The sequence below is a fragment of the Acromyrmex echinatior genome, chromosome 3 (assembly GCF_024713525.1).
Source record: "Acromyrmex echinatior isolate Ae372 chromosome 3, ASM2471352v2, whole genome shotgun sequence".
Taxonomy (NCBI): Eukaryota; Metazoa; Arthropoda; class Insecta; order Hymenoptera; family Formicidae; genus Acromyrmex; species Acromyrmex echinatior.
In genome coordinates, this window is record NC_141854.1 from 23,292,004 (window position 1) to 23,423,644 (window position 131,641).

Here is a 131,641-nt window from a genome sequence, read left to right on the forward strand (position 1 = left end):
TTTTGGGTCTTTGTAAAAAAATGAATTCGAAAAAAAAAATAAATTTAAAAAAAATGAATTTTTATTAAACATGCAATAAAAAAGATATAAAATTTTAATAAATGATGCACCTCATTATTTATCAAAGTTAAGTTACTTATTATTTGATAAATTTAATTACTCAGTTTTGACTCACTCTTCACAAAAATTAATCTCTAGAAATGGTAAAAACAAGCAGGCAGTAGATATATGTATACCTCCTGAAAAAATTTATTCTTTATTTAAAGAAAATTTATTAAAAATTCAAATAAATTAAAAATAATGTATTGCTACAGAAACAAATCATAAATGTTTTGAGATCAATTTATTAAAAAATTTTAATTTTGATCTTTTTATATTGTGATATTTTTTAACGCACATTCTTTAATCAGCTAAAATGTATTTCAATAAATCTTTTTCTGTTTTTCATAGTAAGTATCTAATTATTATATTTTACTTTCAAAGCTTCACAGAAGAAATAGAAATTTATTAATTACTTCTTTATTGGAAACAAAAAATAGTAGTTATACATATATGTATGTTTATGACAAAGAGAAATTTAAATACGTTTATAATTTTAATATCGAAAATTACAATTTAATTTCAAGAAATATATGTTCCTTAATTTTCTTTTATTAATCTAATTGCTTTTTATGAAAACAAAAGAAAAAAAATTAATTTGTTATCAATACACACAAAAAGTTTCCATATAAAATGTTTCAAAATTTATTCTCGTTAACTTCTTTTAATAGTTTTTTAACGAGAATCTGATGTCAAATTTTATTTTTAAAAAATATGAATATCGTTATTTGTCGTAACTTTTATAAATATTAAAATATATAACAATTTAAAATGTATAATAATTACATATACACAATTATGAATCCTATTGTTATATTATTCTATTTTTTCGAAACAAATCTATTTAATACACCATAATCTTTATTTTGATTCTCTGTCTTTTTCGTTACTGTTTCCTTCTGTTCTTCACGAAGCGTTTCAATCATTTCCTAAAAATAATAATTTATATCATTTAACATTTAATCATTTAACATTTAATTCCAATTTATAAGTATCAAAAATAATTAGTTTAGAATATACACAATGCTTACCCGACGATTTAGGTCTTTCAATATTTTTTTAGTTTTGATTATTTTCGCAGTGCCACCTTTTCCCTTAGCTTTTGTTCGTCGGGGTTCAAAGTTTATTGGTTTTGGCTTAACATACTAAAAAAAATATTGTTAAAAATGTCGAATGTTATAATCATACAAAATAATCTGAATTTAAAATATTTTCGTCTATTTACCAAAAGCTTTTTCTTTGCTTCCACTTTTTCTTTGTACGTAGGTACATCAACTTCAAGTATTTCGGTCGAATCTAGCGTAATTAATTCAGGTTGTATCTTTTCTAGAAGTGCTTTCACTTCCGTCTCTCGTCTTTGAATTTTAGTCTGGAATGGATTAACTTCATGCGCATCATAGTTTGCTTCCGCACTTCCTGGCACCAGAAGTGAAGAAAATTCATTAGCTGTTGAAATTCCCAAGAAATCTTCATAAGGACAAAACCTTACACAGTTCACATTGCGAGCAGTTCTATGTCGCAAATATGGCTTGAAGTCACCAGAAGTTTCTCTAATATAAAAATAAATATATATAGATGATAAAAATTCCTCGATTGTGTACTACTTATTTTATATCAATAAATTACCTATAAACTTCAACCACATTGCCCATTCCAAGTGCGAGCAAACCGCGCTGACTGTAAGACATACGATGAGCGGGTGAACGAAGGTACAAGTGACTCACTGGTCCTGCTAACTGTCTAATATCCCATATCTTCACAGATTTATCTAGAGAACTAGTTGCCATGTAAGTCCCATATGGATGAACAGTGCATGTCATAATTGACTGATGGTGACAAAGCATTTTTGCTAATGGTTTATGAGAATTTGGAGACCACATAGACACTACTCCTTTCGAATTACCCACGCATAGTATCGCATTACTTGGATTTTGCGTCATCACCTATATAAATTAATGATTGTCAGTAAGCAATCTCTAAGATACAACATGAACAGTCTCAAAAATAAATGCAATCTTTTATAAAACTCACAGATATTCTGCCCAAATTGGAGTTATAACGAGCAATTAGCTTGCCTATAGAAATATCCAACCAAGCCATGTGACCATCCTTTGATCCACTGGCAAGTAAAAAATGATATGGTAAAAATTCTAATCTCGTTACACCATTCATTCTTTTCAAGCAATGTAATTCTATTCCCTGATTATCATATACATAAACCCAGTCTTTTTGTGCTACTGCAAACATAGTTTCCAGATGTAGCCATGTAACATCATGCACAGATTCCATTACATTTATTTCACAGGCCAGTTTCTTCGTCACCCAGTCGAAAGCTGCCACGTGACCTTGTTTCCCACCCAAGAGCAAGTGTCTACCATTTCTGGTATATCTAAAGCAGTATGGGCCAAATTGTAAATCCAGTTTGAAACGTTTAGCCGCGCTTGTTATGTCTACATTCTCTGCTATTTGTTTCTGTCGATATTCAGTAGTAACTTCTCCAGGTTCTGCTTCCAAGTAGCCATACTCTTCTGTCAATAATAGTTCTGTCCGAGCAGAAGCTTCTATCTGTTCTTCTATAGCTAGCTCTTTCTGCTTTAATTTTTTTCTCAGTATTTTATTTTTTATTATATCCTTCGTTCTATTTAACTCAAGTCCAGGACCTCTAGAATGTTTCATTAATATTTCTTTTTTAATTGGTATCTTTTTCGAATGTCTTTTACCAATTGGTGTCATTCCGTAATACTTTTTATCCACTAGAAACAATATAAAAATAATTTTATATAATAAAAATGACAACTAAAATAATAACTATGATAAAAATAAGTAATTAAGTTTACTTTAATTGTAATACATGCAAGATTTTTAATTACATTTTCTAGATTTAAAAGTTATTTAAAATAGAAATAATTATGCATCTTTACAATATTAAATTATATGTAAATGACTTTTTGTAAATTTATTGCATTTACATAATTTTTTTATATGTATATTCTATCTAGTAAATGAGAATGGATTAAAATGAATTGAAATTTTATCTATTCAAATATGTATTATATTTTAAATAACAAAAACTTTTTTTATTCAATTGGACTAAATTAGATTCAGTTGGATTTAATTGGATTGAAAAATTATTACGTATTTCCTATTCAGAATTTTGAAGAAGAAGTATACACAAAGTAAAAAGTTGATATTATTTTTAGGTAGAAATTCAATGTGCTTTATTCAATTCACGTAAATGAATAAAAATACATTCAGATTGAAAAGATCTCATTTTAACGTTTGTAAATGCATTACTTCTAAAAATCGAAATCCATTTCAAGCCATTTCGATCCATTCTCTTTTCCTTCTTTCCTTTTCTTTAATTGGCACTTGCACAGCAATCTCGTAGTTGTAATCTGATCATAAACGAGTTGAAACACATAAGATATTCAAATAAAATGTATAAAAACTTTTAATGTATGATGAAATCGTTTAAAGCCGGCCACATTTTTCAAAAATATCCACTCAGACCAAAACAAACATATATTCACTCCGACCGAGCGAACTTTCAATCCATTCTTGTTTACAGAGATATACACGTGAGTTAACCTACTTATAATTATATCAGCGAGAGAAAAAAAACAAAAAGTCAAACAATAAAGGATGATCTCAATGCTCATACCTGATCGTCTCATTGTGATTTTTTATCGTGATCAAATATTAATTTCTACACTAATTTTATTAGGAATCATACAACAGACACAATCAGCGATAAAGTCCAATTATACAGAAATCTGAGAGCAGCCATCTGGCGTTTTTCGTCAAAATCGTCCGTACACTAACGCCAGTATATTCATTTTCGATTTGGGAACTACGTAATTACGTAGTTGGTAAACAGGTCTGGTTCTTTTTGACTGAATTTTGCACCGGTTCATCTTCCTTCCTCCTCTGTCCTCCTGAAGAGAAAAGGAAGAAAGATGAAAGTGCAAGTTCAGTCAAAAAGAACAGGGGATCGATTCTGTATCTTGAAACGAGGTGAAAATTACAAAAGTGAACGAATTTACTAGAATACTAATAATTCATTGGTTACAACATCTAATAAATTTGCTCACTTTTATAATTTTCACCTTGTTTGAAGACACAGAATCGACCTCCAGGCCTAATGAATGCATTGACAATAAAATCACAGTATAATCATATCCAGTAGCGACACTGAACGTCGGCAACTTTGATATATTGTAAATGTTCTTAGGTCACATGATTCACCGCCATGTTGTGAAGTGTAAAGTTATGATACGACAGGCTCTTAAATTTGAATTTCTATCAAGCTTATAATCCTAAGTGTACAAACCGATACATGCGCACTAAAAATTGCAGATTACAAAAAAGTTCACTGTCGCTACTGGGTATGATTATACTGTGATAAAATCGTGATATCGAATACTTGTTATTATTAGGGATTTTAAAAGGTAAAGAAGCAAATTCAGCAAAAGCCTCATTAGGAACAAATCTTTCGATTAGCCTGGCAACACTGCTGCGAGACATTCACGTCATTCGCAGGCTGGTTCACTGGGTTCACATTCGTCGTAGGTCGATCACGATTGGAGCATGCGCTGATACACTCTCGTTCAGCTATTCCGGTTCCCTCCTCTCGCGATCTGTGGGGATGATTGTCATTCATGATTAGTCGCAACGTTCTTGACCGCGGCGAGGTTTACCTATCGCGTTCCCAAGTTTCCACGTACGGTGTTACGTATACGCTTATACCTCGTTGAAAACAGTTAAGTGTTTAATCGTGCACGCTTTCCTTGTTGCTCGCGTGATATTCGGCTTCGTTCGGATTGATCGATCGCGGAGTGAAATTCGCCGCACGCGAAGGACCCATTTGGCGCTTTTTCCACGAGTGCGCGATGTCATTCGTCTCATTTCTCTCCTGATAGTCCTGACATCCGACCCGGCCGTCTTCACAATAATGGGATCTCTGCCGTCCTAATATGCGGTAGGTACGTCGATCAAGGTTTTATGGGAATGGGAGGAAAAGAAAGAGATAGAGAAAAATATGTGTTAACGTGCGCGGCAACTAATATCCGCCGTTCGCGAAACCGCGTGGTAATCGATCACGGTAAAGTTGGCTTCGAATTGTCCGAGATCCGCGCGATTACGGCAGATTATAGCCGTTTCCCTAGAAGGTGGAAAAAAAAGTACAAACGGAGAGGACGGCACAAGTGAAAAAGAAAAGAAACGAGCGCTTAAACGTAATGCAAGCTGCTCCTTCGCGGCAGACATGTCGACGTAATGGCGTCACGGATGTCTTTTGACCGCAGATAAATGCATTCCGCTTTCTTGATTTCAGTTCCGCCGCAACAGCGGATTCCAGCGATGCCTTTCGATACTGTTCCCCGTACAGAATTTTTCACGTGATCGTACTTCATTATAACATTACAACGGTATCATCCTTGATGCGTAACGCTTAATGGATATCCACGCGTATCTATCAATCTATCAGTCTGATATTTTCCAATAAGGTTCAATATATTTCTCACATACTGTAATCAAATTGAGAGAGGAAAAGAGAATAGATATCTTGCATTTCTATCAGTTTTCACGAAAGTTCACTTTAACTGCAGAGATATGCAGGCAAATAGATAATTTTACTCTTGTAGCAGATGAGTAGCTTAAGAGACTTATCTATAGGTTAATCAAATGTGACTGATAAGATCGTCGTGTTTTCAAATCGATGGTCTTACAGTGATCCACATTTAATTTTACAGAGTTATTACAAGTATCGCAAAATAGAGCAGTCAACAAATTAATTTGTCCAATGGAAGTTGTTTGTGTCACATACAGTTTTACAGCCAATATTCATAATTGATTCTTATATTTTAATTCGTCTTAAGTACAGTTTTAATACATATTTTTTTTAGATGAACTTCAACTGTTCATCTTTTCTCTTTTTTTTCCTCCAAAATGAAGAGAAAAGAAGAGAAGATGAACCATACAAAAAAGACGACTAAAAAAAATAGACCTTTAAGATGTTTTAACTAATCATTAGTTGTATTAGCATTTTAAGACATTACTTAATGAGAGAACTTTAATAAATAAATACTCCAGGTATGAAATTTTTATTGTTCTATGAGAGAGTTTAGTGCTCAGATTATTTTAATGTATAGTATTTGCACAAAAGTACTAGAAGGATTAAATATGAAATTGAGATAATGTTATGCTCCATAGATGATATAATGATTATATTTATTAATATTAAAATTTTAAAATAACCGTCTATGAATAATTGTTCAAAATTGCAGTTATAAAACATAGCTTATGATTTCATAATTTTTAATACTATATACTTGCACTATACTTGTCTGTTTCAGATGGTTGTCTTATAATATCAATTATAGTACTCAATCAGTGACGCAATTCGTCAGCATCGTAGCATTAATGAATAGAAGACTTTGCATAAAGGCCTCTTCTACATTTTAACATCCAACTGCGAATTAGCGGTGGAAATGGCAGATGAGTGCAGCGAGGTCAAGTCGGCAGGACCATCCTCGCCAAGGAGTCCTCAGGGCAGCAGCAACAGTGGGAAGCCCAGTAGCCTGCATTCACCTAGGCAACCAAGACGCGTGAAGCTAACTCAGCAACAATTGGACAGCTTGACAAAGGACGAGCTAGCAGCCAAATGGCATGAACAGGACTTGTATGTGGAGTGTCTAGAAGCCCAGTCGGCAGCTCAGGAAGGTACTGAGATCACACGAGTGAGACCACCTCACTCACCACATATCTTAAGCGAATTAACGAATGCCAGGATACAACGATATTTTGTAAGAGACAAGACTCTCGTAGAGACGCTAAGCATAGGGTTCATTAGATCAGTGTTTAGGATATTGTCATTAAGTTGTTTATTAGGCTTAAGGTAATGAGAAAGCTTTAATAAATAAGTACACCAGGTATAAACATAGGAAACTATTTATTGCTCTAATCTGAAAGAGCTTAATATACGTGCGATCAGATTATTTCAATGTATCTGCACAAAAGTACTAGAAAAATTAAATATGAAATTGAGATAATGTTGCGCTTCATATATAATATGGTGATTATATTTATATTAATTTTCAAAACTACATTTGTGAATGTGTATAGTGCGGGTAATTAAAGATTCATATGTATCGTGATGTAAGGCGATAATTCTCAATGTAAATGTGAGCACGGGTGGAGTGACAGCCACATATATGATGTACAAAAAGGGATACATTTAGTCCAAATTTTCTTGTGAGCAATTATATTGTCAGCCATGAAAAAGCCATGATTAACGAGTAAAAGTGAAAATGGCTGAGCTAACAAGTGCTTATGTGTGTCAAGAAGCGTCAATAAGGTTTTTCTGCAAAAAAAAAACCCATGTCTGCTACCAATGTTGTGGAAGACACAGCATTGCTCAAAATGTCATTTCACAAGTGCCCTGTGCAGTGTATCGCGTTTATCTTTGCAGTATAATAATTATGCTGCCAAAAAAAAAATGCAGGAGAGTGTGTGCCGTGCGTGTAATTTGAAATATCGAGTTCTAGTTAACGAGGATGAAATGAAAAGCAGCGTTTATATGATGGCGCTGATTTTACGATTCAGAGGAATAATAAGAGTGGATCCGTGTCACCATTTGGCCTACAAAATACTGCACCTGGGGTGCGTGAAATTTATATTTCGGTGAAGTACGCAATCACATTCGTCGTTATCAATTGGAACATAACTCAATCCCATCTGTCTCCCTTCCCTTGATCTACGTATCCTTAAATATTATCTTATCCTTAATTTTTTTCCAGTTAGAGATAATACAATTAACTGTATTCCTAAATCAATTGTCCTACATATTCTTATTATGAATGCAACTTGTGCATGCATTTATACCTACACCATAATGTCCTGATATCAAATACGAATTTCAAAAGTACATACCTGTGGGTTAAGCCCGGCCAGCGTCTCGTTACGCCAACATCTGTGTCTGCAACAAGTACATGCTTGATTCATACGGAAGAAAAGTAACGTCCACTCTTGGTCTTGGAAGTACAGAGAATCACACAAATGGCACGTCGCAACGACTCCAAAAATCAAAGTATGCGCTAATTAACAATGTCAGTTGTCAGGCAGTCATAGTCACGTACTTATAAAAGTATATTATTTATTTATGCGCACTTAGGTAAAAGCCATAAATATTAATTTTTCCAGTATGCTTACTTCCATCAAAAACTATCATTATAACACATATATATAAATTATACAAGAAATTTTATAAAATTATATAGTCTGATGTTTCAAATATTTAATATCCAATATTGTGATTTATAATTTGTATTCTTAATTAACTTAATTATATAAATGTTGCAAAGAAAATTATTTATAGTTGCAGAAAAAAATTCTTGATATTTTGTGTGTTGTAAATATGTTATAACAAATTTACAATAGAATAAAGTATATATTCTTACATTTCTTCAAAATAATAAATTTTATTCATTAATAATAATTTTGGAAAAAATGTTACTAAATTAGAAAAAAATATTTATTTTTCGTTGAAATATATTTATACAAAGAGTTCACTGTTCACAAAAATTATTAAAGAATTCTTTTTGAATCTAATTAATTTATTTTAGAAAAATAATTTGAAATTCTTACATATAATATAAATAAATAATACAAAATATTACTTAAATTTTAGAATATGGATATTTATATTTACATTTTTAATAATCCAAATATCAAAAATTACATTTATTTAAAGAATTTTTAAAAAAAGTTTTAAAAACATTAAGACAATATAAAATACAATCGTTGGCTAGATATTGAAAAAAAAATAAAATAAAACTTGCAGGCTTAAAATAGAGAACTAATATATGCGCGCGCGCGTATGTGTGTATGTATTACATCTCCTATATGAAATACATATTCCATTATTTCACTGTAATTGTTTTAATGATCAAGAATTATGTATTTTACAAGAAATATTCTTGTAAGATATAAATATAATATACATACTCACAAACATATATGTAATAACTATTGCAATTTTAAGAAACACATAGATTCCATTGAATATTAAAATTCTAGAAGTAGAAAAATTTATAGATTATTCCTTTATAGGTGAGCTAGCTTCATTGAGAGAATCCGAAAACAAATACAGACAACAATATATAGAGGCATCTCACAGGGAGAAGATCTTAGTGAGGAGGCTTGCCTCTAAAGAGCAGGAATTACAAGAATATATTGTATGTAATTATTCTCAGATACATCGAAATTCTAGTACAGTTGATCTTTCAAAATTTATTTCTATATGATCTTATATAAAAAGAATTTTTTTCATTATTAGAATCAAATAACTGAAATGAAAGCCACCCAAGCTCCGTCCACAGCTGCATTAAGGTCCGCTCTATTAGATCCGGCTGTTAATATATTAATACAGAAATTAAGGCAAGAGTTAATAACGACCAAGGGCAAATTAGAGGATACGCAGAATGAACTAAGCGCGTGGAAATTCACGCCGGATAGGTCAGAAAAACTTTATACATTAAATAAAAGACATCGCATGTGTGACAAAAATGTTTTCATTAAATTAAATATTTTATTTACAGTAACACGGGGAAAAGATTAATGGCAAAGTGTAGGTTATTATATCAAGAAAATGAAGAACTTGGTCGTATGATTGCCAGTGGACGTATTGCTAAATTGGAAGGCGAACTTGCTCTGCAAAAGAGTTTTAGTGAGGAAGTGAAAAAGTCACAATCAGGTATCATATTAATTATTCATTAATTTACATTGTTATTAATTTTTACCAAGTAATTATTATAATTATTGCAATTAAAATTGGATTCTGTAATCGAAATATTTCAAATATAATTAATTCATTTTCGTTTAATTTGTTACAGAATTAGATGAGTTTCTGCAGGATTTAGATGAAGACGTAGAGGGTATGCAGAGCACTATTTACTTTTTGCAACAAGAACTGCGCAAAGCACGAGAGTCCGTCACGCTATTGCAACAGGAGAATGCAGCATTAAAGGCAAGTACAAACGAGAATAATTTATCGAATGGTTTATCGCCCCATACGCCGCCAATTAAGAAAGAGGAACAGGAAGAAACTACAGTATCAGATACGAAATCTTCAAAACCGATGGAGGACAGTGATATGTGCAAAGGTGTGAGGACTCCACCGTTAGCGTCGCCCCAGAGTGAGCTTACCAGTGTTGAAAGGACAGAACGTGCGGAGAGAAAACTTAATCAAGCCGATCACAATGATGAGAGTTCCAGCGATTCCGCGGCGTTAATTATTAAGGTTGAGAACGAGGAACTTAGTGATAGGGAAGAAGAACAGGAAGAAAATCGGAACAAACGAATATTAAGAAATAAGAATCACAGTAGGAATAGTGGTAAATCAAATGGGGAGGAGGTGACAACACGAACAACACGGGGTAGGGACAGGATAAAGAGGGAGAAAAGTGCAGCCAGTAGTGATGATGAAAGGACGCACAAGAAGAAACGAAGGGAAAGCATTCTTTCTCTTGATTATAACGAAGCCGATGATGATGCGTTAGTTTTAACTAATGGCGAGACTCTGCAGAGTGATCCCGAATGAATATTGTTTTAGGTTGATTTTGGACAACATTAACTACACGTGTGGTTGAAATTCGCGATATATAATTTGACATCCACTATGTACAAAATTTTTCATCTAAAGCAACACCGGTTGCCTATTTACAAGATATTGTTCGAATAAAAAAAATAATTAGCCATAAAGAAACGTAATTTCAGTACCTGTATTCGTGATAAACTGCAAAGGATAAATATTCACATTGGTCCCTAAAATGACAAACCTGTAAATACTCTTATACCATTAGATCGATATAAAGTTCGTTTACGTGAAGTTACTTGCAAACGACCAAGTTGCGTATTACATTACAAAGATATATCAGACGAAAAATCTGAATAGGTTAATATAATTTATTACAGCCGAATACGCTGTAAGGAAAACTCAAGAACAATCGAATTTTGTTTGTATTTTGTAAATTCATTGTATTAAAACTTTATGTAAAAATCAGCAAAAGCTTTGGTTTATCAGTAAAAGACAGATAATTCGAAAGATATTGTCAAAAATTAATCAAAAACGCCTAACCATATTACGTAAATCAAGTGAATTTTAATATTTTTGAGTATAGAAAGCGAACTGTGAGATTTTCGTATGATTATGTACATACTTAACGGTCTGATGTACATATGTATTTTTGTGCAATATGAGGCATCGACCGCGATTTAATTTTGCTTTTACCGAATAATTGGAAAACATAAAGCATATGACAAAATATACAATATTAGTCTTAATAATGCATATGGATTGATCTCACAGACTGATACATTTAAACTCACATTTTTAATTTTCCTAAACTGAAATTTGTATAGTATTTGATATATTTTATATTATCTATATATGCAAATTTATTTTATATCATCTCCGTAAAAAAAAATGTACTTTCAATTTTATTTGTAGTTTATACTATAAGGAAAGATGGATATCAAAAATACAAATTTGCATTAAAAAAAAGAAAAATGTTATAAGGTAAAATGCATGATATTCCATCCCAAATTTTCTGTATATAGTGCCATTATTATTCTTGTATAGAAAATATTAATAATTTCTGAGATATGAGCGATAAAGAATAAAGTGCTTTTTCTTACGCACATTTTGCAATTAAAGCATGGTGTCTTCTTTTCTTCAAATAATTAAGAACGATTAGAAATAACTTTATATTTCGATAAGAATCCAATTTTGCTTACGCGATGTAGAACGTCCGCGTGTTAGTTTACACTAATCTTATCACTAAAAGTATGCTAACATGAATTGTGAATCTTCAACTGCAAAACATGATTATTAAAGGATTCCTTATTCAGACTGAACATATGTTAATTTTTTTCCATTCCATACTTTTGCATTTAATTATGTAATTGCGTAGTAAATATGTACATTGAAAAAAATAGAAAATTTAAAGACAATTCCCAAACGAGAGAATTAAAAAATAAATAGATAAATCCTAATATCAAATTTAACATATATTTAGAAAATTATTGCACATAAAAAATTTCAATTTTAAAGAGAATGAATATTTTAAAATTTAACTGATTCAATTTATCGATTTGCAATTAAACATCGACATGCACTTTTGAGCCTTCTTTGTTGCTATCCTATCTCATTTTTGCCAAACTTCAAATATATATCGATTTTATTTTAACATTATATATGTATAGTTTCAGCTATAAAAGTTCTTATTTAAGACATTTTTAACTCCGTTTGGAAATGGCACTTTACCGCAAAAACCATCAATATCATGATCCTACACGAATTTCCACTCTCGCCGGTATCGCAGCAGTCGGCGAATAGTTGAGTAAGTTCGTTTGTGGTGTATTCTATTAGTATTTTCCAATGTAGGATAGTGAGGAGTGGTGGTGCAGAACAGTGCAGAACTGTAGAACTGTGGAAAAACAAAATTATACAGACAACCGCAAGATCCGCAAGTAGAATCTTGCAAATCCTGGGAAAGATCGAATCACATCTTCCTGAAAAACAGTTTACGTGTCGCAATTATGTTCGCAGTAAGACGTATTCTGGTCTCCAAATCAATGTAAGCATGACGAAAACCGTCTCCCAAATCGACGCTGTTTTCACATTATGTAATTTCTAACCTGACACGCAACCTCTCGACATGTTTGCAACATTTTTCATGAGTTTAACGAGCAATTGCATTATTGAACTCTTACTCGTTTGATAAACCGATGAATTTTTAATAATTTATGCAAAATCATATGTGTGTAAGTACACTTTCTGTACTTTTTGTATCAACATAGGACTAGCAGTAACGTTTATAGCTGATCGGCGAATTTTCTCTTTCCAAAGAAAAATAACACAAGAGAAATATAGAATTTAAAATAAGAGAATAACTTATTTTTTAATAATGCAAATGAATAATTTTACTGAAAGTGTTTTTCAAAAATTGTTTTAGAATATCCGCTAATTTTTTTTTAATAAAAAAGATCTATAAAGTTATCTAGCACACTTTTCAAGTAGATTGTTTTTTTATATTATATTTTTCATAATTGATCATCTAGAAACAAAAATCGTTTAATTCTGTAAACCTTATAGCAGTAATAACCGTTTTAATTAAAATCATACTGTTCTTGATAAATAAATAAAAATATAGATAAAGATCATGAAAAAATTATACACACATATTTTAAACAGAAAAAAACAAAAGTTTTCAATTCGTAGTGACAGCGAACTTTATTTTACTTATTACTATTTGTTATTTTATATTTATATGTACACATATATACAGTATTTTTTATTTATAACATATACTGTTGTATATACTATATATATATAGTATTTTGATTGTATAATGATATAATCCCTTCTATATAACTAATGCAGCAAGGATGTATTTGCAAGATCGAAGTATTCACTTCCAAATCTGCCATACGATTATAAGGCTCTGGAGCCCATCATATCCGCTGAGATCATGGAGCTCCATCATTCCAAACATCACGCAACCTATATTAACAATCTAAACGTCGCTGAGGAAAAAATGAAGGAGGCAATTGCAAAATGCGACATCAATACACAAATCGCTCTGGGCCCGGTTATCAAGTTCAATGGTGGTGGTCACATCAATCATTCAATCTTTTGGTGCAATCTTTCGCCCTGTGGTGAAAATCCAGATGGTAAATATCACTCTTCAATTACTGTAAAAGAAATACTTGAATAATATTCAAGTCAATTCATTCAGTAATTAAAAAATAATTCTTATAAAATTTTATTTGTACAAAGTTTTTGTCAAGTCAGAGTAAAATTACACAATTAAAAATTGAGATTTCGTTAGTGATTAGATCATTTTGTAATATATAATGATTTTATAAATTTTCAAAGTCACATAAGATTTAAAATTAAAATAAGGAGCAAGTCACTTTAATAAATGGGGACTTAGAAATTGAAGAATTTTTATTTTTTTAGATATAAAAAGAAAAGAAAGAATAAATAGCTGATCAATAGATGTGAATAGTTTTCAATATAGATATTTTATAGATATTTTCTTAGAAAAAAAGAACTTATGTAGTATGTGAGAGATGATTAGGTATAAAACTTTTCAATTTTATGCAATTTTATAATCAGAAGATATACATATATATATATATGATTATAATTCATGCAGATGAATGATATATTGCATATTTTTGCTCAGCTGCCCTTTTGAAGCAAATCAACAAAGACTTTGGTTGTATGGAGGAAATGAAGAAATCCTTATCTCAGATTACCATAGCAATTCAGGGTTCCGGTTGGGGTTGGCTCGGATACGATCAGAAGACCAAGTCGCTGAGGATAGCGACTTGTGCGAATCAAGATCCACTGCAATCCACTACTGGTCTCATTCCTCTCTTCGGTATCGACGTGTGGGAACACGCCTATTATTTACAATATAAGAACGTACGACCTGTTTATGTGGAAGCAATTTTCGACATTATTAACTGGAAGGATGTAAATGCACGCTTCAAAAACGCTATTAATTGTTAAGGCTCAACAAAGTTGTTTAGCATTTAAGTCCATTTTTTTAGATATTAAAGTAATTAATGTGATGTTTCTATTAGGATTGAATGATCATCACGAATACAATCAGTAATTTTCCTATGATTTGTATGTTTTTTTTTCTACACCGTATCCGAAGTGACATAATCGAGTAACAAATAAAACAATGTGAAAATATGTGAATATAAAAATACATTTATTTAGAGTAGTACATTTCCTTATTCTTAATATAGAATATAATATTTTGTATCTTGAAAATGATAAATTAAGGAAATGCGTGATATGAAAACAATATTCTCACATTTTCTATACTTTTTCTTTGCTTTTCAGTTGCTATGAAAAGAAAGTTAAATTATAATGATTTCTAGTCCTAGACAACCTTTTGATAAGTTATACAATTATTTTTATAATACAGGATCATCAATGCAGGATTCAATATATATAATACTAAAGAAACAACTTGATAAAATACATAATCGGTTCGTTTTGCTATAATTCTTTTAAAATATATACTTTCAAAATAAAGTTATTAATGTTTATTCTTTTAAATTGTAAAATTCTATTCAGAAATTGTATTCTATGAACATCGCTGACAGAGAAATTTAACATATTTAAGAATTATAAAGAATTTATCTCATTTATTTGATGAAAACAGAACAAAAGGTACCTATATATGAAAATATAATAAATAGAAAGTGTTAAGGTTTTCTTTCTAAATGCTTTTATATAAAATCAATTTTTCATTAGTTCAAACTATGAAAAATATTATATATATGTGATACTATGAAAAATATTTTATACATGTAAATTATTAATTAATAATTTAGCACACATATAAATATATATATATATATATATATATATATATATATATATATATATACAAATTGGTTAATAATGAGATAGATACAATACACTTGTAAATTGTAAGACACGTATTTATAAAATGACAGTAAAAATAAACAATTATATTATTATTAAATGAAATTATTCTTTTGCATTCAATTAAAAAATATTTTATCGTTTACAAAATTCAACAGAATTAAATTTAAAACCCTCTTCAATCAACAATTTTACAATTTAAATAGAACTTCTTTTAATCGCATTTCAAATTTCCAGATACGATATCATTTCACACAAAGCAGCAATGTATCCCAAAGACAAATGGACCGCGAGAGGAGACGAATCTATGAAAGATCACTTCCGACAAATTACCAGGAAACAAGGTTATGTTTGGGAATCACCAGCTATGATTCATTCGTGTTTCCAGGAAGCGAAACAGAGCACGGACCGTGCCGTTTGCGTGTGCGCGGGAACGGGATTGTGATCTTTATCCTCTGGCCACAAAGAGTGAGAGGATTCAGGGGAAGAACGCGCAGGTCCTTCGCGGTCACTGCTGGTCACTTCGAGTTGAACGTAGGCGCGAGCGGGCGCGGACGGCGGACAGCGTCGTGACAGATCCGTTCGTTCGGAGCAACGTTCGTCACGAAGAGTTGACGACGAGAAACGACGGAGTCGTGAGGCAAAAGGACAGGTGTTACAGACAACAAAGTCTCGCGCCGCGTGCAAGAGACTTCGGATAATCGATCGCAAGCGTCGGGGAAGTCGGGCAACCGAGTCAACCGAGTGGCGTCGCGACGCACGGCGTGCACGCTCGGCGCTCGCCGCTTCCGTGGAACGTGTATCCGTATCGTCGGAGCCAGAGCCAGTATGGCCGTAGAACCTCAGCTGTTTTCACGTCACTGCCTACGTATCTGGTGAGTCGCCTCGACAAGAGGTTTCTTTTTTTTTTCGTCGTTCGCGCGTGCTACTCGCGCTAACTTCTCGCCTTTCTTTCTCTCTTTCTCTCTCTCTCCCACCCTCTCTCACGCAACCAGTCACGCGCGTAACGTGCGTGCGTCATGATCGCGATCGCGCGTCTTTACGAGCACCGTGCGAATGGCCTCGTAAGTATAAAACGCAACATCGCGTCGTATTGCCGCGATGGACAATCATTTATTCAAACGACTCCGTCGACGTTATCGATGGCAAGTGCACGACGTCCCGAGCGTTTTCGAAGAGCTAAAAGATCATTGTCTGTCATTCCGGGATAAAACGTCGGAAATGAATCCGCGCGAATCTCGAGATGAGTGACGAAAGCGAATCGTTCTGTTTTTTTTAATTTTAAAACATATCATACAACTTGTTTTTCAATCATCGAAATTTCTAAATTGTGGCTTCGTGCGAATTGAAAATTTTGGATAGCCAGAGATGCGTGAAACTGGGAAATTTTCTCGAAACATCATCAAACCAAAATTCCGCAATCGAAATTGTGGAAAGGCGAAGTTGGACACGGTAGTTCATATTGATTATCTCGAATCTCCCGCGTTACATTTTTCTAGAAAAAGATTTCTCCTTGTCATAATCGTCACTCATGATTTCGCAACCAGGGATGCGTTCAGGAAAATTTAGTATTATTTTATCTCTGCTCATACCTTGTTAAAAAAGAATACAATGATAGGTATAAAATCTAGGTATACCTGGGTAAAGTTTCTGAACGTAAAGTGCAAAAGAGTGGTTAATCAGTCCAAAGTTCTTGTATACTTTCTCGAATATTCCGAACTATTAGCGTTGCGTCAGGAGTTGAAACGTAAAAATTGAAATTTGTCTTAACGAGAAAAATAAATATATATTTGACGACAAGTCGGCAGATTTATCGCATATCTGTCGTGTAGAAATTTAATAGAAAATAATAATTATTTTTTTCAGTATTAAAAGCACTGATGTTCAATACTTTTAATTTAATATTTTAACCTTCAAAATAAATAATTTTCAGTATTAAATTGAATTTTTATAAAGGAAGAAAAGTGACTAAATCAAAAGTATTTATAACATTGTTTAGAAAAGAGGAAAAAAAAATTCTGTATTTTAAAATTAATTATTTATTACGACAGTATTAAATGTAAGTAATTAACTTAAAGCTAATCACAAATTGCTTGTTTCAAGTTCTCTAAAAGTAGCCTATAGTGTAGATTTTAATTTTGTTATACTATTCGATTATCTCTATTTTAATATTTATTTATAATATTTCTTTTTTTTAGAAGTATTTTAATTCGACTTGTATCACTTTTCCTGATTGAAAACCAATGCATGTTTTTTAGGACACATTTCGCACATAATTTATTAGGTGTTGGAATTAATTCGTAGCGTTTTACAAGTGATGGGAAGTACTTTCATTAATGTATTTTTTAATGCTCATGTGAAATAAATAACATTCTTTCATTAAAAACGCTACGAATTAATTCCAACACCTAATAAAATTTGAAAAATTTTGACTTGTTACTCTTCTTGAGGGAATCCGATATGTTCGGAAGAGCTATTTGCTTCTTACGCTTTATTTTTTAATAATCTTTAGAAGGCCTCGAGACGTTATAACATCTCGAAATCAATATTATATTTTGCATTCAATTATATATAAAGAGAATCATAAGTTACTTAGACATAGATGCCGCCGCAGATTATTTGTGTAGATTAAGATTTTTAGAAATATTTTAAGAAAAATGTTAATTTTTATATAGTAAATATATTTGCATTAAATTGAATTTCATTATATTTGTGGATATATATTTTGTTGAAATAAATAAATAATAAAATAAAATATATTTATATTAATTATATATGTACATATGAAAATGATTTGGAAAATGAAATTTAAATTTTATATGTTGAATATAGACGTGTTCTTCTTTTTTTTCAAAATATGCTTATCTTTCTAAGGTTAAACACATACATATATTTTTTCCTACAGCGAAATTTTTATTTTCATTTTTTATATTAAGGAAAAAACCTGCAGCCTAGATTAATTAATCACAATTTGGGATTCTTTACCTGTCGATTTGGAATGATCGATGATCAAGATAGAATGAATAAAAAAAAAGAGGGAATATTAAAAATCCGATATAAAGGATATATTATTTTTATCGGTACAAAAAGAAAATGGAATAGATTGACATTTACAAGAAAGTGAGAAAAATGATAATTTGTTTAATATTATTATGTAGTATTTTGTATCAGTTACTTTTTCGTCACATCCGTTATTTGATTGATTCATTTATTTCAATAGACAAAATCTTTATATACTAAAAAAAATAGTAAAAAAATACATTTAACGTATATAATTATACGTTAAAACATTATTATTTGCAATATATTTGTTATTTGCAAATTGATAATATTAAATTTTATTCTTATCTTTTATAATTATAAAAACGATCTTAGAATAAAAATTCGATAATGACGCTGTTCTTTGGCATAATTTTTAATCTAATTTTTCATGAAATTTTTGATGAGTTTTGAATTAGATTCTTGAAATTAAATTAATATTTTGTGTAAGCGAAACTCTGTGAGATTTAACCGAAGAATATAATATTGCAGGGACGAACACAAATAACTGAGAATTTCGAGAGGCAATCTATTAATCATAGATTTGATTAAGTTTCAATTGATTTGTCAAATGGAAATGCCGGGCGTTGAACGTATATCAAATTACGATTTATAATTTCCATTAACATAGCTATACTAATCAGCGAATTTTTTTTCTGGATTCTTTTTTCTGGATCATTATCTGAACGAATTTTATGGTTTCTCATAGATTTTTAGATACTGAACACGAATTTGCTTTCTAAGGAAGATGTTAAAAAAAGGTCAGTAAAACTATCGCATCTAAAGTAGTCAACATATACAACAAACATTACTTCTTTTACTTATATCTTTTTGAGCAAAAATTGGCTCTTTTTTTAACATCCTCCGAAAAAGAGTAGATTTTTGTCTAAAAGATAAAAAATGTTTTTTGTAGATTTTTACTCCCTGAATACGAGTGATAAAAAAAGTTATTAAAAAAGTTATATAAAAAATTCATGGCGTTTAAAGAACCCCTCGAAAATTATAAGCAGAAATATTAAAATTTGGATGAATATACATTATGTTTGTGATTAATTTTTGAAGTAAAACTCAAACGCTACGAACTTTTTAATAATTTTATCATATCCAGAAAGTCACAAAATCTACAAAAAAACAATATTTCTTTTACTTACAATATTTCTTTTACTTACTTTTTGGTCAGCAACTTTTTAACGTTCTTCTTTGCCTATCCTGTCACAATTTTGAGAAAAATGGCATCAAAGATGTCAATAATGATTTTGAAGATTTTTGTGACGTTATAACGGCATTAAATTTTTAAAAAATTTCATTAATGTCGTGAAAGTATCAATCGTATCAATTTTTAGCTTTAAAATACATTTTTTTTATTTAAGCCCGTTAAACTTAAAAAATACGTTTATATATTTCCAACTCGATCAATCTATGATTCAAACTGAGATGATACTTCAATATCTCTACCGAAGAATCTGGATGGAGAAATCGAATTTCGAATAGAAAATTTAAACTTCCAATATAGACTCTCAATAGAGAATCTATAACTATTTCCAATTTATTTGAAAATCTCGGTGACAGCAATCCGCGATCAATCTATCATGTCATTCTTATTGTACCTCGACCCGCCCGTTACAGGTCGTCATAGAGTATCACTTCGGATTGACTGAAGCGAAATGGTATGGATATAACGATTTCACTCTGTGGAATACAGAGGTGGGTGATGCACGAAGGGGATTGAAGGGTTCGAAGGTTACGACGGGCAATAAGTAACGTTCTGTTGACGTAAACGAAGTACGAGGGCTAGGGTAGGTCAGTGATCAACATTTCGAATATCGTGACTGCTAATTTGTTGAGTTCGAATAACAATTTCTAAGTTCTCGTAATGGACAAATGGAATTGTTTGTCAACTTGCTCTGCAAATAGCTCTATTTCGCTTCGTGTATAAGTAAGATATAATCTATATACTCTAATCTATAGAATCTATATAATCTATATAATCTATTCATTAACTGTCGATTTCCTCAATTAAATTTAGCTGAAGAAAAGTCTGAATTCTCTGAAGTATCAATGACTCAAGACGATGAATACCTGTATCAGTGTACATATATTAATAAAACAAGAATGAGCAATCTGTTTAGAGAATTGAAAATATTTCATATAATATCTGTTATACTGCTATTTCTTCAATTACGAATTATTGTTTTAAATTTATTGTGATTTTCTCTTAATCCTTTTTGTGGATCGGTGAAGTCATCTTCTTTTATAAACTGCTCACTCAATTTTTATGAAATTTTACCTATGAATAATTTGATAATACTTTATTCAAAACTGAGGTCAAAAATAAAAAAATTAAAATTAAAATTCAATATATGTGTGGCGGATAGAATTTTAAAAAAATTATTTAATCATCATAAGATTTTTTAGGGAGTTTTTTTATTGTAAAGTAACAGTTTCCAATTTTATTTTATTTGAAACTTGTTAGTGCTAATTTCCAAATTGACTTTTTTAATTAAATTCTGATCACGAACCCTCCTTTGTGGAGATTACTATCGTTTTGAAATTTAATATTTTCTGGCTATATTCCAAACTCGAAAAATATCAAAAATCTTCCAAAATTGAATTTCATGCTAATCAGATTTTATGAAATTTAAATTCTGAGAACAGAATCGATTTCAGAGGTCTCAAAAACCTTTAGAAAACAAAATTTTCCATAACTTTATAATATTTCCATAAATATCGGAGAAAACTGGTCTTCAAAGGATTAGTAGAAATATAAATCAGTACCAATATAAATCAGAAATAAAAACGAACTTTGAACCGTACGCCCTTAATCATGAATATATAATTAATAAAGATATGTTCTGCATATTTCAAATCAATTTTTAACGAAGTACTAGGAGAAAGGCAATTTTTCATAAGACTTATTTGATGCGCTATTAAAAATTTGAAAAAATTGTGAAGATAGATAACATCTAATGTGTTATTTGTTTAGAATTCAAAATTATTTCAAATTAGACGCTTGTCGAAATTGATTACTTCATTTTATAAACATTCTCTGTTATAGAATATTGGTTCAATTAACTCGCTTAAACAACTAAAAAAGTTATTCCCTTCGAAAATCGTTACATATACACAATAATATATGTGTAGATTGTACGTAATATACGTAAATATATACGTGTGCGAAGTTGTTAATGCTCTAACATAAATTTATGTACGTATCGAAGCGTATATCCAATATGTGCTTCGATAAACGACTAAATTCATGTGTTAAGATATTAACGATCTCGCGTGTATGTACAATATGCATGTATGTACAATATGTACATGTATTGACATTTTTAGCTAGGGCGAATTGAAATGAACGGATCGATAAGAACTCAATTTTGTAAAGTCACATATCTCCAGAAAGACTCGTTATTTTATTCTATAAATAAATTTTATTTAATTAAAAAATTAGGTCTTGTGGATAAAGATTTTTGGATGTAGACACGAATAATAAAACGTGATTCTTCATGATTTTTTCATGAACCCGGAGAATTAGATGTCGTGCCTAATAAAAATTTTCCTCTAAATTGGTCAAGGAATCCGCAGAAGGAAAGGAAGCAGAAAAGCAGCTGACTCATTCGTACATGATAATATCGTCATTCTCATTCAATAGCTTCGTTTTACGGCGGTAAACGTGTGCTAACAAGGAGACCCGCCTCGTTGAATCTTCTATAACCCGAAATTTTATTCTCGGAAGGCATATTCTGGCGACGCAACGACGCCGAGCGTCGGCGTCGCTTCCTCGCGCGCACGAACGTGTTACGTATAAAGTAATTCCACCCCGAGGGGAGAGGAGAGGGATGGCGGCGCGTCGGTGTCAAATGGCTGCGCGCGAAAAAGGGATGATTTTTGTATAGTTAATCGACGTCGACATCGAAGAAAATGGGCATTAAGACCTTCCTAATACATGTGTACGCCTGTATATGTGCATGCGCGCGCGATACCGTCGGCGATGTCGTGGGTATCTTTATTTATTGATTGCTCCGTGGAAATTGGCCGGCGCCGCCTGCGTCGCATCGGTCGATCGTCGGGTTGCAAGCTGACGTCACTCGGTCTGCCTCCGCGAGCTATTGATTTTCTCCCTCCCCCCAGACGCGACGCGATTGGTCCATAAACCGAGAAAGCGGCCAGACACGGCCCTGGACCACCACCGTGTTGTCGATCGACGCGCGCAACCCTTGTATTTTATATATGTACAGTTAGGTACATGTATATATATATATATATATATATATATATATATATATAGGATATATAATGTGTAAGGTACACGTGCGAACGTAAATGTGTGTATGTGTGTGTGTGTGTGCGCGCGTGCCCCACACGTTGATTCCAATTCAACTATCACCAGTACCATCTTCTGGTGTTACATCGATGTCGCGATGCCATCCAAGAGGCAGGAAGAACCCCCAAATGTTGTGGGGGTGCGATAAGCTGTGCTTGAAACGCGTTGAAGAAGAATGACGCGGTACAATTCGCGTTGACCCTAGCTCGAAGGTAAGCTGTCTAGCTGATAACCGATTAATCGGCCTCGCAGCGTTCCTGAGCACGACTCATCGTTCAGCCTTGGTGACCGGACTCATCGCGCACTTCGATGAACTCGCACATCGTTAACTTCCGCGCGCGCATAACGGGGAAGGGAGGGTGACCTCCAAAGAATTCCTTCATTTCACGAAATGAGATCTTCCGCGAGAATGCCGCGAGGTGACTTACGCGAAGACGTGGTTGAAATTCATAGGTGAAGTGATATCGAAGGTCCGACATACCTTTGAGTTTCATTTAACTTCGGCGAGATTGCCAAATGGCTACGTCAATTCCAACTTCACATTACTTCTCTTTCTCTATTCATGCAATGTAGATCAATAATTCTCAAATGAAACTGACCGAACTTAGTCATAGAACTCCTTTTGACGAAATTCTTGAATAGGCTAAACTCTTTCTAATATATACAACGTCACGTTCGTTTAATTTTCCTGACGATCCATCTTAGAAATTCGTTCTGATCACGATGGTACGTTTTCTTCTCGTAGAATCGTGAGAATCGCTATCGCAAATGAAGAATTATGATATAATAACGAATTGAAACTTTATAATCTGGTATGAGAGCTGGTATGGATGCTTCAGACAGCTTTAATTTTTTAGGCCGGTATAATTGATCCCTTTAGAACGGATCATAATTATATAAAATGTGCCGGATGAGAATACTTTTCTTGTGTATGATGTATGAGAATAGGTCGAAAAGTTGTCCGTCTAACAAAGAAAACACATGATTTTTGACAAAACGATTTTTTTTTTTTACATAATCCTCTCAATATATTTATTTCAACGATTCTAACTTTTTTATACCGTCTACATAATACAATTTCATTATAAGCCTTCAAAGTAAGCGTTAGTTTCATAAATTACTTCAGTATTTGAGTCAAATCTTTTTCCTACGAGCCATTGGTTGCGTTCTGTAGAGAAAACTAATCAATGAGCGTTCAATGATTTTTTAATATGATTGGTTCTTACTTTTAATATTTCGTCGAATCTAACAAGGAACTTGTTACAACTGTCGGAATTCGATTCCTTGAAATATGTTGTTAAATACAAAATTCTAAGAGATATATCTTTATCCAATCGGTCCTTATTTGTTGGTCCAATTTAAGATTTAAAAGGAAACAGTCCTTCAAAATTAATATTTATATCTCATTCGAATCAATTATCTATGATAGTGAAATATATAAAAAAATGTTTTAGACAAAATTTTTATAATTTTTATATACTTAATAACTACATATTTAAATTTTTCAAAAATATAATATAATATTTAAAAAATACTTCATCGCCATTAAGTTTTAAAGAGTTGTTTCACTCCTTAAATCTCAAATTGAACTGGTATAAAAAAATACATATCTTTAGATTTTTGTGTGGTTTGACAACACAAGAAAAATCCATTCAGTTCCAAACAGTTGTGACAAATAAGTGTAGGAATCAATCATATTAAAGAATCACTAAGCGCTCATTGATCAACTTTTTCGGCTGAACGCAGCCATGTTTCTTCATATTTGGAAGGAAAGAAATTCATCAATGTGATAAGATCCGTAAAAAATTCAGTTATTCGAACACATCCAAATCCTTAGAAATGTTCATTTAAATGCGTTTTTAATTGACTATTAAGCGGCGTCTGCAATGAAATTTTAAGTTTTGAACCTTAAACCGTACGAAATTGTCCAATCACAGAATCTGAAGAGAATAATCGACTATGATTGATCAATTTTTGACGATTTAAGATCCCACGACCGTTTACGACTCTTATTGTAGACTCCATTCCTGAAAATAAGAATCGGAGCGTAAGTCAAATGTAATGGGAGAGTAATAGAAGAGTAAACGAAGCTTCTACGAGGCGAAAATTGAAACAACAGAACGTAAAAGAAGTATAAACGTCCCTTTTACGTTTCGTTGTTTCAATTTTTGCCTCCTAAAAGCTTCGTTTACACTTCTATTACTGTCCCATTACATTCGACTTACTTTTTTTATCAGGAGCATTACTCGTCGATCAACAATCTCGTCATTCAACATAGTACAAGTATTATGGATTTTTTCAATGACTTCGTCAATCGTAGCGGTTTTTGGATGATCTGTACATTCACCATCATTTATGGACATACGACCACGTTAAAAATTCAACGGTCTATTTTTTAATACAGTTGAAAACATTGATGAAGAAAACATTGGCTGTCTCAAAGTTGAATCAAGCTCGTTTTTTATTTCTGCGTTAAATCTTTTAAAATGAAATATTTTATCACTGTGTGATATTCGACTTTTTATTCATTAAAAAAATCCATTAAGAAAAACCAAAAGTTGGTTGCTTTACGTAATTGAAATAAGGAAACTTACGTAATTGAAATAATGAATGCATCTGTCTGAAGTTTTGACAGTAGCCTTCTGCAGGATAAAAATTATCTAAAATTATAACAGTTTAATACTTTTAGCGTCATCTCTGTGTCAAATCGAGAACTTTTCGAACTACCCTCGTATATGAGTCATCACTTCTCTACGCAGCTTCATCAGAGGGTGAGAGTGGCCGTAAGGATCGCTTCTCCACCCTTCCACCTTCAATAAATGACGCGTCAATGCGAAGGTCGTTTAAAGATTTTCTCCTGGAATGTAACAGCCGATTTGCATGCACCGTTTTAAGATCTTCCAGAGATTTTTGATATGCAAAACATCCAGATGATAATCATTGAAAATAATTCTCACGCGAAATTTTCATGCTGTGCAGTCTCCAAGATCGAATCTCTAATTGTCGAGATTAATGAGATAAATTTCGATGATTAAATCTTCAGATAGTAAGGATTATTATACGATTCTGTATGCGATAATCAAATCAATCACTGACTTTTTTACAAAGACCCATATTTAAAACGCTTCACTATATCTACGTTTAATACCTTCTAAAGGCATACAATGCAGACGCCGTTGTAAAAGCTAGAAGATAATAATAACCAATGTCTCTTGCATGCAAAGACGAGTGCAACTTCACGTGACAACACGGGAAAATTGTTTTGCATTGTGCGATATGAAACCAGAGAACAACGTGATGCAGAAACATGCGTCTAATGCTCATTTCAATGTAGATTAACTTTGATCTTGGTTTCATTTATTTTTTATCTTTTTCTATGTTGTGAGAATTAGAAAAAGATAAGGAATAAATTACAAGTTAATCTATATTGGTAAAAATAAACATAATATATAAAGATGTTCGAAATATTATTGTCTCGTGTGACAATATTTCAGAGTGTTTCATCTTTCTAGTGAACTTTCCGAATCATTTGGAATAATTCATGAGAAATTACAAGTTGTCGCGATATTTTCAAAATTTTCGACGTTCACACGAAGTTGCTCATAAATTATATTTTCTGCCAAAATTGGTTCACCGATATTAATTAAGAAAATTAAGATACGACTGAAATTGATTTAATCAATTAGAAATCAATTAGATAAAGAAATTATAAGATAATTGTTGGAAACAGACATTTTTTTATGTATCCTTTAGGATATATTGAAGACATCTTAAATATTTTCTTATGTGACAATATTTTGCGAAAGTAGATTTCATCTTTTTAGCGTTTTTCGAATTTTCTGGACCACTTGAAACAGTTTATAAAAAATTACGAACTTTGATACGATATTTGTGGAATTTTCGACACACACACACACACACACACACACACACACACACACACAATAGCTTATTAGGTATATTCTCTATCGAAATTACTTCACCAATATTAATTAAGAAAACTAAAATATGACTACAATTAGTTAAAATATTTTTACGATCTAAAAAGTTAAGCGGCTCTTTTATAATTAAATTTATTTAATTATTTCAAAGTTGTTTATAAATCAGACTTATTTAATCTTTTCATTGTTTTTTTTTTAGCTTATATATGATGTCTGTCATTCAAACCAGGTCACATAAAAATTTTATAACAGTGAATGTCAACGCATATTAAAGCTTTATTAATTATACCACATATAAAAATTAAATATAAAAACTATCGACTTTATCTCACTTAACGATATGATCATTGCAGTTTTTTAAAATGCTGATAAAAATAATCCAGAGTAGCACTTGCTTAATTTATTGACATTGTACTAAATATGCAATGTCATTATTAATGAAAAATCTATCTTTTTTTTGTTTTTTTTTTCATCTTGCATGATATTCGACTGAATTTTAAAAGTTTAATAAATAATTTCCTTCTATGTTAATTTATTATTCTACTATTATACTTCGACACGATCCGATATACATAGCCTTCTCTTTTTCGCTATTAAAGAATTAATGTCGTAAATCTAATGGAGTCTTGATCGTGCCTAAAAATTCATTAAATTTATTTGCATCAATGTCTCGTATAATCCCATTATCAAAATTTATTTATGTAGCGTATCATTCTAATAAAATCAGCTGAAAGTTTGAATGACTTTTCATTATTACGTACATACATACAAGAAGCTAGGGAGAGACGCTATATCTCTCTGAGATATCTTCTATTCATTGGCATGAACTAGATAAACGTGCGCCTGTGAGACATTAAATCTCTTTTCCTTGCTTCCACATATGTATGTATACATGAACACGAAAGTATAAATTTGCTATAAAACAAAAGGGTAAACAAAGCCTCGGTGAATTGCATCGCAATGAATGCTACATCAAAATTGACAAACTTAAATTTGTGCCACCTACTCTTTAATTAGCTTGCTTCTATTTTTTGCTTTTAACCGGAGTCGGTTCACTTTGTAAAAGATATTGGCGTCCGCCTACACGACCTTTGTATTTCGTACCTCAAGTCATTCAGCGCGAAAATCATGAGCTCGCAGTTGCGCGTGACAGAACAAACATTACAACCCCTTAGAAGCCGCCTACAAGGCGCTCGCGCGCGTGGCACCCACCCCCTCCCCCTGGCGGTTAAAATGTGGCACGGTAACCTGAGACATAGGGTGCGACTGGGGATGCTTTAATTTAATAGGGTACAGGATATTTTTATTCATTTGCGAATATTAAATACGGACAATAAAAAACTTTATGGAGAGTGAAAATGTTCTAGTGGATTATGCAAATTCCATGAAAATATAAAGAGAGATGACGTAGTCTACACATGTGGACTATTTTTATCTTATTTTTTCCAAAATATATGGAAAGTCTAGGAATACTGATAACTTACAATAATTAATTGAGGAAAAAGTGAGTTAAGGGATTAAGAAAGAAATTAGAAGAAATTAGATTGTTAAACATTTTACAATTTCTAAATAGATAACTATATAAAAAAAATAAATAAAATAAATAGTATTTTATTTAATTTCAACTTAAAATACGAAAAATTATATAAAATCCTTCAATTCAGTGTTATAATTTTATCAGATAAATGTCGCCGCGCTTGAAAAACGGAACGGATGCGTATTAATTATTCTTATTGATCGATTACATTAGAAATTTCAGGCATTTCGATCGTCGGAAGAAATAATTTTTCTTAGAAGGAAGTATCGATATCCGTGTTCGGTTCGATAGCGAAAGGGTAGGAAGATAGCAGTACCCTACTAAACTTAAACATCCCTACCCTAGACGCACACGACTTCGCGTCCCCGACGACGACGACGACGACGACGATGGACGACGGACGAGGTAGCACGCAGGCGCCCGCGGTGTAACATCGTCAGCACTCGCTACGACTACGGGGTGGTGTTGCAACGGGGGTGGCGAAGCCGAACGTCTGCTCAGCGGACGATAGACAGCAGGTAGTGCAGGGTGGCTCGTAACTCGTATGCGTGAGCGCGAGTATACACGCGCTATAATGTCCGCCTACGTGGCTGCCGAGGTTCTCGCGGGTCGCGGATCGTTCAGCGGATGGCCGACGTAGTGACGTAGAGTGAAGTGGAGAACGCCGTTGTACCGCGAGGAGCGTCGTCGCGAGTGTCGTCTGCGAATCTCTTCTTCTCGTCTCGTCATTCGTATATTATTTTTTTTTTCTTCACGCGAAAGGGAAAGGATCTTGGATCGCGATCAAGACATCCTCGGTCTTTTCTTGGCACTCCCGCTTGACTGCCCTCCTTCGGCGTTCTCTTTCCGCCGAGAAGAGGTAAGCCCGATGTCCGTACGACGTCGTATCCTCCGAGCGTGAAGACGATCGATCGTAAAAATCCACATATACACACCGTGCCCGCCGTTCCCCGCCTCCCTTCCGGACCTTCCTCCGGCGAACTACACTCGGATACGCTGTCGTATCGATCACGCTGCTGCCGTGATGGATGTTTTGCACGTCGATTACAGGAACGGCCTTGTCACAGAAGGGACGTTTCTTCCGGAAATCTGATCGTTGATCATCCCTTCGATTTCCTCAAAGCTATCATCGCGGTCTTTTAGATGATCCGCGTGTTTTTTAACATCCTCGAGAAATGACAGGTTTTGCCAGATGCTAGAGTTCGAAGCTCCTTCGATTCTTATTTTAATATTCTTAATATACTATCTGTCCAGCAAATTTTGTACGTCTATTATTACATACATTTCACAATACAATTTTTATAAACATATACATAATGATAAAATATATATAATATAATGATAAAATATTGCGCAATATATATAAATAATTAATGAAAATAAAAATTATTATTGTATAGCACACTTTTTACTTTACATTGTTGTGTAGCCATTTAAAATCCTTTTAGATGTTTATTTTTAATAAATATTTAAAAATTTGGATAGCCTTAGTCATCAGTGATCTATCATGTCAATGTTGACATTTGTAAAATTCATTACGCTAATGTTTAATGTGAGAAAAATGCGTTATATATTTAATGAATTATCAATACATATTACATTTTCGTTTTCTGTCAGTAGCGAGTAACTGAGATATTTATTTCAAGGAGAAATTTTCTCCTCTTATCTCATTATCCTTCCTTATTCTTCCGTTATTTCGTTTCCTGCTATCCTTTTCTCTTCTAATTATCCTGTTCTTCCATTATCTGGTTAAGCATTATTCATTTATAATCATCTTCTCATAATTTATAAATAATCAGATCTCAGTTTAAATCGAAACTTCTTAAATATAATAGTAATAAATAGCTTATCGAGAAGCAAATACAATTCTCTTTTTTGTTAGAAGAAATATAAATAAAGGTAAGTTTAATTAGATGGTCCCTCCCTGAATCGCGTTAGTACCGCATATTGAGAAGCTTCTCTCGTCTTGTTAGCATCGGTCGGATTCGATTATGCATTCATGCGAATTTTTACGTAAGATGTCACAACTCCTGATAACTAATTTACACACGTAAGTTACGCAATTGCTATGCCTTCAGGTTCAATCCTTTTGAAATTTCAACGGGAGTATTGACAACTAGTTGTCATCCATCAACTTGCAGACAGTTAATATATTCTTTCAAATATCACATGAAAAATAAAATGAATAAATTTAATAAATCTAAAAATGAAATAATTTTAAATGGACAAATTTAAATAACATCGGAAAATTAAACAATTTTAAATGATTAAATTTAAATAATACATCGAAAAAAGGAATATGTTTTTTTGTACTTTAACAATATTAACTTACACTTGTATGTATTTAATAATAGATACGTATGCATTAATACTGACGTATTTTTGTATATAATATTTTTTTTGTATATAATATTAATACGTTGTATTTTTTTTTAATTATCGACCTACACGCACAATTTTCTGAGCAATGCATGAATGCATTATCTCACATACTCCTCGCATCGACATATAATGACGTCAATATACCTTCGTAATATATGACATCCATCATTTGTATTAACAATATTGATTTGTGAATATTTATAGAAAATTAAACGAGTTTGATTCTCGTTAAGTTTTTTTCTAACATAATTTGATATCGTGAGATTTGATCGGCTACTAATCGAATATTTGGAAAATTAATTTTAGATTTTTTTTTCGTTCATTCTTTCCTGCAAACACTCGCCGATTAACTAAAATAAATATTTCGTCTCTCGCATTAATATGACACGTCTTCAGTTTCCTACAAATATAGATCGGTCACAGTACTAATTAATTATTCTCCCTTATCCGATAATTCACGTATTTCTGGACGGATCAATGGCCCGCACAAGTCTCCTACGATGCTTGTAAATATATAAAATGTCGTTATCACATTCGACCGGCCAATAATTACGTGAATTCGAACGTTGAAATTTCTTTTATGCCTAACGAGACACTAGACAACATATTTGCATAAATTTAAATCTTGTAAAACGCAATTTAAATTTAACAAAAGTACGGATCAATCTTATATGATCATTAAGAATGAGTCTACTGTAAAGTGATCTATTTAGTTTCAGTGATTTAGGTCAACGATTAACGATCCCTACGTAAAAAATATATTTCGCATACGATAAAAAAATAAATAATGTATTTTAATAAATATCTAATATAAACACGTAATAAAAACATATTTGTGAATTTTATACAATATTTAATAAGTCTGATATAAAGTGATCCGTCCGATTTCAGTAGTGTAGATCAATGATTAACGATCCCTACATGAAAAATTTTATACTTAAAAAAAAATATACTACGGCATTTTAAATGTAATAAAAAACACTACATATAAATCTTACATAATCCTTAAAAACAAGTTTGATATAACAAATCTGATATAACAAGTCTGATGTAACAAATCTATCTAGTTTCAGTGGTTTATATCAACAATTAACGATTTCCGTATCTGAAAGATATTTCGCACACAAAAAAATATACCGTATATTTTGAATTTAATAAAAAGACACGTGAATCTTATGTGATCTTTAAGAATAAATCAAAATTCTGTTGTAAATGAGCTATCTAGTTTTAGTAGTTTAGGTCAATAATTTCTACTTGTCAAATATTATATTTACGAAAAAAATCAGCATTCAAATTTAATGAAAAGACATAGAACTTATATGTCATGTAAGAATAAATTGTAAAGTGATTTATCTAATTTTAGTAGTTTAAGTCAACGATTAACTGCCCCTACATGAAAAAATATATATTTTTAATTTAATAAAAAAACATGTGAATCTTACGATCCTTAAGAATAAGTCTGTTGTAAAGTGATCTGTTTGATTTCAGTGGTTTAAGTCAACAATTAAAGACGTGAAAAATATTCCACGCGCGAATATATTGTGCAAACTGCGCGTTTTTTTTTTACTCTTTCTTATTCACCTCCATGGAAAAGTATTATCGGAATAATATATTAATAACTGAGATATATTCTTAGATATGAAGACTACAGAGTAGTTTCGTAGCAGGTTTTTTGTCGCGTACTCGCAATAAACGATATTAAACGTAAAATTAATTAATTCTACAGTGACACAATTAACGAGACGTTATTTTGTTATAGAGAGACGAGTGAGAGAGGAAGTTATCACCAGCACCGCCGCCGACTTGATCCGACGTTAAATTAAAAAGAGAAGAAAAAAACAGGAAAAATGTCGTCGGTTAAGGTGGCGGTGAGGGTACGGCCCTTCAACTATCGCGAAGTCAGTCGTCAGGCACAATGTATCATAGAAATGACGGGGAGTACTACTTGTAAGTACTACTTCTAACATGCAGCTTAAATCGAGCAATTTATGAAATAATTATCAGTTTATCGTATACACATTTGATTCGTTACTTTTTCTTTTGCAGCCATAGTGAATCCGAAAGCTACACCAGGAAGCAAAGAAGCGATCAAGAGCTTCAATTATGACTATTCCTACTTTTCTATGGACGTAAGTATTTTAATATAGTTTTTTTTCATATAGTACTTATAGTAGTTATAGTAGTTGACGTGATATCCTTATGTTTAATTTGGATAAAATTTAATTTTTAAATTTTTAAAATTATTACAGCCAAATGATGAGAATTACTCGTCTCAGCTCATGGTTTATAAGGATATCGGTGAAGAAATGTTGGAACATGCTTTTGAAGGTAAATATTAATTAACAATAAGACATTTTTTCTAACTATTTGTTTAAAAAATCGTTTAAAGAAATAATTAAGACAATATTGTATTTTAAATGATGTAAATGAATTAATAATTTTTGTATGAAAAATAATTGTAAATAATCACATGTTATTAATGTTAAATTAAATTTATTAATCATATGTTATTAATTATTTTAGTTCTTAGATAAATTTGTAAAGATCATTGTCTTTCGAAGCAAAATTTATATTTTACTAATAAACAAGACATAATTCTCTTTATTTTTTTTTGCGATGCAGGCTATAACGTTTGCATTTTTGCATACGGTCAAACTGGCGCCGGTAAATCTTACACCATGATGGGTAAGCAAGAAGAAGGGCAGGAAGGAATAATACCACAGATTTGCAAGGATCTGTTTAGGAAAATCAGTTACACATCTAATGAGCGATTGAAGTACTCAGTAGAAGTGAGTTATATGGAAATCTATTGCGAAAGGGTGCGCGATTTGTTAAATCCGAAAAATAGGGGAAATCTTCGAGTAAGGGAACACCCTCTTTACGGACCTTATGTTGAAGATCTTTCCAAGTTAGCAGTATTATCATATGAAGACATTCACGATCTCATAGACGAAGGTAACAAGGCCAGGTTGGTTTCATGCTCAGTAACTGAAATTTTACAAAAATTATTTTTATAGCATTGTACACAATACGTTATTGAAAATATATTCTAGGACTGTCGCAGCAACCAATATGAATGAAACATCTAGTAGATCACACGCAGTTTTCACGATATTCTTTACACAACAACAACAGGATAGTACCACTGGTTTGATGACGGAAAAAGTTAGCAAAATATCATTGGTCGATTTAGCCGGATCTGAGAGAGCTGATTCAACGGGTGCGAAAGGGACACGATTAAAAGAAGGAGCTAACATTAATAAGAGTTTGACGACTCTCGGGAAGGTTATCAGTGCCCTGGCTGAAATTGTAAGTATCATACTTTGCTCAAATCTGTGTGATCTTACATTGTAATTCTTACATTGAGCATTGAATTTATCTTACATTAGGTATTATATTTCTGTCATTATTTTACTTGTTTGCTACTTTGGATTGTCAGGCGGTAAGTTCAGTTAAAACTATAATTCAAAGAATATTTAATTATAATAAATATTGCACGTTAAAATAATATATTTAATTGTAATATTTTGGATGTAATATATTTTGTGTAATATATTGAGTGCTTTCCATTTAGTGACACAAGTCGACACAAACATTCTATTTTTCTTGACATTCAGAGAGTAACAAAGATAGAAAGACACTTGTTTCGATTTATGTAGATTTGTGTTACCAAATGAAAAGCATCGATAATGATTATCAACAAATTTGCGTTTCTCTATAGGCAACGAAAAAGAAGAAGAAAGCCGATTTTATACCATATAGAGATTCCGTTTTAACATGGTTGTTGCGGGAGAATTTGGGCGGAAATTCAAAAACTGCTATGATTGCAGCAGTTAGTCCTGCCGACATCAATTACGATGAGACACTTTCAACCTTACGGTAAGATTTATTATTTACTACATATTTTTCAAACTAATTCTTGAAATTTAAATGACTTAATTAAGCGTTTAATTAATGATTAGACCTAACAGGCTTACGTTTTATTCGCAGATACGCAGACAGAGCGAAACAAATTGTCTGCAAAGCCGTGGTCAACGAAGACGCGAATGCCAGACTTATCAGAGAACTCAAAGAAGAGATACAGAAATTACGCGAACTTCTAAAGCAGGAGGGCATCGATGTACAAGAAGGTAAATTAAAAGCATTTTTAGAAAATTATTAGAAATTATAATATTAAATCGAATTAGAGGACTTTTTATTATAAAAAGCATATACAGACAAGGACAGACTATATATAGATATGCTAAATTAATAATGATCAAATATAAATCTTAAATTATAATCGTCTTAAATTCGTGAAATATGCAGAATATTGAAGTGCTATTCATCATAAATATAACTCACTTTATCTATTAGTTGATTAATATAATGATAATAATTGCATAGATTATAACAATAAATTATTCAGAGAATCACAATGCTGAATGCACGTGTTGCAAACGTGAATTCTTGGCTGCTATAAACTAATTGCAATTGCACAGCGCGCGACAGGCAATCCATTCACATAGTATTCTTCTCTTTGTTTTCCTTGCGCTCGACGTAGGGCCAGATGGCAAAGTTACATACGAAAAGAAAGAACCTAGTAAGTAAAAATGCTAACAATCCATTGTAAGCAAAAAGTGCAGCCAAGACGGGCATCTCTTGCGCCTCTTTTGTAGATATTTTGTTGTTTTATTTTGTTTATGCGCTCTTATTTCATCGCTAAGCGCATAATACTTGTTATTGATATATGTCGATTTTCTTAATTTTTGTACGTTTGCTTCGCGAATTTCTTTTTCATCACTTATTGTATGTATTTGTCTTGTTAATATCTATTGATTGCGCTTCCCTCTCTCATATATTTCATACAATTAATAACTTTTTTGACAATTCTTAAAATTTAAATGAAAATCTAAATTAATATAATTGATTATATATCTATTTATAAAAGTAAAAATGTATTTTAAAAATAAAATATTACATTTATGAAAGAGAAAATGTGACACAATGAGGATGCCAAATTAATTGAATTTATTCGAAAGTGCATATAAAAGATATCAATAGATATCAAATGGCGATTAGATCATGCTTATATTCATTAGAGCATCTCGATGCTCTGTAAAAAAGTATCTGTCCTAGACTAGTTATGTTTCTACATTTTTAGAATGAATATGTAGCAACAATATAAACTTTACAGCTTCTGAAATACTTCTCTTCATCAGCCACTGCTTTAATTATGGCTTTTGATGTTTACACGACTCACGATACCGACTCTGACGCTTGCTATTTTAAATATTACAACTGTCGTTTTCTCGATTCTTAACGGTCCTCATTTTGCAGGGGATGAAATTATTAGAACGAACAAGCGAAATGAAGAAGACACCAAGGAAACTCGACCAAGAATTTCTTCTCATACTACATCCACCATTGCCGAAGAGGCGGTTGAACAATTGCAAGCGTCTGAAAAATTAATCGCAGGTACGTATCTGTAAACGATTATTCTGATAGTCTTTTCTATTCTTATCTCATTGATAATCAATTATAAATATGTAGTTCGAAAATTGTCAAATTAACAAATGTATAGTAGGTATTCTTTTTATTTGATTCTCTATTTTTGTTTTAGAATTGAACGAAACATGGGAAGAGAAGTTAAAGCGAACCGAATCAATTCGCTTGCAACGCGAGGCAGTTTTCGCCGAAATGGGAGTCGCTGTGAAAGAGGACGGAGTCACAGTGGGCGTCTTTTCCCCTAAGAAAACACCGCACTTGGTAAATCTGAACGAGGACCCTCTCATGTCAGAATGTCTGATCTATTACATCAAGGATGGATTCACACGTATTGGTAGTGCCGAGGCACACGTACCTCAGGATATCCAGCTGTGTGGCCCACATATACTTAGGGAGCACTGCGTTTTTGAGAACCATGAAGGAATTATAACTCTTATACCGAAGAACGGAGCCTTGATTTATGTCAACGGTCGCGAAGTAACCGAGCCACTTATCCTAACGACTGGCTCACGTGTCATCTTGGGAAAAAGCCATGTTTTCCGATTTAATCATCCAGACCAAGGTATGCAATACTTGGATTTATTTATTAATGAATTATAAACATTTAGTGAAATGTATGAATAAAATATTGTATCTCTGTGTTTAATTATGCAGTACGTGAACGGATAGCGAATGGCTCCCCGACGGAAACTCCTGGCAATAACGAACCATTAGCAGACTGGAATTTCGCACAGGTCGAGCTATTAGAAAAACAGGGAATCGATTTAAAGGCTGAAATGGAAAAGAGATTACTTGTACTGGAGGAACAGTTCCGTAAAGAGAAGGAGGAAGCTGATCAATTGTTTGAAGAGCAGCGAAAGGTACATATAATACGAATACATACATGATGTCTTTTTAATACATCGTTTAATTGTGACAATTGATTTTTTTCTGTGAATAGAGCTACGAAGCACGGATAGATGCGCTACAAAGGCAGGTGGAAGAACAAAGTATGACTATGTCTATGTACAGCAGTTATACGCCAGAAGACTTCAACAACATCGAGGAAGATATTTTCGGTGAGTGTGGAGAAACGTGTCGCTTCTGAGTTTTAATATACTTTAGTATAGCTATACCTGATCGACTGGGCATCGTCTTACTGTATCTTTCACGTAACTCTTCAGACTTACAAATGTCTTTCACACCATTGAAATTATTGCATGCTATAAGGCCTTATGTTGTCGATGAGACATAGCACATTTGAAATATACTTGACACTTTGATTGCTAAGCTGATTTCATTATTAAGCTGAACTTAATAAATAATAGTATCTAAGTAAATAATAGTAACTAATAAATAATAGTATATATTTTTTAATAGTTTGTTGTTTTTTTCTTAATATAATTTATATTACAATATTAAATTAAATAAATCGAGAAGTGTTTAAACAAATAAGAGAGAATTGTATTTATATATTCACATATGAATGTTACCAAGCACTTGTAAGATTCGCTTTGACCGAAAATGTTTATTTTTTAATAATTTATATCATTTCTCTTTAATGCTTTAAATACTTAGTAAGATAATTCTTAAAATCGGATAAATAAATAAAATTGCTGTTTATAAATGAATAACAAGAAATATAATTCTTATAAATTTTATACGTTACCCAAATATGAATGATATGACTGTCAAAGTGTTAACAAAGTAACTGGTATTATTTCATCAAACGCTTGGCTTCTCTGACTGTTTTGCCTCGTAATGGCTTGCATTTCAGTCAACCCATTGTTTGACGCAGAGAGCAACTGGACCGAGAGAGAGTTTCAACTGGCCGCTTGGGCCTTCCGCAAGTGGAAATATCATCAATTCACGAGTTTACGGGACGATCTTTGGGGCAACGCGATATTCCTCAAAGAGGCTAATGCTATATCCGTTGAACTAAAAAAGAAGGTATAGTCGCGGAAATGTACAACGGACAATTCTTGGCACGGCTTTCTTTCACTTGCGTTTACTACCTCTGCACCTCTGTTCTTGTATATTTTCGAATACGGGAATATGAATTTTAAACTTCTTTTAATGTTAATACCGATGTGAATTACGTTTATTCGTATGATCTTCGCATTCGTATAATCTACACATATGCTTTTTCGAGTGTAATGATAGTCATTTGCAGAATTTAATATTGCACAAAGAAAATTTATACAAAAATGGTATTTAAATATGTTAAATTTAAAAAACCAAGGAAAAATATTTCCGTTGTATAACGGGTTTTATAACATTAATTTTCTTTTCTAGGTTCAATTCCAATTTACCTTACTCACGGACACCCTTTATTCGCCCTTACCTCCGGATCTCTTACCCATTATGGACGAAGACGAGGAGGATGAAAGACCCTTCCCACGCACGATCGTCGCCGTTGAAGTTCAAGATATGAAAAATGGTGCTACGCATTACTGGACCTTGGACAAGCTAAGGTTTGCTTTACTGCTCTATTTTACGTTTTACGACGGTGTTTATTTAATTAACAGAGCATTCGTACTGATACAAATAAAATGTATTTTGCCGCTAAGAAGTAATTTTTGTTAATGACCATCAATTTGCCGACAAATTTAACAACATTGGAGTAATTTTCTAGCTAAATTACAATGGCATTAAATCATCAAATTTATATATTCATAGCATGTCCTCTATAATTGTATTTAATTTCTCATTATAAAACAAGATCCTTTTTTATACAGCGTTCGACGATTTCTTTTCTGTTTCGTTACCGTCGCACGTTACCGAATGCACTTCTTGTGCACTTAATGAAAATTATGAAGATTATCGACCTGCGCCAAAAGTAATACGAAAACTAAATATTTTTATAACAATATGCAGTCGCGAGACGATCAAAAATTCTTCTGCGCGCACTAGGCATTGCACGATGATTAAGATCATAGAATTGAATTTTGAATCGTGGGCCTTTGTTCGCTAATCGAGCGAGAGCGAATTCAGCTTATACTAAAATAAGACTCGGTGTTCGATCCGCATCCGGCTTAAAGGGATCGCACGGCCCACTCACGCGAAGTAATGACATGTATGACTTGTAGACAGCGCTTGGAGCTGATGCGACATGTGTACAACGAGGACTCGAGCCCCAGCACTCCGGAGGCCAAAGAGGATATTTTCCAATGTCTTACGGTCTACTCTAATCCGAAGTTCTCGCTCGCAAATCTTTTGCCTTCGAGGTTGGTGCTCGAATGCGCGAGGCTCTCCTCTTCGCCATGTAATACGCTTTAAATGCCCTCGGCCTTCGAAGAATCCCCTTATCGCTGGCGCAAAAGTCCGTTTTCACCGCCATGCGTTTTGTCGTTTTTTGTTCTGTCTGTCTTGAAAGGCTTTTCTCGGTATGGTAACGCTGTGTGCCCTCCGGCGCGGATACAAACGAAACGGGCTTTGCACTTTGAACTCGCGAAACTTATCGGTTGAATCTGCATGGTTTCCTTTGATAGATTTGTAGCGCAAACGACGCAAATCGGATTGGAATGAGTACGAGCCCTCGGCTCACCAAAAGTTATGCCATCGTTTACGCAGCACCGCTTCCGCTGCTGTGAACATCTCTATTGCTGTCTGAATGTAAAGAAAAGCGTCTCGTCGCATTCTGTGCACGTCTGTCTCAACACCGACACATCTTCTAGTTATTTCCTGCTGAGCTCGTGTCCTCACTATTTCGCTTTCCAACTTTGTCATGCACGTACATTTAATTAACTCGATCAAGAAAACGACGAAGAAAAAAAAAATATTAAACACGTAAAGGGAAGACTCGATATTTCAGGTTTTATAACAAACATATAAATATTTCAATGTTTTTTTTTTATAAATTATTACATTAGCGCTTGCTTATAAATATTATATAAATAATATAAATAACATTTGTCCTTATTTTGAAACAAAGCTTTTTGATGGAAAGGTTGCTTAAACTCGCAACCCCATGAGAATATTGTATATACATACACACATATATATATATATATATATATATATATATATATATACATATATACATATATATAATTTTCTACTAAAACACATAGATAAAAAGTCGAAAACGTTGAATAATAAATAGATGAAATTTACACGAAGAAATTTTAGATGAGTTAAAACACACTTAAATGACTTAACACACGAGTTATGATTGCATTCGCATAATGTCTTGTTATTGGAAATAGCAGTAAACGATAGTTTCGTCTGCTTTCCAGACAAAGGTTGGAGCTGATGCGCGAGATGTATCACAATGAGGCGGAGCTCTCACCGACGTCTCCGGACTTCAATATCGAATCTATTACGGGAGGCGATCCATTTTACGATCGATTTCCGTGGTTCCGTATGGTCGGCAGGTAAATGAATGAATTTAAATATCACCACGATCTTCCTGATTTTTTTCTTCTCTTTTTGCTTTTGATTATTATGCTAATCTGATGTAAAATTTTTCAGAGCTTTCGTATATTTGAGCAACCTCATGTACCCAGTGCCACTGATTCACAAAGTGGCTATCGTAAATGAAAAAGGCGACGTTAAGGGTTACTTACGAGTCGCTGTACAAGCCGTAGTTGGTACGTAGCGTATCTACATTTCACGTCTTTCGCATATATAAGATGTACATAACGAACCCTTCTTCTAGAAGAGGAAAACAGTGAATATTCAAGTGGCGTCAGACAATCAGCTCGAATCTCCTTCGAGGATGACTTGTTTGGTGGGCATAAGCATAATAAACGCAACTCGCTCCTGGCTCAGACTCTAGAGAAAAATCGACAGATTATGCTGCACGAGGAACGCGTGGTTGAAGGGCATAACGAAATTAATCAGAAGGACATGAAAGACGAGGACGATATAGGAGATGCCGACAGCGGCAGAGGTGATAGCTCAGTCTCGAGCGATATGAAAGAGGAAGAGTTGCCGGATCACTTGCAACCCGGTGCAGAATTCACTTTCAGGGTAACGGTCCTACAAGCTATGGGTATTTCCACGGAGTACGCTGACATTTTCTGTCAGTTCAAGTAAGTGTCTGTCTGTTTCAGCTTGTTTTAACATGTAATATATGACCTACAAAGTAATTACTTTTACAGCTTCTTACATCGACACGATGAAGCTTTCTCGACAGAGCCGGTAAAGAACACAGGCAAGGGTAATCCACCTGGATTTTATCACGTACAGAATGTAAGTCGAATATAGAGAGAATCTCAGGTCTAAAATTTTGTTAAAGTTAAAGCCTGCTAATTAATAATATCTCTCAATTAATATAGATTACAGTTACGGTTACCAAATCCTTCTTGGAATATCTGAAGACTCAACCTATTGTCTTCGAAGTGTTTGGTCATTATCAGCAACATCCGTTGCACAAAGATGCGAAACTGGAATAGTGAGTATTAATCATAAACACTAATTCTTTTAGATTTTGCTTAAGAAAATTTCATAATCACATTCGTATTCACATAGCAGCGTACGACAGCCACCGAAGAGAATGCTACCGCCATCCATACCGATCAGTCAGCCAGTTCGTTCGCCGAAATTCGGGAGTGTTCTGCCGTCTCCCAGCACATCGCATGTGCATGCTAAATACGATGTATTAGTGTGGTTCGAGATCTGCGAATTGGCACCGAATGGCGAGTACGTGCCGTCAGTGGTGGACCATAGCGATGATCTACCATGTCGTGGACTGTTCCTGCTCCATCAGGGCATTCAGCGACGTATACGAATCACTATTGTGCACGAGCCGGCTTCTGAATTGAGGTGGAAAGACGTACGCGAACTTGTGGTTGGCCGCATACGAAACACCCCGGAACCGGAGGAAGAAGATAATGACTCGTCTGTGCTTTCACTGGGTCTGTTCCCGGGCGAGTATCTCGAAATTCCTGGTGATGATCGAACCATGTTCAGATTCGAAGCAGCCTGGGACAGCTCTCTGCACAACTCGGCTCTGCTCAATCGAGTCACGTCTTATGGAGAACAAATCTTCATGACTATCTCCGCGTATCTCGAGGTACGTATTAGATATTTTGATGGTTTGTGAGAACATTTCAGGAAGCTTATTCTTTTCACCTGTATCGATTTTAGCTGGAGAATTGTGGAAGACCTGCAATTATCACGAAAGATTTGAGCATGATCATCTATGGGAGGGACGCAAGAGTAGGGCCACGTTCACTCAAGCATCTATTTAGTGGCAGCTATCGCAATCAGGAAGCGAATCGACTCAGCGGCGTCTACGAATTGGTGTTACGTCGTTCTTCGGAAGCAGGTAGCCCAGGTTTGTTATGTCTAACCATAGTGTAGTCCCGTGTTCTACTTTACGTCACATTCAGACGGAATAACGTCTCATTTTTCAAATTATATTATATGTCTGCGACATATCTTTTATCTATATGTACTTAAAAGATATATCTTAAATATACTTATAATATATTTTTTTAGTGACTTCAAATATTGAAACCAAAACCATCTATACCAAAATATCATTCTTAATTTGAAAAAAGGAAAGAAAGCAATGATTAAATATAATTGAATTATTTTAAAGCTGTATATTGTGTTGATTATTCTGACTCTAAAATATTAATCTTAATATAAAAAAAACACAATATTGTTTCACTGCACTATTGCTGAGTATAACAGATTTCTTTAATTATTAGGTGTTGGAATTAATTCGTAGCGTTTTACAAGAGATGGGAAGTACTTTCATTAATGTATTTTTTAATGCTCATGTGAAATAAATAACATTCTTTCATTAAAAATGCTACGAATTAATTCCAACACCTAATAATATTTAATGAACAATAATATTTTTATACTTATTTATATTTTTGGTTTTTTCCTGTTTCTTGTTACCTATCCATTTTTCCTCCCCATATATTTATAGGAGTTCAAAGACGTCAACGTCGCGTCTTGGACACGAGCTCCACATACGTCCGGGGTGAAGAGAATCTTCACGGATGGAGACCACGCGGAGACAGTCTCATATTCGATCATCAGTGGGAGCTCGAAAAGTTGACGAGGCTGGAAGAAGTGGAGAGAGTACGACATACATTGTTGTTGCGGGAGAAGCTCGGTATTGACAAAATACCATTCTGCAATAAGCCTCTGCACGATTTTACGAAGAGCGAAAAGGTAACCGCATTTTATATTATTAAATACTGAAATACAACATAGAATTATATATAATAATTTTAATCTGATATAGGACGTATGTAATATGGTGGCAAAGGCCACAAACGAGCCACATGCTAGCCCAGTAAAACTGAAACGTTCGACGAGTAAAGACGTTTACGAACCCTGGGAAATGACCGAAAGAGATCGTGAATTAACAACTAAGTACATTAAACTTATCCAAGGAAGAATCCCGAGCAAGGAACCGATATTACTGTCCGATGTTTCGCCCGGGGAAGACACCATAACCGATTTATCCGCGTCTATGATGTCTTCAGTCATATCGTCTTCATCTCAAGAGTCAGTATATGCGAAAGCTAGCGATTTTTTAAAGCAGGTAACCCTCTCTGCATGCCCCTGAGTGCTCTTGCTAGTAGCGGTTGTCCATGCTTTGCTTCGCCATATTAATACATTTATCTATAAAAAAAAAACAATTCGATATTCGAAAAATTCGGTTAACTCGTTATCGAATACTCTTGATATGTATGCTGTATAATTTTGCTACATTCCAATATATATGAAAGGAAGACACAAATGCTTCGAACGATTTGAAAAACGGCGTTTGATTTAATTGTTTACTTATTATCGTGTAAAGCGGCGATTGATTCATGCATTTTTTTTCAGTTTGGCTCACTATATATTATCGCGCTTTCTCAAATATTATGCTTTCTCGAATCGATATAGCTTTCAAAACATCTGCTTCTGCATTCGTTCGTTTCAAAGTGTGACATTCGAGACTTAAGTGCCGAGACATGTCGAGACAACCGCCAGCATGATTTGCTCATGGTCGGGGTTATGTTGGAGTGTTACTTGCAGGCTGCTGATATAATAGTATGGAGCAAGTCTAAGTCGTGCCTCCTTAGGTTGAGTTCACCAGAAAGGGCTAGACTGCAAGAACTTCAGGAGAGCATATTGGCGAGCGAGTCGGCTAATCAGACTTGTACTGTCGCACCGCCGCCACTTGGATCATCCTCGCCATCGAAGGAGAACCTGGTATTGTATGTGCCAGAGGTGGAGGAAATACGCATAAGTCCGGTCATCGCGCGGAAAGGCTACCTGAACGTTCTCGAGCACAAAACCAATGGTTGGAAAAAACGCTGGGTGGTACGTCCTTTACCGTTAAATTTATGTTATCTAATTTAAAAGAAAAGAAAGCTATGCTTAAATATAATTAAATTATTTTCAAGTCATATTATATAATAATATTAATTCTTAATCTAAAATTATTGATTTAAAGAGATTTCAATGTCCGCGCGTTTTTTCTTTGTTATATTAGGCTGTTCGCCGACCGTACGTTCTCATTTTCCGAGAGGAGAAAGATCCCGTCGAAAGGGCATTAATTAATTTGGCTACGGCTCAAGTCGAATACTCCGAGGATCAGCTGGCCATGGTGAAAGTACCGAATACTTTCAGGTAAATTGTTCGCGAATAAGGAAGTAAGTACAGATACGATTGTACAACATATACTAAAATGTCTGTCTATGCAGTGTCGTCACCAAACACAGAGGATATTTGCTACAGACTTTAGGTGATAAGGAGGTTTACGACTGGCTGTATGCGATTAATCCTCTTCTAGCTGGTCAAATTAGGCATGTACAATAGTGTAAATTTATTTTGCTCCTTTTATCTTAATAATAAATCGTGAAGACTCCAATTAACTATACGTATTATTATCTTATACATGAAAATTATGAAAACAATAGATAAAATGCTTAATAAACTATTGTAGGTCGAAACTTGCCCGCAAAAGTCCGGCTGCCCCGAATTTAAGCAATGGCGCGCCGATAGGCATGACACCACAACTGGAGCAGCAGAACAATCAGACCAAGTGAGTGGTCGACACTATGGCCGGGGTAACGAGTGCAATAGCAAACATGTCGGAGAAAATGCTGTGTTGGTCACACTCGGCCTTAGAGTCCCAAGACTTCTGCAACTTTCGATTTCCGCTAGTCTTTGATTGACCGAGCGGAGGCGAAGCTGTCCCTTGAGACTATCCACGATTGGCAGCATATTAATATCGACGTTTTACTTTACACAGCGTCCCTTTAGCACGTTATAGAGCAGTCAGAATGAGGAAGAAAGGAGAAAAGAAAAGGAAGATGGTGCTCGTCTTTCGAAGAAGTTACAAATGCGCGTACAAATGCATTCGATTACACTGTGTTGGAAAAAAAAATGTTCGTTTTTAAGTCTCTCCGTACATTTCGAATTCGCATTCGAAGTGCTCTCCACGTCGACGAGACGAGATCGCGCGCGAATATTTTCGTTGAATTTTTATTTCTATAACACGTATATCAACGTGTAACTATGCGATACCTCTTACGTACGCGATGTGTGAGGAAGATAGAAAATGCATTTATGCCTAATAAACATATTCCTAAGACGATCACTGAAAATCGGGATAAGGAATAGATACATGTAAAAGAGAAAGTATGCGAGAGAAAGTGAGAAAGAGGGAGAGAAAGAAAGAGAGAAAACGAAATAAACGAGAGATAAAAAAATATTAATAATTTCATACGCAAGCTTAACGATCCCTTAGTGCGAAAAATTATGAAGGAGAAAAAAAAAGACAACATTTTGTAAACTAATTCAGGCAAATTGATAAGATTCATTTAAGATAATTCTCTACCTATTTTAACATTTTATCATTCTATCTGTTTTAGCATTTTAACATTTTAGCGTCGTAACGATCGTTAAGAGTAAAGACAATTTTCTATAAAGATTACATTTCCATTTTATTCAATAATCGTTTTCTTTTACTCGAGCAAATTAGATATATACATCGATACTGGCTATCCGATTTACGTATAAAAAATCGGATGTATTGCTGTACACGCAATCGATCGGCCGTCGCTCGATGAAGATTTTATCTTCTTAATTAAAGATTCAAATAATTTTATTTGCAACGCGCACGTATTGTAAAATAAGAGCATTGCTCCAAAGCAACGACGCTAACTTTGTATTAGAATGAAAAAAGATTCGAATATTATTTAAGATGTAAAAACTAAGAAGTGAGAGGAAAGAATCGTTACTTCTTGAAGCATAAAACTCGTAGAATACTTCCTTTTAACGTAATTCTAAACATTTATTCGCACTAAATCATTTATCCTCGATATAAAATAATTTTTATATCCTCTCCTATCTTAAGATATTTGCAAATTTTCTGTACATATTTTAGTACTTGCCAACTACTTTTGATTATACAAATGGGTTCAAGAGTTTAAAAGCGAAGAGCAAAAGTTGTTAAGAACAGAGAGTTACAAGTATTTGTAACTCTTTGTTTCTAAAAATCTTTGTCTAAAAATAATGTAGAAATTTTGCAACGATAATTTATGAAACTCTCTTGCAATTTTAATGTGGAATTATGAGAATGTAATTTTTTTTTCTTTAATCATTATACATACATTGCATACATTTAAAAATATTTTTCCTACTTTTATTTTGAGATGAGAATTTTGAGGCGAGAATCATACGAAATCTTAAATTGTTTATATACGAATCATACAAAATTTTAAATTGTCGTTACGAGAGTTCTACATAAAGAAAATTAATGTTCTAATAAGCAGAAAAATAATATCACTGAAAAAACTTCTTCGAAATACGAATAAATGCGCGTAGTCGGCAAGCAAGCGGCACTGTCATAAGAAATTTTCCATTTGTAATCGACCGAGATCCACAATTGATATGAAGCTAGGACAAAGCTGGAATTTTCGCACTTTGTATCTTGCAGCATGCAAAATAGATAAAATTACATTAATCTGTGGATATAGACACTCTGATACATCGTGTTTTCATGTCTACTTAGAATTTAAGCAATGCTCCTCAAACATGTTCACTACGTAATGTGGCAAGCACATCCTCGGACGTACGATGAATGCGTGTCGACGAATTTCATCTAACGAGAAAATATTCAATTTTGGATTAACAAATGTTAATTCACTTGTAGCTTGAGCATAATGAATAAAATTAGAATTATAACGACGATAAAACTTGTTTTTAAAAAAGTGAATTTATAATTAAACTTGATACAGAAAGGATTCAATCGTTCGATCTAATTTTTTTCAAAAGCAGAATGATCTGATTCTCCAATTTCTTTCTTTTCTAAAGAACTTAGAGATGAATGAAAATCCCTTTAAAGTTCAATCCGAATTGATTAATTTCCTCGTAAGATTATAAACGATTGCAAACGTTCCGAAACTTCTCTTACGTGTAACAGATTTCGGATAAAAGATGCGGCATTATAAATACATGTGTCTCCATGCAGCTTACATGGAGAACTCTTAACATCTTTGATATTAACTCACGCGACTGTGGTGTCTGAAATGTAGTCAAAGAAGGACTCATTCTCTTGATAGATATTATATATACGTATATAATAGCATTTCATGACAGTCGATATGTAGTACTGAGACATTTCACGCACAGCAAAAACCTAATTTGTTTGTTTTCATCCCGTGCCGTCGAATACATTTCCTATTGTCCAGATAGTCAAATCTGAAAAAAAAATTTGTAAAGTGTCTGCTACCAATTCTCTTGATAAAATGCCAGCAGAAATATAACGAAATTTGCTAATAGAATATGACGGAAAATTAACTGCAGAAGCAGCAGAATTTTGTAATCATTTAAATATATATATTCGATAATATTCGAATTGTTATAAAATATATAACAGATTTTGTTTAATTTTTGCTGGCTGTATGTGCTATTAAATTATGTCGGTTAGACTCTATTGGCAGATCACGAGTTTCATATGAATACAATTGATGCCAATCTGCCACAGTACTTCGCTCGAATCTGTCGACAAACTAACATCAGGAGACACGGTAGTATCTCTAAGAGTACGTGCGCAAATTTTGCTTACTGAACAGACTTTGCAAAGTATCCGTTATCAATTTTGTTAACAGAATGTCAGCAATAATGGAATCTTCTTCTTATGTTAGGCCTCTGACTTGTGTTACTCCTCTCTCATATGCTTGTGGTGCGCACGCTGATTATTCAATTGCTCTAAGCATATAGGAATTTTAATATTTTTTTTTTCGAACGGCGGATTTTTCCAAAGGTATTTCTGTGAGCAAGAATATTCTCTGGAGGTTGATGGAGCTCCGAAAGGAGATACATTCCGAGAGGAGCGTAAATATTTTGATTCCTACCAGGATCGAACTCGGGATCTCCGGATAGACCAGTGCGCTGTTTGCCATGCCACACTCAATAATGGAATCTGATAACAGATTAACCGCAAAAATAGAGTAGAATCTTTCATAATCATTTAATTAATATTCCATTTTAATCGCTATGAAATTTTACCTTCTCTGCTAAAAATCTGCTATCAGATAACAAAAGCTCTACTGGGCAGATCACGAGCTTAATACAACTGATATCAATCTGCCGCAGAATCTGCTGGCAAGCTGTTAGCATGCCGCTAACATTTTGCTTACTGAGTGAACACCCATTGTACAGTCGAATGTATGCATGTACACACATTTTTATAATTATATATATTAGAATCTGTATTGCTTCTTTACATTCTGTGAGTGCTTGGGAGCGCGTCTACAATTCGGTATAAGTTCCACGTAATATTCTTCTTATCGGTCAAGTGTGTACTGGCATCATATTGTATTCCTTAATTATTGTCTTAATTATTATCTTTTAACCTTATTCAAGCTCCTTTTGCAAGTGCGAACATTTTTTTTTTAATGTTGCCCTTCCATCGAAGTGGTCTATCGATTTCGTGTACCTTGACGTTTCTCGAGGGACAAGATTCTCTGGGGGAGTGTTCTCCGATGTGGATGTCGATATCGGAATTGAACGGAAAACGATTCTGAACTCGCTTGATTCTAGTCGCAAAGACGCTTTGTGCGTTCGATCTTGAGGCCGATTATATCTTTTCTTTTGTCTTTCTTCGATCGCGGCTTCACACGAATATAAATGCCCCGTCACCGATTATCCATTTTCGCTTGCTGACTGTTGTAGTATCTTATAGTTTTATTTTGTTAACGACACACCATATGATATATCGAAAAATAAATGCATAAATGTATAAGTTGAACTTTAGGCTCTCTATCGACTATACCGCAAGACAAGATATGGTATATACGACGAGGAAGATATATAAGAAAGGGAAGGAAGAAAAGGGAGAAAAAAGAAACGCGTATATTATGAGAGGAATTTACATCACATTTAAGTCGTTGGAGAGATTAATAATCATTGTTATTATTAGTAGATGAAATATAGAAGAACAAAGAACGGACACGGTGAGAATGAGAGCGTGTATGAGATGCTGAAAGACAGGGAAAGAGAGGAAGAGAAAGCGATAGAGAGAAAGAGAATCCGAGTGGAAACGCATGAAAGGGAGAAAGTATGTGAGAGAGCGCGAGAGGACACGTTCGCTTATATATATACATAATACAAAGTATAAATTATATAAATATATAAATAAATTTAATGTTATACTTTAATAAGCATTCCTTTGTCAAACATTGTCGATCATCGCGAGGCGAGTGACACAATGATGGAAAGGCTAACGGCGATGCGACCTGTACCAAGTTATATAAGTTTATGTATTTGTTTGTAAGGTAACTGGACATCCGTTACGAAGCGTTTTCGTTTGACCGTTTGCTATCGGAAACGTGCATCGACGCTGTAACTAGTATTTATTATAAATATTATATTATGGTTACTCGAATATTTCGCTAGGCTCACTGTAAGTGGTAACGTGTAATAAATCGGTCAATAAAAAGCTTATATGCTTAATAAGTTCTTTTCAAAATAATATCCACGTGTTAAAAGCTCTCATTATATATTTTACGATTAATCGCGTTTATTTACACCGATTAAAGTGAGGATGAACTGAACTAATTTAATTCTTTTACAGATACATCTCATTTACTTTAAAAAAATCTAAACGTAAAACTAACTATACAACATAATAAAAATCTATCTAAATCTTTCCAACAAGATCTAAGTCCACGCGTATATTGTTTAAATAAACCTTTTATTTTTTGTTTATTTACATATTAATTTATATTTTATTTAACCATTAAGAATCCTTGTACGTTCACGACAAATTTCTCGAAATTTTCTTTAAACCTCAGTCTTTGAGGACGGTCATTTAAATCTATATTTACATCCACATTCGCAGTCAATGCACTGAAAGCATTCGCTAATCTTTGCGCCACTTGTAGATCCGTTTGAGTAGATACAATATTTTGTATAAGTTGCTGATATTGTTCTTGATAGCAACATATGAGATTGTAAAGAGGTAAACTGGCTTGTGTGATCAGATCTGAATCCATTTGATGTGACAGAATAAGACTTATTAATAACTGAAAAAAAATTCAATGTTTTAGAATTTGCTGATTCAATATTTTAGAATATCTTAAAAAAAAAGGCACATGCATGTCTCAGTCATTTGTAGGAACTTACGTTCAAAAAAGGTGCCATTATGTCTTTGCGTGGCTGTCCTTGCGTAACTTCTTTCTTAATATGCTTAGTTAAGACTTGGATTGTATCACAGCAAAGACCAGCTACTTCATTGCCGAATGAGTATAAACCTAATTCCACTGACGCTAAAAGTTGTTGCAGCAATTTAACAGAGAGACTACAAACTTTCTCAGGACATAGCTCACATACAAATTTTATCATTTCGAAATACCTATAGAAAAAAAGTAGTTATTTTAATATACAAACATAATAAGAAATATTATATTATATGAATTAAAAAATTTTTCAAATATTATGTTATAAACTGTTAATGAAAATTCAAAAAATCAAATTATATATGTATTATAACTTATTTTAATATAATTTCAATATAATCTAATTTAATATATTATTTAAATTAAATGTTTATCTTTTTGTTATAATTATTGTATTATATACAATTATACTTACTGCAAACATAATGACGGAAATTTTAACAAATTTATTGTCATCATAGGCATGATTATATTTAAGCCATACAAGAAAACATCAGTAGGTGGTACGGGTTCGACGGCCGGTGCTGCAGACGCAAGTTGAGTTGATGGGTTTACGAAGTTATTTAAATTAAACATGTCTTTCATTAATAAATTAGTTAATAATCGCATAAGTAACACAATATCCTGAAAACTATCCTCTTCTGCAGTCGAGTCTACAGTAAACCGATGACTGTTACAGCGAGCATACGTTTGCATCATTTGCATACAAATTTCATATACACGCATACTATCAGCCTGAAATAATACAATAAAATAATAAAATAATACGTCAAGATTACGATTACTATTAAAATTTTTAAATAGAATTAATTATGATAGCTTATATAAATAAAAATGACTTACGTCTGATAAGAATACAATTTTTATATATTCATTAAAAAGCTCTAATATCAGCTGTACTATATCTTGATAATTATGATACAAGGATAATATTTTTGGAAGTTCGGCTAATATGGGAAAAGTATATTGATACACAGGTCCTACTCTCGAACTTTCAGCACCTAGCACTACACCTATTCAAATAAGATTATGTACGTGAAATTTTATTTTAAATTAAACAAAATATATGCGCATCATTGATCATAAAAAATTTAAATATATCATATTAAATAAATCAAATTTAAATAAATATACCTATACAAGATTCTAGTATATCTATAATTTGAATTTTAATATGTTCTTCGTGGTAAGACGACATAAAATTGTCACTAGAAATTAATTGTGTAAATCTGTTCTGCAAGGCTTGTAAAATCCGCGACCAGTAGTACTGATCACTATTTTGTAACGTGATACCAGCATGAACCACTACACGCATTAATCCTCTTTTGATAATCTGCGGGAAATCGTACTGTTCTTTTGTAGCCAATTCAATAATATAATTGAAGTTCTCAGATTTCGACAGGTAGGAAGTTCTGAAAAATTAATATATATTTAGATTTTAAATCATTTCAATGAAAATATTATTACAACGATTACTTTAACGCGTTAATAATCTCGTGTAATATGCAGTAAATTGATATTTGTATACAATAAATGCCTTTATATCATTTTACGTAAGCATATAGCATGTAATGTGATACTTTCTGCAAACACAATTAAATCACAAAGGAATAAGAATCACGAATTATAAAATTGTAAAGAACATTTACTTTGTTAAAGCAATCGTAAACATAATATATTTGTTAAAGTACACGATAATTTGTCTAGGGCACGCATATTAATTTTTCTTAATTAAGTCATGTATCAAATCAAAATAGAGTGATATATTAAAAGCAAAATGAATGACCTCGAAAATAAAAATACAAAAATCATTAGAGAATCATAAAAAGTTTTAGATGTGGAAATGGAGAGCGAAATAGTAGATTATGGTAACTCCTTTCAAAGCTGGAAGGCAAAATAAATTATCTGTTTTAAAAAATCATTGATGTTTAAGCAGATTAATATAAAAAGATATATATCCTTATAGTACATCCTTATATAATACATAAAATTTTTTTAAGTGATACATGAGATACAAGAAATTCAAAAGATTTGTATTAGCCTTCAAGAGAAATTATTGATTAGAGAAAAAAAATTTTGTTATGTACTTTTATATTATCACAAGTTAAACTCCAAGATGCAATCGTACATTAATTATTTAAAAGTTTTGAATCGATGCAGATAAAATTTTATTTTTAGTTAATTATAGATAAATCTTAAGAAAATATTAAAATTAAAAAAACAACAAAATATTAAATAAAATAGTTTAAAGTTGTGCTAAATATTAATCTCAATCCAATTTTATGAATGGAATTGCGCATAAAAAAATACACTGTCAAAGTGAGTTTGACGTATACAAATCTTCTAAAATATCTCATATACATATCTTATTCTTCAGTATATATTCTCATTAGTACATATTTTATTAGTACATAAAAAAAATTCAAGTTTAATAAATTTATTGTTTTCATAATAATTTATGAATAATTATAATAATTTATAATCAATTTTTGCCCGAAAAGCGGATATATATACAAGCACCTACCCGAAAATAAATCCCTCATATTTTTTTCACAAAATATCATCCAGCAAAAACCTTAGCGAAATCCATAATCCGTGAATTCCGGAAGATTTTCCATTCTAGTCATGTTCTATTCGAAACTTAATTTATTAATTATTAATTTGTACGGAAAAATACCGTTGTCCCTAAACAAATTATTAATATGACTATTACAAAGGCACATTTTGCGTGTTATATTTACCTCGCTCGCGATTTAACAAGAGATATTAATAATTTTATAGTTTCATCTATTAGCGCCGGTTCGCTTTTGAAAGCGTTGATGTTACAAATTATTTTGTCCAGAAGAAAATTCATTGACCACAATGCACCAGGGCTGTCATCACCAAAAGCATGCAAAAGCGTGGTGCTTAATTCATTGTAATGGTCCTCATTTGGTATAAGATAAATCTCTGACCATCTATGTAAAAACCATATTATCGTGCTGCTCAATTCAGGACTGAGTATATTTTCCAAGTGTATCGATATGGCAGTTTTCTCAATAGTGCATAAACGAAAAATGCCCGTGATTAATCGAATAACTTGATCGATCGAGGCTGAGGGACTACTTATATCCGATTGAACATTTTGCGAGGACACTAAAAACTCCAGTGTACGATTTACATCAACATTTCCTTCTTGAGACTGAAAACATATAAAAAAGAAATTTAATACTTTCGTCTCCAGAGTAAAGTAAAAATTGCGATGAATATTTGCAAACCTGTTTCATACTGCATCGCGTTATTTCTAAAGGTATTAGGGTTAATGCGATTTCACCCTCACATTCCATACAAAAAACGTGCCCCGTTATTAAAATGAGCCAATGCAAATCTTCGTACAACTCATCCATAGAGGCAGGTCGAGATGACGATTCATTTTGTTCGACCAATAGATTTAGATTGTCGCGCAATTTATGTATTCGATCTTCGAGTAATTGCGCTAATAAAGGTAAAGAATGATCTGGTACTTGTCTACCAAAATCTCCTATAAATTATCAAGCATTTGCTATTATTATCATTATTGGTCTGCGTAATAAAATGTATTTTAATAGACCAATTATAATACATTGGACCGTTTCATGCACGTAATATATCATTTTATCCTTATTTATCGAATATTAAACAAGGATAAAATACATGTATATCATATGCAAAAAGGAATGCACTTATTACTTACCAATTATTTGTAACTGCGCCTTAAATTTAACTTTGTCAACATCCTCCACATCTACTACTTCCTCGCTAAGATTTTTTCCACCAATGTTTCTAACACCCTCTGGAGGTGATAAGTGACATCGAAGATATATATTAAATATCTGAATAGAGCTCTGTTTACAAAAATCTGCTGGAAAATATGATGAACATAACATGCACGACCATACTTCAAACATGTGTTCCACAGCTTCCATATATAAACAATCATCAGCACGTATCTGCAAAAATATTATAAAATATTGAATCTTTTTGTTTCATACAGTTCTATATATAGAAAGAGATGTTAGATTGAGTAACGACGTTTCCCATGATTGAAAAAAAAAAACATCTTTTCGTCGAATATGGCCAACCCTGTGTATATATATATATATATATATATATATATATATATATATATATATATATATATATATGTATACAATAGAATGTGTGTATGTATATAATATCTACAAATCTCTGTTATTTTCTATATATATCTAATATCTATTTATATCAATATCTATAACTATAATTTCTAATTTCACAAATAATAAATATTTTTTTATTGAATATTTTAGAAAAGATAAAATTGAATTCGGAAAAATTATTCTAGGTCGAAATTCAGACGCAAATTGGAATAAAATACAATAATAATTACCGATTCTTCTTGTGCAGCACATTCTATAAATAAGCATGTTAATCTTGTTATTTGTTCCATAAATGACTTGTATAAGTCTTCTGGAAGACTTTTTAATGAACTTGGAAAAAAATGATTAATCTTTTTTATAATGTTGGTAATTCCGTTTGCCTCCTGATCGCTAATTTCAATACTTAATATAAGCTTCAAAAATCTCTGCATGTAATTTGTCAGGTACTGCACTTCTAATTGTTCCCCGTTTAGGATTCTACCATGTAAACTCGCCAGTTGTATCAAACAATTCATAGCATGGTGAGCTAATTGCGGATTGCTGCGTACTTTCCAATACAGTGTAAAAAATAAATCTAATATTGCTGGATCTAATATTACATCTTGCCATGATATATGCATGCTCAAGGGTGGATTATTTCCAGATTCATGAATTTCCAACATGTACAATAATCTTTTAGGTAGTGCACTGGAGTTAAGGTATACATCAACAACTGTAATGTATCTGTACAAATATCTATCTGTTATATTTATATTCATATATTTTCATTTTCCACATTTAGTATTAAAATTTGTATAGTATTATGTCACATTAAAATACTAAATATGAAATTTGAATTAAATAAAAGTTGTAATGTTTTCAATTTTCTTTTTTAGTTTTTTTTCTTTCTATTTAATATATAATATTTTTACATCAATATATAGATTGATCTCAAATGTATTAATAATAAAAGGATATAATTTGCATTATAAATAAATCCCCAAGCAAGCATACTTTCCACGATAGAAAGTAAAGACTTTACAAGAGGTAATGTCGATTCATCAAAATCCTTCTTGATTAATTCATTAAATACTTCGACACAAAACTTGAAAATTTTTTTCATATCACTTTGTTCAAACTGTTTTTTCTCTTTAAGATGAACTTCCCATGTTAGACCTATGTCGGATGATTTAGCAGTCGTTGCATACTCTTGCAATATCGCAGTTAAAATATTGCATCCTAAAATTTGCTGCAAACAAAAAAATAATCTTCTTTCTGTTTTTTCGCCTTACAAAATAAAAAGTCAATTTTGTCAATGTACTTACTTCAATGTATACTTACATTTGGTAAGTTTCCACTCTTAATCAAATTTTCTATTTCATTTATTATTCGACTTCTCTCTTGTCCAAAGTCATCCACGCTACCTCTTTTAACTATTATTGCAAAAACTTGGAGTATTCTTGTCCTAACATACGGCGCTAACGTAGGTTTGCTTATAACATAGTGTAACAGATATTGTCTCAACGAAGAGATGTCAGATTCTGACAGAGTGGGCCACTCTTGTATCAGAGCTGTTTTTATCAAGCCAGCTGTTTCAAATAATATATAATCTACAGTGCTTAATTCTAAAATTTGCTGACACAGCTGATAAGGTGACTTTGTTTTGCGAAAATTTAAAAATACTGTTTCCGCAGATTGACGTTGATCTGATGAAATTAGATTCGGAGGTGCCTGAAAATGTAAATACAAAATCATTTCAATCTTTCATAGTTGCAAAAACATAGAAACAACATACTTGTAGAATACATAAATAAGATATTTCTTTTGTATTATTTAGTAAATCTTAATATTAATATGCATTCTAAATGTAGGTATCAATGATATACTCGTCAATCAAAAAGAGATTATTACAATTAAAATACTTAATTGTAATAATCAAACCAATTATAACTGTTGTGTGTTTCGCGGGTTTTCTCCGTGTCTAGAATTGGAATACTGAGTATTAGGTTGCTCCTCGCCCTGATGAAGTGGACTGCAAGGCTCACGAAACGTTGCCATTCCAAGAATGGATCTAGACACGGAGAAAACCCGCAAAACACACAACAGTTATATAGAAAACACCCATGGAAGTCTCAAGAATATTAATCAAACCAATTGTTAATAGCAATTCAACAAAAAAGAACATTCTATTTTATTATATTGATATTCAGCCGACTTGTAACAGATATTTTGCAAAATCTGCTCCTAGTAAGCAAAATGTCAGCAATGTGCTAGCAATTTGCCAGCAGGGTTCAAATAGATTTTGTGATAGATTGACATCAACTATAAAATTTATCCTTTTTAGCTAAACTTTTTGCAGAGTTTTTTTTCCTTTTTCTCTACACTGGAGAAAAAAAGAGAAAAAATAAATGGCACAAAAAATTCAGCAAAAAAAAACAGGCTTGTAGTCAATAACTGAAGATAATTAATAGAGAACAAAATCAATTTTCAAAACCAGTGTTAAAAATTGCTATCAAATATAATTATTTATATTACAAGGGTCTTTTTATGGCTGCACTAGTATACACTTATATATAATTAAATTTCATAATTGCCAATTATAAAATTGGATCTCACAGTGATGTAATATATATTGTTATTGCTACATATAATACCAAATTACGTAAAATTATTTTAATTAAAAATATTATTTAATTTATTAATTTCAAGTATGATTTATAAGTATATTTTACATAAATAAATCAGAATTTGTAGAAAATTACAATGTTTTCAATTTTGCAGTTGATAATTCTAAAATTTAATCGGTCAATTAAGCTAATTAGAGTTAATGAGACCATCCCATTAATTTGTAACTACTAATTATATATTAACAAATCAAAATAAATTTGTCTAATTATAACATCAATGAACACAGTCGATACTCATCTACAAGCAAACTTGCTTTTACTTTAACTGTATTTACATTAAGCTTATGTTTCATTATTTATTTTGGAATGTCAATAGGTTAACATAAACATTGATGCCACGAGATGCTCTGAAATCACACATCGCTTCAATTGCTCCCAAATATTTCTTTTGTAAAACAAGCTTGAAGCAGCAAATATTAGAAATTACATAACACATAGAGTAATCCAATACACTTGAAATAGTTTTGTTTTGCTTTACCTCATAAGAAAACATTCGTTTGAATAATTTGTTCTGTTTTTAAGAAGTTTCTTAGATCATGCTTTATCTCGTTTTTTTTCACCTTGCGTGTGTGTGCCGATATACGCATGGAATTCGTTGAATCTTAAGAAATATCTTATAAGGATCGTGAATTACAGAGATCTTAACCTCAAAATAGAATTACCAAAACATAAACAAAAGTTTTCTGGCATAATAAAGAGCAATGTATTCTACTATAAATTTTGGCTCTGCGTATGCTAACACGTAGCAAATCCCACAAGAATTTGTAAGTGGTATCTTTTATTTCACTAACCGTTTGTGTTTAAACATTAGTTTTGCTTTTAAGAGATAAAAGAAAATTCAACGGTACGACTCACCAGAACGATTTGCGCCGCGGCTTCTAACTCCCTCAATATTTCCTCCGCCATCTCAAATAAAACCTGTCTATTTTAATTATAAATTTAATTATATAGACAAATAAATAGACTATATTTACAAAAATGTTTTACCTTAAACTGCACAGACCACAGTGCACACGGTTGACTCGGCGTCCCGTCTGAAATTAGATAGCTTTATAGATAGTAGGTCTCATCATGGTGAAAGAAACCCAGGTGTGTCGTTCTTGAGATAAATTTCAAATGGTTCTGCGCAGATGCCAAAAAGCATGAAGAGAGCATAGACGGACATACACGCATGCGCAAATATACACGGATATGGACTCATGTAGTATGTACCTTTTTATGCCCTCTTCATGCTAGTAACTGTACTGCAAGCGGCCCGGAATTCGCATCATTGCATCCAATCGCTTGCCGCTTGAGATACATGGAAACAGCCATTCTGCGTCCTTTCTGTGCAGTCTTTGATGTACATTTATTATTTCCTTTGTACAATTAAAATCATTGAAATATAATACGTATATTTCAGTAATTAAACTATCACGGCGTTTAAAGAACATTAAAATTTAAAGCAAATTTAAGGAGCATTAAAAAATGTCGGAATATGAGAAAGTACGGACGGGAAAGTTAGTATTGAAAGGCGAAAAATCAAGGTATAATTCTTATTTTCTTATTATTGCTTGAAATTTGATATTTTATTTATATTTCGTTATTTGATATTTTATTCATTGTTCCTTTCCAGACCGAAGAAACGAAAATCTAAGAGACAAGAAAAAGAACAGGATGTCACTGTGGAGGATAAAGATACTCTTACTCATGGTATTTGTTTATTAACTTTTTGTCAAATATTAAATTTACATGTCTTACTTTATATTCTGATAAGAGTACATTTGCTCTTTTGATGATATTTTATGTAAAAAAAACGAAAATTTGGAAAAAACCTTAATATTTAAAAAACTCGCTTAATATTTAAAAAACAGTTAATAGTGATGTGTTTAAAGGTTAGAAAATTTATCCAATGGAATGAAACTATAAGCATGTACTCACTACAATAGAAATAGCATGCGAAATATAAAATTTAATACATAATTATAATACAATTGATTGCGTAAAAAAACAAGGAACAATTTGAAATTGACTTAGCTTTATACAAAAAATTGTGGAGTTATCAAATTCTTTGTGATAGCTTTCATTTCACACTGCAAACATTGTAATGATTATAGCTGGAAGTTCAAAAGTCATGTGGAATTATACAATGGCCAATGTTTTCTAAGCAAAATAATTACATCCTTTGAGTATCGTTTTATTGATTGTCTCACTGTTTTTTCCACATTATCTCAGATATTAATATGTGCAAATATAAACCATCTCACAGAAAACATGTGCTCAGTTCATGTTTTAAAAAAAAGCAATTTCGTAAGAAGACCAGTATGTCCCCATTTTGTGCATTAAAAAAATTGTTTTTATACTCTTCAATATATGTACAGTAAAGTTTTCTAAGTTATTTTTAAATAAAGTTATTTATTTATCCATAATAAATTCTCAAATTTAGGTATCATTTTAGGGCCTGAAGGCGTTACTCCTTAAATATTACCTTTAACTTTGAATTATATTAATCTTACAGCAGTGATTTTTCTTTCTCAAACCTTTATTTATATAAAGATATATTAAATGAGTATATTTTTATCAAAATTTAATGAGGCATGTAAATTTTTTATTTATGAATTTTTTTATTTTGTATAAAACATTTGCAACATAGATGCATATTTTGTTTAATAGGAGGATGGTGGAAGGTTAAGAATGTTACTGAAATTACCGGAACAGTGGCTATTGAATTTGGAAACCAAGCTTACGTGAAAGCACTCGATAATGGATTGTTTACTCTTGGAGCACCACATGACGAAGGAGAAGGCCCATTACCAGAAGAAATATTAACGGCATTTCCTATAAGTGAAACTAAGATTGCTTTGAAATCAGGATATGGTAAATATCTTGGAGTTGATAAAAACGGCATCGTTATCGGTCGAAGTGATGCAGTTGGATCTATTGAACAATGGGAGCCAATTTTTCAAGTAATTCCTATATATAGAAATAAAAATAGATATTAATTTAATTGGAAATTATGTTATATACACTTTGTGTTAATATATATTTATATTTTATTGATTCTTTTCAAAAATATCTAGTATTTGTATTTACATTTAACTTTTATGTTTGCTTCTATGTTGTTTCTTATCAAAGAAATTAATTATTAAATAAAATGATTTTATTAAATAATATATAAACCAAAATAAAAAATAAAATATAAATATAGTTTCAATTCCGTAAATTAAATTTTTATTACTGAATGTAGGAATATTTTTGCACCGCTTTTTAAATATATTAATTCATGCCTTCTTTCAGGATGGCAAGCTTGCAATACTAAATAATACTGGATGTTTCATGTCAGTTACAAATGACGATGATATAGTTTGTCAAAATAGGACAGCTGGTACATCAGAATTTGTTGTTGTAAGAAGTATAATACAACGTTCTCAAAGTCCTAATAAAGATATTCCGAAAGAAGAACAAGGTTCACTCACAGAGGTCGAAGTAAATTATGTGTGAGTATTACGTGAAATCTTATCAATCGTATAATTATTGAATAAGAAATTATTCAAGTTTAAAATTATAGAACTTTTACTTTTGCGACAATTATTTTACTGTGTTAAGAGGATTCTGATGTAACGGGTTAAAAAATCGATTTTTTTTTTGCATAAATTGTTAGAAACATATCCGAAAAATATGTTTCAAAGTTCTAGATCGAAATTCGAAATTGGAACGATTCTACAAGCAATTTTATATCTGCGCGTCACGCAGGTATACAGGGTGCGATCAAAATCCGAACAAATCGAACAATTTCTTTAAACAAAATGTTTTTAATGAAAAATTAAATATTACAAAAAATCCTTTTACATGGCACTTAGGGGATCTCTGTAGAGCATAATTATTTGATATATCCCCCATTAGCTTGAATGACGGCCTCAGTCTGAAGCGTTCGCACGCACGTTGTAATGTAGCGCTGTCCATACCGACGAATGCTGCCTCAATAGCGGTCCTTAATGTCATTGGAATGCCGAGACTTTGTTTATGACCCTTTCAACTACGCTCCATACGTAGTATAGTCCAAGGAATTTAAATTTGGGCTGTTAGGAGGCCAGAATTCCTTGGATCAAAACATTGACCCTTGTCTGAGAGCCAATTTTGAATCAAATGACTCGTATGAACCGATGCACCGTCTTGCTGAAAAACATACTGTGGCCTTTAAAAAGTTTCATTGAATCATCTATATAAAAAAAATTCCCAAAAATCGCGTTATTTTCAGTGTCACATCAGGATCCTCCCTTAACTGCTATTTCTTTTGTTCTATCTTAAATCAGATATTTAAAACTTCTAATAATAACAATATTTAATTTCACAGTCGGAAATTTCAAAAGTTTCAAGATAAAAAGTTAAAAATAAACAAATCTGATCGCTCCGAGTTGGAAAAAGCAAAAGTGGAAGGAAATTTACATGAAATTCTATTAGATAGAAGAAGTAAAATGAAAGCTGATCGTTATTGTAAATAAATTAAATATTGTATATTTATTATAAAATATGTATTGTAAATAAATTATGAAATACATTTTGTGAAATACATTGTGAAATACCTAATTATTTATTATCATAAAAAACAATTTCAGGATAAAAGAATTTTGTTAAATATTTAAATATTAAAAAAAATATATTTAAAATAAATATTAATTTTATTATACGTATTTTTTAAAATATTAATTATGTATACGCGCGCGCGTGTGTGAGGCGTATATGTAAATGAACAAAAAAATATTCAATAAGTTTACTAAATAATGTCTAATAGATACTATTAATATAAATTAATGTAAATGTTTAATATCTAAAAGTTATTAATTTTATAAGATTATTAATATTATAATATAAACAATTATCTACACCAATAAATTATAAATTAATGTTAAATATATTGAACAAAAAAGAAATTACACAACTATAAGAAAGAAAATTGAGTTTCAAATTCTAAATTAATAAATTTAGCCTATAGATTATTTAATGTTAAAAATTAATGAAATAAAATAATATAGTGGCACAATATATTGCATGAAATTATATTTATTATAGTTTTGCATGAGAGATGGGGTTGCAATAATATATTTGATGTAAAAAGCATATTCTATATCTAAAATATATAGTTATGTATAAAATTTTTCTACTTACAAATCTTACATAAATCCAAAGTTATCAAATTAGATTGCAATATTTTATACAAAAAATCGGAATGTGCTTAATTTCGATAAATTATAAAAATTATATTACTTTGGTTATAGGTATATATAGGTTGGCACATTTCATAAGGAGATTCACAGAGAGATATTCATAAATCATCTATTCATATACAATAAAAAGATACTACAAACCATATCTTTTGAAGTATGTATAACTGATTTTAAAAATATCACAAAAAGCCAAGACTTGTCAAAGATTTTCACATGCAAAGATATGCAAAATAACTATTCAGAAAATCTTTGTCCAAGTCTACGCCCTTAGTCATTGTTCTACATTTAAAATCAATAATTTGTATGCCTAGGGATGGGGTAACGCAGTACTAAAACACTATCAGCCGATATGATAGGCAATATGTTGTCACAATGATGATTCACTAAATGACTTACGCTATCAAATACGCGATCTTTTGTGCGAACCTGTAAATTAAAATTGTGATACTTTATGATCATTATTTATTAAAATTCAAATGCAGAAAAATATTTAGACATGTAGATTTATAATTGATAAATTTTAGAAATTTCCGATCACACATGTACGCTTTAATTTTTGCATTAATAATATTGTTACATGAATTTCGTTTCATACTTACGACGCCTTCAGGATCAATTAGTAACAAATGTTTTGGGATATTATTATTCATTCCAGTCAGAACATACTGGCCAGGAGAACCTTGTGACTCTCGAACTAAAAAGTCGCCATCCTTAAAAATAAAATAGCAAAAATAAATATTAGATGATAAGAGATCTTTATATTTTTTTTTATAGACATATATTTACTCTAGTAAGCATAGATTCTGCTTCAGATCGGCTAACACATCCGTGAAACCAAATTTCTTGTTTTAATTGCTGTTTCTGTGATCGAGGACTTAGTCTATTCATATCCGATATTGCAGAACTGAACGGCTCTGTGATTATAAATAAAAAACTCAATATGATACAATACATTATAAATAATTATAAATACAATAAATTATAAATAATTATAAATAAGTAAAAATTATGAAAAATTTTGATATTACATCATATCTGCATATGAAAATATACTTGAGATTGCAATGTAATCATACGACATAAATAAATATGAAGATTACAACAATCAAAGATCATTATTTTAAAACAATTATAAATTTTGAATCTTTATTAAGAGATTTGCGATAAAACAATAATTCTCTTACGCATATCAAAAACATCAAAAAGTGATGTCGGATCACGATGATTGTCTCTGTTTGCAGCTATGACACTGTCATTCACATAATTATGCTCAGACATTATATTTAAATTCGTTGATGGGGATATAGTGCTATCTGAATTTAAATCAATTAGGTTCCCAGTTTCTGTCGAGAAAGATGAAACGGAGGAATAAGTATAAAAACAAATTTATATATAAAAATTAGAGTTCAATTTATGTGTAACAACATTTTAAAAGATATTACCTGCCAACTGCTGATGTCTGTCTGCAGCAGATGGGAATGAATCAACTGCAATATTTTGTACGTGAGTACGTGATGCATTATTTTGATGATGCTTTAGATTAGGCAGTGTAGATGCTGTATTAGGCAAGGGAGGTACTGGCGGTGGGCCAATATCAGGAGGTACTTTCCCTGGTAGATCATTGTAATAATCCCTGTCTACTTCCCTGACACCGTTTAGTACAGGGCTAACAAATAAATACACAAAATTATAAACAAAGAATGTTATATAACTTTAGATCTATAAACGCATTTATTTTTACAACTTACTGCAGGGAACTTGGTTTTGTAAGAAATTCTTTAAACCTGAGTTCAAATGCTTGTCCAATAGTGGATATAACATCCTGTGCTAAACCACCTGTACATTCAAGCACGTAACAAGCACGCCATTCTTGCATATTTTTAGCAACATATGCAACAAAATCTAGTATTTCCTATTACATAATAAAACATAGCTTTAATTCCAAAGTAAAAATTACAACTAATATATATTGTGAATTTTTACTGTAAATTATATACAGCTTTTTTTCATACATGTACAAAAATAGTGAAATAAAATGTACAAAAAATGAAATGCAATATATGTCAATGTGTATGCTCTTTACCGTATCACCGCCTGAAGCAAAAGATATACGTGGCATATCATGTTTCGCAATAATGTGTCCAGTATCAATATTAGTCAAGGATAAACTGCAACTGCTAATGGTTAAAGTAACATTAGCAGCGCTATAATCCATACAAGGTTTATTTGCTATGGCTCTTAATACTTTTTCATCAACCTAATACAGAAAAATTTAATAAAAATTACAGGCATAAATATAATTATATCTATAAATAAAAAATAATTTTTTATGAAATCTACCCTTCTCTTTTTGTCAGCAGACTTTAATCCGGCAGCTTCGCAAACTCTGTTTATGCATTCTCTAAAAGAAAATAAAAGGTTGTGTTCATCATGTACTTGAAAGAATCCACTCGCAACAAGTTATAACTTTATGATAACTTACTTAGCTACGCACGAACGTGTTTCAAAATCTAAACTTTTCATAGACGTTTTTACTTCAAGACATCCAATATACTGTAATGTAAACAAAGATTAGATAAAAGAAAGTAAATAAATGGAATTAATAGATTATCTTTTTCAGTGGAATTAGTGATATTTTCTAATTAATTTTCTTATGCGTTTATATGCTGCCCTTCCCTTGCTGCTTTCATTTCTAATAGTTAAGGTGTGACGCTTTACCTCAGGGAATTTCATGAAATAAATTTAAGAGCTCATCGTACTACACAGTACTAAATAAAGTGTGTTAACAAATATTATTTCATTGATAATATCTGAATCCATTATTACATAATTATATATTATTATATGATACGCACGCACACACACACACACACACACACACACACACACACACACACACACACACACACACACACACACACACACACACACATATATATATGTATGTGTTTAGGCAGAAATTTACACAAGTATTAAAAATTAAATATTTAAAAAAATTACATTTTGAATAAAACATAATAAGATATAGAAAATAATGAATAACAAGAAAAATATTTAGTTTTATTATCTAATGATAATAAAATAGCAAAATAAGAGATAGAACGAACGATAATTTTAATATTCAGAACAATGAGAAATCACTAAAGTACGAATATTTCTGATTTCTATAAAACAAGAAGCCTTAAAAGCTTCAAGCTCCATTCTGAGAGATTCTTTTATCAATTTTGTTATTAGAAACAAGCAAAGAGAAATAATAATAAAAATTTCTTTAATAATCAAATGATTTGAATACTGCTCCATTTTTTATATATTCTTTAAGAAAAATTAAACATATTATTTTTCTTTTTTTATAAATACATAAATATATAAATAAGTATATCAATGGGCATGAGATAGGTCTGTAATAAAAATCATCATACAAAATAGATAGAAAAATTCTTCTTAAAATCTAAACCCATTTATATATATTATATGTATATCAATTTATATATTCAAGATTTAATAAAAAATTTATATGTACACAAATAATAAAATATATAATTTATATATAAATATATATATATATATATATATATATCTCAATTAAAATTCAATACATATATATATAAATATAAAATAATATACGAATACAAAATTCGATTTCTGAATAATATTAAGCTTGTATTAGGAACATTTAAAATGCAACCTATTTTTTTCTTTCTAATATAACATAATATTTTAGAATCATTTACGTAAAGAACATGCATAAAGAACATGGCAAAATTTTATTCTTAAGATACCCTGTGCAATACATATTGTAATACATATTGAATTTTTCATGAGACTTTAAATCTATTTACATATCTTGAACAAAATAGTAGATAACATACCTTCACTGTGTAACTAATTCCTTCCTTACTTACTAAATGATCTGGATGCAACCATCCTCTAGCTGGTTTACTGATAAAGCTACTACCACCTGCAGCCATTGCTAGAGTAACAAATATAAATGTCATTGCTTCATTGCTTTAAAGCAAACATGTAGCGATGTAACATTGAACTAGACATCTATTTTCTTAAAATTATCATTCCCAAACATTTATCAACGTTAAGAAGTAAGTATATATCCAACAATTGTAGGAATTTAAAGGTCAAGATTATACAAATGGATTAACAATATGCAAGACAATAATTAGTCTTGTCAAAGCTTAACATTAACTTTCATAGTAACGTATTACAATAGATAATTTAATAATAGCTCCACATTTTTCGAAGAAATCAGGAGGAATATTGGAAGGAGAGATATGGAACACTTCATCAACCCCAAAATCAAGACAAGGAATTAAAAACACAAGGTGACACGCTTGAAATTTTCCATATAAATCACACCCTGTGCCAGTAACTTTAAAAACTATCAACGCCAGATCAGTCTATATACCGAAAACTTGGACTACATGAAAATCACGTACTTGATAAATGATCTATCCGCTACCGAATTAATCCACTACAGATTCGACTATTTATTAATTGATCAACACGACACGTCGATCATTGCACGAGGAGTGTCGGGTCCGTCGCTCGGCTCCGACTTGTTACCGATGATTCTACGGATGATTCTGACGTCTATCGAGTACATAAAAGAATGGATGATTAACTTATACCAGCATAAGCATAGGCGTGAACTACTACTACTATTACACGATAAGCGCACGTATGCAGCGATTTAAATTTCGTCTCGTAATACCACGGTTTAATTGGCTGGATCCAACAGTACAGCCAATCAGTTGTAACCATCAATGAAATATCAAGTCTGTTCTTTTCGTCTAAACTTCTTGCACCAATCACCGTTCTTTTTCTTTGCCTCTTATCTCTTCTCGCATTAGGAATCAGGAGGTCAAGTGTGTGTCTTGAAATGATTATACATTAATATCGTATTAGTACCGCACTAATATTGTGTATGCATATATATATATATATATATATATATATATATATGTATTATATTGTGCAATATAATACATCATGCACATTTGCAGAAATTGAGCTATAAATGACGGAACCAATCAGAAAAGAGAAACGCTACCGCTCTATTTTCCCTTGATTCTCTCTGAATGGATAACTTTTTTCTCTATTTACTACAGTTTATAAAGACTAATTGATTGGTAGATACTGCTGGATCAACAACAACCAATCAGGCTTTAGTAAACAGAGAAAGAACGTTCATCCATTTGTCTGGATATTGGATGATCTAAAAGAATACACCAATAGCATCGAGCTCTTAAACCGGTTCTACATTAGGGGATCGATTCTGTATATTGAAATGAAGTGAAAATTATAAAAAGTGAATGAATTTATTAGAATACTGATTATTTCATTGTCAACACCTAGTAAATTTGATCGCTTTTGTAATTTTCACCTTGTTTGAAGATACAGAATCGACTCCTAATTGCAACAGCTAATCTGAAGCTTGCATTTTGAAATCAACTTGCAATCAGCTTGCAATGTAGAACTGGCTTTATAGATCCACTCTGCATTGTTAAGTCTGCTGAACGCGATCAATGGATGCATTTGTGCTTATAGACAACAACAATAAACTGAGGGGCTCCGCATAATAAAAGAAACAGGGAACAGAGAACAGAGAATTTCAATCAGAATTCGCGTATTGTGGAATACACAATTTCTGATAGATTACAATTCTTATTCTCTGTTCTCTGTTCCTTTTATTGTGCGGAGTCCCTTATTATGTCGCTTTACATTATCACGTGAGAAAAAGCAGAGTTTTAATTGGATATCGCTCATTGCGTCTAGTGTGTAGTAGGCTTAAACATCAATGTCTGATATAGTAGGTGGCGCATCTATGTATTTATGAATATCGGTTAAATAATTGCGCACCGTGTCCGGCGTGCCGCTTGTTCTTTTTCGTTCATCATTTGACGTGGTAAGCACGGAGTAATCCGTTTTGATCGGTGATATAACGCAGCCGAGAGCGATTCAAAATGACGGAAACTTTACAATTAAGAGGCACGCTTCGTGGCCACAATGGATGGGTCACGCAAATTGCGACAAATCCGAAATATCCGGACATGATTTTATCCTCTTCACGTGGCAAGTATCGACTGTTGCTAGCCTTTACCTCCTTTTATCTAATCTCTTTTTTATAATTTTGTAATAAAATTCTGATTTTTTAATCTATATTTTAATTCAGTATTATATTTGTTTCATTTTTTTACTATAATTTTGTGCTACAAAACACAATTTTATTTAATTAGTAAACTTTACATGTAATATTCCATCTGTTCAACAATTGTAAAACTATATATAATTAAGGATGATGCAGATAAAAAATTATTTTTATTAGCTGAATTTCTTGAATTTCTTATTTTTATTAGCTGAACAATTCATTTTTCTCTTGTTCTTATCAATATGATAGGAAAACAAGAAAAGATAAACTTGTAAGAAGGAACAGGCTTAAAGTTTCTGTATCTAACTTATTTTTCCTAATTTATCGTTCCCAAAACAGATTACAATTGAAAAGCTTGTTGAAAAATTCAATTAACTCCATTTTTTGACAAAAATAACTTTGAGTATATTTAATATATCAAATATTTTACTTTTATAAGAAATGGACAACTGAAATAATTAACAGGTTTTGTAAAATATTTTGTGCAATATTCTCCAAAACAGTTTTTTTATTAATATTGTAATAACTTTTAAAAAAATTGACTGGATTTTATATCAAGAGTATTCAATTCATCTCATATATTCTTTTATTCATGCTCTTCAAATTCTTGAATCAGTCTGTTATAAACCAAGGATGAAGGATTGAAGTTGCTAATTGATTATTCTCACACAGAGCTCCTCATCTACATCATCCCATTAATGTTATTTTTATCAATATAGATTACTTTAATTTCAGTTTAATTTATCTTTTATCTTTTTCTAATCCATTTCTTCCAATGTTTATTAACTTTAATCTTGGTTTAAATTTCTTTTTATCTTCTAATAATTAGGAAAAGATAGAAAGTAAATTGATCCAATTAAAGCTACATTGATAGAAATAAGCTTAATGCTCAAAACTAGAAAAGGATAAAGTATAAGTTAAATTGAAGTTAAAAATAATTTAAGTTGGTAAAATGAATTAAGTTGCAATATTCGCAATTTTCATTAACTTAATTAACGATTAATTTAACTGTTAGAATTACTGCAAAATTTATATAATTATATTATTTTTTTCTCAATTTAATCGTTCTTCTCATGTCTTAGATAATAAAAATTTACTTTTATCCATCTTAATAAAATAGTACAGATATTGTGATAATTAAGTTAATTAAAGTTTAGTCAAATCATCCTAAATTCTTAGAAATAACAATTGCAGCTTATGTATTATTGTTCCATTTTAGATAAGACTCTGATCGTTTGGAAATTGACGCGTGACGAAGCTAACTATGGCATCCCACAAAAACGTCTTTATGGACACTCACACTTCATAAGCGACGTAGTTCTTTCATCCGACGGCAATTATGCTCTGTCTGGTTCGTGGGACAAAACATTGCGTCTTTGGGATTTGGCAGCGGGTCGTACGACTAGAAGATTTGAAGACCATACCAAGGTGTGACTTCGCTCCGCGTCACGACGATACATATTTGAATTTTCTTCACAAAAAAAGATAAAGGAAAAATTTTCTATATTATGAAGTATCGCTTCATAATATGAATTTTTTTTATTTATCTTGATTACGATGGAAGAAATAATTTCGCGAAAAATATGAGATACTGAAGCTTTTTTTTTAATATTTTTTTTTTATTGAGAAATAGAAGAGGTAGGATTAAATCAATAATGCCGTAAGTATCGATTCGATATATAAAAAATTATAAAACAAATATTGCTTTATTAATTAAATGTTAAAATTAATTTCTGTTGAATATAGGATGTTTTGAGCGTCGCTTTCTCTGTGGACAATCGTCAGATTGTCTCCGGTTCACGAGACAAGACAATTAAATTATGGAATACATTAGCTGAGTGCAAATATACCATCCAAGATGATGGACACACAGACTGGGTCAGCTGTGTGCGCTTCTCTCCCAACCACGCAAATCCTATCATTGTTTCTGCAGGCTGGGATCGTGTTGTCAAGGTAAGAATAAAGCTTACATTTACAAGATTCATGTAAATGTCAAGATAAATGTAAATGTTTGGTAAGAATGATGGATATCTTATACATTATACACATGATATATCTATGAGTGTATGCGGATATGGGACTGACATTAAATGCTATATATTTTGTTTTTAATTGCACGATAAATTCGTTAGTAATTTTAGCAATTCACATCTTTTATAGGTCTGGAACTTAACGAATTGCAGATTGAAGATCAATCATAGTGGTCATACAGGATATCTGAATACCGTTACAGTATCACCTGATGGATCACTATGCGCATCTGGTGGAAAGGTGCGTATGGCATATACCATGTTTATCATTCAAAATGCATTTTTATCATATGAATTATATATTATATTAATTCTATTCGCAGGATTGCAAAGCTATGCTGTGGGATCTGAATGATGGAAAACATCTTCATACTTTGGATCATAACGACATCATTACAGCTTTATGCTTCAGCCCTAATCGTTATTGGCTTTGTGCCGCGTTTGGACCATGGATCAAAATCTGGGATCTTGAGACTAAAGAGATGGTCGAGGAACTGAAACCCGAAGTCGTATCTGCAACCAGTAAATCAGAACCTCCCCTTTGCCTGTCTCTCGCATGGTCCACTGATGGCCAGACACTATTTGCCGGGTATTCTGATAATACTATTCGTGTCTGGCAAGTTTCTGTATCTAGCAGATAAATACTTTGTAATAAAAACTTACAATTCTCAACAATATTTATAAGTCTTATTATTTACATTTAATATATAATATACAATGTCTACAATGTACAGAATTATAAGATAACATGCAAATCCACTATCGCGTACAAACGATTATAACTACAATTCTATTTGTCTTTACTTTCTTCCATTTTCTTAATATTTTGTTCGAATTTCTGAAATTCTTTTTCGGTAATCTTATCTGTCTCATCCTCTACTTGTATAACTCCGAGTACTTCAGGGATGTAGAATTGCATCATATTTTGTACACCGTTTCTTAATGTTACTACCGAGCTTGGACAATTGGTACATGAACCTTGCATTTTCAATTTCACAATACCCTCCTCGAAACCCTATTGCAATTATAAGAAATACAATGTATTATTACGTTTGAGACAATGGATGCATGATGGAATTCCTTAAGATAGTTTAGAAACACTTGCCATAAATACAATATCACCACCATCTTCCTGTACTGTAGGACGTATTCGTGTATCCAATAATTCCTTTATCATCTGAACAACCTCATCATCTTCCGCATTAATTTCTATAGAAATAAAAACGATCAGCATTTTATTTTACCTGAACATTTTGTATAAAATTGTACATCATACGTGTATCCGCTGCAGGTTGGGAAGCTTCATCCATGACCGGCAATCCGCTTGCAAAAAAATCCATAATGGTAGCAAATATCTCTGGCTTCAACAATTTCCATTCTACATCCTCATCAACTTTTGTAACCGTGATGAAGTCAGGTCCGAAAAATATTGCTTTCACTCCCTCGATACGAAATAACATTTTTGCAAGTGGCGAGCAGTATGCATCCTTAGCGCTTGGAAAGTCTTTCGTACATCCTTCTCCCAATACTGACACTCCTGGGATAAATTTCAAACTATTTGGATTCGGTGTATCTTGCGTTTGGATAAACATGCTACGTCTTTGTTGGCTATGTATCAGAGGACTGCGTTTAGGGGATAATGTACAAACTGTTCCATCGCCATGTAAGTGTCTAACGCCAACAGGGAGAACTCTGAAAATAATGTGTATAAACGACTTACTGTTTTATTAACTGTGTCGAAAACAGATTTTGCAAAACATTTGTTGCAAATTTTGTCGATGAAATATCAATAGAAATATAATATATAGAATACTTTTAACAAATACTATAACAGAAACAAAATATTAGTTAGCTATCTGTCAGCAGATTTAAGCAGAATATTGTGACAAATTAGTATTAACCTATACACTTAGTATGTACCTACACTTTAAGCTTACATTTTACCAGCAAAGCTTAATATAATCTAGTAAAAGAAACAGAATAAGTGTCATTTTGTAATTATTTACAAAAAATTATCATCAAAAAGTTACAAAATTTTACTTAATTCCTACAAATGATATACCATCATCTGTTAGCAGGTTTCTGCTGACAATCTGTGGATTAAATTGCAACAATTAAATCTGATTTTTTGACACATTTGATTATATTTGGATAAAGATATCCATGTGGTACAGTATACGAAATTTTTCATATATATGGACAAACAATGAAGTTGTAAACCTTACGTTGAATATTCTTGCGCCAATAACATTCTACTGATTGTAGGTACATTTTGCTTCGCAAGAAGTTTATTGAATGTCCTGAAAAACACATAAATGTTTATGAACCTCTACAGCTATCAATAGAAATATAAACATATATAGCAGAAAAATTTATATCTATTCGATGGAAAGTGAATTACTTACTGCGTATATTGCTCGTTTGTTAATGTTCTGTACAATGCCGGCCGGCTCGTATGGAACGATCTAAAAACTTTATCCATTGCTGTTTCTAAACTGTCTCTTTCTCCTGTCTTTCTCTCCCCTCAAATTGTCATTATTGTCAAAGATCTCTCTTCCTTTTATCGACGCATGTGCACATGCGTTGTCTCAGGCATGCGCGTTTTCTTGTATTTTTTTACTCTCTCTCTCTCTCTCTCTCTCTCTCTCTCTCTCTCTCTGAAATTTGCTAGATAAAATTAGAGCATTTTTTATTGGGTCATCTAAAAAGTATTCGCGGTACTTTGTCACTAGATATATGACCATCAACGGCATCAACACACATCTAGTGACAAAAAATCGCGGATACTTTTTAGATGACAATATTTTGTAAACTGAAGAGATATCGTCAATTAGATAAATCGCAATCACAAAACTTTTATATGGACTGCTTACTTTGTCAATTTTACATGCGATAGAAAAAACCAGTAGCATACCCGATCGATATTGCCAGTTTCGTTTTTTACTGCATGATACTCAGGCTTAGGCTGTGATCAAAGTCTCGCTACAAATGCTTTGAAGCATTTGATGGACCAATTAGAAGAAAGAAATTTACAAACTGATCAATTAAAAAACACTTCCAAACATCTGTAGCATCACGTTGACTGTACTCTCATATGCATGGTTATTTTATTTTTATTCACTGAATGTTGAACAAGAATAAGATGATATATCATGCGCAAAATGGAACGTACTTACACTACATGAGTGGAAAGTATCATATGAGATAAACGAATGTAAGCATTATATAGGGTGTCTTCTCATCTGATTTGAACAATTCTTTTATTTATCTTTACAGAGTAGAAACTATTCAAGTAAATATGATATTTGCATAAATTGTTTAGTAATACATCCAATTAAATATCACAATGGACCTTATACATGAGTAGATGATAAAATATGCAGATTTAGTACAAATTAAACACTACTTTATATTTATTTTACAAATTTGGAACAATTTTGAATACATTTAAATTGCAGTCAATGATCTCAAAGGAGGTCGATCGTCTTTCTCGCTTTTGCCAAATATTAAACATATACCTATCTCGCTTTAAGTTCCAAAAGCATAACTAGGTAATCGATTCTGTATCTTGAAATGAGGTGAAAATTATAAAAGTGAACGAATTTACTAGAATACTGATAATTTCATTAGTCAACACCTAAATTTGCTCACTTTTGTAATTTTCACTTTGTTTGAAGATACAGAATCAACCCCCAATTCTGCTATAGAAAACAGATTTTATTTATATGTGGCGCAACAAGAAAGGATGAGGATAAGCCAGAATTTCAGGTGATTTTTTTTATAATTTTTCTAAATTCTAATTTTATATTATTTTATTAAAATTTAATATAGTCAAAATATAAAAAATGTTATGTATTCCAAATCTTTATTAACATCTTATTTATTTTCAAATGTATCAGTTGAGAAATAAATTATATCTTCTAAATATCCAATAGTTTAAAAATAGTCCAACAAATTAAAGATAATTCGGATTTTAGTAATGTAGTAATTATGGACAATATTTAATATAGCAACCATATAATCTTATTATTAAATTTATTTTTTCACATTCATAATATATTTGTAAAGCATTGTACCATTTCTGAAATATAAACTATAAACAAATAAAAAGATTATTATATACATAATTAATAATTAACTTTTAAACTCTATAATAAACTTATAACAAAGACTTATATTTAATTCTACTGTTTTTCATTCTTATTGTTTATTTTCATTTTTTGTACACATAATTAGTTCTTTTGTACACATAATTAGTTCTTTTTGTAATATATTTAGAGTTTAAAAGTAAATTATTGTATAAATATTAATACAAACAATTAACATGTTTTTTTATCACTCATTTGCCATTTAATATTATATTATACAATTATAATTATATTGAATAAAAATAAGATCTTTGAAAAAAAATTAAAGTAATAACATAAAATAATATGATATTATGTTTAATTGCTTTTCAATATTAAATAACATATCGAGGTGGATTTATAAAATGGAGATCATTATATACTACAGAATCATCTCTACGAATACCTCCAAAAACTATTAATTCTCCCCTTCCCACTACAAGAGAATACAGAATTCTCTCATCGGGTCCCGAACGATCATTTTGTTTTAAGGGAATCCACAAAGCATTGCAGTCGTCCGAAAGAACATTAGTAATATCCAATACAAATATCGATAATGTGTTCTCAGCTTTTTTGGATACTTTTATCAGCTGTGTCTTCTTATTACGAATTTTTTCCTCCATTCTTCTTAGCGATTCCAACTGACGTTGTCTATTCGAGATTGCGTTACTACGAAGAGGTTGATCGCGAAATGCGGCCATGCTTAGAGTATTATCACCATAAAATGGTATCGTTTTTGGGATATTAGACGTATGTGATGAAGGATGTGCATTTTGCGAATGTGATCTAGAGAATGCTCCATGTCGTCCATTTATATTTTCATCTTTATCTACAGTAGATACGTTTTCTTGCCTAAAAAATTCAATTAATAATAATAGCAAAGTGTTAAAGTTATTCTTTGTCAGTGTAACTTTTTACAATGCTATATTATAATTACATCAGACCTTTCGGGCAAAAGATTTGATTCACATAAACGTGGTGAAGTACTCCTTTGAACCTTTCTCAATGAGATACTCATATCATTTGGCTTTGTTTGACGTCTATTTTTGCTAAGTACAATGATATAATTTCCCACCTATGTGCAAATAACAAAATTGTATATATATTAATAGCAATATATGGACCAATTATATTCAATGGAGTAGCATTTCAGTAGAATTAAGTTAGATACCTTACAAGCCTGATGACACCAAATACGTGTTGGTGCCCATTCAGTATTGTGCATATTGACTTTCTTCCATGTCCAAGACTCACCTTCCATCGTTAACAACCAAGCATCATTCATAGCAGCATTTGGTCCTGTACAACCTCCTGTAGATTTCGAAATTTTCACGTAATTATCTAATTATATTAATTATTTTGACAGTAATAAATTGAAATCTCAATGTGTTTTTCTCATATAAAAAAAATTAACAAGACTAATACTTGTTTTAATATCGAAATACAATTTTAGGAAATGAATAATAACATGAAGCATAAGTAGATATTTCTCTTACCAAGCACAAGTAAATGTTTCTCTCCAAGTTTAATTTGTGACTGGCCATAACGTGGCTGTGGCTTCAAATTTGATGTACTTTGTTTGTGCCAGGTATATGAATCCAAATTTAAGCACCATATATCATTAGAACTACTTTAAAATAATACAAGCAATGTTGTGCATAAAAAGTATATAGTATATTTTTACTTTCATACATTCATATGTAATTTTACAAAAATATACCTGTAGTATCCATTACAAACTCCGCCGAAAACAACCATTAAATTCCTATGTATTGTTGCAGAATGTGCAGATGTTGGTGGTGGAGTTTCTAAGGTGTTTACAGCGGTCCACTTATTTGACTTTATACAATATACATGTAACTCATTAAACAATTTCCACTGCTGGAAATATATTATCTACTTTAATATATTTCAATATGTCTATTTTTTAAAATAATATTACAAATTATATGTAAAATATAAATAATGCAAGCTGTAAAAAATAAGTTTATAACAAAATTTGTTAAACAGTAAAATTACAGCTTTTTTATGTATCTCCCACCACATGATTTGATTGACATAAATCTAATTTAAGAATACTTTTATAAAAGTCTAATATAAATATGTATATATATGTATGTATATAAATATGTATATATATATATATATATGTATATGTGTATATATATATATATATATATATACATAGTCTCAACTGAAACTATTATTTTCTTATTTGAATAGTTACCTGATGTAAAGGATATGGCGACGGATGAGACCAACCTCCAAATAAAATTAAACTGTTCCTATAATACAGCATAGTGGCACAAGCTTTAGGCGATGGATAATTGCCCATAGTGATTGGTCTAACCCATGTCCTTGTGCCTAAATCTAACTGCCATAAATCATTGAACGTTGTCATTGTAGCTGTACAGCCACCAAAGACATACATAGAGTTATCATATATACAAGCAGAATGTGAATGTCTTTTTCCAATAGTAGATATCCAATGCATAGATGGTAATGAATCCCATAACAAAGATCCAAAAGCGACAGACTTTTGAAAATGTGCTTCATTGTGCTCTATTACATCTAAGTTAACAAAAAATATATATTAATATGTGGAATTGATTGATGAGATTGATAGTTCATTTATATAGCATATTCATATGTTTGACATATAAATAAGTGTGTAATATAAAAGAAACGTACTTTTGGTAGCGCGATACCATCTTTTACAAACGAGCCTGCACTCTTGGAGATCTTTGTAAGGTGGTATCAAACTTAGGATATACTCCAATAATTCATCGGGTAGATCATTGATTTTGCATTGCATTTTGCATGGAGTAACAATCACAAACGTACCATGAAAATCGACTGTACTTTATGTAAAAATTTTGGACTTGAAATATCCTCATTTCCACATGGAGATAAAAAAGTTTATTCTTAAAAATACATTTTTTATGAAGTTGCACGAATCTTTTTACTTGACGAGTATGTATGCATTTTCTTTATAGTACACGACAATCCTGACAATTTTACAAAACGTACAACTGTAATTCAGAATAGTTCAGAATAAAATAAAGAGTGTGTAATGAAAACTGAAAAAAGAAACAGGAATATGCTCAAAAATAGCTTTTTGTTGTATTTTGTTACACTGTTTTTTCGTCAACTGTCTGTCATGCCACAGATTGACCACGTTCAGCAGTATTTATCTCAGTTTATCTTACAACTTGGAAATTCTCTTTGCGATAGGACTATTTTCCTAATTTCCTCTAGACTTCAGATTTAAAGCGAAATTTATAATGCGATCGCAAATTCGTTGTAAAATAGTAAAAGCCAATCGGAAACTATAACACCAACCATTAATGCTTCTGATTGGCTGTCACTTTCATTATGGGAGCTTTCCATCAAGGCTTTTGGACGACACACGTCGACACGATGACGCACTTGGTGCTTTTTAATAATGAGCGTGTTCAGGTTGACGGCTAGTCTGCTTGCCGAGCAAATGAACACAATTGTTATTTATAGATCCAATCATATTCAATCGCTCGGTAAGTATGTCTAGCTGCTTAGCCGTCTTGAACTTGTCAATGGATGCATTCAGTATTACCGCTCACTGAGCGCTCCGTGAGCTCTTGCATCTGATTGGCATATTCCGTTAGAACTAAAAGTATAGATCAAACAGATATAAGAAATCACTGAGCGGTAGTAGTACTGAATGGCTGTGTTCAGCAGAACACGTTTATTTTGCAACTGTTGGAAGTTTTCTTCGCGCTGATTGGGTTATGCTTTTAGATCAAGAGAAATGGTCCTCAGCAGAGAGTGGTATCTCAGCAGAAATCATAAAACGGTTGCAAAACTGTTGTGTTCTGCTGAACGCAGCCAATGCATCCAATGGCTGCGTTCAGCGGACTCAATAATTGATGGAGCGCTCGCTGCTATTGATGTACTCTTCTAGATCTAAAATTTTGATTGGATGATCTAAAAGAATATACTAATAACAGCAAGCACTCACTCAGGCTGCGTTCGGATTCAGCAGAAAAAACAGCTTTACAAAATTGTAAAATTCTTGAATATGATTGATTTATACATTTAGATCTAATAAGGAACTAAGAACAAGATCAATCATATTACAGAATTTTACACAATTGCAAAGCTGTTTTTTTCTGTTGAACACAGCTATTGGAATTTTTAAACTGCTTCAAAATTCACTGTCAGTACTGAAAATAGGTATAGAGTATGTAAAGGCGCATACAAAGCTGGTTTTGCAAATTGATTCTTGAAAATTTTGTAATAATAAAATTATGTGTACCTTCATTGCATTGTAGTACACATCGGATGAGATAACAGAACAAATTTTTATTTTACCTTTTTCCCTAAAAAATCGCTCTATACGAACATTCAGGAGCCTTTTCTGATTATAAATATTGCAATTAAAACGCGATTTATCCAGTATTTCAGCATAAAGAAATTTGTCTTCAACTAGAGATCTCCAGTCTCTTCTGTCACTCCTCTCGACCCTTAAAACGAATAAAATAAAAGTTTATTTGTTGGAGAAAAAAATTTATAATAACTTTATAATATTATTTATTAATAAAATTCTAAATTGTTAAGTCAGTCAATTTGCATTAATTTTACGGTTATAATTTTACATCTTTATTTACTGGTAGAACATCTTTCTTATTCATAGATCTGTTTTTTATTCCTACACTAAACTGCACTAGAACGCTTTTTCTCACTTTCAAAGAAATAATAAATATATACCTATCTCATTTGAAGTTCCAAAAGTGTACACTCTTGTTCAGTCACACAAACAGACCTTATTATTATTAACAAAAGTAAAAAAAAAATGTATACTCTGTCATTTAGAAATATATATGCTCTGTTATTTGTAAATATATGAATATATGTATGAAACACTTTTGAAATGTGACAGAAGGGACAAAAGATAGCCATTCTCTCTTCCGAGAATCCAAAGTCTCTAATCACGCTCGCGCAAACTACGTGCCCATGAAGAGCGGCGCTTTATGATCAGTCCGGCTTTTGAAGAAATATGGCGGATGTCGAGGTGAGCAAGTCACGTGGAATACAAGAAAATTTTTGTATTACTTCAACATCGCTGCGTTATTATAATCGATATGTTTTGTTGTAGCTAGCAAAAGCTTTGAAGGATCTGCCAAATCGAGTTCAGACCGCCAGTAAGAAGGAGCGGCGTGAGATTCTGCAAAATGTCGCCAGCGTATTGTCAAATCCCGGTAAGGAGATCGCGGGAGACACGTATTATTTTTTGATGAGAGATAAAATGACACTTACGTACGGCGATGTTATGAAAATACGGGGACAGATTCGTTTTTCGACGCTGCCGTCGATTCGTCGCTCTGTGATTCATGCATGATTTTGACAAAACTATCATTCATTTGTTTGGAACGATCTGGAGTAGTTTATTTACAATATGACTTTAATTATTTTTTATCAAATATCTTTTTTTTCTTATCTTAGTTCTCAACTGTTTAAAGTCTAGTCGAAAGATTATCGTTACAAATTATATGTATGATATGTATGAGAAGTTTGATAACTCCAGTAATTATTTCGTTAAACATTATTAAAGACATCTAACATATTTTTATAGAAATTATTATGTAACACATATGACATATTTTAAAAATATATTTTATATATTTTAATCAAGTAATTTGCTGCAACTGTTAATGGGATTTAAAATATTTCCATTAAGTATTGTCAAAGATATCGTGATATATTTTTGTGAAAATTATGTAATAAATATTTAAAAAATATATTTAATATATTTGAATTAAGTAATGAATTTGTTGCAACTGTGTTCTATATAATTTAGCTCAACTATAAAAATAGCATATACAAATTTATTTTCTTAGTAAATAGTATATAGAATATATATATAGTTTAGAAATGAATATTTTATAACATTGAATAATTTTTTATAAATAATTTTTCCACTGCAGAAATTAATTTCATATATATTTTAAATCTTAATAACATGCTTTCTAATAATACTTTTTTAATAGCATGTTCAATTTATTATCTGTGAAATAAATAAAAATTTCTTGTTTGTCTTTTAGTGAGGAATTCAGATTTATTTAAATTGTTGGATTAATTACAGCTTAAAAATATTAAATATATGAATGCAAATTCTTCTTTTCTGATATTCAATCCTGAAGTGGATTTGTTATTTTCTTATAAGAAAGTAATAAATAAAATATTCAGTGTATATAATTCGATTGATTTTAGGGAAAAGATATTACTATATACAACAGCTTTATCTAAAAAAATTTTTTTTGATGTCACCAAATTATATCTATTACAATTAGGCTATTGGAAATTATAAATTATTTATATATGAGAGCTGTGAATTATTTATTACAGGCATTAATGACAAAATTGTTAATGGAATCTGTAAGGTGGTATCACTTACTCTACATAGATATAAAGATAGTGCTTCTCAGTCCTACGTGAAAAACCTAATTGTAGAATTAATTAAACAACAACCAGATGCTACTATCAAACATATGACAACTGTAATTTCGGAGCAAGCTACTTGGCATAAGAATGTGGTTGCAACGTAAGTCGAATTTCAAGAATAAATTTTCTATCAATTATCTACTTACAATAATATTTTTCTAAAATCATTCTTTTAGCTTGAACACTGCTCTAACTGCGTATATCGCATTAAAGTGGTCAACTTTACTTATTTTTCATGGATATCACGAACATTTAATTCAAATCGATGAATCTTTAGCAAAGCTCATTGAAGCACAAGCAAATTTATCTGCTGCAGCTTTAGCATCTGCAGATAAAAAACTTGCTAACAAAGTGTATACGTTACTCGCACACGAATGGGAAGCCATTAAAGATATAGAATCTTATGTTGAACATTTAATAAAATTGGAGCTTGGTAATGGTATAATTATTTTAGCCAGTTTACTTACAAAATATTTAGTTGCTACAAAAAAGAGTGATTTGGTGGAGCATTTGAAGGTAAGCGAAAAAAGAATATACACATGGAAAGAAGAGTTTTCTAAAAGTAAAAATTTAATTAAATTTAGATCCAAAAATAATTTTGTTAAGACCATCAAAATAATTATATAGGACGCTCAAGCCAGTTGCTGAAATGTCAAAATCTTTTGCAACATTGCTCGAAGCATTCTGCATAATTATTTTGACAATAAAATTTTCAGATCTGTATCTAGCTAAATGAATACAATATTTTTGAATACTGCAGTGAAATCGTTCTTTCCATGTAGTTATTTTTTTTTCATATTTATTTAAAAAAAATTTTTAATAATTACATAAACAAAATTTCTATATTAAACAATAATAAATTAAAATTAACCAATATAAATAACAAATAAGCGAAAAAGATAAGTCAAAGCGAATCTTGGATAATATTTTAAAAATATTTTACAATATCCAGTTTATGCAAACTTCGCGTTAATTATTTAGCAATTTCCACATTATTTATATAAAACTAAAGTTTTATTCTTTGCATACGTTATTACAATGTTCTTTTTATTACGAAGAAAAATTATACATAAAAGTACACACATACATAATTTTTTAATAAATTTTATATATGTGTTTTTTTCTAAATTTCAGACAAACATGATAGATGTTTTTATAAAAGTGACGATTAGTTGTAAGAAAAAACCAGATTTGTATGTAGTCGATGCAGCTGTGCCACTTCTTCGGAGATTGACTCATGAAGAATTCAAAACTCAATTACTTCCCGCTTTACAAAAAGCTATGTTGCGAAATCCAGAGATCATAATCGAATCAGTTGGGCATATTTTAAATGGATTGAGTCTTGACTTGAGTCAATACAGTCAAGAAATAAGTAAAGGATTATTTGCTAATCTACATTCTAAGGAGGATTTGGTGCGAGATGAAGCAGTTGAAGCGTGCCGCAAACTTGCTATACAGTGTTCCGATACGACGGCTGTGGAAATATTGTTATCATCTGTATTTGCAGTATTTCACGGATCGGAGGGTAAACTCACGGTCGCAACACATAAGATATCTGTTCTGCAAGGTGCTGGCAATCTCAGTTACAATGTGGCTTCGGGTAGCAGCGTACAGAAATTAGCCGAAACGGCTTGTGAGCATTTTGTTAAAGTGCTCGAGACTGAAGTTCACGAGAAGACACTGATACACGCTCTCGAAATGATGGCATTGTGGTCAAAGAAATTTTCGTCTAATGTACCAAAAATTGTTGTAGATGCTTTTAAAAAGGGTATGGCAGCGAAAACGTCTACTGCTGCAGTGCGTACTGCCTATATCAAGTTATTCTTCTCGACTCCCGCCTCTTCATATTCGGGCGTGATAGCACCGATTCTTGCGCAAGCAATAACAAGAGCTACTCAGCAATGCGCACAACCAGCGGCGGTAACCGAAGGCCTGGTCGCTTCGTATTTGCTACTCAAATTCGTATTAGCTGACCAAGTGGAGAATGACAAACAGAGCGTGCTGTGGAATGCGATAGACGAGCAAATATTCTTTTCTGAAAAATTTCTATCTACGTGCAGCGACGATATTTTGTACCATCTTATGTTACTCTGTGAACGTCTTATCACTGAATTCTCCGATAAATTGAACGAGAAAGCTCTAACTGGGATTCATCGAGCGATCGTGTCTTGCGCCACTGCCCCAAATTCTGCAACAAGACAACGATGTTCTCCGTTAGTCAAGAAAATTATGACTAGTTTGAGCACGTACACGCCAGCGCAGGCGTTGTTAACAGAGTTTAACAAATTTTTGGAAAACGTTAAAATTAGATCAGAATCAGATAAAGAAAATAAAGAAGATACCTCAATAGGAGAAATTACTGGCAGGTGTCTTGCTGATGGATTGTTTGCCATATGCTCAGGTTCCTTCTTATTCGAAGCACATACCTATCAAATGACCAGAGATGCTTTGCTTCCATCTCATTACCCGGCGCTGCTCAAAGCCGTACCAAATTTGTGGTTTAAAATTGCCAAGAATTACAATCTCGTACCAAAGGATTTCTTACGTACCTACAGCAATGAAGTGAGGAAGATGTTAATCCAGAATTATAAACCAGTGCCGAACTACGAAAATGCACTTATAAAAATCGTATCACTTGCACCGGACGCTTTTCTACCCGCTCTAGTGTCGAACGTTACGAGCAAACTTGACGATCCAGAGATCTTACGAGTTACCAAGGACGAATATTTCACGTATCTTACTCCCGAGGGAGAGCTCTACGATAAGACCGTATTGCCCGTTAATGATGAGAACGATATCCTTAGTTCTATGAATATGAAAAGAGAAAGTAAAGTTTATTCATTCAAGGAACAGCAAGAAGAGCTTCAACTACGGCGCGAGTTGTATGAGAAACGAAAGAGAGAAGGCAAAATAAAGGAACCAAAGTTGACGCCTAAACAAGAAGAAACTATAAAGGCACAGATTGCGAAGGAGAATGGTATTCGCAAGAGATTAACTGAATTGAAAGCTAAGATAGATAACACTGTGTCCCTAGTAGCATGCTCGATACGCGGCAATCGACAAGAGTTGTCTTTGTACTTAAAGGATCTTCTACCAAGCATTTTGAAGAATCTAGGTTCTCCACTGGCAGCACCCGAGATGTCGGAGCTTTATGTATCTCTTCGCCAAACAGTGACGATAGATAATAGTGCGATTCTAGGTGACCTTATTGCTCACGTTACGCTGCGACAGTTGCAACCGCAGTGTGACTTGGATCAATCTTGGGAAGAAGAAAATTTAGATGTAGCGGTTAAAAGAACGTTGAATCTTATACATGCAGTAACGATCAAAAAGAAGGAATTGTTCACAGCGCCTGCGTTCTGTTACGTTTTTCCTTTTATAAGGAAGACTCTGACATCATATAAAGACGAGGGCATGATCGTACAAGGACTGCAATTGATTCAAGAACACGCTAGACAGAGAGGTAGCACTACCGATTTGAAAGATCTCAGGCATCCTAGACTTTTACCACGCAAGCAAATGTTCGATTTGCTTATTGAACTTATGGAGACCACCACGAGCCGAGTGCAGTCTCATGCGGTAGCGACTTTGCTAGATGTCGCACAGTCTGGCAGCGGTCAACCGGGTACGGCAATCGCCACTAGCGAGGATATAGACTCGTTGATTGGCGCATTACAGAATTCGTTGTCGACCGTGAGAGACGCGGCTCTCAGAGGATTGACAGTGATTCGACAGGCTTTCCCGTCTCAGAAGGAGGATCAAGATCAGTTCAATAGACTCACAAGGAGAGTGTGGATCGCTCAGTTTGATGTAAACGACGAAAATAAGATCCTCGCTAACGAATTGTGGAACGCGGCTGATTTTACTGCGCAAGCGGAGGTCCTCTGCGAAGAACTGATCCAGGATATCGCTCATCCAGTCGAACCGGTGCAACAAGCGGCCGCACACGCGCTAGCCCAGAGCTTGGCCAACGTGCCGCATCTAACGCCAACTGTGTTAGATAACCTATTACAATTGTATCAGGAGAAACTGGCTATGATCCCACCAAAGTTGAACGATTTCGGTCGTGTTATCGAACAGCCGATCGACACGTGGGGCCCTCGGCGTGGAGTAGCGCTCGCTCTCGCTCAAATAGCGCCGCTTCTCACCGCCGACACGGTGCATCGACTTATCCAGTTTTTCGTTCTAACCGGGCTCGGTGATCGAAATCAATCCGTACGCACTGAGATGCTTACAGCTGCCGTCGCAGCAGTCGACCTTCATGGCAGTGCGAACATTACGTCGCTGCTTCCAGTTTTTGAAAATTTCATGGATAAAGCTCCAAAAATTGGTAGTTTCGATTCGATCAAGCAATCGGTGGTAATCCTCATGGGATCCCTGGCAAGACATTTAGACAAGAACGACCCGCGAATCAAGCCCATTGTGATGCGCCTCATTGCGGCGCTCTCCACACCATCGCAGCAAGTGCAGGAAGCCGTAGCCAATTGTCTGCCACATCTGACGGATGCTATTAAGGAGGACGCACCGAAAATTGTAGACAATCTAATGGACCAGTTGCTGAAATCAGACAAGTATGGAGAGCGTAAGGGTGCAGCATACGGACTGGCAGGGCTTATTAAAGGTATGGGAATTCTCGCGTTGAAGCAACTGGACATCATGAGCAAACTAACTCACGCTATTCAAGACAAAAAGAACTACAGGCATCGCGAAGGTGCATTATTTGCATTCGAGATGCTATGTACAATGCTCGGAAGATTGTTTGAGCCTTATATCGTTCATGTACTGCCACACTTACTGTTGTGCTTCGGTGATTCGAGTCAGTATGTGAGAACCGCTACCGATGACACTGCCAGAGTAGTTATGAGTAAACTTTCTGCCCATGGCGTCAAACTTGTTCTGCCAAGTCTACTAGCAGCTCTAGAAGAAGATTCGTGGAGAACAAAAACAGGTAATTAAATGCAATATCGTTTATTCTGTTAATAATTAAGTAAATTAAAAATTTTTGTACTGTGAATTTTAATCTCATACAAGATTTCATTAGTCTTTCTACCTTTATTTTTATATTTTGATACATGAGACTTTGTCAATAGTGCTATAGTCTTGGCAAAAAGAAATTCTATATGAAATGTATAAAAAAGGAGCATAAAACCTTGGAGCACTGGAAAAAGCACTGGATGTTGTTTGTGAAATTTAATAATTCATTACATTAATAAAAAATCTAGACGGCCACAATGTGGCCATCTTTAGTAAAATCACAAATATTAGTAAAACGCAGAATTTACATACCTATATCTGACATTAAATTCAGCCGTCGTATAATATGTATAAACGTGTTCTTTCATCTTGTGAAGGTGCATCGTACAACATTGTTGCAGCGTCAATTATCATTTATTGCAAGTTATGTAGAACAAGAATTTCTAGATTCTAATTTAAAAATTAAACTATCGTTAAAATCTTCTAGTCAAATTTAAGTCAAATTTAGTTTAATGAGGATTGAATCGTTACCTGCTTTACAGATATAATGATGAATCTTAAGCACTTTCCTCACGCAGATGGAAATTCGTCGTGACATTGTGTATTATTATTTGTGTTATTATATCGTGTATGTTACCGCTATTTATATATATGTCAAAAGTTTAGATTGTTCTAGATTTTTAATAAGTGACTTTTCTTAAGTGTGAGACAGATCTTTCTTTAGAAAAAACAAATAAAGGACAAATCTTCAGTGTCACTTTGCTTATTAATTATTATTTATGTATACTTTTATGTATACTTATTTTTTATGTATACTTTTATGTATATCATTTCAGAAATTCTTCTTTTAAATAATGATTGTTCTGTGTCTAAAATTCTAATATTATCCCAATCCAATTCATGCATCTCATTCACTTGATGACGTGAAACCACTGACATCTTAGAGATGGATCTTCTTATGTCAACTTTATGTTCTTTGATTCGAGTTTTTAATTTTCTTTTTGTTTGGCCGATATAAGAAGACTCACAATCTAGACAATTTATCTTATAAACCACTCCACAATGGTCCTCTTTACTTACACGATTTTTTCCAGTTTTAATGAATCTATTAAGTATTTGTAGGTTTGTAAGCAATATTAAAGCCCTGACTGTGTGATAATTTTTTAAATTTTTCCGATACTTTACTTAAATATGGTATTATAAAAAATGTTTTCCTTAAATTGGAATTAGAATTGGAGTTTTCATTATTATTACATTCACTATTTTTATCTAAATTAGTTCTATTTTCTAAAGTTTTAATTCTGTTTTGTTGAAAAAATGAATTCGAGAGGATAACCATTCATTAATAGAGTGTGAACTAAGTCAGAAATGTTTTTTTCTTGAAATTTTGGATGGGATAAAAATAATATTCTAATAATTCTAATAATATTCTAATTGCCCGATTATTATGCACCCCTTTTATAAATGATTCGAATAATAATTCAAATATCTCCCTGAATTAGTAGGTTTTTTATAAATATCGAAGATGATTCTTCTTTCTTGTCTCATTAGTTTAACATCTAAAAAATTAATGCCATTTTCGTCGCCAAAGTCTATTGTAAACCTTAATCTTTCATGATACGAATTAAACAATTCCAAAACATTCTCAACTTTATCTTTATGGACGAACAATGCAATGTCATCAACATAAAGGAAATAAAAAGACGAGACAATATTATTAATCGTAATAATTTCTTGTTCTAAGTCTTGTAGAACAATATTCGCTAATGTAGGGGACAATGGAGAGTCCATTGGCCAAAAATTTGTTTAAATATTTTTTTGTCAAATTTGAAAAATGTAGAGTTAATTATAATCATAATTGCTTTTACAAATTACTCATGGATAGGAATCGAAGTCTTGTTTTCAATCAGGTTCTACCTACGTTCAATACTCTTTAATACTAAATCGGTCGGAATGTTCGTACATCGAAATCATGTCAAATGATATATTATAATATTGAAATTGTTATTGATTATCCTTCGATTGAGCTTACACACAATATCAAAACTGTTTTTAACATAACTAAAATTCTTTTTGTTATTGTTGTCTATAATATCCTTTAAGAAAGTCGCTAATGGATAAAAGGCACTGTTTATACAACTAACTATTATTCTCAATGGATGACCTTCCTTATGAATTTTTGGCAGTCCATAAGAATTCAAGAGTTCGCCGTCTGATACATACAGTTTTTTGTACAAGTTTAGGTCAATGTACTCCTTGTTTTTCCAATTTTTTGGAAATAATTACTAATTTCCGTTGTTATTTTATTGGTGGAATCTTTATTTACTAAAATGTATGTGTTGTGGTCATTAAGAATTTCATACATTTTACTTCTGTAACTTTCGCGATTTATAATTACCATTGTGTTATCTTTATCAGCTCTGATAACTAGAATTTATCAAGGTTCTCTGAGAATGATTTTACCTCCCTTACACCTTTTCGTATGATATCATTTTCGGCAGATTTAATCTCGCAGTTATCTATTGATTTTAATATTTGAATTGCTTCATTCCTTATCGTTTTACAAATTCTATATGGATCTTGGATTTCTTCTGATTTTATTATATAATAGTTACCATTTTTAAGGAAGAAGCTTTAAAGCTTCTTATCCAATGCTCCAGGACTGAGTTTTGCTTTTAAATTTATTATTTAGAAGTTTTTTGTTTTTCAAGAGCGAAGCGATTTATTTATTCCTAATTATCTTGGGATTAAATGTATATTTTGAATATTTTTTTTTCCTATTATATTTATAGTTGAATATTTTCTTATTTCTTAATATCATATATGTGGATTGATAATTCCAGAAATTGAACTCATAATCTGTTGCTTGATAATCGAATGATTTGGTATTGAGCTATTTAACATCTCAAAAATTATGCGTGTTTAAAATACATTTGTTTTAGAAAGCAACATTATTTAATTTAAAGGTAAAGAACAATTATACTGAGATTTAAAATTTATGTATCTCATTTTTAGGATCTGTCGAGTTACTTGGCGCTATGGCGTACTGTGCACCAAAACAGTTAAGCAGTTGTCTGCCGAGTATCGTCCCAAAATTGATAGAAGTACTCAGCGATTCACACACAAAAGTACAAGAAGCCGGCGCAGAAGCGCTTAAGGTCATCGGAAGCGTCATTCGCAATCCGGAAATTCAAGCTATCGTGCCTGTGTTATTAAAAGCGCTACAGGATCCTTCACATAAAACCGCCACTTGCTTGCAAACATTACTGGATACGCAATTTGTACATTTTATTGATGCTCCATCACTAGCTTTGATCATGCCTGTTGTGCAACGCGCGTTTCTCGATCGTTCAACGGAAACCAGAAAGATGGCCGCGCAAATTATTGGCAATATGTACTCCTTAACAGATCAGAAAGATCTGACTCCCTATCTGCCGACTATTATTCCAGGTCTGAAGACAAGCTTGCTTGATCCAGTGCCCGAAGTACGTAGTGTATCGGCGAGAGCGCTGGGTGCAATGGTGCGAGGAATGGGCGAGTCTAGCTTCGAAGATCTACTACCATGGTTGATGCAAACACTGACTTCCGAAACTAGTAGTGTCGACAGATCCGGAGCTGCCCAAGGTCTCTCCGAAGTGGTGCGCGGATTAGGAGTCGAGAAACTTCACAAACTTATGCCCGAGATCATTAGTACCGCAGAGAGAACTGATATCGCTCCCCATGTAAAGGATGGATACATTATGATGTTCATATACATGCCGAGTGCATTCACCACAGAATTCACTCCATATATTGGACAAATAATCAATCCTATACTGAAGGCATTAGCCGACGAGAACGAATACGTGCGGGAAACTGCATTAAGGGCAGGACAACGTATCGTTACACTTTATGCTGATTCGGCTATAATGCTATTATTACCGGAATTGGAGAAGGGTCTCTTCGACGATAATTGGCGTATCCGATATTCATCTGTGCAACTATTAGGCGATCTACTTTACAGGATTTCTGGTGTATCAGGCAAGATGTCAACCGAGACCGCGAGCGAAGATGATAATTTTGGTACAGAACAATCACATTATGCTATTATAAATGCTTTGGGTGCGGAGAGGCGAAATCGTGTTTTGGCCGGACTATACATGGGACGATCGGACGTGGCTCTTATGGTACGTCAAGCAGCTCTCCACGTTTGGAAGGTAGTGGTAACGAATACACCGAGAACGCTGCGAGAAATATTACCAACGCTGTTTACTCTTTTGTTGGGATGTTTGGCGAGCACGAGTTACGACAAAAGACAGGTAGCCGCTCGGACGTTGGGCGATCTCGTTCGGAAATTGGGAGAACGAGTATTGCCAGAAATCATACCGATTTTGGAAAAAGGTTTACAGAGTGACCAAGCCGATCAGCGTCAAGGAGTATGCATAGGTTTGTCAGAAATTATGGCGAGCACCAACAAAGATATGGTTCTTACCTTCGTCATCAGCCTCGTGCCAACAGTGAGGTAAGTATAATCATCTTTAAAACGATAACAACCAAAACGTATGATCAGGCATTTAGATAAGGAGATCGTAATCCTGTTTTAGAAAAGCACTGTGCGATCCGTTGCCCGAGGTTCGACAAGCTGCTGCCAAAACTTTCGACGGCTTGCATTCCACGGTGGGTGTTCGCGCCCTCGATGATATATTGCCGGCAATGTTGACGCAATTGAACTCGCCCGACCATGCAGAGGCAGAGAACACTTTGGACGGTTTACGTCAAGTGATGGCGATCAAGTCGCGCGTTGTATTGCCGTATCTAGTCCCACAATTAGCCTCGCCGCCGGTTAATACGAAAGCACTGTCGATACTGGCCAGTGTGGCAGGTGAAGCATTGACAAGATTCCTCCATAGGATTTTACCAGCATTACTCACTGCTCTTTCTAGTGCACAAGGAATGGCAAACGAACTGCAGGAGTTAGAGTATTGTCAGGCTGTTGTTCTTTCTGTCACCGATGAAGTAGGCGTCAGGACCGTGATGGATCAGTTAATGGAAGCCACGAGAGCGGAAGATCTCTCGAAACGGAGGAGCGCCGCGACATTGCTTTGTGCGTTCTGTCGTGATACTCGCGCTGATTATAGTCAGTATGTCCCGCAATTGCTTAGAGGTTTAATTCACTTATTCACTGATGAAGACAGGGATGTGTTACAGATGAGTTGGGAGGCACTTACAGCCGTCACGAAGGTAATATATAGATTGAAATGCGTGATAATTCGAAAATTAATACAACATATATAAGAATATAAAAATTGTTGAAAATAAATTATATTATAATAATTCATTCTTAAAATAATATTAACATTTTTAATTGCTCTTTCAATTGTTTTACTTCTTACAGACTCTTTCATCTGATCAGCAAATAGCGCACGTACAAGACATTAGGCAAGCCGTTCGGTTTGCGGTGTCTGATTTGAAAGGTCAAGAATTATTACCCGGGTTTTGTCTTCCCAAGGGAATCACACCGATTTTACCGATCTTCAGAGAGGCAATACTGAACGGTTTGCCGGAAGCAAAGGAACATGCAGCTCAAGGACTAGGAGAAGTTATAAGATTGTCCAGCGCGGCCGCGTTGCAACCGAGCGTCGTACACATTACCGGTCCGCTTATTCGAATTCTTGGCGACCGTTTTAATTGGAGCGTTAAGGCAGCCGTCCTCGAAACGCTTGCTATATTACTTGGGAAGGTTTGTATGATTGAACATAATTTTTGTCATTACTAAGATTTTACATCTCGTATTATATGGTTTGTAAATGAAACAGAAAACGCATATAATACATTATCTTTTACATTTTAGTAAAGGTTCTTTTGATTCGAAATTGTTGATTTGCTTATAGGTTGGCGTTATGCTGAAACAATTCTTGCCGCAATTGCAAACTACATTCTTAAGAGCTTTGAACGATAGTAATCGGCAGGTCAGATTGAAAGCAGCTTATGCTCTTAGCAATCTGATTGTCATCCATACACGTGTCGATCCTTTATTCACTGAACTTCATACTGGTATCAAAACAGGAGATGATCCAGCGATAAGGTAATTCCAATCTGTGGATATATCCTTCGAGTATTGAAATGTTTTGCAAGAATTTATAATATTGTTCGAAATACAGGGAAACAATGCTACAAGCTCTCAGAGGTGTACTGACCCCGGCTGGCGACAAAATGACTGATCCTATGAAGAAACAGGTATTTGCAACACTGAGCAGTATGCTTGGTCATTCAGAGGATATAACGAGGAATGCAGTTGCCGGTTGTTTCGGCGCTCTTTTGCGATGGTTATCTCCGGAGCAATTAGCGATTGCATTTAATGATCATCTCTTATGTAAGTTCACGAAGAATATAATGTAACTTAAATTGACAATAATTATTATTAATACAATTAATATTCGATTAGGTAACGACGTTAATGCCGACTGGGTGCTCAGGCATGGACGTTCAGCTGCGCTTTTTGTAGCACTAAAGGAATCACCAGATACAGTATACAATCCTAAAGAAAAGGATCGTGTTTGCACAGTGATACTGTCCTATTTAGCTGCTGACAGAGTACAGATTGTCATGAACGGCGTACGAGCATGTGGATATCTATTTCAGTATCTTATGAATGAATCGCAATCAATACCACAGCAAATTTTATCGCCTTTTGTGAGAGTAAGTTCGAGAAGAACATTTATGTTTATATATACAGGACTCAATAAATTGCTGGTAATGATATCTAAAAAGACACGTAACATGAAATATTTAAGCATAATAATTATATCTTATAATATTAAAATCAATATCATTGTAATTTTTAGTCGATGAATAATAACAGCAACGACGTGAAGCAACTACTCGCCCGAGTTTGCATTCATCTCGCGCGTAACATACCACCTGAAAATATGTCACCTGAATTGCTCAGGGCACTTTTGCCAATGTTGGTAAACGGCACGAAAGAAAAGAACGGATATGTCAAAGCAAACAGCGAACTCGCACTTATCGCGGTGCTTCGGCTGAGACAGGGCGAAGAAGAACATCAAGTTAGTTGCTATTTCCTAATCAGTACAAAATTTATTTAATTTTTTTTTAAGTGATTGTTTTTCTTATATGTAATTATTTTTTCATATAAAATGTTAATAATAATTTTGTCCATCTTCTTTCAGCGCTGCATGGCTTTCTTGGACGCTGGCGCAAAAGAGTCTTTGTCTGACGTGGTCAGCAAAGTGTTGCGTAAAGTTCTTTCTCAACCAGAAGGCAAAATAGAGGAATTAGATGATACGTTACTCACGTGAGAGATATTGTATTTCCCGGGGCTTATTACGCACTATACCCGTTTCAATAATCGTATTATCCGTCATTATTCGCCCGATCCCTATAAAGAAGAGAATTATCGTTCATGTATCACCTGCATTATGAACAAATTAGCTCGTTCAACATTGTATCTCGATAAACAATTAAAGAGCGTGAAGCGGAACTGTCGCTCAATGGCGTTCAAGTTACTTAAACTAAGATGTCCTGAATATATCAAACGATTCGAACCAGAATTGTACATACTTTTACGAAAAATGTTTTCTATGATTCATATAACCGCCTGACATCTAACGCTCTCAATGTCGATAATCGCACCAGCGTTTTCTCACTTAAAAGATCATAGGTGACAGTCTGTATCTATTATCGAGATTTCTTTGTGTTGAAGAAGAAACAAGATTTATTATTTAAGTCTTTACGTTTTGTCCATAATCGCATTTATGTTAAACACAATGACATGAAGTTTTTTATAGACTTAACTCACGGTTGTACTATGTATACGTTATATAAAAAAAAATTAATTTTTTCATTTATTGTAAGAAAAAATATTTGAAAATCTACACGATTAATTTGTAGAATTATGAAGCCAGCTCACAATAATTCGCTCATATAACTACAAGGCTGTATAGGAAACGCTCGCTTGCTCCTGTTAGATTTATTTATTTTGTTTGCACTTTCTGTACTTTTGCAGATGTATAAACTCGTTTACGTATTAGCAGAAGTGGTACCATTTGCTTTAAGAGTATAGTTGCGTATTTGAATTCTTTTAGTATATATAGTCGATATTAAGAAAGAACGAAGAGTGCAAGATTAAGCCAAAAGATGGAGACCTTTTTAGTTAAAGGTGTTCTCTTGAGAATTGATTGTTAATATAAATTATTTCTAACATCTCATTTTTTTATACAGATAATTTTTCTATATTATTGCCTTTTAGAAAAAAATGTGACGAAGCGTAGTAATAATAAAGAGATGTCTTAAAAATTATAGAGAAAGAAATATAAAGGATAATATAAAAAAAATAATTAATAGTGATTGAATATATATTATCATTTCTATACCAGCGACGTTGTTACTCGTGCAAATATTTGAAAGAATTGTATGTAACAAAGATAGTTCTTCGGTAAAAATATCTACTCACAGAACTCTAACAATAATATTACATCAATATTATAATTTCTAATATAACAATATAAATGTAATATAACATATTGTATAACAATTACATTGTTAAGAAAATTATAACATTGATGTAATGTTATTGTTAGTTTGTGCTTTGTAGATAATAATTCAATATTAAATTTCGACGCTCGAGCTAGCTAATCGTTTTAACAATTTCCATTTTTCTGTACCTAGTCCTAAAAAAACAACTATTCTGGAAGAATCCCCCCGGGATGTGATTGTGTAGAAAATGCAAGTAACGCAAACTTATTGAGAAAATTTACAATGTGGCTTTATTATTGTAATATTGTGTTTTTCATTTATATATATATATATATAGTTTTAGAATAAAAAAAAGTATCGATGTGTTGATAGAAATATGAACAGACTTAGGTATGTCTAGATCTATCCAGCTGGAATGCTTGATTTAGCCGAAATAAGTATCTATAATTTGCGTAAAGGTTGTTAAATCAGCTCGAGCTACTCCGGAACGCCATGGTACTTCTGGTTCGATCATTGAAGTGTCTTCGGCACAGACTCCGTAAACGCATCGCTCCACATTTACCGACTTTCGCGACGTGCAATCCACTTTGCATCCACGCTGCCACATGAAAACAAACATGTACTAGACAATCGCAGGATTTTGTATTTTTATATGATTTTTATCGATGGACCCGACGTTTACTTACGTGATGCAATTTTCGGCAATTGTTCTCTCCCTAGAATCGAAGATCGCACTTCGACTCAGCGTTATAACGCTTTATTCGACAAACATAAAGACGGGAGCGAAACGGATCGGAGGCAGTGATATGATGAACCAGAAGTAGCACTTCACTTCACGTTTTTCGAGCAAAGAGGAACACTTCACTCGCGACTTAGTCGTGCGTTTCAGCTGTTTCACATGGCCCGAGATTTCCGTAAACACACGACGGATCGACTCCGTTTCCTTCTCATTAAGTAGCAAATACATCATAGGTAGGTCGCCAAATGCTGATCAATGTTAATATATTTAGACTTTTCTGTTTACAAATTTCTTAGGAAAAGTAATTATTATAGTAGATTCTTGGCTACATTTGCATATGACATTTTTTAAACTAGGATTGTTTGAGAGAAGCATTTTGCCGCCGGCTTTCTAAATTTTTGTATACAATTGTGCAGTTAGGTTTCTCGCAAATTAAAAATCTATTAAAGTGTGCCTCTGTCATTTGTGTATTCCCTCTTGAGATAGATTTACAGGAAGTACTTTTCTTTCAGTCCATAATTTTCCAAAAACCACACGCAATTTCTTGAAATTTTCTGAAAAGAAAACAATTTTAGGGGATCGTTACGAATTTTTTCCCCGAGCGTGAATTAATGAAGAGTAAAGTTTCATACGTAACGCAAAACATATAAATTTTTTATTTTTTATATAACTTTTTTTACATAAAATTCTTCATAGCGAAAAATAAAAAAGTTCTTTAAAGATTTATGATCAATCTCCTAGATTGTATATATCTATTCGAATTGATCAACAACTCTAAATAATTTCAATAAAGAATTTTTTTATTGAATATGAGAATGAGAATGATTATTTTCTGCAATTTTCAGCTCTGCATATAATTTAAAAATTTTTTCAAAGTGCTTGATCACATATCACCAATCGTAAAAAATTTGCAATTGAAGTTGCAGTAAAGAATTATTTAGCGTATAATGTACATACATTATCATATTATAACCACAATGTATGACATACGTATTGGATAAATTTTATTGCAATTAACACATTCCGTGGGTAGGTGATCCACGAAGTAATCCACGTTGGAATCTTCGTTTAAGTCGTTTTGATTATAAAAAGAAATTATGAAATAATTTCTGATATTATGATACAAAATTATGATGTAAGTACATATAATGTTGATATATTATAGGCCTCCTCTTTTTTATATTAATAATTTTTATAATTTTTAACAGGAAATGAAATAACACGTTACTTGTAAACTGTTATGTTACAAATTATTTTTTTGATAACGGACTGGTAAAGATATTATCTTTTTTTGTCTAAACTTTAACAGCAACCTTTTTTTGGTAACGAATTTTACAGTTACGTTACTTTTTATATTTTGAATATATTTAGGATTTTATACTTTTTATATTTATATTCAATTTTCAATCTCTGCTGTCCCCTGCTCTAAAAATCCGATAGAATCAGATATAGGAAAGAAACTATTTGAATATCATGTTTTTGTTCATAAATTTCAGATTATGTATATGAAATATTTGATAGATTTTCTATATATATGTATCGTTTTGATCATATAGCTTAAATATTATTTCTAATCTGATTTCTATCTGGTCGACCATGGCATCTACAGCGCGGACACTTCGAATTCGCATTGCATCCGCAATACATCCGCGCATCCATACAGCATCCGCACAGCATCTGTTAATCTGTGTATGCTTAATTTTATAAACATTTTATTTATCTAGTACAGGCAGGCTTGACTTCCTTTCCGACATATATTATTATCTCTCTAGCTAGATTTGAACTATAACAGAAGAATATAAAGAAAAAGATTGTAACAGACTAAGAAATCTGGCTTTGATTATCTGCTATCACACTGATAAATTTAAGGTAAATATATACAAAAGGGTCACCTCCATAATCTTGGTCTTGACATATGTTGTCAAGGTCATAATCCTGATCTGCAACAAATTTTAAGTGACAGTCGCTATTCATTAAAAAGTTATTATAAAAAAGTTTGAAAAATGATGTCTCCTTCCTATAATATGAAACGGAAATTTTCTACTATAAAGTATATTTTATGACTTTCCACGCGAAGCGATTCCCACCTCCCCCCTTACTTAATTAGGAAAGTAAAAAAATAAATTAGATCGAGTTTAAAATTAATACAATAGAAAAATAGACATTAGTGGCGCAATCAGTTAACGATCGTCGATACTTGCTTGATTTTTGCGATATGTCGTGATCCTTTTACGTGCTTGCATTATTTTACTCGATCATTGTATAGCAGTCGATTTTCTTATCTTAAACATGAAGGAGCGATATATCAACGATTCCCGTTTATCTTTAGAGAGCGGATACGCGATAGATATGTATAACAATTACACGATACAAGAGAAATTTCCTTGAAATCGCAGAGATCGACGTATCGCGCGCCATGCCGGAAATGCAGCCCCCAGCGTCGTCGAAATGTCATCCGACTGGCGAATCTCGCAGCAGCTTGCCGCATAATCACCTCGCCATATAAAAGAAGAAAGAAGAAAGGAACAATTATCCGCGAGAATACAGGGACGTGGCCCGCAGCTGCACGTTACGCAGTTCCGCCGTCGCACTTCAAAGCGTTGCCGTCGCCCACGCGCGAAAACTCTCGCTTTACTGCGTCCGGAAGTGGCGCTTTATGTCCCCTGCGTGATCTCTCTCGCGAAGGTATTAACGAGACCCTTTCCCGCCTTGGAGGTTTCCGCTGCAGCACGCGCACGTTCGATCTTCATCCGCTATGATCGTGATGAAAATTATGATTTGAAAGCACGTGATGTTAAAGTGTATAATTGCGCACATTATGATTGTAGATTGAAAAAAAGCTCCCTCCCCTTTTTAGTAACATTATGATATTTTCAATCAGATATCAATTTTATTTTATTTAAAGAAATATTATTATGACATTTTATACGTTCTTTTCTCAATGGTACTTTACATCGACATTCGATCTTGATTTCATTATCATTTCTGACTTGGGCATATGAATTAGTGCCTTTCTAAATCAATATTTAGAAAAGAGCTCTTTCTATTAACGTCTCGAAAAATTATAGCTTTGAAATATATCGTATGTATTAGAGAAATCTAAATATTGATGAATATGTAAAAAATTCTTAAGTATTTTTCCTGATAAGAATATTTATTGGATAATAATCTAACATTAAAGAATGTATAATATGTTTGCTGTCTGAGTTGCTTTATCAATTTTGCCTCAATTGTATCTGCAACGAGTTATATTTTTCAAATTATGTTTTACAACAAATTAAGCTACAAACTACAGAATCCTACAGAAGTTCAAAGTTACTAGCGGCAAACATCGAGTTGAATCTGGACGGTGTATAACTCATAGCATATCGTGAAAACGATACACGCAACTAGACGTAAGAATCGAGAAACGGGACGAGAACACTAGATGTTTTATATTTTATATATAAAGATGTTTTATATTTTATATATATAATTATATATAAAATATAAAGATATCATAAAGATATTTTTTAAAACATGTCTAAAGCCTGATTATATTGTACCAACGTTACTTTGAAACTTTCTTTTATCTGTCTTTTTCTCTTTGAAGAGGGAAAATGAGGCATTGCCTATTGGCGCAATTGGGCGTTAAAATATATATGAAAGACGATAAAGAGATAGTGACATTGCGTATTGTCTGAGAGATTTATGGAATTTATACATAGGAAACACATGCGCAAATTGTTACTTTTATTTTTCAACTGAAAACTATCTATAATTTATATGATAAAAAGAAAAGTTAAACAGAAATGAAAGGAAAACAATGAAAAAGATGTATGGAAAAAATAAACGCCCATAATTTAAAAAGATCGTTCGGAACATATTTTAATGCTGACAAAATATTGGTTGACAGCTTTACAAATAAAATAGAGAAGTTATTGCAAGATCTTTCTGATTAAATTCTGGAATCGTATATATATCGTTAAACTTATTATATTACACGCATTTAAATGATTAGGATCACATGTATTAAGAAATATGAATGAATATAGAGACGGTGTGCAGATTATAAATACGAAATATGTTTTCACAAATATATTAATGATTAGAAATATTAGAATTACATGGTGTTACATTTTAGTGTATTTCATGCGTGCATTTTTATACAAAAAGTTTTCGCACTTTCGCGGATTTTTTAGCCATTCCTTCTTACATTCCTTCTACCAACTTCTCAAGATCTTATTTCCTTCCATTTTTTTATTTATTAAATATTATACAAGTCTCTAAAATCGTATTTTTCCGTCAATCTGGAGACATGGCAGTGTTTCGAATTTGATTTATAAAATCAATAATCGTTATAAAGAACAACAAGTACTTCCTGTTATTTATTATCCGTCTATTATATCCATTATTTGTATTCGTAGCAATGCGAGGAGATGCATCTCCGACATCCTACGAAGTATTAACGATGACCTCAGCGATATGGTTTCCATACGTCTATCCGCTTATCTCTTATACATTCCCGTGAACAGCAGCGATACGTGTTTAGCTTGATTTGTCCTGAAATAATAAAGTATCCTTGCCAACACTTATGTTAATAACTTAACGTTACTTTTTATTTGTTTAACTTGATAATCTCGCTGCACATGAAGATCAGGTTTTATAAACATATAATTGAATTTATCTACAACATTTTATTATGAATTTGTCTACATTTTATTATTATTCAATATGTCGTTTTTTATTATGATGTTATTCAAAGTAACATTTGATAGATTATTGATCTTTACTGCTTATAGAAGAGATAATAATATTCTTGATTTTAAACTTTATCTCTCTCACGTGATGAGAAGACAGGATAAGATATGGAAAGGAAAAAATTATTTAACAAAAAAATTTTTTCATGGAGAAATGTTCTGTTTGACTAATAAAATATCGACAGAATTCGACAAAAATTATATTAATAGTTTGAGAATACGTGGAATGCATAGAAAGGATATGACGTGTGATGCTTTTTTTTATGCCATGCTTATCTTTCTGCTTGTATCTAACAATAAGTTATTTAATTAAGCGCTAATATGAGGAACTCAAACAAGCCGACATTATTTATTATCATTTTGATGTGCGTATTGCGTCATCAAAAATATTTATAAAAATCATTTAATATAAAATTTTTAATAACATTATGTAGCTCGATTACAATGTAAAACAAAAAATACGCTATCCTAAAGATATAATCTAATTGTATCAAGAAACAAGATAGTGTCTCACATCAAGTTACGTAGCGTGGAACTGTATTGTCTTTACGCGAAATAGCGAGTCGCGAATGATTTTCTATTCTTAAAAAATACATGGAAATAAGAATATTCAATTAAAATAAAAAAATCATTACTATTTGCATGATACATAAAAATATTTTGCAAAGTACCTTACAAGTATCTTAACTAATGTAATAATATTAATTTTTTTCATAAAGATCATCTTACACAACTCATAATTTTAATCTTACATATTAATAAAAATTTCTCCAACAAATTTATAATGTTTTCAGCAAAAACATCTGATAAGATAAATGTACCACCCTTACAGCACAAAGTTGCAGCAACATTGCTGCAATATTGCTGCAAAATGCAATGCCATACAACACAGATTTTGCAGAAATATTGCTTCAAATTCTGTGCTACATGACAATTAATGGACGTAACCCACTTTATTGGACAAATAAGCGATAAAAAAATTTCAATACTAAGTTTTTAATAATATGTACGATTTTAAGTAAATTCGTTATTAAATTTTTATAAACAACGAATTTATTTAGATCGTACATATAACTTAACATAAAAGCTTAACATTTAAAATTTTTTGTCATTTTATCCAATAATAGAGTCATGTCAATTAAATGGTACATTTATCTTTAGTCATCGATAGTTTTTTTATTTTTTCAATTCTTAATGCGTATCTTTCATACAATAATATCTCGAACTAGAGGAAAAATATTTTATCTGAGGTGAGATACTCATATGAAATTGATTCGATTCTTTCTTTTCTCTTTTTCTTCTTTTATTCCTTCATGTCAAGGATTTTTGGCGACATACACAAATACCGAATGATTTGACAAAACTTCCGTTGAGAGGTATAAACAGTAGCAAACGAAATGAGGCATTCCGGATAAGGTTTTAGTCTTGTGAGGGTAAATGTGCACTGCGCCTGTTCTTGCCTTGTTTACACTACAAACTTCGACTGGCTTCCGCAGTTGGTGCAAGAAAGAATATCTACGAGTGTCGACTTAACAGAAGTCACTAGTTTTATCTTTTATCTATTTACATAGAAAGAATTTGTTGAAGTAAAAATATTTTTAGATAGATACAAATTTGTAAATATATATAATTTTCTTGGCTCATTGAAATAATTACATCCCTGGTAAAAAAAGTTGATAGAGAAAGATTGAGAATGATATAAAGGAAAGCCTCCTATTATGAGACAGGCAGCTAATATGAGATAGCAGCGTTTTCCGTTAAACTAATAAACGCTATCTATTGGTTTCATCATGAATTTATTGTTCTTGGATTGAAAATTTAGTAGAAAATTCATTATAGCCTCCTTCTCTATACGAGAAGCAAGGATATTTCATAGATTTTTATTTGATTTTACAAAGTAGAAATATCTATAGAAGTTTATCATAAATTTACTGTACAAAATGAATTATTATCAATATGATATTTAAATAGTGATACATTTCGGAAAAGTAAGAAGCCAAGTTTATAAGATTTTTTTTTAGAGAATTGAAAAACTTATTAGAATATAATATATGAAAAATACGAACAAAATTTCATAGATTCATTTGACTTTCCAGAATGGAAATACCTCGAACATCGATACCTCGGCATATTCATTGCCCATATTGATAACTATTAATAATTACTGACCGATAACGATCAGTTATGATTGCCGACGGAAGCGTTAGCACAGATTAGCACTGCTATCCATTGTTAACATCTACCTATCATATGAAAATGATATGTAACTCGCATATTGCGAGGGGGAGAGAGAGAGAGAGAGAGAGAGAGAGAGAGAGAGAGAAAGAGAGACATAGGATTTTTTTCTATTGTTTTTTATCAACTTTTTTACCAAGGATTAACAAGGGCGTTTTTTCGTTATTCAATCAAAATGGCTAAGGCTATCTTCGTCTTCTGGAATCAGAAAACAAATATAGGTTTAGCCATGGTTGCTTTTAGTTGCATAATAAAAAAACCACTTGGTCGGTATAATCCGATGTTATCTTTAATCCTATCAATTTATTATACCTAAGTACATTCATTTCAAAAATTACATATTTTGCCCTAAAATTTTATGCTTCCTTACTTTCTTACTTTCCCTTTGTACGTTTTTATTTTATTGTTCAACTTTCACAACCATAAAATTTTTTTTTACTCTTTTGATCACTATTATCCTTTTTTATTTTTATCTCTGATTTTTTCTGCAGTGTCTCAAATATAATAGCAGTTGTAACTGAAAGAAAAAGAGATTGTAGAGAAAATAAAGAAAAATTAAAATAATATGTTTTATAACAAGTAAGAAATAAATTACTAAAGAAAATATGTTTAGTCTTCTAGAAATTTTTTACAAAATTGAACATTTATATCTATATGAATAGCAACGTTAATTTATTATAAAAATAAAAAAAATTAAATTAAATAGAAATTCAAACGTTAACACATTGACTATGATGATTGACTACTTCAAAACTGTTTTGACTACGTCAAAACGACTATAAAAAATAACTAAAAGGAAATTAAAAACCCGGATTAAAGAACATAAGGCCGACATAAGAAAACCTTCTTCCGAAATTTCTGTGGTTTCACGTCACCGTATGAATGAGATGCATGAATTAGATTGGGATAATATAAGAATTTTAGATATAGAACAATCTTTAGCGAAAAGAAGAATTTCGGAAATGATACATATAAAAAGACAAACAAGTGTTATCAATAAGCAAAATGACACGGAAGGTTTGCCTGAGGTTTATTTTCCTCTTCTAAAGAAGGATGTCTCTTTCCTTTAATAAACAATTCTAGAACTTTCTAAATTTTTGACTCAGATATATAAATAGTGGTAAAATATATGATAGGACAAATAACAACACATAATGTCACGACAAAATTCTAATTGTGTAAAAGAAATGAGATTCATCGTTTGGTTTTTTTGCTGTAAAACAGGTAATGATTCTATTTCTTTATATTCCGACTAGAAGATTTTAATATATACAATTTTATTTAAATTAGAATCTGGAAATTCTTGTTCTACACTTTTCTTGATATGACAATTGGCATTGTAACATTACTGTATGAAGCATCTTCACATATAAAAGAACATGTTTATTTAATTACAACTCTCGACTGTTGAATTTAATGTCAACTAGATATAACTCTGCGTTTTAAGAATATTATTGAATTACTGAAGATGGCCAGATTGTGGCCGAAACGTTTAATGTTTTAATTAATGTAATAATAATTAAATATCACAAACTATAACTTGTGCTGTGGTTTTTTATGCTCTTATTTTTTATAAAAATATTTTTTTAAATATTCTTATTAAAAATATTTTATCATTTATATTATTTAAAATTTTTAACGATTTTAATTTTTCTTTATTTTCTCTACAATCACTTTTTCTTTCTTCTTTTCTAAATTTTTTGATTTTTAAATTTCTTTCCCTAGTTTTTTAAATCTTATTTTTATCATTATTATTTTGTATTATTATTTTTCATATCAATTTTTCTTATTATTTTATTGGTTTTCTTTCCTTGTTTTTATTTCTTTGTTTATTCTTAGACAACTCCTAGAATGCTAATAAACATTTAAGCTTTCGCTCTTTCTCTTTCTTTTTTCACTATATTTCTTTATTTCCTGGGTCAAAAGAACTGAATACTTTTCACTAACAATATATATTTTATCACAAAAATCGAATTTAAAATCTGATTGTCGGTATATAATTATAGGAATATATAACTTGTATTTATGGCGAGATAAGATAATTATGGCGAATTATATTTATGAATGGTGGTAAAATTGTTTCCAATTCTTTGTAAAAAATATTTATTGCAATACGGTTAAAGTTAAATTGATGATTCCATTTCAATTTATAAACCCACTTTCAAAAAAGGCTCATGTTGAAGGTCACTAATTCTTTGTAGCGTAATACTCTCTTATTTGTTACAACTGCCCCCCCCCCCCCCACTATATTTGAGACACTGCAGAAAAAATCAGAGATAAAAATAAAAAAGGATAATAGTGATCAAAAGAGAAAAATTTTATGGTTGTGAAAGTTGAGCAATAAAATAAAAACGTACAAAGGAAAAGTAAGAAAGTAAGAAAGCATAAAATTTTAGGGCAAAATTTTTGCATTCTGAAAAGGTTTATATTTCAAATGTAACGATGTTTTATATTCTTTCTAAATTCTTTAAAATGAGATTTTTACTCTTTTTTTAGTGAAAGAGAAAGATTTATAGAGTCGAAGTTTTATTCTATATTGTGTTCACTACATGACTTGCGAATCTTTAAAGACTTGAAATGGGTCTTTTCTTTAGTCTGAAAAAATACAGTCAAAACATCGATATTTATTTAGTTTTTTATGTAAAAATTGTAAAAATAATTTAAATAATTTACGATACTAAGAACTGTGTAATGACTCTCACTTACTCGTTTGGTTCATATATATTCAATTTTATTTAGAGAGAGAGACATATAAGTATATAAGGTGAAAAAGTAAGACAAAAATTAAGATAATTGCTTATTAAGCAATGTAAGTGTACATAGTCGCAGAATCTTTTGAGTATTTTAACATTTAACTTAAATTAATTATAAAAAATAAATATAATAACAATGTGTACAATATTGATAACAAAAATAACTTAAAATGCTTTTAAAAGTTCTCAAATTATTATATAAAATAATAAAATTTTCTTAAATATTCACATAAGTGCGAACGTACATAGAATATAGTGCTTGTGTGTTTTATGCAATATTAATTATAAATATTTCATGTATGTATATAATATATATATATGTTATGTGTACAATAAATATATATTATATCATATACATTCATCTAGACATATACAAAAATCTATACAAATATTGTTGTGTCTAGATATAAGTAAAATATAGCTATGTACATATGTATATAATTTTCAACCAAAAGAAATTTAAGAAATCATTATTAATTTTAAAATGATAGATTTAAAAATATTTTGAATATTCAGGAAATATATTACTTTATATCTCATTGTTGGAATAAAAGATTTCAAATTTTGATAGTTTCTAATAACGAAATTCTTTCGCTATTGACGCAGTGCGCGATTTACGAAGAATTCTAAAGTAAAGTATGTATATTGTGTGATTTTATTTCTCTTCTTCTCGTTGTCTCGACTAGAGAACAGACCGTTTATGGTCGTCTGTCTGCCCGCCGGATTCTGTAATTTGTGGTGACAATTCCGTGTTCTGTCTCGTGCACGATGTTCATAACGGGAACGTACGACGAGATCCGCGGGAACACGCGATACAAATCCGTGCAGGGTCGGTGTCTGGTGAAAACGGCGATAATGATCTCGACACAGTCATTTGATGCACTTGTCAATTTTTTGCGACGGCTTGTCGCTGGAACGCGAGGAATTGACGCCTGCTGGTGACACTAGTTAATCCTATATTATTAAACAGAATGTTGCGTTTAATAAAATTTATTTATGTGCTTACTCATACATTGATGTTCAAAAAGAAGACAGTTTTATCAAAGTATCTAAAAAGGATCAGGATGTGATAGGATAGTTAGGATTGTTTCTCGGCCTCGACCTGAAAATGAAAAAGTTCCGAGATATACAAATATCATATATCATATTAAAGAGCTACTTATCTAAAATTATATTAAATTGCAATTTTTAATTGTGTTGTCTTTGATAATGATTTCTGCCACGTTCCCGATATAAACGATACACCACTCGATTCTGCTTAAATAGTCCTTTAATGATACATAATTTGTATATCTCAGAACTTTTTCATTTTGGGAAAAACTCTAACTTAACATCCTCCTTTAATTATATACAAATCTAAAAATAATTTTGTTATGGATTATCAAAATAATTATGTAGAATGTTGGTTGCTATTAGAATGTAAAATTTTGTGCAGCATTGTCTATTATCCTTAAACGTCCTATATAATTATTTTGATAGTTCAACATAATTACTTTCAGATTTACATATCTAATTAGATTTTTAGATACTTCAGCAAAATCGATCTTTTCATATATAAGTTAGTATATAGATAAATATATATAAAAAATATTTGTATAAATATATACTTAATTTATACATACATATTTATATATATTTATAAAGATATAGTTTTATTGTTATATAGATTATTAAAAATGTTCAAGTTTGAATATCGACCTCTTTGTTTTCAAGAAAACTCAAAATTTTTTTTTAATATAAATAATATTCATATACTTATTGTAAATAATACCCACATATAAACTCTTTGCTACATTATACATTTTGTCACGTATACAACATACTGAGTTTTATACAAAAATATATATAAAAATATTATATATACATAAAAACAAAAATATAATATGGTATCAAAATGAAACGTATTATTTTTCTTTATTAATAAAAAAAACCATAGCATCTAAAGTAAAAGAAAAAATTGGATATATATGTCATGCGAGAGAGGCATCGAAGGATTAAATAGAGCGAAACATCAGAAAAGGAATTAAAATATTTAAACTAAAATTTAAAAGATTAAATATCTAGATATGTTTAAAGATCTATTTACTTTAGTAAATTCTTCATTATCTCTAAGAAAATGTTATCGGGAAGTGAAAAAAAAGCAGCTTTTAAATAGATAGCTATCTATTTAAGCTTCTAGGCATCGAAAAATCAGAAAAATGTAATGTGTATGACATCACATATTTTCTTACCTTGTAATATCTTTTTTCTTTTTTCTTTCTCTCTCTCTCTCTCTCTCTCTCTCTCTCTTTCCGAGTGTTATATTTGTCGCCTGAGAAGCAATGTGCAAAGGCGACACACATATGCGACTTTTGGCGCATCCTGATTTCACGGCCTCCCTCCACTTGTTGAGATAGAGATGCAGCCAATCGAGTTCGCGTAGGCGGTGCGACAATGTCTAAGGCCGTCCGTGCTGGACCAACGAGCGCGCGAATCGATGACGTAGTTGGAACTTTAAGAGTTGGGCCCGTATACTATTGCACTGATTTCGTTCTGAGTCCAAAGAGTCGGAGTTAGTCGCCTCAGTCTGCTCCACAAGTATAGAAGGGTGCGTGATTTGTTCCGCGATATCTTTGGGAATTGACAATTGAAAAGGGGGTAAAACGTCGATCCTCCAGAAATGTTTCTTCAAGATGTAAGCAATTCAGTGCACCTACTGCAGCTACTGAGACCGTCAGTCTTAACGCAGCACCCATCAATCGATCTGAGCGACTTTGGTATGTACTGTTATTCTTAATAACTTTTAGTCTGTCTTATAATCAACAATAATATGATGAGACCGGTGAAGGTTGACGGTTTGTGTTTACGATTTAGCATTTTGAATCTTCGACACAATTAGGCTGAGAGATTACATTTATCGTACGACAAATTTTTCAAACGTATTAATTGGCTCCAAAACAAAGCTTTTTTTTAAATCTCTCTGTCCTATAGCCAATTAACAATTAAATTAAGGCTCGAAAAATTTATTGTATGACAAAAAACGGACAAATGAAATAGCACGCTTATACATATATGACATTTCAATATAATTCTAATTTTATAATAATATCGAAATAAAGTAATATGTACAAAGTAATTGTGAAATATAAAAGTGAGTTAAGTGTGACATAAAATCGTAAAGGTATATAACATATAATTTTTCTCTGATACAATTAACAATCAACTATAATCTCTCATTCGATTAAATCTTTCATTCTTCACTTTCTTCTCATTTTTTTTCTTCAAAATTAATTCTTTATATTGTAGTTGAATTATTTTATTATCGAAAAAATTAAATTCTTTTACCGAAAATTTTTAGCACGACAATTAAGTTATAATACATTTTTCGAAATTTTTAAAAAGTTATAATAAATTGTTAGAAATATATTGATATAATACGTAAAAATATCTAAGATATAATTTACAACTATAATCTCCCACTCAATTCAAGCTTTTATTTTCACTTTTTCTTTATTTTTTCTTCATAAAATTAAATTGTTATTGTTTATCGCAATTATTATTTATTTATTTTTAATTTAAAAGCAAGATGATTAAGTTATGAATTCTCAAGAGAAGTTGTTTTACGGAGAAAATGATTTTCATATAGTTATAGTGATAATTGATATCTCATGAGACTCATGCGAATTTTGGAATTTTGCCTGTGAAAATCTGAGACCAGTGTCTATTTGCGGTGTTCTTAAAAGAGAAAGGTCGCTCCCAATCGATTTGCACCATAATGAGGACCGTGTTCTTCTTGGTCACCCTGTATCAATGTCGATCGCCAAATATCCCGTGTAATGCGACACACATTGGGCCCTGCGAGCGCCTTGATTATTTCGAAAGAATACCGACGATGAAAGATGAAAGGATACCGACCTTCGGTCAGGCAAATAATCGTTATCTACCTACTATGAATGGCTTTTTACTGCGGTTTACGGGTGCCGGGATAATCGTGTTCATACCTAATGCTACAAGTACGGTCGACAATGGTGTTATAAAGGGTAGCTCCTGCTGCTCCGCTATTTATGTTACCTCACCCACATTAATTTTTTCCTATTCTCATTGTTAGACAGCGTCGTCTTTTCAAAAGAAATGTTTTGCCTACGCGCTATTGGTAATTCGCGTAAGATAGTGGTGAGCGGTCATCATTATATTAAATTGAATTTTCTCAGTCTTAATATTTGCAGTATATTATTGTCACGTTCTCCTTTCTAATAAAAATATTTGAACATTACACAAATAAATCATTATATATATCAAATCATTATATATTCTTATCGTTAAACACACACAGATAAAATGATTTATTGTGTTAGACTAATATTACATTTTTATCCATTTTTATCATACGACAAGCTTTTCAAACTTAGAATAGAGAGATTCTTGGATTTTTCTTGCAGCCAACAAGCTCGAAATCTTTATTGCATAACACATGAAATATTAGACTTGGACTGCGGGAGCTTTCCAATAAATGATACAGTTCATTTCACCTTTATTCACGTTACAACGAACAAGGATATAATGATTCATTGTGTCACATTATGTCATCTGTGTCTTTTGTTAAATAAAAAACTCTCTGTGTCTCTTATTATTAGAAAATGTCTTTATTTGAAAGTTTTTAGCTGTCATTACAAAAACATTCGTAATTTGATAATAAATCGCATTTAACGCTGAATTATCTTTAAGTGATTAATATCGCCACATTTTGTACATTCTTTTTTTTATCAATTAACTAATTGATTATGTTGTTAATTTGCAGATGAAAGGATGAATTCAAACGCTTTTTTTTACCAATCAGTCCCTCCAATGTTACACGGTGTCACTGCGGAATTAGCCAATCGAAATCTTTGGCAACAATTTCACCAGCACAACACGGAAATGATAATAACGAAGTCTGGTCGGTGAGTGCCTCATTTTGTTGCTATTTCTTTCTTTTTTAAAGCAGATAATGTCAAAGATTATACTATTTTTTATATTATTTCTTATATTTTTTATATTATTTGTAAGTTCTTCGCTAAAAATAAATAAGATAACAATTAAAAAATAGTTCCAACTTAAATGTCGCAAATTAAATCAAACGATAAAATAACACCATGACAAATTTATCGCGGCGCGAAATCATAACAATCTTTCAAATTCTTGTTCCTTCAATTCACGAGGGGCAAAATAAAGGAAACTCGAAATTCAATATAATAGCAAAAGGTAGTATACAAGAAGGGCAAAGAGCCAATAACGTATAAAAGAATTTTAATTTAAATAAGCAAAATTAATACAAAACAATTAAAATAAACAAACGTTTCAACTCCAATCGAGTCATTTTCAATATAATCTTACAATATAAACATCGTTCTAAATTAAAAATCTGTACATGGTCTTATAATATTCTTACAATTTCTTAATATAAAATTTTTCTTTCTGTGTAATACGCTGCGAGTCATTTTTATCAAGAATTAACAAAGTCATAAGAAAATTATGGAGAAGCAACCGTGAACAAAAAGAATTAATATTAATTACATAAAAATTAGTAATATGATAATGTACCTTAGCAAATCTGTTAAGAGTCCAATAATACACAACGAGAAAAAAATGTAGTCCATTTCGTGGTACAATATAATAGTCTTTTTATTTTATAAGTTATTATAAGCAAATTTGCAAAGATAACCAGCGTCTGACTTGCACGATGTCGAATAACGAAATGTCAAGCAGAAAAACATTATCGAGAACGAAAAACAGAAAAATAGGGGGGAAAAAAGGAGAGAAGATATTAGGAAGGAGAAAGAGAATGTATAATGTCAGAATATAATTCCGGCAAAGACTCCATGTCACTTTGTCTATTTATTCCATGTTTCTGTTTTTTAATATGGACCATTTCAGATATCAACCTTTTATTATATGAAGGCTCTACATCTAATATATCCACTTTATCCCAATTAAAGTTATGATTCTCCTCAATACGATGGAAATCACTGATGGAGATTTTGAACTTATATTGATATCAGAAACATGTCGACTATTCATAATAGAATTAAATATCACATTAATAAGATTAATAATTTGAATAAGAATAAGGATGACACTGAGAGATTTTTTACGATTCCATATGTTAATACGATATCCGAAAGATTTATACCTATTGTTAACATGTTTAATTGTAAATTGGCTTTTACCATTCCTAACACATTAAGAAGTTTCATAAAGAGAGGAAAGGATGATTTAGAACACGTTCAGAATCAAAATGTGATCTACAGAATATCTTGCGAGGATTGTGATGTCAGTTATATTGGCCAAACTAAAAGACAATTAAAGACCAGATTGCATGAACATGTTTACAGAGCCTTTTAAATACTTTTAATTCAATATAATAGATCTGGATAAATCGTCAATAAAATCGTAATTGGAAGTGAAAATTCAGTCATAATAATAATTAATTCACGTTGCCGCGCGCGTTTATATGACGCGTCTAAGTGGCATAGAGTCATGGCGCCCATGTCCTCACTTTGAGACAAGCAAGACGAGATCTTTTCCTTGAGACTTCTTCTCTCGGCGCCCGTGAGAAGTGCACCTAAGAGATGTCGACCACTCCCTCACTGTCTGCAATCGGAGGCCTGGTCAGGCGCCACGCCGGCGCTCTCGAAGCCATCGGGGTGCGATACCGTTACGAAACAATGGATTCCGCGAAAAAAAAAAATACAATACGAGAGCACTATCCCTTATCGCCGATTTGCAATGGTGCGATGGCCAAAGACACGAGCGATCTAGCAAATATGATCTAAAATTCTTTCCGGATAAAACTTCTAGACTACCAGATCTTGAGATTGAGAAAAGACATTCGTTGCGTACCTTTTATTCCAAAAGAAAGTTATTTTCTTTTTATTTTCTTTTTGAAAATTTTTACACAAAAATTTATATTTTTACACAGTCATTGAACTCACCTCTCTATACTATAGTCTTTATAGCTATTTAGGTTTTTTTGCCTGATATATGGAAATCATTAATTGTTTTTAACGAGCTGTCGGGTCATTTTCTATTATAATATAGCACTTGTGAATACCGTAGGTATTCTGATACATTAAGTTCTGCACAGTGAAAATTAAGTGGTCCCAGGTGACTCTCATATGCTTTTTCATTTTTATTCATCAAATTTTTGGAAGTTAAAGAAAAAATTTTATAAATTGCATTTCGTGCTTAGAATAATAAGAGTTATATTCTTTTCGAAAATTTAGCCAATAGGCTAAATGATATATTTGGAAAAAAAACAAAAATGAAAGTAAAATAGTGATTTCTATTCCAATTTTGTTTTTATTATATTACTAAAATAAATTAATATATTTATTTTTTTATAATTAATTAATCTATTAAAAAAGATAAACACAAAGTAAACTATTAGTATAATATTTAACTTAAGATTAAAAAGATGAATATATATTTTGCGATTACTAACAATAAGATGATTTATTAAGAGCCGTAAAAAATATAAAATTTTTAAAATATTTCAAATTAAATTTGATTCTTAAATAAAAATCAACACTTTTTATTTGCAACTATTTACATTATTACTTTACTGCTTGACTGCGATTGATCGATTTACATTATAAACGTTATATCGATTATCTTATATAAACGTTACAACGCCTTCTTTTTCAAATTATTAAATCTCGTCGGGAATGATTTAGGAATATGTTTTTCTGAATGTTATAATATTTCAAAACCTTTTATATCTAACGGGATTCGTTCTCGTCTAAGGAATTGATATCGTGGGTATTTAGTCTCAGTATCAATCTTCTCCTTTCCCATCGCTTTCAAAATTTGGTCTGATGCATTTTTGAAATTTTCTTAAGGGAATCGCTCCAGCATTCCCTTAAGGACGTATGCGATAACATCGTTTTCTTAACTAGACAGAGCGTTACGAAATGACGACAATGCGATTAGTCTCACAGAAGGTGTTTGTCGCACAAGGCAACGCAGCACAATACGACATGCTTTTACGACGTGCCTTTACGACGTGCCTTTATCGTTCGTCTCAATCAATAGGCGTTATAATAACAGTTAAAAATTTTTCGTCTTTTAATGTCGTCATTGTAATCAGAAGGACGTCGCTTTATCGCATCCTATTTTCTTATCAACAGAGACTTTCGAAATGTTTCATCGGAAATTATCGAACAATTTCTTCTCAGACTAGGTCGAAATAGTCGTGATTAAACGTACGTAGAATTTTGCGTGGTTTTAAGTAGATAATGCGAACGAGCATGATATCACGCACTATGCTTTCATGTTATATCGGCATCGCGTGGGCGTAAAAACCGGAAGGACGGAAGGAAGGAAGGAAGGAAGGAAGATCAAGCGATCATGGAGAGATTTGTGAGCCGCTTATGAACGTAACTCAGAAGCTGTTAACGATTAGTCACACACAATTTCACACGACAAAGCGTTGACATTTGCGAAAATTCTTCAATTACTCTTCCTTAGGCACGTGGCACGATGTAATAAATAAATAGAATGTTTTTCGAATTATATATTTCTAATTATATCCTAGGAATAGATTTTTGGAAAAATATATTGTAGAAATTTCTTCTGTTATAATATAATAAAAATTAATAATATATTGAGTAATATTATTGAGCCATTCAAAAATTGAACAAAAAACCGCGGATACTTTTTAAATGACCTAATAATACAATAAAAAGAGCATCGATACTAACGGATTTTAATATGTGAAGTTGATGTTTTTTTAGAATTAAGAATCATTTAGAATCATTAGTATATATAGTTTATTTAGTTTATGATATTTCAGTATATACAATTTATTAACACAGAGTATTTTTTCATTTTTTTTGTATTATATATATTTCTTTTAAACTTACGCGATTTTTTTTTGTATTTTCTTGTACATCTGTTCCCAATAAAAATAATCGTTGCGTGCTATTTCAGGGAATCGTATTTTCTAAAAAATCGCATTTCCTGTTTCTTTTGCGGAAGACAATTTACTTTTGTAAGGTTATACGTGAATATCTTATTACGTGACTTAGGACCACCTAAGTCTCTGCTGGTCGACACAGAGTGACTATCGATCGTGATTTTAACGGATCACAAGCAAATGATCAGCATTTTGAACAAAAAATCGTTGAAACACATGTTTATCCTCACCAGGGCGGTCTAGCCGCGACAATAGCGATGAAGGTGTCTGTCTCTTCGTACGTGTCTCTTCCGGCGTGCCGCTATTCTTACAGTTCACCACGTGCCCACCACGTGCTTCTTTTGTCTTCCTTTCTGCCACTAGATCTTGCGAATTTTCACAATCATATAATTTATATTTTACAGCACGATATTTGTACTTTCACAGCGTCCGCATTTTGAAATATATATTTCTTTCTTCTTTTTAAGTACTATTTAGCTTCTGTGCCACACGATCTATTTTCATTAATCTTTAGTCATCTTAACAATGAATATAATGATGAAAAATCGAAAAGTACCAAAAGCAATTGACAGATAGGCAGATTTTTTTTGAATGAAAATTGATTAAAGAAAAAATCCGTTGAAAATAAATGATATATTTCTGACAATAGGGGTTTTCTCTGGAGACTTTATTTAGTTTCGGCTTTAAAAAAAACTATCCTACTGTGCGTGTATTTCTTGAACCTTTCTCGGAAATCTTTTTCAATTGACAAAAACAGTCTCTCTTTCTTCCAGGAAATTATTTTTAATTGTCATAAACTAAAAATGTTATAAAAATTGTTCATCGAAGAAAAAACAAAAAAATAAATTTCTTTTAAAATATTAAAAAAAAATTTATAATTTTTGAATCTTTTTTAAAAATCTTTTTTTAAGAAACGCAGTTTATCTTTCTCTTAAAAAATTTAAAATTATCATAAATTAAAGAAACAGTAAAAAAAAGAATAGAAGTTTTCTTATAAGTGACATGGAAAACCTTTGTCATTTTTATACCTCTTTCAGAAATCTTTCTTATGTGAGTTAAGAAAAGAATGTCTTTGCTTCTTTTAGGAAGTTATTTTCAATTGTCATCAATTAAAGAAACATTAAAAATTATTGATTGTTCATTAAAGAAAAAAAAGAAGTAATCTTAAAAAAATGGATTTAGATAAGTTTTAAAACAAGAAATGTGTTTAAAAAGTGATAAATAATAAATTCAATGAAATATGAAAAATCGAGAAATGGAAGTACATCACGATTTTGATCGAGCCAAACTTTCGTCAGACTTACCTTGAAGATATATGTATGTATATACGTATGTGTTTACTGTTTTTACGTATTTATTATATTTATCACATCGAAGATACAGATTGGAATTCGGAGGTATATTGAACAGACGCGTGTGCTTCTCGTACGAGGAGATACGAGTAGTCCACGCGACTTTCGAGTGGCTCTGTAATCGGCGGAATGAAACGTGGGCCAGAGCTCGTGCCACGACGTTATATCACACTATTACAGACGTTATCGTGCTGCGTAATCATAAGAGGCTCTTTAAACCAAATGCGTCTGTCGCACGAGCACCCGATAGCCCATTAGATAGAACCATTGCATCTCAGTAATACTAGAGTTATTCTGAATCATTCTGAATCATACGAACAATAAACCTGATCAAAATGGTATTTTCAACACCGTTTTATCAACATTTTTTAAAATTGATAAAGAACTCTAGAACTTTTTTGGGAGGGGGGAGGGAGGGGCAATCAGAACTTTACTTATTTTTTTCAAATTTTAAAAAAGTAGGGCCAGTTTCGCAGAGGTATCAACATTTTTTATTCATTAAAAGAATCAAACGAATTATTATGAAAATAAAGAGAGTGATAGGAAATTAAATATTTTATCAGAATATAAATTATGAAAAAAAAAATTTCAGAATTTTATCTCTCACATAAGAATAAATGTATTAATCTAATTAAAAAGTGGAAATGGAGTGTCAATAATGATCGCTCGGTTTTTTTATAAGTTTTTTTATGACTTTTATTTTTTTTTAATGAAATTTTTTTTATGACTTTAGACAAATAAAATTACAATCGTATTCAACAATTTAAAGACTATAAGATTACATGTAATTTATTTTGTTACTCTTTTTAAACAAAATTGTCTTATTTATCATTCTTTTATTCATCATTCTTTTTATTCAACCGTGATTATATTATTGCGATCAAATCTTGAATAATAATAATAATAATAATATTAGGTGTTGGAATTAATTCGTAGCGTTTTTAATGAAAGAATGTTATTTATTTCACATGAGCATTAAAAAATACATTAATGAAAGTACTTCCCATCACTTGTAAAACGCTACGAATTAATTCCAACACCTAATATAATAATAATAATAATAATAATAAGAGAGAGAGAGAAAAGAATTATTTAACGTTAAAGACGAGATTTTGGGTCATGTTACAATAGTTAATAGAAAATGAATCTCTCATAATGGTGCATCACAACGGTGTTTCAAGAGAATGAGGAAAGATAATATGATTGCTTTTGTTCGATAATTTATAATGACACATAGAAATTTTTTGTTACATTATTGAAAAATCCTGGATTCACCATTTTTTAAAGAAAAGATTTTTTCGAAGCTTGCCATTTTTATACCTGCTAATGTATTGACAATGACAAAACCAGCGGAGACCATGCAAAGGCCACATCCTTTGTCAGTCTGCCGACTTGATACGAAGGCAAACGCTAAATGTGCCATAGAGGAAAACCGCAATTAGGCAAGCAAACGGGACTGCGACTCGATTTGACCTACCGTAGAAATATTTGCGTAGCCGGAAAAACTAGTTGACGAGGGTGAAAGTATGAAGGTCCCGCGTAGTAACAGGAGCAGACTTAACGCGTCGTCCTCTCGGCGCCGACACGTTAATAACTAACGAAACCTTCGAAGGTCTTTGTTCTTCGAGAGAGTGCGAATACCTGCACGAAATGAGACCTTTTCTTCAATAGCGTCAAAAGCGTCTTCGAGGTAAAAGTTATCTACAAAATGACTGCGTCATTTCCAACACTTTGTCATCGATAGATAACACTAGTTTACAGCTAAAAATGATTTTGAACTTGAGATGTTTCTTACAGATTTTTGAATCCTGTAAATGAAAATGTTGCAAATTAAAAATTTTATTAGCAGATTTAAGAAAAAATTAAATTTTATTAAAAATGGCTTCTCTGTAATATTGAATTTTTTTTATAAACAAAGATTAACATTATATTGAATTCTGAAAAGTCATAAATTTATTCACTTTAAAATAAGGTAAAATTGAAATTTATTTCTTTTTTTAAAAAAGCAAAAATATCTTATTAATTTCAATCAGGGGAACGTTCACTAATTCGTGACATTATATAGTTTATAATAGCTAGTAATTCTCAGCTGTTCTTTTCTTTATTTTCGTGTTGTGGGAGGGGAAGAAAAACTGTAAGGATTAAATTATGGTGCGGATCTAGTGATTGTAGTGTTGCGTTTTAGGAGCTGATTTGCAATAATTCCACAGACAGACGAAATCGATTTTCATATCGAACGCATTTTGTAGCTAAAGCAAAATATTGTCTTCTTTTTTTAATTTCCTAATTATCTACGAAAAGAATTAGAAATACTACGGAAGATTCTCTCCTAATGAGGAATTATATTATTTTCGTTGTATTTTTACAAATACTCGAAACTTTGTGATTTAGGGAAATTTTGAAATTTGAAGCTCATTGACTTAATATTATTGTCATCCAACAAATTATTTATGGAACATTTCTTTTATCTTTTACAGACGTATGTTTCCGTATGTGCAAACAAACATAAATGGTTTGCAAAAGCGTGAAATTTATCATGTCTTATTGGAGATAACACCAGCCTCCAATCAACGTCACAAATACTGTGGGTACGAAAACGGGAATAAAAATGGCAATATGGGTGGTTGGAGCAGCGCAGGACCGGCAGATCCCCAGCAACCCTTAAACCGTAGGCTTTATCAGCATCCCGACAGTCCCGCGACTGGCGAGCACTGGATGGAAAATTCGATAAATTTTATCAAATTAAAACTTACAAACAACGTCAATGACAAGAATAACGTAAGTATAATATACATTGACTAATATACTAATGTCTAAATTCTAAGTAGAATCGTAAGGATCGTAACATATTCTTGTAAAAATTTTTAAATGCTTGTACCTTTATACAATATTTTTACAGACAGTTTCTTACTAGTCATAAAATTTACAAGAAATATCGTAGATATTTACGAATATATAAACCGTATGTCTTACGGTACGTATAAAATTAGAATATTAGTCATAAGTTCTTACAAGTTGTGCGACAACATGTTACGAGTCTTACGATTGTGTTTAGAATTGATCCATAAGTTATTGTATTTATTGTAATTAGTATGCAATATACAGTTCAATATATGCTACCATTTGAAGTAACAATCGTTATTTATTAATTTTATTAAAAACAATGTTTTATATGAAATATATTGTTTAATGGGATTCGTCGAATAGATGCATTTAAATGTTTTATATCTTTAATTTTTCTAATATATCAAGGTAATCTTTATCTTTTTAAATCTTTTTTTTTTTAATTGTTCTTTAATTAAGCATATAGTTTGTTTCGAGACAAATTTATTAACTTAAAATGTTGATCTTTCGAGATCATTCAAGGTCATTTACAAATCTTATTTTTTTCGTCGTTTGAAATCTTATTTTTTTATTAATAAACTTCAAATCTTTTGGAAGACATTTCATCCACGACCAAAGTGTGGATTCCAGCATAACTCCGCAAACACAATAGAGTAATAAATCTTAAGTCTTAAGAAATTGATCAATCAGCCGGATGTGAGAAGAATAATTGATTATGATTGGTCGATTCTTTAAGACTTAAGGCTTACTAGTCTATTGTTTGCGGGGTAAAGAACTCCTTCTCAGAATGACCGTCGAGTTTGAGAAACACTCAACGTGTTTTGTAGTCGTTGAATAGGAAGAAGTAAGACATCCTATGCCACCTATACCTTCTCAAGACTTCTGGATTTGACATCTGCAGACTGTTTTCTTTTCTTATGAGGACTTTATAAAAGATAAGTATATTGACAAAAATGTTTCTCAAACTCAAAAATCATTTTGAGAAGGAACATCATCGTGTTATTGCACTTCTACTCTGATGGCGAGTGGAACATTTTTCAAATTATTTTGAAATTTATTAATAAAAAAATAAAAGATTTTAAACAATCATAATTGGCCTTGAAAAATATTAAACTAAGATCGATAAACTCGCCACGAAATAAGTTACCACACCTATCTAAACAAAAGGATACTGTTCTATTTAAAAAAAAACAAAGATTATCCTGGTACATCAGAAAATTAAGACAAAAAGATTTTAATGCATCTATTCGAAAAGCCATCAAATGCAATGTATTTCATAAAACTTTTGATAAAATCAATAAAAAATGATTATTTCAAATGATTTTTGTTGAATCATCTGTGTATGCTAAGTTTAAAAGTAAATACGAAAACATGTCTAATTATAAGTTTGAATATTATATATAACAGTATATAAAAGAATAAAGAATAAAATAAATTATTTGTTAATTGAAAGGAAATATACATATATACATATATATATAAAATATATACATTTTTTAAATAACAAATAACTTATTTTAATAAACATTTGGTATATATGATAACACAGATAATTATTCAGTTAATAATTATACTTGCTACACGATTATCTCTAACATGGTACACGAAAGATAATAGAGAAATACATATTGCAAACGAAGGATAAGATAATCCCTGAAGAAAATAGAAAGAGAAAAATTTAGTAACCGTCGCCACCATTTATCTGATCTTTCATATTTTGACAGCTTTAAAATATTTTTAAAAATCCTCACTCTCTATCTCCGCTATTTTGGTTTTATGTTACGTTTCTTTTCCCATTTGTAACGCATGGAGAAATATCGTTAACTTGTTTATCTAATTCAATTTCGATTCGTTTTTTTTTTAAACATTAATTCAATTATGCCATTTTCACCAATATAGATTAAAGTTAATCTACACATTGATGGAAATGAGCATTAATAATTACTTATAAGGCGCTATAATATTTCCTGTTTCCTTTTTACTTTTTCCTTTTCTCTATTTTTTTCTATTTTCTATATGTATATCCTTAGATAATAAGTACATTATAATAATTAAATAATAGACAGAAAAGTGATACAATAATCTACGTCTCTTATGAGATAACTGTGATATAAGAACACACTTACAATTAGTTTTTCCTAACATTAAAAAAGTGATGATTTCTCTCTCTCTCTCTCTCTCTCTCTCTCTCTCTCTCTTCACTCGATAAACAAGTTTTAATTTATCATTAAAAAATATATAGCTATACGTATTGATTTGGTATACGTAAGAATATTTTCGAAAGCTTCTAATATTTTTATGGATACATAGTTATTCTCTCATGAAATTTACTCGAAAGTGAAAGCGCCTTGTGGTTGAGGATTAAAGAAATTTTTGAGAAAAAAAAGATCGGCGATGCATTTTTCGGGGGAGACTTAAGCTACTCAAGACGGTGCGGCACATCGATGGCCGATCCAACGTCTATGAGGAACGCAGATTAACACGCTCCACAACACCCTGTAATCGATATACCTCCCTTTCCTGCTAGAGCTGAATGACAGTGAGTTTGTTTACGAGCCGACGAAGTTCCTAGCTGCCGCCATCGCCGTTGGTGTTAAGGACGCCGTTTTACGGTTCTCTTCTGCCTTTGTCGATGGCAAAAAGGATCCGCACGGGGAACAAGAGCACGGCGGCACTTTTGCCCCTCGTTATTGTCCATTAGTACTGATTCATGCATGAAAAGCGTCACGATAATCCATAAAGGTCCGCGGCTAGACATCGGCGACAAACAAGAGATTCGCATTGTTGCGCGTTTATCAATTTCGTCACCTTTCCCTTTAACTAGGAAACAAGCGAGATCAGATCTGAGATTTAAGAAGATCTATTTAATCTCTACGATCTATCTACTCTAAAGCATCTAATCAGAAGAGATTATGAAGGCAATAAGAAAAGATTATGAAGAATTGTTAGAAAAGTGATTACATTCGAATGAACCATTAAAAGAACCGTCAAGATTTTTTTTTTTTTATTATAAGCGATTTTGAATTGCAGAATTTTAGCAAAAAATTTTCACTAATTTCTGCTTTAGCACGAGTGTTAACGTGACTTTCCTTCTTAGCTCAATTCAGGATTCATTTTATATCCACCGAAAATTTAAAAAATAATTAAGAAATTAATATTCTTGTTAAATTTTAGCAAGTAGAGATCACTGAATAGAATTCTATTCTCACTGAATAGAATTTTTTTCTAAAATTTTTGTCTAAAATATATTATACAATCAGAAGAAAAATAGATAGGTTGAGATTTTTAGTGTAAAACTTATTGTACCCTTACTCTTTTGTTATGTTTTTAATGTTACGCCTTATTTTGATATAATGAAATTTAAAATTATAACTCTTTATGTAAAATATTATATAAATAAATAAAATAAGTAAAATATTATATAAATATCCCGCTTGAAATTGACTGTAATGACTACCAGATCGCGTATTGAAGTGATGCATTTTGCTCTTGATTCATACGAGAGATTCTCGGTGGCGCGGAGACATGTGATTCCGAGAAGGTTGCAGGGCTTAGTCTGGTTTTCGGGAATCGCGTCTGTGTCTACCGTCGGCCTCTTTAGTGAGGCGCCAACTTATCTCGAAAAAGCGGCGCCCCTTTTACCCGGTTCCTCAAACTAATTACGAATTTAATAAAATTCCCGGCGCTTCGTCCTACTCTTTCCGCCCCTCCATCCCCATCTGCAACTAACAGAAAGACTCTTCTTTCGTGCTTCTCTTCCTTTTCTCCTCCGGGATCGTCTTTCGCGATGCAAATACTGTATAACAGCGATTTTTTTTTCATATTTAACACTCAAAAATTAAAAATTCTTAATGAGTAAAACTCATTTATTGTATATAATATGGACTCATGGCTTTCATATATATTTTCAATTTTTTATAGTTTTTAATTAATAAAAAATCGCAAATTGTTCAAACAAAACATACGTGAAAAAAATATCTTATAAAATATTGATTATTAATGATTCAATAATAGTTCAATAAATAATTTAATAATGGTTTAATGAACTTTTTAAAATTGCTGATTTTAATTTTAACGACGTATGATAGAAAATCGCTTTTTATTAATTATCTATATATTAATTATTTATTTTAATTATCTATTATTTTTTAAAAGTTAATAGTTTAAGAAAAAAATTGATATTACAGGTAATATTAACATCAATGCACAAGTACGTTCCTAGACTCTGGATAATCCGTTGCTCTAATGCGACGACTTATAATGAGCTTTTTTCTCATCCATCCGCGTCGTTCATTTTCGACGAGATGGAATTTATTGCTGTAACAGCATATCAAGTAAGTGTTATAAAATAAGATTTAAAAGCGAAATTCGTTATTTCTTTTGAAACATTTACATTTTAATAACCGTGTAATTTAATCTTTTGTGATCATATATCGAGAAAGAAATATTAAAATGCAGTAACTTAACGTAATTCTTCAAGCATTTGAATCTGTATAATTATAATCGATTATTTTGAGACTTTATAAATTCTTCTAATAAAAATTTGTTGATTCATATTAAACCAGCCTTTTAGAAAGACAAAATACTTTATCTTCGTTCATTTGCGAGAAATAGATGAACCGTAGAAGTTCGATCATGAAGAATTAAGACTATAATAAATTATATTTTAATTATAATTACATATCTTAATTATTATATATATATATATATACTTATTTTTTTCTTTCTTTATCAATTATTATTATACATTTTATTACTTTTTTAGACATCTGAAAATTGTCTTTTTCAAAACGTAGGCTATTTAACCGTAATATATGTATTTTTTGTGTCTAATTGCGTCTAATGGTAGCGGTTGCGACCTTTTTGCAGAACGAAAACATCACGAAATTGAAGATTAACAATAATCCATTCGCAAAAGGTTTTCGCGAGACGGGACAGTCACGATTCAAGCGCAAATATCAGCAGTCCGATCAACAGTCCCAATTGGGTTCCAACCGCGCGGATGATGAGAGGGGCAGCGTTTCTTTCTCCGACTCCGATTCGAATCACGTCTCAAGCGAACGGAGTAGCCTTGTGAGTAGTGAGGAGAACTTGACACAGAACTCGAAAAGACTAAGACGTGAAATTGAAAGTAACAACAACGTATGCAATAATGTTAGATACGTACCAATTGCCGCGAATTCATTCGAACCGATCATCGCGAGCCCAAGAGCAGCATTGAATGACGAAAATGTGCACCTTCATAGACCCTGGTTGAATCCACCACCACATAGTCAAATGATACCACCATTGTACTATAATCGACCTCCTTTGAATTATCAGTACGGTAATACGTGGTATATGGACAATGTATCAAACTATATGAGACTTCGTGATTCCAACCAGTTTCAATTTAGTAATTGCTACTGTCGTCATATATTGAATGCGTTTGGAGAGCATACTATCAGCACTCTTATATCATTCTGTCCTTATTGTACGGTTAATAAATGATAAGGATAAAGTGATATAACAATGCCTGATATAGTATGTTCTTCGAATACGGTCCATGGCTGTGTCACATGCGGATGAACGCTGTTTTTGTTCTCGTAATTTTATTGCAGTAAATGCTTTATGATATGGAGAATAATATTATACGTGCGAATTAATTAAGACTGAAGATTTAAGATAGATATGACAGATAAATAATATTGAAATAATATACACCCATACACACATATATACATATGTACATATATACATATATATATGTATTTAGGGTGTCCCAGAGTCGCACCACTTCATTAAAAATTGAAGTGGTTTTTATTTCAAAAATCCCAAAATTTTGATAAGTAAATCGAGTATAACGCTCTAACGATAATATTTTTGTTTTTCTTCGGTTCTAAATAAAAATGTACAAATTTCGGACTGGAAGTCGATTTTTTTTTAATGGAATATGATTTTTTTATTTATGAATATGTAATAAAAACAATACTAAGTTTTCATTTAAAATAATCGACTTCCAATCTGAATTGCCCATTTTCATTTCCACGTCCGCGTTTTTTTCCACACTCTTTCAACTAATGCATTAGCACAGCAGTGCGCGTTCCAATTATATTATAGTTCAATGATAATATTTGATTTATTTATAAAAATTTTGGGATTTTTAAGAAGAACTTTTGTGTCTGGAACATCCTAACACGCAAATATACAAGGTGAATCAGAGTGATTGAATCACTTTTTTACTCTGCGAGAAAATTATTGACTTTACATCTAATTATCGACTTAGCCGATAACAGATGCGTGAATACATCGTGAATTGCTGGTCTGGGCGAACTGAGAAAAAGGCACATTTTTAATAGCTTTGTATAATAAAAATAAAATCTTGTAATCATTTTCATAACTTAATGTCAAATGTGCGCCTGTTTTTGCGCTCAGACCAGCAGTTCGCACAATGTCCATCAGAAGCGGAGAAATAAAATTTTTCAGTGTATGGAGTTCTCGAGGATAGGTTGAGGGGAAGGAGAGGGAGGATATAAATATATTTCCTCATATATACCTTTTTTATATGACAAAAGTAGTGTTTTAATTTAATTTTTTTTTTTTTTTAATGAAATCGATAATGAACTCCTCCATATTTAAATTATCGATGAGTGTATAACATCGCAATATAATAAGAAGTATTTCCGAGGGACAGCGCAAATAAATAAGAACACAATTAGAAAACCTGTAAAAAAACCTAAATTACAGCAAAAATTAAAAAACCGTCCTCATTCAATTGATAGTCATCACAGTTACAATCGCAGATCAAGCACTTCCTATAAAAATCTTAAATTGTTGTAAGTATGCAACAGAAAGAGGTGTTTCCGAGGGAACCTTAGAAGGGCTTACTTTTGACTCGTTAGTTTTTTTTAGAGGTTTTCCAATTGTGGTCTTATTTTTTTTTTACGCTGTCCCTCAGAAACACTTCTTATTATATTGCGATGTTATACTCATCGAGAAATTGTCGATGTAATTTAAATATGAATTTAAATATGGAGGAGTTCATTATCGATTTCATTAAAAAAAAAGTAATAAAATTAAAACAGCTACTTTTATCATGTAAAAAGCTATATATGAGAAAATATATTTATATCCTCCCTCTCCTCCCCCTCAACCTATCCTCGGGAACTCCATACTCATCGAGAAATTGTTGATAATTTAAATATGGAAGAGTTCCCTCGAAAACACTTCTTTCTGTTGCATACTTACAACAATTTAAGATTTTTATAGGAAGTGCTTGATTTGCGATTGTAACTGAGATGACTTCAATGATCAATTGTATGAGGACGATTTTTTAATTTTTGCCGTAACTTCTTTTAGTGATCTTGTAAATTCTAAAAATAAAATAAGTCAGGTAGGTTGAGCAGATAAGATATGATGGTTCAGAGCAGAAGTCTGCCACAAGGATCCCGATCAAATATCACACAGTATGAAATTCAGTGTGTGGTATTCCATTGAATCATTCAGTGTATGAAGTATCAGGTATATATATATATATATATATATATATATATATATATATATCAACCTAAGAGACTCTGATTCACAATGTATATATCATTATATTTTCATATTGTTATATTTATTATTTGCATAATTACTTGCACGTCTTATTCTTCATTCATATAATATGTACACACGTATATATAATATATACATTATACATATGTATAAATGTTTATGGATCTTTAAGATGAGTAGAAAATTAGTAGAAAATTTAAAATAGCATGACGATCATTTTTATATCGCATATTTCTCATAAAATTTATAATATAGATATATAATGTATATAATGTATAGATATATAATAACTTTTATGAAACTTAAAGATAATTAGAATGCTAATTAAGCTATTTTAAAGCGATTTTTGTCCATAAATGTTTCTACGTGATTACGTACCAAAGATTGTTGTATAAATAAATAGCATAAATATTATGTAATTTTCTCTTAAATGATTTTAATAATACGAGTTGAAACTCATTTTACAATTTGAAGATTTCACATTTAAAGTGAAAAAATTTAATGTGAATTTTTAGCGATGCAATGTGTACGCTATATGTACACATTACTGTTCCTACATGTTGTTAATAAAATTAAAAAGGAATTGATTTATTTTTAGTAAGCAAAACAATGAAATCTTTTGATAAGTGTAAATATATGTATAAATAAAATATTGACAAGATATTAAAAAATAAAAAATTTGAAAATCAAAGAATTTGTAATTTTACAATTATAATATGAATAAGGTATAAAAGAATTGAAATTAAATTTAAGATTTTATATATAAAATCACCGAAAAAATACGAATGTTTGTTTTTATATGTCTTATAGATATAAATCTTTGACATGAGTATTATTACAAATATATTGCAATAACAAATATCTCTTGATGAGAAATTTTGCGGAACTACAAATGTAATTTTCGGGGCTACACGTAATTTTTGTCGCATTTAACACTTTACAATCATACTTATAAAGTGTCAATATAGTCGAACATCTACAAATGCTATTCAAAATAAAGTTTCAAATCTCTCAAAAAGAATTTGCTGTTTTATTGTAGAACAAATTCATTCTTCTAACTATATTTAATAATGTATGATGAAAATAGAAAAAGAAATAAAGAAAAGAGACGGAATTTCTGACTATTGCACAACTCTACTGTCGCACTTTATTTCTTCTTTTTCTCAGTTCACTATAATATTTATATACCGGATATTTGGTAAAGACTATAATAACTAAGATGACCAACTCTTAATTAGCCAATTCTGGGATCAATCTTAAAATAAAAAAAATATCGGGACGATCCTGAGAGGGGACTTCACGTTATTTAAATATACTAACGAATTTACATTATATGATAAATCAAGACAAATGGCATTCTTTCGGGATTCTTTAGAGTTTTAGAGAATCGAAAATCGGGATGTTCCGCAAAATTTGAATTTCGTGACTCCCAGGTAGATTTCTGAGATTATTTTGAGATGAAAATCCTAATTCTGATAAAAATTATTCTCAGAATTTTTTAAATAATTTTTCAGAATTTCTATATAATTTCGTAACTTTCTCACATTTTTTATACAAATTGGAATATTTCTTAGAAAATTTACATCTTTTCTCAGAATTTTTCATATATGTTAATTAAAAAATATCGTAAGAATTCTAAGATTTTTTGTAAGTATAATTTTTGATGAAATGTTATAAAATCTAAAAAATTTAAAAATATTTTTTTTAAATTATTGGATGAGAAATTTCAGAATATTTCAGAATTTACTTGTATGAAAAATTCTGAAAGAAGATGTAAATTTTCCGAATTTTTCTGAGTATTTCTGAAAAATGTTCCAATTCGTATAAAAATTATGAAACAAATTTTCGCCAGGAAATACCTGCAAAATTTCAAGACTATAATAGTTTTTGAATTATAAGCATTTAAAGCGAACCATATAATCTAAAATTCACGCGGTCAGATGTAGTTGGAATTGATTTTGTTTTGTACCACAATTGTATTAGAATCTTCGTCTTAAAATGATCTCAAGAATTTACTTTTAAGCGTTGCTATGTCTTTATCGGACATTCTGTCGTCTATAAGAGCATAACATTCTTTTAAAAGCGCAAATTGCCAATAATTGCATATATTTTTTCATGTATGTTTATAAATATATATAATATAAAATATAAAATATTTTATATATAATATAAAATATAAAAGATATGTGTGTGTTTTATATATATATATATATATGTGTGTGTATATATATCACACATATCTTTTCTTATATAAATTATTGTGTAATATAATATATAATGTAAAAAATATATATAATATGCAAGTATGCGTGCTCGCACTTATATATGTATACAGAGGGTATCAAGAGCCTGAAAACGGTCAAATATCTCGAAAAAGCATATTATTTTTGAGAAAAATGTTTCAGTACTAATGTATTGTAGCGGAGTACATGAGGAGATATGTGCCTTCCCCAGTGTTTCAAGTATTATAACATCGACAGCCATAGCGAGAAGGTGTTCGAAGGTTGTAAATGTAGTTGACCGAAGCGACGATCACCCATGTCGGTAACCTGAAGACTGATAAGAGTATTGAGGACTTCAAAGTCCTCAGACTGAAGTAAGACATAAGCAGCAAGCAATTCGGCCAATCACAATATAAAACAATAATATAAGCAATAGCAAATAAAAAATGTTAATTTGCTTATATGTTACATCTTATTGCTTTCGTATGCTCTAACGTAGAAATAAAAACATGTTTCGAACTTTTGTAATAATGAACAGCTGTAATAATTCATATTTGCTATTTGTTAAGTGCTTTCCATTTGATGATACAAGCATCATTTTATCTTTCTTAACATTTCATGAGTAACAAAGATAGAACAATTGTGCCGACCTGAATTATCTGAAATGGAAAGCACGATCTACAATCAACATCTCATTTTATCGCACGTCGTATTATATAATGTTATCATTACCTAATTAATTATCAAAAAGATATTGATGACACAATTTTTTACGATATTACAACCCGCTATACAACATTTGAATACTCATATGTTTATATCCAAAGAATTTTAATCTTGTACAACACAAAAGATCGAGTGCCTTGTCTGTTGTTTAATTAGTAAAAGATTTTATAAATGAAATATTTTTATATATAAAGATTTTTTATACAACACATATTTTTATACAACTTTTAACAAGATTCATGTAATACAAAACACGTACGGAGCAAAATATTATTTTAAAAAAGTGATAGAAAATATCATATCATATGTAACATCATATGTATCTCTGTTTGTAGCGAGCGCATTCAATAGTTAGCGATTAAATTTTATGCAACGATTGCTTATGGGAGCATGTGCACGAATTTTCAAAGAACCATACGCGTGGCTCTTTGAAGATACGCAATCAAATCATTATTTAAAATATCTTGAATAATGCTCGAAATTTTTATCTTTCGATGATTTTTATATGTAATGTCATTCATATCATTAATATCATTAAATAAAAAGATGAATGAATATTCTCCATATTTTTGTATTTATATTTAAAGATATACAATACCTTTCTTATCATCAATTCCACTCTAATATAAGTAAATAATGACAAAATATTAAATATAATAATAAATGATTAATTTTCGCATTTATGTCATGCGCAAATTGTATTTTACACATGTTTTACGGAATTTTTTTTCTTAACACTTATATCTTTATTTTATTTATTATTTATACCCGTTTTCCAATATAGATTAATTTTAATCTCGATTTAACTTACTTTTTATCTCTTTTTCTAAAAATTAGAGTTTTTTTTTATAAAAACAAGAATAAATTAAATCGAGTTTAAAGTTAGTTACATTAAAAAAAAATATTTTTAGGTACTCGCATTTAGGTAAATATATTAGGTATTGCCTTCCTGTCGTACATTTTACAGAACTTGTTATTATTAGAATTCAATGCGTATATCTTTGTTTTATTTTTATTTGTATTCGTTTTTATTACGGAAAAAAGGATTTTGCTAAAATATTTAAAAGTTAAACTATTATAGATACAGATCTGAAAACAATTTTATTGGACCATCAAAATAATTATAATACATAGAACGCCCGAATTGGTTTGTGCGTTTTTGGAGGATTATTCATCATACTTGAGATTTTTACATAATTACTTTGATAGTCCAACAAAATTATTTTCAGATCTGATTAAATTTTCAGATACTTCAGCAAAACCATTCTTTTTGTATATTGTTCTTTTACGATAGGAGTAGATTAATTCTAATCTCGAAGAAATGACGCATATCCGTGATGATTACATTTAGTTGAAATGCATTTAAAAAAATTTCTGGCTAAAAATAAATGACCAGCAAATTCTAAACATATTAGTCAGTAAAGTTCTCGTTATTTTGACTAGAATTTTATATACATAATATAATCTTTTGTCCAAAATTCCAGTTAATGCAACGCTTCTTTCAGAGACATTACGTAATCTTTTTTTTTTATTTTTTTGCTGCGCACATATTTTTATGTTAGCTTTTATCTTACAAGATATAATAAGTTTTTCTTTCCCTCTTATATCGGGCTTCTTCGTAAGACGACCTCCCACGCTTGTCGCATCGCTCTTGAAGCATACTATCTACGGCATGACAAGAGTGCAAGATGTCGGGTAATGTGTCGCGCCTGTTTGTCGCCTATCTATTGGCTCACCAATTCTCGAGACACTTTTATACAGATCAGCAGGGCGCCAGAGACCGAGACAAGGCTACTCAACATCGTCTCGATTGGCCGAAACACAAAATCCCGAGTACTCAAACGAGCCGGGAATTGAGAGTTTTACAGAAAAACTGAAAAGTAGAGAGGGCGGGGTGATGAGAGTCAACACACTGTGGTAAACAGCCGTTTCAGGCGAAAGAATCAAAACAATGCAGAATCACTGTCTATTCTGACTAGAATGGTCAAATTGCCTTCATCATTCGTAACGTCGTTTCATCTCTTTTTAAAAGAGATATAATATTCAGATATAATATTTGGAAATTTTTTGGAATCACAATAAGTATTATAGAAATAAGAATTTTATTTCTTCATACCTTTAGAGTATATTTAAATAATTAACTGTCAAATTATACGTCCGTATGCAAATTTTCAATGATTTTTATGAACCGTTTTGATAAAATTTGATCGTTTCAAGTAACGGGAGAGTGACTCTCATAATTTTAGAAGAGATTTTATTGTCCAGCGATTAATTGAATTAAAGAAATTTGATCCTGGTCTGTTTCTGAATATCTCGCAATAGGAAAAGAACCGATACAGCCGCTGGAAATCTTTCTTTTTATATTTAAAGTTTATTTTA

General features: G+C 31.8%; 12 protein-coding genes and 4 long non-coding RNA genes across 37 annotated transcripts; 8 read left to right on the forward strand and 8 right to left on the reverse strand.

Moving 5' to 3' along the window:
* Positions 1-248: 248 nt before the first annotated feature.
* LOC105143325 (WD repeat-containing protein 46) lies at positions 249-4,541 on the reverse strand. 9 transcript variants are annotated; one of them, XM_087404635.1, is made up of 8 exons: positions 4,523-4,541; positions 3,761-4,034; positions 3,394-3,690; positions 2,131-2,852; positions 1,726-2,042; positions 1,325-1,649; positions 1,131-1,244; positions 249-1,028 (listed from the first exon to the last, which is right to left on the reverse strand). In XM_087404635.1, exons 3-8 carry the CDS (start codon positions 3,431-3,433, stop codon positions 921-923), a joined length of 1,626 nt encoding a protein of 541 aa, XP_087260761.1. In that variant the 5' UTR covers positions 3,434-3,690; positions 3,761-4,034; positions 4,523-4,541; the 3' UTR covers positions 249-920. The 9 variants fall into 9 exon arrangements, with proteins under 9 accessions (XP_087260761.1, XP_087260759.1, XP_087260762.1 ...); XM_087404633.1 differs by lacking the exon at positions 4,523-4,541 and adding an exon at positions 4,266-4,372; XM_087404636.1 differs by lacking the exon at positions 4,523-4,541 and adding an exon at positions 4,206-4,362 and having other exon boundaries at positions 3,761-3,949.
* Positions 4,542-4,659: 118 nt separating this feature from the next.
* Positions 4,660-12,012, forward strand: fl(2)d (Pre-mRNA-splicing regulator female-lethal(2)D). 3 transcript variants are annotated; one of them, XM_011051579.2, is made up of 6 exons: positions 4,660-5,081; positions 6,453-6,819; positions 9,208-9,332; positions 9,434-9,612; positions 9,696-9,850; positions 9,990-12,012. In XM_011051579.2, exons 2-6 carry the CDS (start codon positions 6,588-6,590, stop codon positions 10,694-10,696), a joined length of 1,398 nt encoding a protein of 465 aa, XP_011049881.1. In that variant the 5' UTR covers positions 4,660-5,081; positions 6,453-6,587; the 3' UTR covers positions 10,697-12,012. The 3 variants fall into 3 exon arrangements, with proteins under 3 accessions (XP_011049881.1, XP_011049880.1, XP_011049882.1); XM_011051578.2 differs by having other exon boundaries at positions 4,660-5,077; XM_011051580.2 differs by lacking the exon at positions 4,660-5,081 and having other exon boundaries at positions 6,680-8,185.
* A 436-nt stretch (positions 12,013-12,448) lies between these two features.
* Sod2 (superoxide dismutase 2) lies at positions 12,449-14,880 on the forward strand. The gene is made up of 3 exons (XM_011051582.2): positions 12,449-12,734; positions 13,541-13,830; positions 14,349-14,880. Exons 1-3 carry the CDS (start codon positions 12,697-12,699, stop codon positions 14,675-14,677), a joined length of 657 nt encoding a protein of 218 aa, XP_011049884.1. The 5' UTR covers positions 12,449-12,696; the 3' UTR covers positions 14,678-14,880.
* LOC147910366 (uncharacterized) lies at positions 13,365-14,562 on the reverse strand. Its single transcript, XR_015544608.1, has 2 exons — positions 14,422-14,562; positions 13,365-13,851 (listed from the first exon to the last, which is right to left on the reverse strand). It is a non-coding gene; the product is annotated as an uncharacterized LOC147910366 (long non-coding RNA).
* A 1,179-nt stretch (positions 14,881-16,059) lies between the features above and the next one.
* On the forward strand, positions 16,060-50,186 carry unc-104 (kinesin family member unc-104). Of its 8 annotated transcripts, none has more exons than XM_011051592.2 (29): positions 16,060-16,446; positions 32,554-32,741; positions 32,841-32,923; positions 33,044-33,122; positions 33,417-33,762; positions 33,848-34,103; positions 34,516-34,673; positions 34,785-34,924; positions 35,338-35,376; positions 36,114-36,251; positions 36,397-36,843; positions 36,936-37,141; positions 37,222-37,339; positions 38,038-38,210; positions 38,556-38,734; positions 39,350-39,487; positions 40,499-40,636; positions 40,734-40,852; positions 40,921-41,296; positions 41,366-41,456; positions 41,543-41,658; positions 41,736-42,279; positions 42,354-42,543; positions 43,150-43,397; positions 43,471-43,773; positions 44,253-44,540; positions 44,713-44,849; positions 44,924-45,025; positions 45,166-50,186. In XM_011051592.2, the coding sequence occupies exons 2-29, from the start codon at positions 32,642-32,644 to the stop codon at positions 45,266-45,268; spliced, it is 5,355 nt and encodes a 1,784-aa protein (XP_011049894.1). In that variant the 5' UTR covers positions 16,060-16,446; positions 32,554-32,641; the 3' UTR covers positions 45,269-50,186. The 8 variants fall into 8 exon arrangements, with proteins under 8 accessions (XP_011049894.1, XP_087260751.1, XP_087260750.1 ...); XM_087404625.1 differs by having other exon boundaries at positions 42,354-42,534; XM_087404624.1 differs by having other exon boundaries at positions 41,739-42,279.
* Positions 50,187-50,405: 219 nt separating this feature from the next.
* Positions 50,406-58,853, reverse strand: LOC105143329 (exportin-4). 4 transcript variants are annotated; one of them, XM_011051583.2, is made up of 13 exons: positions 58,719-58,853; positions 58,587-58,653; positions 56,386-56,775; positions 56,023-56,293; positions 55,296-55,747; positions 54,621-54,876; positions 54,166-54,428; positions 53,650-54,089; positions 52,043-52,320; positions 51,752-51,921; positions 51,324-51,643; positions 50,856-51,084; positions 50,406-50,755 (listed from the first exon to the last, which is right to left on the reverse strand). In XM_011051583.2, exons 2-13 carry the CDS (start codon positions 58,635-58,637, stop codon positions 50,459-50,461), a joined length of 3,417 nt encoding a protein of 1,138 aa, XP_011049885.1. In that variant the 5' UTR covers positions 58,638-58,653; positions 58,719-58,853; the 3' UTR covers positions 50,406-50,458. The 4 variants fall into 4 exon arrangements, with proteins under 4 accessions (XP_011049885.1, XP_011049886.1, XP_087260754.1 ...); XM_011051584.2 differs by having other exon boundaries at positions 58,587-58,649; positions 58,719-58,836; XM_087404628.1 differs by having other exon boundaries at positions 58,587-58,637; positions 58,719-58,832.
* Positions 58,854-59,007: 154 nt separating this feature from the next.
* Positions 59,008-62,282, forward strand: FRG1 (FSHD region gene 1). The gene is made up of 5 exons (XM_011051604.2): positions 59,008-59,257; positions 59,347-59,423; positions 60,384-60,676; positions 61,008-61,207; positions 62,065-62,282. The coding sequence occupies exons 1-5, from the start codon at positions 59,199-59,201 to the stop codon at positions 62,210-62,212; spliced, it is 777 nt and encodes a 258-aa protein (XP_011049906.1). The 5' UTR covers positions 59,008-59,198; the 3' UTR covers positions 62,213-62,282.
* Positions 62,283-62,755: 473 nt separating this feature from the next.
* Positions 62,756-67,607, reverse strand: Shc (SHC-adaptor protein). The gene is made up of 11 exons (XM_011051605.2): positions 67,384-67,607; positions 66,805-66,905; positions 65,418-65,488; positions 65,276-65,336; positions 65,019-65,192; positions 64,684-64,847; positions 64,378-64,601; positions 64,120-64,278; positions 63,722-63,849; positions 63,535-63,645; positions 62,756-63,361 (listed from the first exon to the last, which is right to left on the reverse strand). Exons 2-11 carry the CDS (start codon positions 66,901-66,903, stop codon positions 63,227-63,229), a joined length of 1,326 nt encoding a protein of 441 aa, XP_011049907.1. The 5' UTR covers positions 66,904-66,905; positions 67,384-67,607; the 3' UTR covers positions 62,756-63,226.
* On the forward strand, positions 66,912-67,753 carry LOC147910367 (uncharacterized). Its single transcript, XR_015544609.1, has 2 exons — positions 66,912-67,029; positions 67,173-67,753. It is a non-coding gene; the product is annotated as an uncharacterized LOC147910367 (long non-coding RNA).
* A 1,033-nt stretch (positions 67,754-68,786) lies between these two features.
* On the forward strand, positions 68,787-71,802 carry Rack1 (Receptor of activated protein kinase C 1). The gene is made up of 5 exons (XM_011051610.2): positions 68,787-69,019; positions 70,315-70,523; positions 70,842-71,048; positions 71,256-71,366; positions 71,449-71,802. The coding sequence occupies exons 1-5, from the start codon at positions 68,911-68,913 to the stop codon at positions 71,764-71,766; spliced, it is 954 nt and encodes a 317-aa protein (XP_011049912.1). The 5' UTR covers positions 68,787-68,910; the 3' UTR covers positions 71,767-71,802.
* On the reverse strand, positions 71,791-74,186 carry LOC105143334 (NFU1 iron-sulfur cluster scaffold homolog, mitochondrial). The gene is made up of 6 exons (XM_011051608.2): positions 74,040-74,186; positions 73,531-73,792; positions 73,351-73,425; positions 72,402-72,817; positions 72,231-72,334; positions 71,791-72,140 (listed from the first exon to the last, which is right to left on the reverse strand). Exons 2-6 carry the CDS (start codon positions 73,605-73,607, stop codon positions 71,916-71,918), a joined length of 897 nt encoding a protein of 298 aa, XP_011049910.1. The 5' UTR covers positions 73,608-73,792; positions 74,040-74,186; the 3' UTR covers positions 71,791-71,915.
* A 787-nt stretch (positions 74,187-74,973) lies between these two features.
* Fbxo42 (F-box protein 42) lies at positions 74,974-78,567 on the reverse strand. Of its 2 annotated transcripts, none has more exons than XM_011051613.2 (7): positions 77,944-78,567; positions 77,480-77,823; positions 76,973-77,133; positions 76,749-76,879; positions 76,424-76,563; positions 76,197-76,327; positions 74,974-76,104 (listed from the first exon to the last, which is right to left on the reverse strand). In XM_011051613.2, exons 1-7 carry the CDS (start codon positions 78,065-78,067, stop codon positions 75,588-75,590), a joined length of 1,548 nt encoding a protein of 515 aa, XP_011049915.1. In that variant the 5' UTR covers positions 78,068-78,567; the 3' UTR covers positions 74,974-75,587. The 2 variants fall into 2 exon arrangements, with proteins under 2 accessions (XP_011049915.1, XP_011049914.1); XM_011051612.2 differs by having other exon boundaries at positions 76,749-76,882; positions 77,944-78,566.
* A 1,457-nt stretch (positions 78,568-80,024) lies between these two features.
* On the forward strand, positions 80,025-96,373 carry l(3)80Fj (lethal (3) 80Fj). Its single transcript, XM_011051615.2, has 13 exons — positions 80,025-80,302; positions 80,387-80,489; positions 81,637-81,832; positions 81,909-82,248; positions 82,867-86,680; positions 89,722-91,207; positions 91,290-91,926; positions 92,081-92,425; positions 92,577-92,770; positions 92,847-93,058; positions 93,131-93,384; positions 93,531-93,752; positions 93,876-96,373. The coding sequence occupies exons 1-13, from the start codon at positions 80,288-80,290 to the stop codon at positions 94,002-94,004; spliced, it is 7,947 nt and encodes a 2,648-aa protein (XP_011049917.2). The 5' UTR covers positions 80,025-80,287; the 3' UTR covers positions 94,005-96,373.
* Positions 96,374-104,796: 8,423 nt separating this feature from the next.
* LOC147910368 (uncharacterized) lies at positions 104,797-108,728 on the reverse strand. The gene is made up of 2 exons (XR_015544533.1): positions 107,879-108,728; positions 104,797-106,601 (listed from the first exon to the last, which is right to left on the reverse strand). It is a non-coding gene; the product is annotated as an uncharacterized LOC147910368 (long non-coding RNA).
* Positions 108,729-110,246: 1,518 nt separating this feature from the next.
* LOC147910369 (uncharacterized) lies at positions 110,247-112,249 on the reverse strand. Its single transcript, XR_015544556.1, has 2 exons — positions 111,207-112,249; positions 110,247-110,679 (listed from the first exon to the last, which is right to left on the reverse strand). It is a non-coding gene; the product is annotated as an uncharacterized LOC147910369 (long non-coding RNA).
* LOC105143339 (uncharacterized) lies at positions 110,251-126,299 on the forward strand. Its single transcript, XM_011051616.2, has 4 exons — positions 110,251-110,566; positions 118,409-118,709; positions 122,963-123,109; positions 123,645-126,299. The coding sequence occupies exons 1-4, from the start codon at positions 110,433-110,435 to the stop codon at positions 124,263-124,265; spliced, it is 1,203 nt and encodes a 400-aa protein (XP_011049918.2). The 5' UTR covers positions 110,251-110,432; the 3' UTR covers positions 124,266-126,299.
* The last annotated feature ends 5,342 nt before the right edge of the window (positions 126,300-131,641 follow it).

Coding starts and splice junctions, on each gene's coding strand:
- LOC105143329 (XM_011051583.2), bottom strand. CDS start 58,637: ATGGCGGAGGAAATATTGAGGGAGTTAGAAGCCGCGGCGCAAATCGTT. Junction 56,776..58,586: donor CCGCGGCGCAAATCGTTCTG/GTGAGTCGTACC, acceptor TTACATTTTCAG/GCACCTCCGAATCTAATTTC. Junction 55,748..56,022: donor ATTTATTTATAATGCAAATT/ATATCCTTTTAT, acceptor ACTCCAGTGCAC/TACCTAAAAGATTATTGTAC.
- Shc (XM_011051605.2), bottom strand. CDS start 66,903: ATGGCTGCAGGTGGTAGTAGCTTTATCAGTAAACCAGCTAGAGGATGG. Junction 63,646..63,721: donor CAGAATCTATGCTTACTAGA/GTAAATATATGT, acceptor TTTATTTTTAAG/GATGGCGACTTTTTAGTTCG. Junction 63,362..63,534: donor TAATTGATCCTGAAGGCGTC/GTAAGTATGAAA, acceptor TTTAATTTACAG/GTTCGCACAAAAGATCGCGT.
- LOC105143325 (XM_087404635.1), bottom strand. CDS start 3,433: ATGGATCGAAATGGCTTGAAATGGATTTCGATTTTTAGAA. Junction 2,853..3,393: donor ATGGATTTCGATTTTTAGAA/GTAATGCATTTA, acceptor TATTGTTTCTAG/TGGATAAAAAGTATTACGGA. Junction 1,029..1,130: donor TGAAAGACCTAAATCGTCGG/GTAAGCATTGTG, acceptor TATTATTTTTAG/GAAATGATTGAAACGCTTCG.
- unc-104 (XM_011051592.2), top strand. CDS start 32,642: ATGTCGTCGGTTAAGGTGGCGGTGAGGGTACGGCCCTTCAACTATCGC. Junction 33,763..33,847: donor GACGAAGGTAACAAGGCCAG/GTTGGTTTCATG, acceptor AATATATTCTAG/GACTGTCGCAGCAACCAATA. Junction 44,850..44,923: donor AAAGTACCGAATACTTTCAG/GTAAATTGTTCG, acceptor CTGTCTATGCAG/TGTCGTCACCAAACACAGAG.
- Sod2 (XM_011051582.2), top strand. CDS start 12,697: ATGTTCGCAGTAAGACGTATTCTGGTCTCCAAATCAAT. Junction 12,735..13,540: donor ATTCTGGTCTCCAAATCAAT/GTAAGCATGACG, acceptor TAACTAATGCAG/CAAGGATGTATTTGCAAGAT. Junction 13,831..14,348: donor CTGTGGTGAAAATCCAGATG/GTAAATATCACT, acceptor ATTTTTGCTCAG/CTGCCCTTTTGAAGCAAATC.
- Rack1 (XM_011051610.2), top strand. CDS start 68,911: ATGACGGAAACTTTACAATTAAGAGGCACGCTTCGTGGCCACAATGGA. Junction 69,020..70,314: donor GATTTTATCCTCTTCACGTG/GCAAGTATCGAC, acceptor GTTCCATTTTAG/ATAAGACTCTGATCGTTTGG. Junction 70,524..70,841: donor GATTTGAAGACCATACCAAG/GTGTGACTTCGC, acceptor TGTTGAATATAG/GATGTTTTGAGCGTCGCTTT.
- Fbxo42 (XM_011051612.2), bottom strand. CDS start 78,067: ATGCAATGCAAAATCAATGATCTACCCGATGAATTATTGGAGTATATC. Junction 77,824..77,943: donor ATGGTATCGCGCTACCAAAA/GTACGTTTCTTT, acceptor TTGTTAACTTAG/ATGTAATAGAGCACAATGAA. Junction 77,134..77,479: donor CGCCATATCCTTTACATCAG/GTAACTATTCAA, acceptor ATATATTTCCAG/CAGTGGAAATTGTTTAATGA.
- LOC105143339 (XM_011051616.2), top strand. CDS start 110,433: ATGAATTCAAACGCTTTTTTTTACCAATCAGTCCCTCCAATGTTACAC. Junction 110,567..118,408: donor ATAATAACGAAGTCTGGTCG/GTGAGTGCCTCA, acceptor TATCTTTTACAG/ACGTATGTTTCCGTATGTGC. Junction 123,110..123,644: donor TTGCTGTAACAGCATATCAA/GTAAGTGTTATA, acceptor ACCTTTTTGCAG/AACGAAAACATCACGAAATT.
- FRG1 (XM_011051604.2), top strand. CDS start 59,199: ATGTCGGAATATGAGAAAGTACGGACGGGAAAGTTAGTATTGAAAGGC. Junction 59,424..60,383: donor TAAAGATACTCTTACTCATG/GTATTTGTTTAT, acceptor TTTGTTTAATAG/GAGGATGGTGGAAGGTTAAG. Junction 60,677..61,007: donor AATGGGAGCCAATTTTTCAA/GTAATTCCTATA, acceptor GCCTTCTTTCAG/GATGGCAAGCTTGCAATACT.
- LOC105143334 (XM_011051608.2), bottom strand. CDS start 73,607: ATGGATAAAGTTTTTAGATCGTTCCATACGAGCCGGCCGGCATTGTAC. Junction 73,426..73,530: donor ACAAACGAGCAATATACGCA/GTAAGTAATTCA, acceptor TGTGTTTTTCAG/GACATTCAATAAACTTCTTG. Junction 72,335..72,401: donor CCAACCTGCAGCGGATACAC/GTATGATGTACA, acceptor TTATTTCTATAG/AAATTAATGCGGAAGATGAT.